This window comes from Hemicordylus capensis, chromosome 10, assembly GCF_027244095.1.
Source record: "Hemicordylus capensis ecotype Gifberg chromosome 10, rHemCap1.1.pri, whole genome shotgun sequence".
Taxonomy (NCBI): Eukaryota; Metazoa; Chordata; class Lepidosauria; order Squamata; family Cordylidae; genus Hemicordylus; species Hemicordylus capensis.
In genome coordinates this window covers 3,191,657-3,335,282 of record NC_069666.1, presented here as the reverse complement: position 1 = coordinate 3,335,282, position 143,626 = coordinate 3,191,657, and the positions used below count along the sequence as shown (strand labels likewise).

Genomic DNA, 143,626 nt, shown 5'->3' with positions numbered 1-143,626 from the left:
GAGAAGAATGACTTCCTATCTTTTTTCTTGCTGTGCTGGATTTCTATTTGCAGGGACTAGTTACGGAACATAGGAAGCTGCCTTCTACCAAGTCAGACCCTTGGTCCAGCTAGCTCAGTATTGTCTACACTGACTGGCAGCGGCTTCTCCAAGATTGCAGGCAGGAGTCTCTCTTGGCCCTATTTGGAGATGCTGCCAGGGAGGGAACTTGGAAGCTTCAGATGCTCTTCCAAGAGTGGCCCCATCCCCTAAGGGGAATATCTTCCAGTGCTCACACTTGGAGACTCCCATTCCGATGCAAACCAGGGTGGACCCTGCTTAGCAAAGGAGACCATTCATGCTGGCGACCACAAGACCAGCCCTCCTCCCTTAGGCCTGATCCAGAATTCTTATGTTCTGTGTCACAAGAGGATCTGTGCGACACAAAGACTTCTGCCTCTACGAAGTATTTGTCGCATTAACACGTCACCTTTCAAGTGTACACTGAATGGAGTCACGGGAGGACTCAGCCCTCGCCAGCCTGGTCCCAGAGCAGGACAGCTCATGTCCCAGACGCAGTTCTGAGCGGAGCTGCACAGAGCTCCTGGTGGAGCCAAATTCCCCGATTAATCTCGGGCTTCTTGCTCTGCAGCTCTTTCCCTGTGAACATGGGCGTCCAGAACACCGTTCTGTGAGGGGAAACAATCTCGCTGGAGCTCTCGGGTGTTTGCATTGAAAGGAAAGGTCAAGCGACTCCATTTACAGGTTGGGAGCCCAGCTGACGTCCAGCTCCAAGCACGGGGGCGGGGGGGGGGGGGGATTCCTGCTCCACAGCAGCGAATGTGCAGAGCGAGGTGAATATGCAAGCCGATCCATTTATGTGGAGAAGATATGCCATTCACAAATGGTCCATGAGCAGGCCGTGATTTTGCTGAGATTTACTCACTGCTGAAGTGACTCACTGAACGGTCTTTCGCTCTGCAGCTCAAGGATTTTCAGATACTAATTTATTAAGCCCCACCGCCGAGCATGAGGAGGCATGCGTCTCCATTCTACCCTCCCACCCGTGCGAAGGGGGATGCTTTTTTGCTCACACCGCATGGACTGAAAAACATGCTCAGGTCTGCCCAAGTCTGAGCAAAGAACTTGAGTTTGAAACTCAGCAGATCAGGGGTGTCCGAATCGGAGGCCCACCAGCTGTTGCTGGCCTACAACTCCCATCAACCCCAGCTGCAATGTACTGCAGCTGGGGATGATGGGAGTTGTAGTCCAGTAACAGCTGTCGAGACTCCGAGCGGCCACATCTAAAACGTCTAGTCCTGCTGCTGTGCAGGTCTAGGAAGAACCTGTCCACAAGTACAGCATTTGTCTACCGTGGACAGCAAGGGCACAGAGCTTCTGAACGTGTCCAGACAGGGCATTCCTGTACGTGTGTACAGCATCAGTATTGTCTTCACAGACTGGCAGCGGCTTCTCCAAGGTTGCAGGCAGGAGTCTCTCCCAGCCCTGTCTTGGAGATGCTGCTGCCAGGGAGGGAACTTGGAACTGAGATGCTCTTCCCAGAGTGGCTCCATCCCCTGAGGGGAATATCTTACCGTGCTGACACATGTAGTCTCCCATTCAAATGCAAACCAGGGCAGACCCTGCTTAGCTAAGGGGACAAGTCATATTTGCAACCAGCTCTCCTCTAAACCAGTCTGCTTCTCATGAGCTACCTCAGATTGTTTTGCAGATTCCCTCAAATTATAAAAATAGCTTCACTTGACTTGGTTGTTAAGATCTCATTTCATTTCTAAACCTGCCCCCAAATGCACCTAAAATTCAGACTAATTACTGTAAGATAAGATTGCAAGCAGCCTCCCCTGTCCCCTGAATCTTAAGATCTGCTTCTTCAGATCTCCCAAATCTCAAGATCTGCTTCTCTGCCGTTGGGTCCATTGACGTATTATTCAATCCCTAACGTGGAATTTCCTCCAAAGGTTCTCAGCGATAAATCAAGATACCTGCCGCCTCCCTATTTTCACTGTTTTTCAAAACGTGTCCAGTTCTGCTCTGTTCGCTTAGCCATCCACTCAGCAAGCTCAGGTTACTGCTTTATGATGGCACATATTGTGTGCTTATACCCTGTTTGCTGTTTCTCTCCCCATGCCTCACACACTGAGCACGCAAAGCAAAATGTAAATAATAGTATGCTGTAAACAATTTAAACCATTATGGCTTAATTGTTAAATGCCTTGGGCGCTTTGGCTGAAATGCTAGCAGGAAAGTAAATCAATAAATAAGATTCTTTCCCCCACTCGCTGATCTTTATGCGGAAGGGGCAGCTAACCCAAACAAGAGTTTCCAGTGTCCTAGATCAAGGCTAAGTAGAAAGTAAAGTGTGCCGTCAATTCGATTCCAACTCCTGGTGCCCACAGAGCCCTGTGGTTGTCCTTGGAAGAATACAGGAAGGGTTGACCATTGCCTCCTCCCATGCAGTATGAGATGGTGCTTTTCAGCATCTTACCAGCCAGGATTCGAACCAGCAACCTCCGGCTTGCTAGTCAAGTCATTTCCCTGCTGTGCCATTAAGTGGCAAAGATAGAAGGTAGATCAGGGTTTACTGGGAGATCTCGGGAAGAGTTGCAGGAGATCAGTAACTTTAACAGCAGCAAGTAACATTGTAAGTTTAAAATATTTCCCACAAACAAGGGCATCCCCCCCCCGCCCCACACACAAGGCAAACTGAGACATTCATCTCAGGAGCAGCTTTGGGGAAGTTTTGCGGGGTGGCGGAAAACACTCCCTTGTTGCCCTGCTCCCCTGCCTCATGGCTCAGACAGCGGCAGTAAAAAAAACCTGTGGGTTGGAAGACCTGCTAAGAGCCTTGTAGCACCTTAAATATTAGCACACTTCTGATTGCTTATGCCGGGAGTAGCCAACCTGAGGTCTCCAGGCTCCAGCGTTTGCTGGACTACAACTCCCATCATACACTGCAGCCGGGGATGATGGGAGTTGTAGTCCAGCAACGCCTGGAGAGCCTCCGATTGGCCGTTCCTGGTGTGTGCTTTTTGCAGACTGCAGTCCACTTAATCAGGAAAGAGAAATACAGGAGAAGCAGGGAGAGGAAGAAAACGTGAGGAGGGAAACATGAAAAGTGTTTGGGGTCAGAAAGACCCCGTCCCCCTGCTGGGAAAGAGGCAGGGAGAGAAACAAGTCCTAGAAATAAAGAGAGGCTGTCATGCTGGAGCTGCCAGACCAGAGCCGAGCGACAGCCCTTTCTGCATCGCATCCCTGCGATGCTTCGTTCTGGTTAATTCACAGGAAGGTTATTATCCCGGCGATAACCTCTGCCACTGCACATCATAACTCATTTTGTAGCATGTGATAATAGAGGGAGGGAGATGATGGATTCGTTTTAAAGGGGAGGGACAGCATGGCCAGCTGTGTGCCAGCCTTCAGCTGGGCAGCGTTCCTAAGCACCCACTGGAGTGAGAAAGAGCCAGAGGCGAGCCACGCAGTGCTTTCCCTTGGAGGGGAAAATGAGGAAGTCTGGATGGGAAAGGAAGGTGAGAGCTTGTTTCTCCCTAGAGGGCCGAAGACAGAACATCTCAAGCTTGGGTGGGTCTCCAAGAGTGTTCCCTCCAAGGCATGCACACAAGTTTTCAGATGTCCGCTCAGTTCATTTTAGATCCCGCTCAGGTTGAATCAGGAAGGCCCCACTCTGAATGCTCATGGTGCACACACACTGCCTTGATACTGCCGCCCAGAACAAAACCCATTCCCAGATGGGGGGCGGGACAACACTGGTCCCTAGATGTTGTTGCGTGTAGGGAGAAGATTCCAAGTTCCCTCCCTAACATCTCCAAGATAGGGCAGAGAGAGAGCGAGAGAGAGAGAGTCCTGCTTGCAACCTTGGAGAAGCCGCTGCCAGTCTGTGCAGACAATGCTGAGCTGGATGGACCAAGGGTCTGACTCAGTAGAAGGCAGCTTCCTGTGTTCCAAAGGGCCATAGGAATGCATGGGATTTCCAAATGCCCACTGGCCATTTGAACATGCAATGCATTCCATGGCCCTTTGGAAGGAACTTTTCAGCGGGCAATCCTGTCATTCATTTTAGTTCATTCCCTAGAGCATCTGCTTGCATGCTGGAGATTTCAGGTTCCCTCCCTGGCAGCATTTCCAGATAGGGCTGAGAGAGATTCCGGCCTGCAACCTTGGAAAAGCCACTGCCAGTCTGGGTAGACAATACTGAACTAGAGAGACCAATGGTCTGACTCAGTATATTGAGGTTCCTAAATCTCCACCCCAGTTTTAAAGCATGTAAGAGGGAGAATGGCTGTGCACTGCTTAGCAAGCAAAAGGTCCTGGGCTCAATTCTTGGCATCTTCAGGTGAAAGGATCCAGGAGCAGGGGACAGGAAAGGTCTCGTCCTGCCTGAGATCCTGCAGAGCTGCTGCCAGTCAGAGCTTGCAATACTGGATGGGTGGGCCAAAGGTCAGACTCAGCATGAAACAGCTTCTTCATATATTGCAAGAAGGAAGCAGACAGACACCACAGCAAGGAGCGTCTTTCACAATAATGTTGTCTTCCCGGTTTTTGGCTGCACAGACGAGCATGCCTGTTGTCGCCCATTCGCTCCTCCAGACTCGGCTTCCAATAGCTGGCTCTGTTTCTATGCCCGGTTTGGACTTCCTGCTGACTTTACCAGCGGGCCGGCACCTGCTCTGCACATCTGCAAGTCTGCAGGGGTGGCCCTTCCAGGAGGCAGGGGAGGCAGTGGCCTCGGGCGGCATACGACTGGGGCGCCAGCAGGGTGGCAAGATGCTTCCCCCGGCTACTGCCACCAGAGCTGCTCTTCGGGACCAACTGGACCCCCCCCCCCGCGCTCCACAAGGAATGCCTTTCCTCGCGCAGCTTGCAAAAGCTCACAAGAGGCACGAGGAAGGAGGAGGAGGAGGATGCTACTGGGGGCAGTCTCCCCGCCTTCCATGCAACTTCCGAAGCTTGCAAAGGACGGTTCTGGAGGGGGGCTTCCCCCCAGCCCCAGAGGCATGGGGGGATGGCACCATCCCTTGCCTCAGGCACCCCAACAGCGAGGGCCGCTTCTGCGTCTCTGCGTGGCCCACGGCTGCTGCCCTGACTTCGGTTCCGCCCCCCAGCGCCACACCAGGGACTTGGTTGGGAGGCTGCTGTGGACGGGAATCCTCCCCAGATTTTTTTTTTTGGGGGGGGGGTTCCAAACTGCACCCAGAAAACATGAGCTGGGTCTGTGGACTGGAAGTGGAAGCCACACCCGGCAGCCCCTTCTTAGCTCTCAAGCGGCAGGGAAGGGAAGGCCCTCTGCGCTTGCTCAGGAGCACCCTCATCATCCCTGCTTCTTCTGCAGCCCTGAAAACAAAGCCCAAGGCTGAGCTTTGGCTGAGCTCAAATCTCAGCCAGTCTTGATGATCTTGAGGCATCTTGCAGGAGGGGGTGGGGGGTAGGAAAGGGGGGGGCTGATGCCGGGGTTGCCTAAAAACTTCCTCTTTTCCAAAACAAAGGACGGCAACTGAGCGGAGTCCTGGGGTGCTCAGTGCCGGTGGATCGTGCCCCCTTCCCAGTGTCCCCGCCCCCCCCGTTCTTCCAGCGGTGCGCTGGGCGCTCGGGACTTCTAGCGTGACCCCCACGACCCCCCCTCCCGCCGCCCCCATATCTACCTGCAGAGCTTCTGGGAAAGTGCTCACCTCTCCGCCCGCCCCCCCCCAACCCCGGGTAGCTCCACGCCCCCTTCCTGACTCCCCCGCCCCCACCCCTGAGCTCCAGACCATCCACTGAGGTCCTGACACCCCCACCCCGATCCTCCCCCCACCTCGCAGGGCGGGGGAGGGGAGGCTAGAGAGCAGCCCCCCCCCTCCGCGGGCTCCCCCCACCCGCCGCCCCTCCAGCAGCAGCCGAGGCGGGCGAGCCGGCTGCGCCGGAGACAAAGAAACTCCGGGTCCCCTCCCACCCCGCCCGCCCCCAGCTCCCCCCTTCCCCACCCCCTCTCCGCTTCTTCACTCCCCCCACAGCATCTTCTGTACTGCCCCCTCAGCCCCTCTCCAAGAAGAAACTAGGCAAGGAGCTCAGCCTGCCCCCTTGATCAGCCTGCCCCCAGCCCCTTGGGTCCCCCCCCTTCTTTCCGCCATTCACTCCTTGCACCCCGGCTCGGGGTCCTCCCCACCCATTCTTGGGAAGCCCCCCCCAACTTGCAACCCCCGCGTGCCCCCCAAATCAGGAGCCGCCGCCCCCCAAGACTCCAAGGACTCTTTCCCCCCCTCCCCGTCAGAGCGCCCCTACCTTCCAGCCCGCCACCAGCTTGTGCCCCCAGCTGCCCCCCACGCCCCCTGGCCCGCCCCGCGTCTCACCCGATCTCCAGCTGGATCTCCGAGATGTCGGCGAAGATGAGGATGCCCACGAGCAGGGTCAGCAGCGCCAGCGTCCAGCTCCGACAGGGCAGCGGCGGCATGGTGCTGCTGCCGGGGCGGAGGGACCCCGGGCCCGGGCGGCAGCGGCGGCAGGAGGAGCCCGCGGCGGGGGGGGGGGAGGAGGAGGACGGGGGGGTGGAGGGAGGCAGGGCTGCCTGCCTGCAGCCTCCTCCCCGCTTCCCACGCCTGCCTGGCCCGGGGAAGAAAGGGTGCCGCGCTCCGGGGGAGTTTGGGGACCTGCGGGGGGGGGAGGGAAGCAAAGAGGGGGACCCCTCCCCTCCCCTCCCCACTCACGCACCGCGGCTCCCTAAGCTACGGGGTCCCGGCCGCTTGCTGTGCCGGCTGCTGCGGCTGCCGCGCACCCCCCCCCCACCCCCGGCCAAGCCCCCCCTTTGCCGAGGGACAACCCCACCCTCGGACACAGGACAGGCTCCCCTCCTCTCCGTGGCTTCCTGTCACTGAGAGGCGAGAGAGGGAGGGAGGGGGAGAAATAGGGATGCTGCCCCCCCTCCTCCCTCCCTCCCTCCCTCTCTCTCCTCCCTCTCCAGCCCTCCCTTCGCAGCTGCCGCCAGCTCAAAGTTTCTCTCTCTGGACTCAACCCGCAGCCCGCCTGCTGCTGCCGCCCCAGAGTTGGGCAGGAATCCGCCGCCCTTGGGGGGGACATTTGTCCTCTAGATAGTCTAGTCTGGGGCGGTAGAGATCGCTTTTAAATAAATAAATAACTCAAACGGATCCAATCAATCAATAGTCTTTCTTTTCAATAATATAATCAGTAATCGGATGAATACATAGAATGATTCACACTGCTATTAATGATAATGATGAAGATGATGATTAACTGTTAATAGTCATTAAGGACTATTAGCCTCATCCCCCCCTCCCCAGCACAGGACCTCCAGTGACTGTGGCTGGTATCTATCTCAGCAGAGGGCACCTTTTAAAAGTGGTGATTCTCTTTATTGAGCAGGGGGAGAGCAACTGGCCCTATCCATCCCCGGCACAGCACCCCTCCAGTGGCTGTTGCTGGGGGGCTGTCTTGTGTTTCTTTTTAGATTGTGAGCCCTTTGGGGACAGGGAGCCATCTTATTTGTTTGTTATTTCTCTGTGTAAACCACCCTAAGCCTTTTCTGGAAGGGTGCTATAGAGATTGAATAAATAAATAAATAATAAATAATGTATCTATGTATTTATCTGTGGTTTACATCCAACTTCCCTACAAATAAAAAGCACTCAGAGAGGCATGCATCTCCCTCCTTCTCTCTCCATCCCTCTTTCTCTCTCTGCTGTTCCCAAGTTCTAGAATTTCTTCTACAACAGCAGCAAAAAAATCCTGAAATAATTAAAGGGGCAGCAGGGAAAGGGATATAATACCAGCTGCCCTGCAAGAGAGAGAAATTATTGATAGCCCAATATTTTGCAGATGAGATGTTGTGAGGGTGACTTGCCCGTGGCTGCCTAAGGAGTCTGTGGCAGAGGTGAGATTCGAAGTCTGGGGGCTTCCTCGTCTAGCAGTCCTCAAGCCGCACAAGCTCTCACCTTTCCCCTTCTCTGTCCACCTTCCTAACAAGTCCCCTCGCTACCTATGGAATCATAAGAGTCCCAGCAGGGCTGTGTGTGTCATAGGAACCCAGGAAGCGGCCTCCTACCAAGTCAGAGTCAGACTGTTGGTCCATCTAGCTCAACATTGTCTACACGGACTGGTAGCAGCTCTCCAAGATTTCGGGCAGGAGTCTCTCCCAGCCCTACCTGGAGGTGTCAGGGACTGAACCTGGGACCTTCTGCACACAGAGCAGACACTCTGCCACTGAGCTTAGCCCCTTTCCAGGGAAGGAAATAGAACCTCCATGCACAAGGTAATTATATCTGAGTAGCAGAGGCTGAGGACACACAATGGGACAGGCTCTTGCAACCATTCATGCCATGCTCGTGGGCTTCCTGGAGGCGCAGTGGAAACTGGATACTGGGGTTGATGGACCTATCTTGGTCTTGGAGGAGAGTGCAGAGGAGAGCTGGTCTGGTGGGAGCAAGCATGACTTGTCCCCTTAGCTAAGGAGGGTCTGCCCTGGTTGCTTATGAATGGGAGACTAGAAGTGTGAGCACAGCAAGATATTCCCCTCAGCGGATGGGGCTGCTCTGGGAAGAGCATCTGCAGGTTCCAAGTTCCTTCCCTGGCAGCATCTCCAAGATAGGGTTGAGAGAGACTCCTGCCTGCAGCCTTAGAGAAGCTGCTGCCAGTCTGTGTAGACAATACTGAGCTAGATAGACCAAGGGTCTGACTCAGTATATGGCAGCTTCCTGTGTCCCTATGTCTGATCCAGCAGGCTTTCTCCGATGTGTGTCCATAAATCCTGGTTTTCTTTCACCATTTGTTGTGAGCCATAATTCACTGCTGTGCTTTTGACTGAGCCTTGAGGTGCAAAGTCACTGGACCAACATTAAAGGAAAGCTTGTGCCGTTGAATTGGCGTTGACTCCTGGTGACCACAGAGCCATGTGGTTTTCTTGGTAGAATACAGGAGTGGTTTACCATTGCCTTCCTCCTGCACAGTATGAGATGATGCCTTTTGCCGATGTCAATGAAGTGAGCATCTGCCTCCAGCACCTTCCTATATTGCTGCTGCCCACCAGATGCGGTTGGAAGCCTACAGGCAGGAGTTGAAAGAGGCAGGCCCTCTCTCCTGCTGTGACTCCCCTGCAACTGGTACTCAGAGGCATCCTGCCTTTGAGGCTGGAGCTGGCCTAATTTATGCTAGAGGCCTGCGGCTGGACACTTGGCATGGAAACCTCCACCTTCCTCTCAGATTTCCTGCCCATATAGATGCATTCTCCTCTTTGCCAGTTTCCTCTCTCAGTTTGCCTTCCCTCTAAAGGTAAAGCGTGCCATCAAGTCAATTCCGACTCGTGGCGCCCACAGAGCCCTGTGGTTTTTCTTTGGTAGAATGCAGGAGGGGTTGACCATTGCCTCCTCCCGCGCAGTGTGAGAGGATGCCTTTCAGCACCTTCCTATATTGCTGCTGCCCGATAGAGTCCCAGCAGGGATTTGAACTGGCAGCCTTCTGCTGCGCCACTTCAGGTGACTTTGCCTTCCCTCTAGCTTCCTCCCAAGGTACATGGACCCCTCTTCCCACCCTGCTTTCCTAGTCCCTCCCTCTGGCCCCTGCTTCCCACTTCCCCAGCTGCTCTTGCTCCCCGCCTCCTCCTTCCCTTGACCCACACATTTCCCTCCCTCCCGGCCGTCTGCCATTTGTCTTTTCAAGGATTCTGCTTTCAGCTGGCCTTGCCCTTCAGTAGGTCCGAAGCCCTTCATTTTCCAGAGCAGGGAGGGGTGTGGGTGGCGGGGTGTGGGTCGGCTGCAATCTCTTTTTGTGGAGACTGGCCTTGTTTGGAACAGTTGCACAACAAGAAGTCCATCTTCAACAGGTGCTGCTTTTCCGAGTGTGGAGATGCCGAGCATGGGGATTTTCCTCTTGGCATCACGCAGCTGTGTAAAGGCACGGTACCCTGGCAGGAGAAAATAAAGACAAACAGAGAGAGAGAGAGAGAGAGAGAGAGAGGACTTTGCTGCATTTTACAACCTTCACTCTGAGCCGGAGATGCCATTCGGAGCAAGGAGCCCGTTCTTTGAGCAGACACAGACGAGATGACCTAATGGAGCCTTCCCTTGACAACTGTGCATGACAAGAATTTGTGCAGTTAATGCATCTCGTAAGATTCTCGCCCCCACCCCAGCCCAGCCCAGCCCTTGAATTTGTAAAGCCATAAAACCCACATCACCTCTCTCAGCTCCGTCAGCCCCTCGGAGAGACAGCTCGGAGGCATATTTGTCTGCGGCAGAACGGTTGTAGGTGATGTGATAAGGAGGGGTGGCAGACAGGCAGCAGTCGCAGGGGGCGGAAAGGGGTCTGGCCGTCAAAGGGAGCAGCCACAGGCTTCAGGGCCGGCCACCCTGTCTGCAGCCGCCTCCCAGCCACTTGCAAAGGTCAGAGCAGAGCTTTTCCTGGAGACATTCTTTGGAAGGGTGCAGGAATGCTCATTTGGGCCATGACTGGAGTCCTCTGTCTTCTTGGGGGAGGCCCTTGACAGTCACACAGTCCTGACCATCACATCAGAGGGCATAGGAAGCTGCCTTATACAGAGTCCGACCTCTGGTCCATCTGGCTCAATATTGTCTACACTGACTGGCAGCAGCTCTCCAGAGTTGCAGGCAGGAATCTTTAGGAAGATAGGAAACATAGGAAACTGCCATATACAGAGTCAGACCCTTGGTCTATCTAGCTCAGTTATTGTCTTCACAGACTGGCAGCGGCTTCTCCCAGGTTGCAGGCAGGAATCTCTCTCAGCCCGATCTTGGAGATGCTGCCAGGGAGGGAACTTGGAAGCTTCTGCTCTTCCCAGAGCGGCTTCATCCCCTGAGGGGAAGATCTTTCCCAAGCCTACCTGGAGAACCTGAGACCTTCTGCATGCAAAGCACTGAGCTACGGCACCATCCCCTAAGAGGAATACTTTACAGTGTTCCCACGTTGTCCCCCATCCAAATGCACACCTAGGTGGACCCTGCTTAGCAAAGGGGACAATTCATGCTTGCTACCACGAGACCATAACTCTATTGTCCACTGACAATCGCATTGCCCACCCAGCCACCCCCAGGAAGCTGATAAATACAGCAATCTGTCCAGAAACCAGCTCTTGTCTGCTTTCTGCCCTGTTGCATAGATACATGCTTAACAATGCCAGAGCCGCCTCGCCAGCCCCTAGAGCCAGAGATCAGAGATCACCAGGAATTCACTGCTAATCTGTCTTCACAAAGGACGGCCATCAAGCCAAAGGAGGGCGATTGGAGCACATCTTAGCCAAGACACGTGAGCTAACAGGCAATTATGTTTGCATACAGAGACTACCTTGTATTTAAACAGAATGTGAAACTTTCCGTCTGGGGGTGCATCACGTTTTGTGCAGTTCCACGCCAGATGGTTAAGGCCAGCGATAAAAATAGTTAATTGTGCTCAATCTAAGCGAAAAACTGGTTATCACTTTCCCGTCTGTGAATCCTCCTGGGCTGTCATTTTTTGTTATCAGGTTTTCAAACCATCCTCTTCACGGGCTTCACAAGATGTTGGCTGGTTTCAAGACAATGCATGGTCAAAATGCATGATCAAAGAGGCAAGAACCAGGATCCTGCCTTGTAAAAATGAAGGATCCCAGGATGTAAGAGTGCGCTTCTTCTTTGCTTTGTCATCGCGGGCTGTGACGAAAGAACGTCAGATGGCCATGAACTTTCCCAGACAGTAGGCTTTACCAGGGGTTTTTTGTGAGGCCCACCCCAAAATGATGCAAAAAGTGGATTTTTTAACCCCAGATTTAAATCGGGCTACACTCTTAACGCACAATGAAAACCCCAAATTGTGTGTGAAGTGCTCCCTGATAGTTTGCAGGGACTTTGGGGTAAATTTGGCTGATATGTGAACACACACCTCCATTCCGGAGGAGCTGTGAACTAAAAGCCGGGTGTGAAAAACTTCCATGTGAACCCAGGAAGCTGCCATATACCGAGTCAGACCCTTGGTCCAGCTAGCTCAGTAGTGCCTACTCTGACTGGCAGCAGCTCTTCAGCAGTTTAGACATGGGTCTTCCCCAGCCTCGTCCAGAGACTGAACCTGATCCAATAACCCTTGTGGCTGGGGTGGATGGCAATTATAATACAACAACATCTAGGGACCCAACTATGAGACGTTCTTCACTACCTGATCCTGGAGACACCCAGGATTGAACCTAGAGCTCTCTGCCTGCCAATCAAGTGGAGACTATCTAAAGGTCCTCTAAGATGGCTTTAAAAAAAGAACCAAGCACATGAATGGAAGCTAGGCTTGATAGGCTAAGGAAACCTCCATGTACAGAAGCAGTATTCCTGTGAGAATCGGATGCTGGCTTGGGGAGGGTGTTGCCTGGTGGCTTGATTGTGGACTTCCCATAAGCATCTGGCAATAGTTTGGAAACAGGGTATTTGGCAAGATTAATATTTGGCAAAACGTGCCCCAGAATTTAGGGTAGCCCCTGGACTTTGACTAGTCCACCCGGCTGCTAAATTCCACCCGGATTTACACAGATTTCAAATGTGCTGCCCGGATTGCCAGGATTTTACTCTAGATCTGATTGCATGGGAGGGCAGAGGAGGAGGGGAAAGCATACAAATCTGTCAAATAAATAAATAAATAAAGTGCAAATTAGCTGTCACATAATTTGCATAATATGCAAATCAGGCCACCCGGATTTGGGAAGCTTTAATATGGCAACCCTAGATGGACCTTTGGTACGACCCTCAGCCATGAATTCAAAGATACGCGAGTGATGTCAGCTTGATCCGAACTAAAAACAGGATCCTGACTTTTCACATCCCCTGTCCTGAGAATACATCGTGTCAACCTTTTGCTAAAATGGCAAAACAAAAATTAAATTGCATGAAAAGGATACAAATCAGTAGGGAAAAGAGCTCTTATTTCCCAGCAGCAAGGAAGGAATTATAAATGAGAGAGAGAGTGTGTGTGAGCGTGCACGCACAAAATATATCTGCGGATTTTAAAAGAATTGTTCCAATTTACCTTTTGTTATGAAAAAAAGGAGAAATTAGAAAGCTTGTATAAACATCAATTTGACTGTCACTTGGGAGGAACCTACTACTACACATTTCTTCACCTAATTGTCTGTTCTTCATTTCTTCTCCTGCCTTTTAGCATGCTTCAAAATAGCATCTCACAGTTGGTTGGAGCGAAATGTTTGATCTCCACCACCAACCGCCTTTCCCCCACTTCTGTTTTTTTTCTTTTGGCCAGATAGCCTCCTCAGATGAATAGAAGCCCTCCCTCACTGAGATATTGATAATTTGCATGTGAAAAGCCTCCCACCTGGTTGGAAAATATTTACAGTTTTTGTTTCCATATTGCCGTCCTTGGAGATAAGATGGCTCTGCCTTCCCTTTCATGACTGGTGAACAGACACACAACATCAGAAAGGTCGGGATGAGTGTCCAAACTGGACCACCTGGGATCTGGGATTGGATGCAAATCTGCTGGCATTGCTGTCTGTTTGGCTGGCATCAGAGCAGGGAGATTAAGACCCGGGCACAGCACTTGGGCAGCTCCCATTTAGGAAGGTGGAAATTATTTTGAGGAGCGCAACATGACATTCAGCAGCTGCTAATCCCTCCATTTATATGGTATTATCTTTGTTGCAGTCACTGTGCATAGGGGTGCATAGGAACAGAGGAAGCTGCCTTCTACTGAGTCTGACCCATGCAGTGACCCATCCAAATGCAAACCAGGGCAGGCCCTGCTTAGCAAAGGGGACCAGTCATGCATGCTACCACAAGACCAGCTCTCCTCCCTTTTCCAGGGTTCTCAGAAGCAACACAATTAAAAATCTTCTCAACAGCTGGGTTTGTTTCTGGTACCAAAATAAACCCCATTCAAAACAAAACAAAACAAAACAAAAACCAGTTTGACTCTGCATCTTGGAAAACCTTTACATTAGTGATGAAGCTCTCCCAGGGTCAGCCTATTTGAACAGCAACTCGCGTGATAGAACCTTTCCAGACTGTCGCTCTTTGGATGGTAGGTAAAGGGTTAGGGACCCAGGCTTTCTATCCAAGTATGTAACTTCCTTAATAAACTTTTACAGGAATTTGGGCCTTAAATGTCTGTCTCAAAAAAAAAAAAAAAAACCTCTGCATGGGGCTTGGTTCTTCTCACATACACTTGCTCTGTTATAATGGGGATCATTGAAATCCCTTCCCTACAACTCTCAGACAGGGGTTCTCAAACTTAGGGTTGTTGGACTACAACTCCCATCATCCCTAGCCACAAGGGCCTTTGGAAACGATGCAGGTTCCACCAAGGCTGGCTTCCATGTGTGCAGCTGTGCCAGTCAATCAGGAATGCCAACATTTTATTTGTTTGTTTGTTTAACATATTTGTATACTGCTCAAAACGCAAGTCTTTGGACGGTTTACAATACAATACAATAAAATTAACAAATAAAAAGGTTAAAACATTACAATAATTTAAAATTTAAAACAAACAATGAACTATTAAAACTGTCAATGTATTTAAAAGCCTGGGTGAACAAATGCGTCTTGACTGCCCTTTTAAAAGTAGTCAGAGATGGGGAGGCTCTTATTTCAGCAGCAAGCGTCTTCCAAAGCCTCAGGGCAGCCACAGAGTCGGCCATCCCCAAGTAGCCACCAGATGAGCCAGTGGCAACTGCAGGTGAACCTCTCCTGATGATCTCAATGGGCAACGGGGCTCATGGCAAAGAAGGCGTTCTCTTAAATACTCTGGGACGAAGCCATTTAGGGCTTTATAGGTTATAACCAGCACCTTGTATTTTGCCCAGAAACTTATTGGCAGTTAGTGTAGCTCTTTCGAGACTGGAGTGATGTAGTCTCTTCGGGATGACCAAGAGACCAACCTGGCTCTCTGGACCAACTGCAGTTTCTGGACTACACACAAAGGCAGCCCCACATAGAGAGCATTGCAGTAGTCAGGTCTGGAAGTGATCAGCAGATGTACCACTGTTCTGAGGTCTTTTATCTCAAGAAACGAGCACGGTCGGCGTATCATCCAAAGCGGATAGAAGGCACTTCTGGCCACCGCCTCAACCTGGGACGCCAGGGAGAGGTTTGTGTCTAGAAGCAGCCCCAGACTATGTTCCTCTTCCTTCTGGGGAAGCGTGGAAGGCAGATAAAAATCATTTCCCGAGTTCCGACCCTGCACAATAAGTACCTCCGTCTTACCTGGATTCAGTCTCAGTTTATTATCAGTTTGTTGCCCGATAGGCCAGTATTCCAACAGAACATAAGAATAGCCCTGCTGGATCAGGCCCAAACCGATTTGGTCCAGCACCCTTTTCCTCCAGAGTGGCCCACCAGATATCCCTGAGAAGCCCACAGGCAAGAGGGGAGTGCTGTCGCTGCAAACCGGTTCAATGTCAAGATGGTTCGACAGTTTGGGGTAGAACTGAACCACCCCCTGTTCGGTCCGACCTTGGGATGAGCCTCCTCCATTTGGGGGGGGTTAGCGAACATTCAAAATTCTTTCCCACTTACCCCCTTCTGGGGGCTTCTTCAAGGCAGCGGGGGGGGGTGTCCACGGAGGTTCCCCTTCCTCTCACCAGCCTCTGTTATGCCTTAAATTGCCCCGTTTGGGCAGTCTTCAGCCCTTTCCAGGCCTTTCCCCCATCATGACCCAGCCACGCAGGGGCTCATTGCGCATGCGTGGCAGCCTCCAAAATGGCTGCCACGCATGCGCAATGGGCCCCTGTGTGGTTGGGTCATGATGGAGGGGGTAAGTGGAATTTTAAAAGAGCAACATATTCACGAACCCTCCTGCCCGGGGTGGTTCGATGGCGGGGGGGGGGGGCGAACTGTACCAGTCCGGTTTGGGACCAGTTCAGACTTGAACTGAACCGGGCCAGCCTGTTTCATGCACACCCCTTCTATGCAGCTGCACAGGAGAATTTAGTCTAGTCTTCCTGACATTTTAGTTTTCTGCATGAAGGGAACCTTCCCCCCCCCCCCACAGAGAAGTATTCAAACCTGTGACCTTCTCCATTGAGGCTGGGTTCCTCTCCTGCAGCAAGAAAGCAAAAGATTCATTTACGTCTAACACAAGCAGAGCGATCTCCCTTTTTTAGCCATTCTGAGACAAGCAGCCGAGGTTTTAAAAAAAAAAAAAAGTACATGGCTCCAGGATATTACCCTCTTTTAAAAGGTGGGCAGATTATTCAATTTCCACCCTGCTGGCCTCACCCCGGGGAAGCACACTTTGAATCAGTCAGTTCATATTAGGACTAGGAGGGTGTGGATGCACAGACCTTCCCACCTCAGGAATAAATGCAAGCAAAGCCTTGGAAACCTCCGTGGGAAATCAGGAATCGATGCCTGCAAATGTTAGTTACGAGCATCACTTTCCCCCACCTCAAAGCCAGAAAGGAGAGCAAAATAAGAAGCATGTTATACTTTGAAAGTCCTTAAATCTCCACTTTACTTTGGCCTTGATGTTTGAATCTCCTCTAGCTACTGTGTGTGTGTGTGAACTCTCACTTTCGGACATGAAGATTAGAACAGTCAATTAGTTATTAGAATAAGGCAAGCAAAGAACATAATGAAAACATTTAAGAGTCACCTCATAATAGCAGAGAAGGCTTCTCTGTGCAAATACAGTTAACTTATTGGCAAAGGTGCCAACCTATGGTTTAGGACTTTAAAGGCCAATCCTGAATCACTTATACCAGGACCATGAAGACATCTCCAAATAATTTTTTTAAAAAACAACAATGAAATGTCTTACCTTAGTCTCCCATGGCTGGATAATAAACACTGGGTTTTTTTCTTTCTCTGTATTTAAAATGTCAGATAGGAGAAGACCTCTGAACATGTGCAAAGTCTCAGCTTAGCATTCAGTAACCACAGCTGGCCCCCAAACATCTGGGGCCACAGTGTCGGACTTTTAGGTCAGAGGGTTGGAAATGACCCCCTCCCAGTTTCTTGGACTCCCAACACCGCTGTTTCACCCATGATCTGCTGGGGAGGACGTACTTTTCTTAGCTCAGATTGTTGTCAAAGAAAGGATGGAAAGGTCTCTTTGCACGCCCTGTGCCCTGCAAGTGGGAAGAGTTATTCCTGTTTATGGCAGGCCCAATAAAAATTTTTATTCTCCTTTAATCTCCCCAAAATTTTAATTGCCATGTAACAAGATAACTATAGCAAGTCAATTAGCTCGCAATTAAGTCGGGTTTGCCATACATTCTGCATATCTTCGCAGCAATTAAAGGCACCTAATAAACTTGCTGCGGTGATTGGATTTACATAGATAACTTGGGACACCCTTTCCCGCAACTCTGGAGTGCATTAAAATTGACACACAGTCTGATGAACATTTCGTTACAACTCTGGGACTGTTCTTGTTATAGAGGTTTGAGAGGGGTTTGCTCATCTGAGGACCTGTGATCATTCTCAAGTTCCCCATTCTCAAGTGAGGAAAAGACAACCTTTGCATGCATGATCAACTTTGCACAGAGGCGAGAGGAGAGGTACATGCTGGAATTCTCTCTTCTCTAAATTCTTCAAGACATTGGACTTCCATAAGAGTCCACTCGAGGGGGGGCAGTCTGCTAGGCTGTAGGATCTCCATGTCCAGAAGCCCTATACCTTGCTTATTACCCATAGTGGAGACAAACAGGGCCTTTCATTCAGAGGCTGACCCACAACCAGGTCAGAAGTCAGTCTGAAAAGGGGCAAGGAACCGCACACCATTACTGCTGCCAGCCCTCCAGGATTGACTAGCGTCTCCAGGGATTAGCAGCCACCTCCAGGAAACAATTGAAAACCATTCTGGAGATATAGCTTGATATTAGGATCGTGTAAATCAATTTGAATTCCAATCAATTCAACTCAAATCTGGGGGTTCCGAATTGAATTACCCCTTAAAAAGGCAGTTTGATACAAATCCGAATTGAATTTTTGAAATTCGATTTGAGAACCATTTGGCACCTTTAAAAAACCATTCAGGCCCCCTAGTTGGTTAAAAATGGTGTCAAAGCAGGGTTGAATTGATTTGAATTTGATTCAAATGTGAATCAATTTATCGCTCCAGATTCGCATTTGATTCAAATTCGAAACGAATTTTCAAAATTTGATTCAAATTTGAAACGAATCGAAAAATTCATTCCGTGCACATCTGACTTGATAGGGTGAGTAGTTGTGGGAAATCACCAGGAATCGTTTTAGCCAGAGCTGGCTGCCCAAGTGGTCCTCCAAGCGCTCAGAGAACTGGAGTTATTCAGCTATCATTGGCTCTATTCTCTTTCCCCAAAAGGGAAAGCTGGGCAGTGGTCAAATGTTACACAGAACCATAGGAAGCTGCCTTATACCAGGTTAGACCCTTGGTCCATCTAACTCAGTATTGTCAACACTGGCTGGCAGCATCTACCTGGAGAGGGAGTCAATCTGGAGTCTTCTGCATGCAAAACAGATGCTCTACCACTGAGATATGGCCCCATTCCCTCACCCAAAGAACAGAAGGACACAGGAAGCTGCCTTCTACTGAGTCAGACCATTGGTCCAGCTAGCTCAATACCATTTACACTGACTGGCAGCGTTTCTGTAAGGTTTCAGGCAGGAGTCTTTCCCAGCCCTATCTTGGAGATCCCATGATATGGATGCTCTTGACAAACATATGAAGCTGCCATCTGCTGTGTTAAACCCAGCTCAGTATTGTCTACACTGAGGGGCAGCTCGATCTACAGGCCTCTGCAAGTCAAGTGATCCATGAGATAATTATTACCTGATATCTGCAGATCAAGGTGCAGTTAAAGGCATGGGAGCAGAGGCTGCTAAATCAGTTGGCAACCCTAGTGTGACCATGATTAGCTGCAAAGGTGGCCATACCAAGATTGGGAAGCAAGAGTGGCTGGAAGGAAAAGATTAACCCCACTTCAAGGACTGTGTGGGGTTTTGTCCATAGACGGAAACCAACCACAAGTCGGCTTTCCCCGGTGTGCTGCTGGGTCCACCTCGGACCACTCTCTGTGATTAAGCGCGCCACACTGTGCATGCAAGGCATCCAAAGGGGATGGGGAGACTGCCGACTTTCATTTGCATTTTAATGAATTTTTAATTGAACCAAAATCTGTTGTTTCTCTTTAAAAGATGCGCTGTTGACTTTGCGCTCCATGCTGCTGAGAGGCAAGTGGGAACTTAATGTGATAGAAACAATGACAACGTTCAGCTTAATTAGGTCTGCAAGCAGAGTCTGGCGCAGGGAGGTGGGGGTGGGAGGGAGGCTGTTTGGGATCTCTGAACCGGATTGTTGTACACAGGCAGGTTCATCCCTTGGGTTCTCCACTCTTGGTTGAGATCACTTTGAGGGCTGGCGGCAACTAAACCCAGGAGCAACACCACCGAAGAGCACGATGGAAGCTCTGGAAAGATGAAAGTTAGGAACATAGGAAGCTGCTTCATACTGAGTCTGTCTAGCTACAGCCCTACCCACTAGGAAGTTGCTGTCTACTGAGTCAGAGCCTTGCTCCATCCAGCTTGGTATTGTCCGCACTGACTGGCAGCGGCTCTCCAAGGCTTCAGGCAGGGGCGTCTTTCCCAGGCCTACCAGGAAATGCTGCCAGGGATTGAACCTGGGACTTTCAGCATGCAGAGCTGATGCTCTCCCACTAAGTTACAGCCCCATCCCTTAAATATAGGAACATAGGAAGCTGCTTTATACAGAGTCAGACCATTGGCCCATCTAGCTCAGTCTGTCTACACCAGTGATTCCCAGTCTGGGGGCCTCCAGATACAATACAATACGACACAATACGACACGACACGATACGATACTATACGATACGATACGATACGATACAATACAATACAATACAATACAATACAATGAATATTTATATACTGCTTTTCAGCAAAAGTTCTCAAGGTGGTTTGCAAGGATATAAATAAATAAAGTGGCTCCCTCTCCCCAAAGGGCTCACAATCGGGGGGGAAGCAACATAAGATGGACACCAGCAACAGCCGCTGGAGGGATGCTGTGTCGGGGATGGAGAGGGCCAGTTGCTCTCCGCCTGCTCAACAAAGAGAATCACCACTTTGCGTAGTTAGCCGATGTTGCTGCACTACGACTCCTATCATCCTCAGCTGGGGCTGATGGGAGTTGTAGTTTGACAATATCTGGAGGACCCCCCCCCCAGGTTGGGAAATACTGGTCTCCACTGACCACCGCCAATACAGTACCACCACAAGGTGTGCCTGGCTGCTGAAACAGCAAAGTGGCCGAAGAAACCATCCTGCCTGCCCCTCGTTTAAACCCCCTCCTTGAAGGCCTTCTCTGCCAAGCCCGGGCCTGTGATCCCCACAAAGAGATCAGTTCAATACGGCGGAGAAGAAGACCCAATTATCCTGCCTCAGAGGCACTCGAAAAGCTCCTCGTGATCGAGAGCGGAGGCCTCCCTTTGCGCAATATTTATTCCGGACTTAATTGCACATAAATCCTCACATTTAAGCCTCTCGGCGGAGAGGCAGCACAACGCTGGGGTGTGGGGGTGGGGCGCTGTTGAATCATCAGCTTATTTGCAAATTAATCAGCAGGCGACGCAAAAAGGGGGAATGATCCGGGAGGCGGAGCAGACGCCCACCACCGGGGAGGCCGGTCAGCTCTCCTCCTGGCCTGCTCCCCGCACGCGGTCCCTGCTAATTAGATGCTCAGCTGAAATTACTATCTGTCGCTCCAAAAGGTGCCCAGGGGAAAAACCTGCCCACCATATGGATGGCTGGATGTCGTGTCCACGGTGGAGAGAGTTCTCCTCGCAAATCTTGCGTTCAGATAATGATCATTGATTAGAACAAAGTCGTGCTGACCCCAACGATGCCCCATTTGGAGGCTGAGGAAGTGGGAGGCGTCTTGGGGGTCCTCAGGGGGTGAAATCCATTGAGGTAGGAACACAGAGACATAGGAAGCTACCTTAAGAGCCCAGGAGAACACAAGAAGAGCCTTCCTGGATCAGGCCTCAGGTCTATCTCGTCCAGCCTTCTGTTTCCCAAAGTGGCCCACCCAGCAGACGCCTCTCAGCAGCCCACAGGCAAGAGCTGAGGGCATGCCCCCCTGTTCCCCTGTAACTGGTATTCGAAGGCATCGTGCCTCTGAGGCTGGAGGTGGCCTATAGCCACCGGACTAGTAGCCACTGTTAGACAAATCCTCCATGAATTTGTCTAAGCCCATTTTTAAAGCAATCCCAGCTGCTGGCCACCACCACATCCCATGGCAGAGAGTTCCACAGATTACTTATGCCCACCATGGAGGGACATCAGCGGCAGCCTGGGTTCTGCTGCCATTGCAGCCCCTAACCCCACTCCCTGCATCTAACGTCAGACGGAGGGAGGGCTTAGCGCTCGCCCCCGTGTTTAACATCAGATGCGGGGCTGTGGTTTAGCTCCCAAATAGGGCCGCACGGACCCATTTCGGAGCTAAATCACACACCCTGCGCCTGATGTCAGATGGGGGGGGCATGTCTGCGACGCGAGGAGTGTCCTCTTTAGGTTGGTGGCCTGGGTTCTTTGAACCCGTTGGCTCAATGGCGGCTCCACCTGTGGAAAGGACAAAGCATGCCCTTGAGCATAATGCAGAGTGCCTTTCCCCTTGCACTGAATATGGGCAGCCAGCATCAAAAGACCTGCAGTTCAGAGTGCTGCAGTCCAGAGCGGCAGGGAGTCTCTAGGAAACAGGATCAATCTCCAGGTGACTCCTGAAATCAGTCCTCAAGAAATCAAATGGCTCCATATTGGGCAAAGAGCACATGCTTTGTATGCAGAAAGGTTCAATCCTGGCATCTCCATTAAAAAAACAACAACTGGGGTAGCAGGTAATAAGAAAGACCATTCTTTACATGAAGGCCCCAAAAGATGCTGCCACTCAAACACTGGTCTAGGGAAGGAGAGCTGGTCTTGTGGAAGCAAGCATGAATTGTCCCCTTTGCTAAGCAGGGTCTGCCCTGGTTTGCATTTCGATGGGCCAGTGCAGGTGAGTGCTGTCTGCGGTGAGATATTGGCCATATTCGCACATAACGTGGAACTATGTGTGCAATAGACCCGCGGTTCCGCTCTGCACCCCACCCTTGCTGTTCTGTCCGAATTCGGACATAACAGAAAGGAGTCTCTCTGCAGTCAGGGAGACTGAAGAGAGAAGGGGGAACTGGATGTGTGGGCTTCCTTCTTGCATGAAAGACGGCCTGCACATCCAATCACAGCTGGAGAGAGGGAGGAGCTTCCTTTCTCAACTCTGCTTACAGGGAAGGCAGCCTGCATTCAGCATTCACATGCAACATGGGCTCCGTTTAAACTTGGGTTGGAGCAGCAAAACATGACAACCCAAGGGTTCAAACTGAAGTATGGAGAGTGAAATCTCGGGTTGTTTTCCATTTGGAACCGGACTTTCAACGGGGTGTCCTGCATACGGACGTACAGGTTTGGCAACCTCCTGCCCCTTCAATTCTGGGTTCGCGTTATGTGCGAATGCAGCCATTATCTTTAGGGGATGGGGACATTGCTCAGTGGTAGAGCATCTGTTTCCCATTCAGGAAGTTCCAGGTTCCCTCCCTGGCAGCATCTCCAGGTAGGGCTGGGAGAGACTCCTGCTTGAAACCTTGGAGAGACGCTGCCAGTCAGGGTAGACAATACTGAGCTAGATGGACCAAGAGCCTGACTCCGCAGGAGGCAGCTTCCTAAAACGGACCAATGGTCTGACTGAGAATAAAGTGATTTCATTACAATACCAGCCATTGCCTTCCACAAGCTAGCCCATTTGCCTTGCAGCACGGCAGTCAGCCGCGGCTTGAGTGGGGAACTTCCCAGTATGGGGCCTCCATCAAGGCCTCGCCTCCAACCCAGCCCTCATTAAGCAGCAATGATTCATGACTGGAGACCCTGCAAAGGCACAGTATGACAGCAGCCCCAGAATGATTCCGCTCTGCTGCCGGCAGGGAACTCTGGAGTGGCGACCAGATGCTCCATAATAAGGGCTGTGCTGGATTCTTCTGCAGTTTTGTGCATAGCAGTGTGAAGTGTCGGTGATATGCTATCATCCAGAAGGCAGGAGATTGTGGTCTTGTGGTAGCAAGCATGAATGGTCCCTTTGCTAAGCAGGGTCTGCCCTGGTTTGCATTTGAATGGGAGACGACACATGTGAGCACTGTCAGATATTCCCCTTAAGGGGTGGGATCGCTCTAGGAAGAGCATCTGCAGGCTTGCATGCAGTTCCCAAGTTTCCCTCCCTGGCAGCATCTCCAAGATAGGACTGAGAGAGATTCCTGCCAGTAGCCTTGGAGAAGCTGCTGCCAGTCTGGGTAGACAATACTGGGCTGGATGGACCAAGGGTCTGACTCAGTATATGGCCGCTCCCTATGTTCCTATGAAGTCTTTGTGATCCTGTGTGCTCTGAGATTGCATAGCAATTCCCATGAGGTGAGGCACCCAATGCTGCCTTGCCCCCCAAACCTGACAGGGGTCAGCCCCCGTTTGAAGCGTTCAAGGGTCAGTTTTTAAAGTACACAGGGGCCAGTGGGGGGGGGAGAGGGAAGGTTGCCCACGTTCCTCTTCTCTCCCCGGATTTCTTTGTGAGCTTTGCAAGGGTCCTCCTCCCCAGAGGCATCTGTTTGGCCAGTTTGGGAAGAAGAGATGCTGGACTTCGGCTCTGATGCAGCCACCCGTTATAGGTTCCTCCTTCAAATCCAAGCCACCTGATGGCAGAGTGGGGAAGTAACTTGCCTAGGGAGCCAGAGGTTGCCGGTTCGAATCTCCACTGGTATGTTGCCCAGACTATGGGAAATACCTATATCGGGCAGCAGCAATATAGGAAGGTGCTGAAAGGCACCATCTCATACTGTGCGGGAGGAGGCAATGGTCAACCCCTCCTGTATTCTACCCAAGACAACCACAGGGCTCTGTGGGCGCCAGGAGTCGAAATTGACTCAACAGCACAACTTAACTTTACCTCCAAATCCAGGAAGGACAGAGGGGCTTCTTGTTCACATGCCAGGCAGGGGACCAGCTGTGGCTGTTGAGAGGCATTGAGCTTGATGGAACCTGGGAAGCTGCCTTATGCTGAGTCAGACCCTTGGTCCACCTCGTTCCTTCTTGTCTACACACTGACTGGCAGCAGCTCTCCAGGATTTCAGGCAGGAGTCATTTGCAGCCCTACCTGGAGATGCTGCCAGGAACTGACCCTGAGACCTTCTGCCTGCAAGGCAGATGCTCTACCATTGAACGACAAACCCATTCCGAGTACAGGAAGCTGCCATATACTGAGTCAGACCCTTGGTCCATCTAGCTCAGTATTGTCTACACAGACTGGCAGTGACTTTCCAAGTTTCCCCCCCAGCCCAACTTGGAGATGCCAGGGAGCGAACCCAGGACTTTCTTGCTTTACCACTGAGCTTTGGCCCCCTCCCCTAAGGGGAATTTCATACAGCGCTCACATGTCGCCACCCATTCAAATGCAAACCAGGGTCGACCCTGCTTAGCAAAGCCATCCATGCTCGTGGCCATAAGACCAGCTCTCCTCCCCGGGTCACCCCGTGTGCAGACTTCGTTCGCTGGTTTCCCGGGGATCCGCTCTTTCAGTCCTTCCCAACAAGGCTTCTTCACCGCATTCTTCCAGTGATGAAATATTTATGATGGCACGTTGCCTAGAGATAGCCGGCTCTCCCTGCGCCATTCAAAGGACGGAGTTTGTAAAAGGAGGAGGGCACGGAGGGAGATGCAGGGGGCTCATTGGGCTGGCGGGTGGGGGAGCAGCCGCCAAAAAAGCAGGCCGCAATGAGGAAACCGAGGCTGGTTTCAGTCGAAGGGCAATTACCAAGGAGAAAAAAGGTTCCCCTTGGCCTAAATAATGAGCCGGCTGTGTGGTGGCCAAGCACAGAGGACTTTTAAAGATACGAAATCAAGCCGGCTGTCAGAGGGCCCTTATCTGCTCTGTCACAAAATGGGTTATGATGGTTTCTCGCGGCCCACAATAGCCTGCTTTTGACAGCTCTTTCCTGGGGCCCGTGGGCTGCTTTTGCCGTCCGTTAACCAGTCTCTTCAAGCAGAACTGGCCAGCCGGTAAACAAAGGGGGAAACCCCAACTAAAATCACACCCGAGTCGGGTTGCCGACTCGGACTGAAGGCCGTGTCTTGTCGTGGCTGGAATGGTTAGGGGAGGCCTGGGTTCGAATCCCTATTCGGCCATGAAACTCACTGGGGGATTCTGGGCCAGCCACTTCTTTCTCAGCCTAACCTACCTCAGAGGGTTGTCGTGGGGATAAACATAACCATGTACACTGCTCTGGGCTCTTTGGAGGAAGAGTGGGATATAAATGTAAAAATACATACATACATACATACATACATACATACATACATACATACAAACAATTCTGGAGATTTCCCAAATTTTCGCCCAATATTTTCCCCAATGCCAAGCCATGAAAATCTCCAGGGCTGTTTTCAAGAGTCACCAGGAGATGGATGCCAGTCCCTGGAGACACCAGACCAACCTTGCAGGGTTAGGTACAGAGGAAGCTGCCTTATACGGAGTCAGGCCTTTGGTCCATCTAGCTCAGTATTGTCTACCCAGACTGGCAGCGGCTTCTCCAAGATTGCAGGTAGGATCTTCTCCTGGGGTGGTGGGGCTTGGAACCTCCTGCATGCAAGCATGCCGCTGTTCTTCCCAGAGTGGCTCCATCCCCTCAGGGGAAGGTCTTACAATGCTCACACATGGAGTCTCCCAACCAAATGCAAACCCAAATGGACCCTGCTTTGCAAAGGGAACAATTAATGCTTGCTTGCTACCACAAAGAAAACCACAGGGAGGCTCTGTGGGGGCCAGGAGTCAAAATCGACTTGATGGCACACTTTACCTTTACTACAAGACTAGCTCTCCTCCCGTTAGGGTTGTAAAATAATGTGAAGATAAAATAATGGGGAGGCTGCTTCTCTGAACTCACTAGAAAAATATTATCACACTTGCCAGCTTAGACTGAAGCTGTTCCTGGGGGGGGACCCTCCATTACTTTCTCCCCAATATCTTTCACAATATAAAGCCATGAAAAGGTTTGCTTTGAAGAGTCACCTGGAGATGGATGCCAATTTCCGGGGACCCCAGACCCATTCTAGAGAGTTGGCAACCCTTCATCTGAAGCAGTGTTTACATGAACAGAATCCAGTGGCTTTAAGTGCTGTATCTACCCAAACTGGCGATGACTCTGAATTTAAGATGACCCCTTTAAAAGGCAGAGATGAAATACAGGTTATATCTGCATTTACTCAAAAGGAGCAGGACTCTGAATTGAAGATGATCTCCTGATTTCTAATATTTAAAAACTTGGAGGAAACCGAGTCTTGAAGTCAGGTCAATACAGTACTCCTGTCCTGCTGGGATTATTTCAGGGTGCTTGTCTTATTTCTTTCCTATTGAGGCAACAGCTAATTAAAACAGTTTTGGCCAATCAATCAACCACCTTTTAGTGGGTTAATTAATGGATTGCATTTAACTGCACCTGCAACAGCACCTCAATACGGCCACTTTTCCCCCCAGATGTCAAAGGAAGTCTGTGATGGCTTCTGTGGCTTCAATGGTAAACTACCAATCATGGTTCAAAAGAAGAAGAAGAAACTTTCATATATTTGGGGTTTTCAGTGCCTGTTACAGAAATGGCCAGACAACATGCAGTATTCAGTAATGGGTTATTTTCCTCAGCAATGTTATTCCTTTAAAAAAAATATAGCTGCAGAGACTTTGATCTGAAGAAGGCAACTTCCAAGTGGAAGCCGTCACATGGGGGGAACGAGAGCGATTTTCCACAGAAAAATCGCTGGAGGAGAAAGGATTAAGAACGTCCTGCCCTCATGTGAGTTGTACACTGTAGATTGCAGTCCCTACATGGTTACATTTTGTAATAATAAAAAATCCTCCCTCCGTGGGGGGAAACTTGATGTGATTGAGCCAACAAGCCACATCAAAAGTACTTTGAAGAAATCCACAAGTGTGACATGCACTCCAAGCCCCACCAGTAAAAATTTGCCCTCACCTGATTAAAAGTAGCTGCCACCAATTAATTAATTGACATTTAATTGATTGATCATCCACTCAAACTATTTTTGTTTCTGCATGCTATTTTTTAAAGCACCCCCCTTTTTGTCGCCGTTAAACAATAGGGAGCCATAAACCTTTGCCTACGTTGCCGATCAGCCAGAGATCTGTCGATAGACCCTGATCCATCTTCTGCCCACCTGCAATCTAGAAATGTGAGTGCATTTCCAAAAGCTGCATTTAAAACTTTGCAGCGCTGTGCAAAATGGTGTCAGATTGGTGGCATGTTTGCTAAAGCACCCCTCTCAATCTCCTGGGATCTTTTATTTTCCTTGGATGCCATGATGCGGAGAAAGACATTGGCGTGCCTAGCTTTGTCAGAGAGCATAAAGCACAAGGGAAAATAATTATATTACAATGAAGGCAAAGTCTATCACTTTCTTTGCCCGTAGGGAACATACTCTTACCTTAAAGGATCATGCTTTTGTGCAGGTTTTTTTTTTTTTAACCTATTCACATTCGAAGTAGATATGAAGCCATACCCAGGGGGTGCTGGCTGGCAGGAGAAGGCGTGTGTGAGTACAAAACACACAATATATTGTAGTTAGAGAAGAATCCATCAGTTGCCAGTGAATGGTGCACAGGGGTGTGTGGATACATGGAGCCAACCAGGGAAAGAAATGGGTTGTTAAGCGAAACCTTGGAAATGAAACACTCATTTCTCCCTTCTCCAGGGTCGGTGAAGGATATGAGCGTGCTGGCTTTTGGGAAGTGTCTTGTAGAAACAGATAATTGTTTAAACTCTTTGGGGAAATTGTTCCCATCAAAAGCGATACACCTCTGTGAAGTCAGCAATAGCTTTGTGGGGGCTTTTAAAAATTGTCCTCTATTATTACAGAGGACAGAGAGAATGATAATGTTGCCGGGATTGTTCGGCTGTTTCCTCTAGAGGAGGGATGCGTCGTATTGTCGCTTCTTTCGGGCACTGTTTGTTCTTAGGTGAGTTCAAGGGTGGAGGAACGGAACAGAGCGGAGCGTGATGGATGATATCCAAAACCATCTGCGCTGCAGGCCACAAGCCACCAGGTCTATGGGAGGAGAGCTGGTCTTGAATTGTGGGAGGAGAGCAAGCATGAATTGTCCCCTTTGCCAGGCAAGGTCCGCCCTGGTTTACATTTGAATGGGAGCTTACATGTGAGCACTGCAAGATCTTCCCCTTAGGGGATGGGGCTGCTCTGGGAAGAGCACCTGCTTGCTTGCATGCAGAAAGTTCCAAATTCCCTCCCTGGCATCTCCAGATAGGGCTAAAAGAGACTCATAGGAACATAAGAGCAGCCCTGCTGGATCAGGCCCAAGGCCTATCCAGTCCAACACCCTGTTTCACACAGTGGCTCACCAGATGCCTCTGGAAAGCCCACAGGCAAGAGGTGAGGGCACGATTCCTGCCTGAAACTTTGGAGAAGCCACTGCCCATCTGTGTGGACATGGACCAATGGTCTGACCCAGTAGAAGGCATCCTCCTATGTTCCTATACGTTCTTTTAAATCAATGTCAGGACTCATGCACTCTGTTATCTCCAGGGTGTCCCCAGGATGGAGGTTGTAGACTGGTAGGTTCCACTGAAATGCATTCCAGATGATGTGAGGCCTTGCACATATTTTCTGAGTGGAGTGTGATCTCAGCCAGGGGCATCCCCATACAGCAGGCATCACTTGTCGTGGTGGAAACCAAATAATGAAAATGTACCTGTGGACCAGTCTTTGATGCTCTTCCACCAGAGTGGTCCTTTCAGAAGGTGAGGCAAGGCAGTTGCCTCAGGTGGCAGATTACTGGGGTGCCAGATGGGTGGCAAGATGACCCCACCCCCTGCACTGCTGCCCTAAGAGCAGCTCTGTGGGATAGAACTGGCCCTTGCATGCTTTCCCAGGAGTAGCTCTCCTCGCATTCCTTCCAAAGCTTGCACGAAGCATGAGGAGGAACGAGGAAGCTGCTGACAACTTCCCTCCTCCCTGCACCACTTTCAAATCTTGCAAGGACTGGATGGAGCTGGACCCCAACAGAGCTGCAAGACCAGCTGCCTTGTCTCGGGCACTGTAATACCTGTCGTTGGTTGAACGTTATAAGAGCATAAGAACAACCCTGCTGGGTCAGGCAAAAGGCCTACATAGAATTGTGGGAACAGCCCTAGTAGGCGGTGAAAAAGCTAGCGTTTCAAGACAACGGAGAGCTCCAAGAAAGCAACCAACTTTCCCCCAATAAGAACAGTCGTATCTAATTCATAGATATGAATTACTGCCTTATACCAAGGCAAACCCTGACATAAGAACAGCCCTGCTGGATCAGGCTCAAGGGCCATCCAGTCCAGCATCCTGTTTCACACAGTGGCCCACCAGTTGCCTCCGAGATGCCCACAGACAAGAGACGAGGGCATGCCCTCTTTCCTGCTGTTGCTCCCCTGCAACTGGGATTGAGAGGCATCGTGACTCTGAGCCTGGGGACGGCCTATAGCCACCAGACGAATAGCCATCGATAGACCAGTCTTCCACGACTTTGCCTAAGCCCCCTTTAAAGCCATCCAAGCTGGTGGCCATCACCACATCCTGTGGCAGAGAATTCCACAAGTTAATTAGGGATCATGTGAAAAAGTACTTCCTTTTGTTGTCGCTAAATTTCCTAGCCCTCAGCTTCATGGGATGACCCCTGGTTCTAGGGTTATGTGAGAGGCAGAAAATTGTCTCTCTCTCCACTTCCTCCACAGCATGAAATAACCTTATAGACCTCTGACTTGCTTCGCTTTAGTCACCTGTTTTCTAAACTAAAGAGCCCCATATGTTGTAGCCTTGCCTCATCAGGAAGGTGCTCTGGGGCCCTTGACCAACTTGGTTGCCCACTTCTGCACCTTTCCCGGAATTTCCTGCCTTGTGAACCGACTCTACTGAACAATACTTGTGCGAAACAGTGAGCAACAGCCCATTCATACCAGCAAATTGTGTCACTTGATGCTGTATCCATCAAGTGACAAATACATATGTGTGAGCCAGCTCTAAGACAGCCACCCTCCTCCCTTTTCCTGCGGGAGACCCGTTGACGCATCCCACGGAACCACACGCCACCACAAACTCACTCAAGCACACAGGCGCTGAATGAAAATAGTGCCTTTAATATCTTTTACAGCAAACTTACAGTAAGTTATTTCACATCATCACAAATTTCTAAACCGCTCCTCTGGAAAATATATGCTTGCAAAAATACAGAATGCAGTACTCAAAATATACCGAGCACAGCGTTTCTCTTTCTTCTCGGGTTTTTATCTCACTTCTAATCAGATGTACGCTGAGATTTTCCTCTTAAAAAAAAAAAATCTCCCCCCCTCCCCACCCAACCAAGATGTAGAAATTATGTTTTGAAAGTGGTGCTAGAACTCTCCATAAATCATAAATCAGAGAAGGTGGGAACTCTCAAAGGATTGGTGCTAGTTTTCTTTGGAAGAACTTTTGTTTTTTGGACACAATAGATCCAGATGTATCCGCATGCTGTCTAAGAGAGATGGGGTATTGTGGGGACAGAGAGCATTTAAGCACCAAAGGGAATGAACTCTAGGCCTCTAGAAGCAAAAGAAAGATACAATGTTTGATTTCAACCAGCCTCACAGGGGGAAAAATCACCCAATTTGGAAGTGTCTTTACATGTGAATTATGGATAACTATTGTCAACGCCATTCTGTGCACCCTTCCATCACCTAAGGAAGGCACTCTATTGGTTTTTAAGAAAGATCACAACTTAGCTTAATCTCATTACATCCAATTAAACAAATGTTGTAAACGAATTTCAAAAGCAAAAAAGAAAGATCACAACTTGTTTTATCCACCACCCATCCAATGGGATGTTGCACTCATGAGAAGGAAGATAAGTTCAAGAGCACACCCAGTGTCCAATAATTCAAGGTGCATTCAGCTTGAGGCATGCAAGAAACTAGGGACAAATTTGTATGGTGTCTATTATTTTGTGTGATTTTCTTTTCCACTCAACTGTATAATTTATTCTGGTTTCATCAGTCACAGGAGTGGCAAGGAGTCCTGCAGGACCCTGAGACCACATCCTTGTCCCCAAGAAGTCGTCTCGGCCCCTCTCTAGCTTTGGCGATTTCTCCTGGCATTATCCACACACTTCCTAGTGTATCTTTGTAACAAGGACTATAAGCTGGGATTCTCAAGAAGCTGAATTCTGGGCTCAGTACCACAACGTGCTGGGTTGTGTGGCCTTATCCATACATTATGCTCAACAATATGTGTACAGCGTATGCATGTAAGCTCTGTACATATGTACAGTTACCCACAGATTAAGTTCCTACAGACAGTAGTGCACTTTCTATCTGTACCCTGAATTTGTAGGGGCCTGTATCCAGTTGACTTTTTAGATGAATGCATATACACACGTGTGAACATGTACCTGTGTACGGAACCGGTTTGCACACACATAACGCAATGTCTGAACAGACGTTCCCATGAAAGTGCAGCATACTCAGCATAGTCTACTCAGGGGGCAGTTACCACAGAAGCATCTGTGTGGGCATTGGACACCCAGGACATGCAGCTTGAAGGCTTCTCTGAGATCTAATCTATGTTTTAAGGGCCCATTGGTCCTTGCAAGGGAATGCTTTGGAGAGCAAGATGTTGGCCTTGAAGGTCGGGCTGTTCAGAGACAGCTTTTTGGGCCTCCTCCAGGTTTTATTGCTCTTTTTGCATGGAGGAGTTCTTTGTTTTTTAAAAATAAATCAAAGATTCCCCCAGATACCAAGGTTTCTCCTTGATTTGCACCCATTTTGCACCCGTGCATGGGAGACCTAGTTGCGGGGAGAAAAAGGGGGGAATTTCTTTTCTCCCCTATTGGGGGAGAAAAGGAATCTGATTCTAACCTGGGCAGTTGAGGAGACCATTATGCCAAACATCAGTTGCTTCCTGCAGTTTATTTGAACACATAGAGCCAGTGTGGTGTAGTGGTTAGAGTGCTGGGCTAGGACCGGGGAGACCCGAGTTCAGATCCCCATTCAGCCATGAGACTTGCTGGGTGACTCTGGGCCAGTCACTTCTCTCTCAGCCCAACCTACTTCGCAGGGTTGTTGTGAGGAGAAACCTAAGTATGTAGTACACCGCTCTGGGCTCCTTGGAGGAAGAGCGGGATATAAAATGTAAAAAATAATAAAATAAAATAATAATAATCTCCAGGAATGTTTTGCCTTTGGTGCAATGTTGCTTTCCTCGTGCTCACGAGCCATACATTTTTCAGTAGATAAAGGGTACAGGATGAGACCACAGCTCCAAGACAGACCACCTGTTTTGCCTAAAGAAAATCCCTGCCAACTCCAATTTAGGACTGGAAAAGACCCCAGGAGAGCCCCTGCCAGTCTATGCAGACGCTATTGAGCTAGATGGACCAAAGATCTGACTTAGCAGAAGGCAGATTCTTACTGTACCGATACTAAATCAAACGAGGATTTTAAAAGAGAACTGCCCTGTAAACTATTTGTTTAGGATGACTGGTGCAACCATGGATAGATCAACAAGCAGGGCTGATTTACACCTGCATTGGATTAATCACCACAACCGTGTGCACGCTTTCTTTTGAATTTGTATATATTCAGCCACAAAACAGCAGGTCACAACGGAAGCCTGAGGCCAGTACACAAACCAGATGAATACAGCTTCCCTTCCCAGCATGCTGGAACACACCTCACATCTGCAGGACAACTGCTGAACAGAACTGAGAAACCACTCTGCAAATTATTTTTACAAATGGGAGAGAAGAATATCACCATTCTGGGGAAATGATTTACTCTGCATTACTGGCTGTCCCTGAAACATTACTTATTGCTTACAATCTCAGACCAGCACTCAAGACACACGTGGCCTTTTCCTGCATAAGCCGTAATCAGAACAAAGTGGGTAGATGTGTTCACATCACTTCTTTCTTTAAATTAAAACCAAAACTAACACACACACACACACACACACACACACACACACACACACACACACACAAACCCCAACAGGTACATATTGCATGGGATTACGGACAATTCAGCTAGGTCATCATGCATAACTGTGTCCATAGAATTAGATTTTTGAAAGAGCTTTTAGATGAATGGACTGGAATGAATTATTCTGATTTGCTCCTTCTATTGCTGTGAAATTCAGACAAAAATATGTGACTCCTATGGGATTTCCATTTGCTCTGGAGGCGTATAACATTCAAAATAAATATGTGCAAGCTACTGTGATTTCTTATTATGGTGATCCTTTAATCTAGCCTGTTATTTCAGCTTTATAAACTCTGTATTTTTGAAAACAGTTGAAGCTTGCTTCTCTGCCCTGTTCAGGCTGAAAGTCTGTTTGGATATCTGAATGGCTATGTGATACTTACCTGTAATTATCTTTGTAATAAGCTTTGATCAAATAAAACTGAGAAATCAACTGACCGTCTGGCTTTAACCAGCATGGTTAAAGCGAGAACATTCCAATAGTTAGAGCTAAGGAAAAAATTCTCTTGGAAGCAGCTTTGATGGTGCAGATTTTGGTATGAAATCGGGCAAATAGAGAAATTACTGTAAACTTGAGGAGGTGGCTTACCACAATTTGGTGGCAGAGGTGGGGGTCATTTTTCTTTATAGTGACACGTAATGTCATTCTGAAGGGAATGCTCAGTGGCTGGTTTCTCCAGCATGCTCAAGCAATGGCCAGAATTCACTGCCCATTTTCACTGCGCTTGTGAATAAGTTTAAGAAAAGGGCAGAGGCATTTTGAATAGGGGAGAATATAGTGGAAACAAAGGAGCCAGCATCTGGAATCAGCACAGCTCACAAACTGGACAGCAATCCCGATTCCTAAGCATTGAACTAGGGGACACAAAAAATCAGGTCATGAAGCTTAGTGAATGGTCGGGAACCAGGTTCTAGTGCTCAGCCTGACCTACCTCACAGGGCTGTTGCGAGGACAGAATTGGATAATTTCACTGACACTGCCCTATGAGTCTTTTGGGTTACAAATGCATGGCAATATTTAACACAGGATCATTTATTGGGAAATATGACTGGAAGAACAATTGCCAATGGTGCACAAATATCTTGGGAAGACACGGGATCATGTTTCTAGCCCTCATGAGGAATGGCAAAGAGACCGGGGGAAACCCAAGTTTAGACGGAAATGGTTCATCTCTGCTTCTCTTTCCTGGGAAGGGAATTGACTTTCTCTGGATTGACTTTCTCTGTAGATTTACTCTGTGGATTTACTCTCTCTGTAGGCAACCAGAAAGATTAATTAAACCTGGGACTCTGGAGAAAGGTGGGATTAAAGCAACCCACATCCTTGGTTTGGGGCAATATTCCAAGACTGGAATGGACTTGCCACTTGAGAAAAGCAAAGAGTGTATGTGTGGCTAGAATTTCCACATACAGATCATCTTAAGCAGAATTCAAAACTATGATGGGATTCCTCTTTGGTGTGCATCTACACATTTTTGCCTAAAGCAGAAGCTCTCAAACTTAGCCCCCCCCCCCCCCAGAGCTTGCTGGTCCACAACCCATCATCTTTCAGCCAATGTGGCTGGGGATGATGGGAGTTGTAGTCCAAAATATGTATAGCGTACTGAGATCTAAATATGTCACAAAAAAGCCAAAAAAGGATCCCTCGTGAAATAACCAATAGACTGAGAAATACCGCAATAAGATAGAAATTGCTATATTGTGAAATATATACAACTAGCTGAACTGGGCACAGAACAGCTGCACCTCTAGTTCTCCCTCTTTCTCCCCCCCCCCCCGCCACCAGCTCGCCTGTAATTTGGCTGGCAGGTGGGCCAGAGAGGGAGGCTGTACCACCTTCTCTGCTGCCCGCCTGCCTGTGCTTCACATTCGGCCCCAATGGGGGCCATCGTTCCTTTCGGCTGGCAGGCAGGCCTCTTGTTCGCTGCCACCGCTCCCCCCCACCCGCCCACTGTGGTTTTCCCCCATCCACACCCACCCGCTCACCCATCGTCTTCTCTGCCCACCCACCGCCTGCCCACCCACTAACACCTGCTGCTATCTTTTCCCCCCACCAGTCCAGCCGGCGGCGGCATTTTCTTCCCTCCTGCCCGTGCCCATTGCTATCCGGGGAGCTGCTCACGAACTCTCATGAGAGCTGCCACACATGGGATTAGCGACAGGTACACCTTAGATAGATAGATAGATAGATAGATAGATAGATAGATAGATAGATAGATAGATAGATAGATAGATGACTCAATTAAATTATCTTTACCATCAGCCAAGGTGTTTATATCAATGGCAACAAATAAAGCCAGAGATGAGTCCCATACCAGCTGAGGAAATACTTAATTGAGTTATATTGTAGATATATTTCACAACACAGCAATTTCTATCTTACTGTGATATTTCTCAGAGGAGTTGTAGTCCAGAAATCTCTGGGGACTCAAATTTGAGAGCCCCTTTGGTCTAAAGCAAATGCCGAAGAATACAGAAAGTCCCTCAGACAGCTATTTCAGTGGAAGTAAAAAAGGATGGCTATGACAAGTCTAGCCGTATTTCTTCGGGAGACACTTGGAACTGGAGATGAAGTCTGGTCTTCCCCACCCCATCCTCCAAACCCCCACACTGAGAAATTTAGCTAGCCTGATTTGAAAAGGCATCGATTCCACTTCTTTCCCCTGTGGTGGTACCAGAACCTTGTGAATGAAGCTCTTGGTGATCTCATGATCGGACATATCCATAAAATCAATAAAAAGCAACATTTTCCAAAGAAAGAAAGAAAGAAAGAAAGAAAGAAAGAAAGAAAGAAAGAAAGAAAGAAAGAAAGAAAGAAAGAGAAAAATCTTTACAACCAGCCAAGGTGTTTATATCAATGGTAACAAATAAAGCCAGACATTAGTCCCATACCAGCTGAGGAAAGACTTTTGTTTTTTAAATGGCCGTGCCGTTTTCTTGAAAAGCGCATCTTTAAATTTAAACAAAAAACTACCGTTTGATAACCCCCTCCCCGGATGTGAGGAGCTTGACTGCACATTTGTTGCTGAACCCCTTCCAACACACACACGCACAAATACTTTTGATTAGTTTGGTTCATGCCATGTTCTAGTAGCAAGGAAAGGAAAAACAAAACATCCGAGCCTTGGGGGGCAGCTAGTTTTATACGCAAGTGCATAGGCTGAGGACTCCCGTCTGTAGAATTTCCTCTCTAGGGAAACTCAGCTGGTTCCTTCAGAGGCTCCCGTCTCATCCACTCCAGCCAGGCTTTTTCAAGCCACTGTGAAACCGGCGTTCTCTCTCCTGCATTTCCCGTCTTCCTGTTCTAATTGTTGCCTTTATAATGTATTGATTCTCTTTTAAATACGCAAGCACCCTGGAAGCACTGACAGGCAGGCTACATAGCCATTCCGTATCGAAAAAATAAAGAGAAGGGTAAAAGAAGCCAGAATTGGCTGCGAGTCCTTGTTAGATATATACTTGGGGGCAACTCTGGGGGCTTTTGTCAGCTAATGCAAGGGTTTCCTGGCTCGAGTCGCCAGATCTTGCTGGACTACAACTTCCATCATCCCCTGCCACAATGGTCAAAGCCCCACTGGATCAGGCCAAAGGCCCATCTAGTCCAGCGTCCTGCTTCACTCAGTGGCCAGCCAGGTGCATCTGGGAAGCCCATAAGTGGGGGAAAGAGGGCAAATGCCCCCTCCCATTGGTGTTCCCTAGCACCTGGTGTTTAGAGGCATGCCCCCTGATACAATGGCTAGTAGCCACTGATAGCCCTATTCCCCATGAATTTGTCTAATTTCCTTAAAAAACCATCTAGATTGGTGGCCATCGCCACATCTGGTGGCAGTGAGTTCCACAGTTTAACTACATGTTGTGTCAAGAAGTACTTTCTTTTGTCTGTCCTGAATCTCTCAGCATTAAGTGTCAATGGTGACCCCAGGTTGTAATATTATGAGAGAGGGAGAAAAACCTTTCTCTATCCACTTGATTCACACCGTGCATAATTTTATACATTTCTATCATGTCTCCTCTTACCCCACCCTCTTTATAAACCATAAAGGACCAAATGTTGTAGTCTTTTCTCATGTCAATGGGAAGATGGGAGTTGTAGTCCAACAACATCTGGGGGACCCTTCATTTAATGTATGAAATGGCCCTCTAATGCTTTGTAGAGATGGCTGCTATTTGATATGGTAACTTTGCTGACCATAGCAAGAGTGGCAGGACTTCCTCAAGCAAAACTGAGGTGTATCCATCTCAGATTTGCCCCTCTGAATTCAATTTAGGGACAATTCAATTTCAGTGAATTCCATTTAGGGCTGAGTTGTGTCTGTGGGGATCTAATACGAAATGGTGAGTTTGCTGGAAGCTTTTGTTTCTAAAAAAAACCACCCCCAAAAACCAGCAATCTGTAAGCAATTCCCCCCCCCCAAACGAGGAAACCATACAGAGCAATTTCAAAGGCTTCATCTCGTCAATTACACAGACATTATGTGAGACAGTTATGCAACCTGACTCTTGCGCTTAATTAATTGGCTTAGGGAGACAATTACAGCTATTTTAGCAGCTGTGATATACGAAAATGGATCCCTATATTGTGGCATAAAAAGTGTCTTTGATTACCCAACAGGTAAGAATGGCACTGCATAGTTGTACGAAGTGCCTCGGTTCCTGCTCCCCAGTCCCCCATTATCCGAAGATCCGGACTCCCAGCCAAGATCTGCATCTCAAAAACGGCAAGCGAGGACTCTAAGAGCCATGGGTCGAAGGGGAGATGGGGCTTGCGTTTTGCTGACAGCTGCATTTCCCAACCCCAAATGGCAAACTACTTTGGAAAATGAAGGGAGTTTTCCCCAGCGACAGGGAGGGAGGACAATGCATAGCAATCCCACTGGCTGTGTTCAGACAGCCACCCTAGCCACGGTTTAGAGCAGGGTTTCCCAATCTTGGATCTCTAGATGTTGTTAGACTACAACTCCCATGACCCCCAGCCACAATAGCTGGTTAGGGTGATGGGAGTACCAGACCAACAGTTTCTGGAAGCACAAGGTTGAGAACCCTTGGCCTAAAACCGCAGGACCGTGGCTGCCATCTGAAACCCACACCCACTGTATTTACCTGAATAGAAGATTTTTATTTATTTAATACCTTTATATACTGCCCCAGACCAAAGTCTCTACAGATGACTCTGCATTTAAGACGACTCCCTTTAAAAGTACAGGTTAAATACAGGTCACATCTGTATCTACCCACAAGGAAGAGGACCTTGAATTTAAGACGCCTCCACAATTTCTAACATCAAAGAACTTGGACAAAGCCTAGTCTTGGATTCAGGTAAATACAGCACTACTACACAAAGTCACAGAATCCCAGATCAGTGTACAAAACACAACCTATAAAATATTATGTGATTCTATCGCTCTTTGACTCATCCCCTTCCTTCCTTCTATTCCTATACCTCCTCTTCTTGTAGCGTCCTCTCATTCACTTTGTTAAAATCTTCTCTAAAATAACTGGTCTTAATTCATTCTGATTGGCAGCAGGTACTGTAGGAGAGAAAGATAATAATGACAATCGAGAGCAATTACAAAAAAACCCTGCAGAGAACTAACCAATGCCTTCAAATGATATAGATCTGTTTGGGGGTTTACAGCAACACACCTGCTTATTTGTCCCTCTCCAGTTCTAAGGCCATCTTGGGCAGCTGTGCCACTCCCCCCGCCATATTCTAACAGATCAGGAATTCCCAACTTTGGGTTCCCAGATGTGGCTGGACAACAACTCCCATCCTCCCCAGCCACAAATGGCTTTTGGCCACTGTGACAGGGGGTTATGGGAGTTGTACGCTGCAGGCTGTGGATGATGGGAGTTGTAGGCTGTGGGTCCAAAGCTGAGAGATAACCTACTTGGCCTCTTCTGTGCTGGAGGCGCCTTCACTGTAGAAAAATAATCATGAGGCATCCAGATACAAGGAAGCATATATTGGGGAAAATTGGCAGGAAGATTAAAAAGGGAGTAAGGTGAATATCTCTGCTTAGGGAAACCTGCCTGCAATGTATAGGTCAACAGGGGCCTGGATGTAAAGGAGATATCTGTATGTCATGAAAAGACTCAACAGAAAGTTTGATGGAGGGTGGAAACAGCTGAGGGTGAAGACAGACAGCTTATCTGGAGGGCGATCACCGCAGCTTCTGCACCCAAAGTGTGATATTTAGATGCACAACTGAAGGCACGCACCACCACGCAGCCAGCTGCCTGACTGGCGAGATCATTCTCACGAGAAGAAGACGCACGTGTCCTCAATCCTGCTTGAGTGCATCTGGCTTTTTTTTTTTTTTAAAGTGGCACATATTTGTATTCATTTTTAACCTCTGCCAGCAAAAAGGTCACAGTTGCCAGATTGCCCCCCATAGAACTTTTCCTGATCCACATGGAATCATGCTGAAAAAATGGAGAACTCTCCCCCGTTCCTCCCACCCCCGCCTCGCACACTGCGGAGGGAGTACATCAGTTTGGTGCCATCACGCCATTGCTACTGTTTTGGGAGACCAACAACTGCCTTCACCCTGAGACTTCATCTTCACCCCTATATATCTGTAAAAGGTTATAGAGTTTGGCAAGAGTCACGCATTGTTCCCTGCCCCCCACTTTCCTGGCACAGCCAGAGATGACCCATCCCCAGCTTCCGTCCTCATGCCAAAATGTAACTGGACGCGAACAGATGTCAATGAAATTATGCTGGTGCCTTTAGAAGTGGCAAAGGGGTGCGTGTCGACTTGGAGGCGGTGTTGACTGGCGTCCCGGTTGTGTCTCCTGAAACTGTGGCTGGTGGCGATGAGGTTGGATCCGTGGAGTAATTCCAATGGGGCTCTCCTTTGGACGTCCAAGAGCGAGAGAGAATGGGGAATTCTGGGACTGAACAGCACCCAGGTTAGCTACATCCATCGAGGTCGTATTGCAAAGGGTTGCCCCGATGGTACTTGAGTGTCAAACGGCACTTCTTTTGGAACTGTTGTGGGTCGCTTCTTCCGCTTCCTCTCTGCTTTGGGGGGTTTCTTGGTTTATTTTTTTCTGGCTGCCTCTCCAGTAAAAACACTGGATCTGAAACTCCCAAATCATTGGCGGTTTTGCCCATCTCTCCTTTCACCAACTGATGCATATGATACGTTGACGTACAGCCTCAGATCTTCTCCGTTGCTTGCCCCAAATAATACAAATGAACCTGTTCTCCTAAATCACATCTAGATCCGCTTTTGAGAGGAGGACAGAGGTCTCCTTCCCTTCCCTAACGACACGACAGTGCTTCAAAATACGACACCAGTTTTCAGGGTAGAACCTGGGCCTCCATTTTGCTCGAACATCCCCACACAGCCTCCTGTCTTATATTATATTATATTTCCATATATATCTATATATCTCCTCTTTTTTTAAACTTTAAAAAGGACCCTCGGCTTAACAGTCCACCCTTCCTAGTCACTATAAAACAGATTCCATGTTTTCGCACCACTCGTGGTCCTCGAGGTTGTAGATAAATTTTGTCCTATGGGGCGGGTTCTGGCCCAGGTTGTCCAGGGTTAACGTGGAGGCAAAGAACTCGCTGGTGCTGAGCCCCCCTTCGTGGTTCTTGATGTATTTCTTGTAGTTCTTTCTCAAGCACTGCCAGGTGGTGGTGTACAAGATGAACGCGAAGGACTTCAGGGCAATCGCGATGCTCACGTATAGGTGCCTGTAGACCACGTTGTCGTACAGGCCGCAGGCGCCCTGCTCCCCACAGAAGGTGCTCCAGAAGAGGCAGGTCGAGTCAATCCCCACGCCAAAGATCAGCGGAGGAGGGATGAAGCCTGCAAACAGAGAAGAGGGTTTGGGACTGATACGCGACCCTGCACGTGCAGACAGTTGCCTAACACACCATCTCCAGAACAGGGGTGTGCATGAATGGTTCGTTGCCGAATCGGTTCGCCTCGAACTGGGCCGGTTCAGAAGTTCAATGGCGGACCGAAATGGGGGCACAGTTTGATCGTGGTCCGAAATTCCATGCATTCCTATGGCCATTTGGAAGGTACCACTGCATTTCAGTGAGCATTCCCTGTCATTCATTCTAGTACACGTCCTAGAAGCATGGTGTCAGCCAAGTGGACTAGGAACATAGGAAACTGCCTTGTACTGAGTCAGACCCTTGGTCCATCTAGCTCAGTATTGTCTACACAGACTGGCAACAGCTTCTCCGTGGCTGCAGGCAGGAGTCTCTCTCAGCCCTATCTTGGAGATGCTGCCAGGGAGGGAGCTTGGAAACTTCTGCATGCGAGCAGGCAGGTACTCTTCCCAGAGTGGCCCCATCCCAAGGGGAATATCCTACAATGCTCACACATGTCTCCCATTCAAATGCAAACCAGGGTGGACCCTGCTTAGCAAAGAGGACAACGCATGCTTGCTGCCACAAGACCCGCTCTCCTCCCCTTCTTAAAGTGCTTGTGTTCTAGCAAAGAAAGCAAAGACAAAGATGGAAACGCAAGCTTTGGTTTCACTTACCTAACAAGCGGAGGAGAAGGAAGAGAACCCCCAACGCGTAAGACTTCAGCTCTGGGCTCACTGTTCTGTACAGAGGAGACATTCAAGCAAAAAAGGGGGGGAAATGATTCCTATCTCCCGGCTGCTTTAATTAACAGACCCCCCTCAGCTATGCTTTGCTGTCAGCCAGGATGACACGGTCACTTCTTCAGGAGAGAGAGAAAAATCATTAATGGGCTCTTTTGCCGCCTGCTTCATTTCCAGCTGCCTTGGTACTGGAAGGCAGATACAGCTGCAGCCGCCTGATAAGTTAAGGAATGTAGCAGTCTTGTTAATAACTAATCTCGTAAAAGGAACGCCCCCCCACCCCAGACTCCCCTGCAAATCGTCACCCTGGCAGAGGCGGAATTATGTAGTAGCAAATGTAGCATTTGCTATGGGCCCCACGTTTTTGAGGGCCCCGCACGCCCAGCTTCCAACTGGGAATTAAAGTTGAAACTTTACCTCTTTTATTTGGTCCATGTTAGATAAAATATCCCTTTTCTGCTAAAGGTGTGTTTTAAGAGAAGGCCCAGCACAGCATCTGTTCAGTGGCTGTTGCTGGTGCCTACCACATTTTTCTTTTTAGAGTGTGAGCCCTTTGGAGACAGAGAAGCATCTCTCCACTCTTTATTTTTCTATGTAAACCACTTTGAGAATTTTGATTGAAAAACGGTATATAAATGTTCACTGTTCACCAGCTGCTGGTAGCCAAAGAAGGGAGAGCTCCCATCGCAATGTTCTTATAAAAGCATTTTCTGGGGGTCCTGATTTGGATCGGGACTGTGGAACAGGGGGAGAGGGTCCGGCCCACCAGCCCTGCTGATTCCCTGACTGGGATCACTCCCTCCACAAAGCGGCTATTAGCTGTAGAGAGGAGATTTATTTTTGTGTCCCTAAGTTTTCCTCTTGGGTGGGGTGGGGGGCAAGCACAGGGGGTAAAGAGGGGGCCCAAACCCCTATGTTCAAGTGGGGTAACATTTTCAGGGTATGCCCAAAACTCACCAGGCACTTTTTGCTTCTCCTGGCGATTCCTGTAGAATTCCATAAGATGATGTCACCTTAGGATCACAGGAAGCGGCCTCCTACTGAGTCAGACCCTTGGTCCATCCAGCTCAATATTGTCTGCACTGACTGGCAGCAGCTCTCCAAGGTTTCAAGCAGGCGTCTCTCCCATCCCTACCTGGAGATGCTGCCAGGGAGGGAACTGGGAACCTTCGGCATGCCAAGCAGATCCTCAACCACTGAGCTGCAACCTCATCCTCAAATTGCGGGTGGGGGTGCCATGATTTCGACCCAGAAGTCCCCATCAGATCAACACCACAGCATAGTGGGTTCTGGGGGGGGGGGCGGTGGAGATGGCTGCCAACAGGAGCGCTGGATGCCTGGTGAGTTTCGCACCCCACTGAAATGCCCCCCCCCCGCACTTTGCCACCTACACCGGGGATCAAAACCAGAGGGAAAGACTGGACCGCATTGCTCCAATCTGCAGCAGAAACTGCCTCCGGCCGCATGCCGTTTTGAACCCGGCCCCCAAGGCCGGAAGACCTCACCTGATGAGAATGATGACGGAGGGCGTCTGGGCCATGGCCCCGATCATGCTGCAGACGCACATCACGCAGAGGAATGTCAGGAAGGCTTCTTGGCATCCGGGGCTGGGACACTTCCCGGGGACGACCGTGGCATTCTCGGCTGGGACCCGACTCAGGCATGCGCAGCCCGTGAGATTCTGCAGAGACAAGGCAGCGGGTGAGCAGCAGCAGCAGCAGGCCAGAGTGTCTCCCCCCAGGCAAGAGGGGAAAGGCAGAGCTGCCGGCGAGGATGCCGCTCCCCACCCCTCGCAAAGGACACACCACGGATTCTGCTTTGGGTCGGGGGCTTCTCCGTTGTGAGCCCCTCCTCCTTGTGAGATCATCCGGGGAGGTCCGTCTGCACTTGCCCCCAGCTCGTCTGGTGGCTACTCAGGGACGGGCCTTCTCCACTGCTGCCCCAAGGCTTTGGCATACGCTCCCTGCTGAAATAAGAGCCTCCCCATCTCTGACAGCTTCTTAAAGGGCATTAAATTCACCCGGGCTTTTGATTAGAGACGTAGAGTGTCCGTCACTGTTCCAATGGTTTAATTTTTGTTTTAATCGGTGCCGTTTTATTGTAAACCACCCAGGGACGTGAGTTTTGGGCCATGGATAAAAATGCCCAATAAATAAATAAACAGAAGTAGGCAAGTTTAAAAAAAAACATTTTGAGAAATTTGGACAGTGTAGGCGGATCATGTAAACCAGTGGAGTAATCATTTCGCAGTCGGAATTTCTAGAAACCTGCTTGCTGGATAAAAAGAAAAGGTGGAATCCTGCACCCCAAGTGTGTCCTGCCGTCCTGCAGAACCAGAGCCTAAACATGGCGCTGCCCTCTCTCTGTCCCAATTCTGCCATGGCATGCTGGCCTTGTGCATCTGAAGCCAATGAAAAAACCCAAGGACAATGCATTTGGCACCGGCGGCTTGGACATGGCGTGGGGGCTGGCCCTCTAGGAGCAGCATGCCTCTCCCTTTCCTCTGTGACCCCCACTTGGGCTTTTCCAAGCCTTTCAAACAGGCAGGCCTGCGAGGAAATTACCATCCGCTCAGATCCCTTGTGAGCCCAGGCATAAAAGGAAGGCTCTGTGTCCCTGCATTAGGCTAAAACATTTCCAAATTAAAGCTCCTAATTACTTTTGGATTCACCCTCCCTTCTCGCCCACCTCTCCTAATTGTGCTGGAGTGCATTAAAAGGAGAACATTCGCACGGGGCCCCCCTCCCTGCCTCATTCTGGAGTCTTGGCACAATGAAGAGAGCCGAGATACGGTCGTGTGAGGTTAAACCCCTCTCCTGCAGAAAGTCAGGAATCACAAAGCGGGGGAGCAGAAACGCAGAGAGAGAGAGAGCCCCCCGCCTTTCCGCCCAAGCCCCTTCAACAGGCGCCAGCAGACTTGGAGGGGATTGGAGGGGATTGATGCCAGGTCTGAAAGCTGGTGCCGTGAGAGATAAGCTTTATCAATATGCAATCAGAGAGGAGAGAAAGCGACTGCATTCCCTTTGATCTTCCATACTGGCACTGAATGTCAAAGAGGGATCTCAGAGAGTGCCAGTCAGGGATTTCTTTTTGGTCTTTGCTTTGCCCTCCTGGAATTTCTGGGGATTTGTCTGGGTAGACAATCCTGAGCTAGATGGACCAGAGATCTGACTCAGTAGACGGCAGTTTCCTATGTTCCTAAACTAGAATGCCACTCCTACCTACATATCAATCATGTGACTGCCCTACTGAATTCTGCCCCTACCAGAAATTCCAGGAGACAATTCCAGGATGGCAAAGCCTGCTCGCAAGCCAGTTTGAAATTGGTCTAGATAATCTGTTCCATCCAAGGCTGCCTGGAGTTGAGAAGCCACCACCTTCTCAATCACCTTGGCCAACCACGGGAGATTGGAAACAGGCCTAGAATTACTTAACTCTGAGGGATCAAGGGTAGGCTTCTTCAAGAGAGGTCTAATAATTGCCTCCTTTAAACAAGGAGTTCCAACCAGTTTGTTCATGTACTCAGGAGTCACAAAATCAAACTGATCCAATTTAACCACACACGAGGAGTTGCTAGACACCCCCACTAAAGACTCTGCACTTATTGTGGAATCCAGGTCGGCTCAAATACGAGAGATTTTGTCCACAAAAAAACTCATTAAAAGCTTCACAGCAGTTAACTGATGGCTTCAAAGCCAGAGCAGAATGGGCCTGTATAAGTTCCCTCACCACTCTTGGCAATTCCACTGAACTCGAACCTGCGGATGCAATGCGAAGCAAAGAATCGCTTCGTTGCCACACGTATTGCCAGAGCATAGGGCTTCAATTGTGCTCTGTGCTGTAATCTGCCAGATTCTAGTTGAGTCCTTCTCTACTTGTGCTCTAGTTGTCTACCTAGCCACTTCAGCTCTGGTAGTTGTTCCACAGACCATGGAGTTACCTTAGAAGCGAGTTGGAGTGGATGCTTAGAAGCGATCAAGTCCCTAGTGAGCTCGTCATTCCCATTTCCCACCAGGGCATCAACAAGATCACCAGCAGAGCCAACAATAAAACCCTCCAAGGTTTCTTGGAATCCTGTTGGATCCAATAGCCTCCTCGGGAGGACCATCCTAATAGGCCCTTCACCCCTGCAGAGGTGACTAGCGGCTGCAAAATGAACCTTCACCAGGTGGTGGACTGTCAGAGAGGAGAGCTGGTCTGGTGGTAGCAAGCATGACTTGTCACCTTAGCTAAGCAGGGTCCACCCTGGTTGCATATGAATGGGAGACTAGAAGTGTGATCACTGCAAGAGATTCCCCTTAGGGGATGGAGCCACTCTGGGAAGAGCAGAAGGTTCCAAGTTCCCTCCCTGGCAGCATCTCCAAGATAGGGCTGAGAGAGATTCCTGCCTGCAACCTTGGAGAAGCCGCTGCCAGTCTGGGTAGACAATACTGAGCTAGATGGACCGAGGGTCTGACTCGGTAGAAGGCAGCTTCCTATGTTCCTGTGTAATGGGGAAATTGTCGGTGTCCCCACCCAAGGAACACCGCCCTGATCAGAGCAAAATACCAAATCGAGCATGGGACCAGCAATATGTGTCGGACCGGAGACCACCTGAGAAAGGCCCACAGTTGCCATGGCTACTATGAACTCCTGAACTGCCCAGTTCTGAAGTGCGCATTGAAGTCACCCATCACCATCAGCCTGGGTGTCTCCAGTGCCAACTCTGTGGCCCAAATCTGAGAGCTTGGTTAGGGATTCTGTTGGGCAGTGGGGTGATCAGTACACCAACAGAAGTCCCAATCTATCCCTGGTCCCAAGACTCAGGTACACACACTCAATCTAGGCAGGTGCTCCGACAGGGATCCTGGTAAGGGATATGCTGTTCTTATCAATGGAGACTATTTTAAAAACCACACCTGCACTCAGAGCAGGGAAGGAGAGCAACAGGGTCAACAAGTAATGAGGCCTTGGGGGCAGGAGTGGGGAAGGCCCTATCTCTTAGAGCATGGGAAGAGCTCAAGGGCCATCTCGACCAGCATCCTGCTCCCCGCAGTGCCAAGCAGATGACTCTACCCACACAGGGCACCAACGGTCCTCCTTGGTCTTCAGCAACTGGTAGACTGCCTTTGCACATGGAGGTTCCATTCCCAACCGTCATGGCTAATAAGGACATCAGAAGAGCCCTTCTGAGTCAGACAAAAAGCTCATCAAATTCAGCCTCCTGCATCCTGCAGCGGCCAACTCGATGCCTCTGAGAAGTCCACACTCAGGACATGAGGGAACGGGCTTCTCTGCATGGCTAACTGATAGGCAAGAATGGACGGGTCTTTGGGCCACATGGCACACCTTCCCTCATTAAGGAAGAGGTCACGGTGAGCTCCTTGCCTTTCAGAAGCTGTTCCGGGGAGGAGAGGCAGCGTCATGCATTTGTTAGAAAGAAGATAAAAACTGGCGAGGGCTTTTGAAGATACTGCTGAAGCAGGAAACGGCAAAGCAATGCAGTTTGGAGAGATAAAGACAGAGCGGAGGAGATTGGGATAATTGGATCTGGTGAGCGTTGCTGTTTGAGCAGAGCAGAAGCTCCGCTGTGATGGGTTTGGGGCCCCCCTTCCATTCAGAAAGAACCCCCACATCCCTGGAAGAGCAAACGCAGCATGGAATGCGTTTTCCGTATATGTTCCCATCAAGGCTGTTGTCCCTTGAGGATGCTGGGATATGCAGAATTGCTTGAATTCCTCCTAGGCTGACTCACTGTAACCTACTCAGAGTGCTAAAATGTCCGTAAAGGAACACACACATGTACACAGAGAGAGAGAGAGAGAGAGAGCGTTCTCAATCCTTAGATATCAGCTCAGCCGTGTCCACACAGATGAGTCGGGGCTTCTATCCAAATAGCTGGGCCTGGAGAACAAAGAGAAATTATCCTCCTTGTCAAGTTGCAGAGTTCTGCTGAATTCACAGCCTGTCATTGTCTCTCTCCAGAGGGACGTTGAGAGGTGGATGAAAGGGATACAGAGAAGGGGGGAAAGCGAGGACAGACTAGATGAGAGAACTGTTCTGTTTGGGGGCAATCTGCCTCCTGAAGGCTTCCTTCCCAAGCAATGGTTAGTGAGTGGCGGCAAACATGCTCCTTGCGTGGAGCTCCGTGCAAAAGAAAGCTTCCCAAATCCCAGCTGCTAACACGGGGATCTCTTCCTTCCCCTCCTCGCCACACTTGCTGCTCACAAATACACATTTTCAGAATGGATGGAAACGCAGACGAGCCCCTTTTGTGGCCATTTCCAGTCATTCTGAAATGAACCACACCATGGAAGGAATAAGAATTCCAATTGCAGTGGCTGGTGGTTTTTTGTTGTTGTTTTAGCCCCGCTGTCCTACAATGACACTGGCCTCATTCACACAGCCGTTGGAATCTAGGTTTAATGTGGGTTACCAACACTGAAGTGATTGTGTGAACCCACCCCAAGGTGGTTTATGACCTGAGATTCATACCTTGGCCTGGATTCACACAATCCCTTCAGGGCTGGTAACCCACATTAAACCGAGATTCAAATGATTGTGTGAATGAGGCCATCCCATGGGGAATACGGGCAGTGGGGCCACCACCGCAGGGAGACCCTTGCCTGAAATCACTCCTGTCTGGAGCAGCCAGTACAAAGCAAGGATGTCAACAAAAAGACCTACTTTAAAGGCTGGCAATGAAAACAAGTTAAAGCTGTAGTGGAAGTTAAACATCAAAAAACATTAGACAAAAAGACACAATAGGTGAAAATGAACGTAAAAATTAAAACATTTTTTTTTGGTACACTGCAGCTCAGTTCACCCTGCAAGTGTTCTGTTCCCCTCTTGCTTGTTCTAGGAAATCTGGGAACGTTCTTCGACTCTGAGGAAGACCCCTTGAGAGGGGAGGTGCAGAATTCTCAGGAGCGACTCTGCAGCAGAGGACTAGAAACTTGGTTTTTAAAAAGAAAGCGTAGGTCCCCAGGAAACTGAATTCTGATGCCATCACCACATTTCAAGCCCTTTCTGTGCTCCTGTAGAACCGTGGCCTACAGCTGGAATTCCCAATCTTGGGTCCCCAGAAGGCCATGGTGGCTGGGGATTCTAGGAATTGTAGTCCAACAAGACCTAGGACCCGAGGCTGAGAGCCTCAGGCCTGGAGCTTGAGTCCCAGAATGCTAGCCTCCTCTTCCTAGACTCCAGAGGCCCACCTTAGGACACAGCCCCACGGTGATTGTCCCCCGAGATTGCCCCAGTTTGCCAAGATGGGCTTTGAATTGTGTGCTCTACGCCTGGCAAATCTCTCCAGAGCTGGAGGGGGACTGTGGGTGCTTTCCTATGGTTGGGGGTGGGGTCTCTGGGACCTTGCGCCTCTTGAGACTAGGAGAACCCAAGGAGATTTTGCAAAATTGCAAACACGGTGGGTTAAACTGTGCAAAAGAGAGAAATAACACAAATGCATTTGAGACACCTAAGAGCTGTCCAAACAATTGGATCTCGGGTCAGAGAAGCCTCCTACCCTGGTTCGGGAACTGCCTGCATTCCCGATATTTGATCAGGAGTTAGATAAAAGCAAGGTTGGAGGCAGGGAGCTTGCTCATCTCAAAGCCCAGCTGGGTAGGACAAGCATGCCCAACCCAGGTTTTGTCACCTGCTTCGGACTGAGTTAGGTGGGAAAACTGTCCTACCCAGTTGGGGCTTGACAGATGAGCAAGTCTCATAGTTTACGATATGTTTCGTATCGTATCATATCGTATCGTATGGTATCGTATGAGTTTCTTCAGTCTGCAAAAGTCTATTTCTCTTGACTGAGAATTCAAATAATGTGAATGCATCCAGAGAGGTCTGTCTGCAGTTGCCACCTGCTTGTCTGGTGGCTACTCGGGGACAGGCCTTCTCCATGGCCACCCTGAGATTCTGGAATGTGCTCCCAGCCGAAATAAGAGCCTCCCCATCTTTTGACAACTTTAAAAATGTCTCTAAAGACACATTTATGCACCCAAGCTTTTTAACTAGACTTGTGGTTTTAAATTGTTTTAAGTTTTTTAGTTTCTCTTTTAATTTGTTTTGTGTTGCTGTGAACTGCCCAGAGACGGAAGTTTGGGGCGGTGTGCAAATATAATGAAAAGAAAGAAAGAAAGAAAGAAAGAAGATAATTCCCATGCTTCTGCTTCTTTGTGTGGTATAAGCAATGCCTGGCAATAACCTTGATCTGGTGTGGGGTCTATAGGGTTGTGATTTGGGTCTCTTCTGCATTCTGCAGGGTGTATGGTAAATGAACAGTATGTGGCTGTTGGGAGATTCCATGGAGCTATACTGGTGGGGTAAATATGTCCAGATGAATCTAAGAAATAAACTGGAGTCTCCTGAGCAGAGAGAGAGTGAGAGCGAGAGCGAGAGCAAGAGCGAGAGAGAGAGCAGTAAATCTGGAATACCGTGCTAGTGCATCCAGCAAAGCAGGCGGATATATATGTGATCCCATCTGACCCACAGACTGGAGTGAAGGAATCGGTTTGGCATTTGCAGTGGCTATTGCAGGCAGAAGTTGGGGCCAGGCTGGAGGCTGGTGCTGATCTGGAAGAGAGGAGAGAAGGGGGAGGACTCAGTCAGGAAGAAGACCCAACAGCATTGCCCCCACCCACCCACCCACCCACCCACCCACAGGAAGCCACTCCTCCCTAGAAGGCTAAAATGCTCCTGGCTCTGATGGCATGGAAGCCTTCAAAGGGCATGAAAGGTGCTCTAGGGATGGACAGAACTAGATGGACGGTTTATAATGAGGAACAGCACCTTCCAAATTGAGTGGAGCAGATGCATGCTGGGGGAAACTGGAAGTGATGCTCAGCTGAAGTTGCCTCACCACCAAGAAAGGCCTGGGGGGTCCAGGGCCATGTTGGGGTTGGACCACAGCCAGGGGCAGTGGGAAGGAGGCGGTGGGGGGGAGGGCTCACTGAAATACAGAACACACCCCCTGACTGCCCCCCCCCATAACTTTAGCCAAATCACAGCTCTCCTGAGGGCAATTACCAGGGTAACGGAATCAAGCACGTTACCCCTTGTTCAGCGACGGTAGCCATAAGCAAGTTTTCAAGTTGATATTATACCGTAGATACCCACGGGCTACAGCCCCAATGACCCACTGCTCCCAGGGAAGCCCCAGAGGTGGTCTTCCACTCACTCGTTTCCATAGGGAACAGTAACCCCAGCCACGGGCCCCGTGTCACAGCCCAGGAAGAGGAAGGAGACGTAGCAAGCCGTGGAGACTAGGTTGACCAGCATGGCCATCCGGATGGCTCCGAGCGCGGAGAGGCTCAGCTTCTTGACTAGGAGGCCACCCAGGAAGATGCCCAAGCAGGCGCAGGGAATCGCCGTCATGCCTGCAAGAAAAGCAGAAAGATGCCGGAGGGATCCTTCATTTGGCAAACACAAGGGAGAGCTGCTGTTTTCGGAATTGCATTGTCGTTTCCACAATTGCTAGCTTGCATTTGAAAACGCAAGCGGGGGGGGGGGGAGGAAAAGAAGGCTCTAGTCCTCAAGGCTGAGGAGTGCATGAGGAATGCCCCAGGATCTCTCCAAAGCCAGAGGAGTTTGCAGGCTGGATATGAATTCTGGTGGTGGAGGGTGGGGGCTTCATGGCCACGGGGCCCTTTGCTTCTCCCCTTCTGGGTGCAAAGGAGATGCTCTTCCACTGAGCTACAGCCCTATCCTCTTGGTGGAGAGTGTACTTCTCCCTCCAGAGACCCACACCGCTACAGTCAGCCCCGCAGCTCTGTGCTATGGGGAAACTGTGTTCAAATACCGTATTGACCTGAATACAAGATGACTCTGGATTTAAGACGAGCCGCTTTAAAAACAGAGGTTACATACAGGTTATGCCTACCTTTACTCAAAAGGAAGAGGATTCTGAATTTAAGATGACTCCCTGATTTCTAACATTAAAAACAAAACAAAACAAAACCGTGTGTGTGTGTGTGTGTGTGTGTGTGTGTGTGTGTGTGTGTGTGTGTGTGTGTAGGGGGAGAAATAGTCTTGGATTCAGGGAAACACGGTAATTCCTCCTGTGCTGGAAAGACAAGGGAGGATTCCATCAGGCTTGTTAAGCGATTTCCCCAATTGTCCCCCGCCAATGCTCCTGCCAAAGTCCTAATGGGCATACAGAGACGAAGCAGGCAATAGATGGATGGCAGAAGACAGAAGCCGGATGCTTCGGAAAGATAATGTCATTGCAAAGCGGGGCGGAGATGAATCCAGGCGACTTTTTGCTGTCTCTCTCCTTTGCTGGCTGCATTTCCATGGGCCGTTCTGCCTCACCCCTTCCTTCATGTAAGCAGAATTGTGCTGTCGAGTCGGTGTTGACTCCTGGCAACCACAGAGCCTCTCTGTGGTTTTCTTTTGGTAGAATACAGGAGGGGTTGACCATGGCCTCCTCCCGTGCAGTGTGAGACGATGCCTTTCAGCACCTTCCTATATCGCTGCTGCCCGATAGAGGGGTTTCCCATTGTCTGGGAGACACACCAGCGGAGATTAGAACCAGCAACCTCTTGCAGGTTGCCCAGGAAGGAAACCCAGCTGCCTACTCTTAGTACTCAGACTTCTGCTGCTCCTTATTACTAGTCTGTGACGAGTGAAAAATGATGCTTGGCGAGTGAAAAAAAGTCCTGATGAGCAATATACCAACATAGCTGGATGAGTAAAATATTTTGTCTGGCTGATAAACTGAGCCAACATTTCTTCACCCCTGAAGATGCACAAGGAAGAACATCTGTGACTGTGCCGCTGCCTGCCTCTGGCTGGTATGCCACAACTTGGCAGCGGATATCCAGGACCGGTGGTGGAGGTCTCTCTGGCTGTGCCAGCTGCCTGGCTCTCTCTTGCATGTGTGCTCAAGAGAAAGAGCCAGCCAGCCAGCCCAGCCAGAGAGACCTCCACTGCTAATCCTCTCTACAGCAAGCAGTGACGCACCAGCTGGAGGCAGGCGGCGGGCAGCGTAGCGGCTGGTCTTCCCAGCAGCGTGCCACTGAAAATCATTTTGCAAGCAACTCTGGGCATGCATGCCATAGGCTGCTGCTGACCCCCACTCCTACAGGTCCTGTCAACTCACCCAACAACTGGTTGGCCGACGACGTGGTGAGGTTGAACTGCTGCTCCAGGTATTTCCCGAGGAAGGCTGCAAAGCCAGCGACCACGGCAATCTCCATGCAGGCTGCGAGGACGATGCAGGTGAACACCGGGTTGGAGAGCAGGTGCTTGGTGACCTTGGGGATCACTGGAGGGGAGGAAGGAGAGGAAAGGGGACTTTACCAAGGGGCACCCAGCTCATTGAAAGACGTCAGCTCGGCGCCATTTCAGAAAAGGTTGCTGCATGTGCATTGAATGGAACACCACACATGTGAATCACTGTGTGTGTACAGTAGGGATGTGCAAACAGGTTCGATGTCGAACAACCCTGGACCGAGCACTGCCTGACTGGGTCACGCAAAGGTCAATTGCACAGGCGTGGTGGCCTCCAAAATGGCTGCCGCGCCGGAGGGGGAAGGCTCAAATGGGCCGAAGAGCTGGCCAAATGGGCCAGTTGGGGCTGTAAGGGAGGCCGGTGGGGGGAGGGGAACCTCCGCGGGGACACACACACACCCCGTTACCTACAACAACTCCCCCGAAAGGGGTAAGTAAAAAATAATTTTGTTATTTTAAAAAAATGTTCGTGAACCAGCCCGGACCGAACCGACCCAGGGGGGTTCTAGGGGTTGCTGGACCAAACTGGCCTGGTATGGTTTGAGTCCAGTCCGGACTTGAACTGAACTGAACCAACTGGTTCCGTGCACACCCCTAGTGTGCTATCGCTGGATCAGCCATACTGTGTGCACCGATTGCATGTGTGCTGACCGTGCTTTCTCCAAGCTTTCAGATTCTTGATGCCGACCTTGGAATCACAGGATTTAAGGAAAGACTAAAAGGCTGTGGAACCTCCCTGCACTAGCCACACTGGAGGGTGCCAAAGGCTGTAGCCGCAGTGAATGGAAGGGGCCATCCCTCTGTGGTCTATTGGATTACTGGGCATGATTCATGATGAGATTCTCATTTTTATTCTTACCGCAACAAATCCCATCCGGGGTTCCCTGTAACAGGCATTTCCAGATGTTGTTGACTACAACTCCCATAAGCCTCAGCCAAAGGCCACTGCAGCTGAGGATTCTGGGAGCTGTAGTCAACAGCATCTGAGAATCCAGGGTTGGGAATCCCTAATTTAGACTCAACGGCTTTATCCGGGGTTGATTTTGTTAGGTGGGCAAACTTCAACTTTGCAGGATCTTTTTTCCCCTCCCGAAACTGGAACCCTGAGGCCCACCAACCAGAGGTGGAACCAGATGTAAAATGGTGGCTCAAGGAGGCAAACACAGAATTCAGCCCAGGAATTCCACTTTCCGTTCTGCAAGGGAGCTCACAGTCCCTGCTCACCAAGCCTGGAAGATGATCTACGGCAAATAACCCAGAGATGGATCAGGAGATCCCAATCTGCATCCGCGTCTGTTCTAAAGTTGACAGGGCCATCTGGTGGCCGCGGAGCATATTACAAATATGGAAAGTTCACTTAGGATTGCCAGTTCAATGCCGCAAGAGCTGTGTCTACTGGGGCCCATATTCGATTCTTTGCATCCTGAAATATTGTGACTGGGTTTTCTCTCTAGGAAGGGCCCACTCTCTTCTGAAGGAAAGCTAGAGCCAATTTGATCTGTTTTTTGCAGGCAGACACAGTGGATTTCTGTCCAACAGGTTGCGCAGATATGCTGTCCAACGTTGACTCTTGGCTTGCGCTTTGTTTCTCCCCCAGTGCAGAGAAGTTCAGCTTCCCGTGGGTTTCTCCCCTCCCCTCCTCACTCTGCAGCCTGGAGTCTGACTTTGGGAAGGGTAGTAGCGTCCACCGGTCACCACAAATCCCCCTCAGCTTTGTGGGGTGGGATTCAGAAACCTCTTTGTCAGCCATGGTGTGCCCTCCCGGAATGAAAGTGGACCACGCTGAGACTTGTAAGGCTTGCATTCCTCAGCGTATCGGGAAATCCCCATGTCCATTTCGAATTATCCCACAGATCTCCTCACGACCCTCCCCACTACCCACAAAGCAGGAGTCACTCTTTGTTTCCGAGGGGCGAACACCAGAGCCGAGAGAGTAAGATTGCCTTACAAAGTCACTCTTAAGCTAATGAATCAGACAGCAGGTTTTCTACTTCGGTGCGCATTTTAATTATTCCGGAGATAACGCAGCTTGAGCAAGATGGAATGCTAATAATGCAAGCGCCTCGCCTTAATACCTGGTGACTAACTCCGCCATGAATTAAATGTGAAAATCATTACATTTGAAAATTATCTCTCTGAAGTGCTACCAAAACCTCTGCAGAACTCTTGGGCACATCTGCAAATGTCTTTCGCTCTCCTCCCTACGCTGCCTTGCCTGGCGTCTGAAGAGCTGCCGTTTCCCTCCTGAGTTGGCTCTTCCTTTGGACGCTCCAAGTTTCCACTCACGGGCTGTCGTATGTGGGGGAGTGGGGGGAAGAAGCTATGGGGAAACCATCCAACTGGGAAGAATGTTCTAGGTTCGTCTTGGACTTGCCAGTTTAGGGCGTGTAGGGAGGATGCGATAGTCAGGAAGTATTCACTCACTTGGTAGAGGATTGCTGACCTTGTGGTAGCAAGCACCAATTGTCCCCTTTGCTAAGCAGGTCCTGCCCTAGTTTGCATTTGAATGGGAGACTACATGTCCAAGAACTGTAAGATATTCAAAACTATATAGAGGATCGATGTCAGTTGAGACAGCCACAACAACAAAACAAAAAGCAGCTGCAGAATAGAAGATTTATTCCAATGCATTTTGACTGATATCGTGTTCAAGGAATATTTTTACTGAACTGCCTGAAAGAGGTACTTCCTTGCACCCTGCCTAGGATTCTTGCAAGAAAGCACCTCTTCCAGTCAATTTCGTGAAAGCATTCTTTGAAAACACTATCAGTCGAAACGTGTTAGAATAAATCTTCTGTTCTGCAACTGCTTTTTGTTTTGTTGCTGTAAGAGATACCCCTTATGGGAGGAGGCTGCAGCTCAGTGGAGGAGCATCCGCTTGCATGCAGAAGGTCCCAGGTTCAATCCCTGGCAGCATCTCCAGGTAGGGCTGGGAGAGACTCCTGCCCGCAACCTGGGAGAAGCCGCTGCCAGTCTGGGTAGACAATGCTGAGCTAGAGGGACCGATGTTCTGACTCTGTATAAGGCAGCTCCCTACGTTCCTATGGAGTTTCCACTTCAGCACCAGAACATGGACAGCTCCGAGGGCAGGAACCTCAGTCAGAGTCAACCAAAGTAAAACAGCTGGATACTGCTGCAGCATAAGAGAAGATTGCTCCAGCAAAGCATAGCAGCAGACTGTTGGCTTCTATAGTTGCTACCTAGGCAGGGTGAATTGGCTCCAACCTTTCCCTGGAAAGGCCCAGTTCTCAAAGTGCTGGCTCTAGTGAGGCTGGGAGGCCTCCTCTATGACCGGGAAGACCAGGACTTCTTTGAGTCAGAGGATGCAGGCGGAGCTGTGTCCTTGGGTAGAGGTGGGTGTGCTGGCTCGGGTTCACCTGGTTCTCCCAGTGTGGGGGATTCTGGCAGTGAGGAGTCACCTGTGGTTTGGATCCTGTCTTGTTCCTAACCTGTCCCATCCCGAAGGTGGGGGTATCCTTGATGCAATGTCACGCCATTCTAAGAAGACAAGAACAGCCCTGATGGATCAGACCCAAGACCTACCCAGTCCAGCATCCTGTTTCCCACAGTGGCCTACCAGATGCCTCTGAGAAGCTCACAGGCAAGAGGTGAGGGCATTACAGATGTGCACAAACCGGTTCGGTGGCCTATTCACAGACTGGCGAACCAGTTTGGAAGACCGGAGTTTGAGCCGGTTCGGAAGTGAGGAGGGGGTCGCTTTAAGGCATGCACACGCTGGCCACTTCTGGTATTACACTGACTAGAACGGTAAGAGGGTATACAGCCGCCCTGCAACAGCGATTTTGACAGCAGCACTAGTGGGGGAAATGTGGCGGGAGAGGTAAGAACACTCTCCCAGTGCCTTGAAGCAACCTCCCTTCTCCCAGTTCCATGCACATCCCTAGAGAGCATGCCCCCTCTCCTGCTGTTGTTTCCCTACAACTGGTATTCAGAGGCATCCTGCCTCTGAGCCCGAAGGAGGCCTGTAGCCATCAAAACTACTAGGCACTGATATTGGTCCGATTCCAGCCAGCAATGGCTGTGGGTGGGGAGCATGTATGTCAGAGAGACAGCCACTCTAGATGGAAGGTTCTGGGTGTTCCATCGTTATAAGCGGCTCAGCATCAAAGAGCTGTTCTCCCTTTGATCTCTCCACCTGTCTTTGCTGTACAAAGGCATCTGTTTTTCCCCACCTTGGAGATTTTAAGCTCATTTTGACATGAGTTTTTCGTCCAGGCACAGAAACACCCACAGGGAGGGGGACCGTTGCCTCTCCGTTAGACAGTATGACTCTTGCATTTAGATGGGATCGCTTCATCTCGGAACTTCCATTTTCTCCCCCAGCTCTGTCAGACTCGCCTCTCTTTGGCGTATTCCAGCTGGCCTTCACCGGGAGCTCGGTTTCCAGTTCTACATCTCAGCTAGTCCTCTTTGTGTGACCTTTGCAGGATGAATGGATGAGCACAGAGGACGGAGAGATGTACCTTCTCTGGAACATCTGTATGAACGGTGCACAGGTAGGACTCTCATAGGAACAGAGGAAGATGCCTTCTACAGAGTCAGACCCTTGGTCCATCTAGCTCAGTCTTGTCTACACTGACTGGCAGCGGCTTCTCCAAGGTTTCAGACCAGAGTCTTTTCCAGACCTACACGGAGATGCTGCCAGGGATTGAACCCGGGACTTTCTGCCTGCAAAGCAGATGCTCTATCACTAAGCGAAGGCCCCATCCCCTAAGGGGAATATCTTGCAGCTCCCACATGTAGCCACCCATTGAAATGTAAACCAAGCTGTTCAGATTTCTCAGTTAAAAGAGTTCCAAAGAAGTTATGCAGAAGCAATATCATGAGAAACTGAGAAGAGAAGAACCGCCCTGCTGGATCAGGCCCAAGACCTGTGTAGAAGCAAATAAGGTTCATACCATTACTATATTCTGGATAGTGTGTTTTGTAACTGTTTAATGGGTTGATTTTTCTTTCCTTTTCCTTGTAATTTGCTGGCCAAAGATAGTAAGGTAACATAAAGCAAGGTGGACCCTGTGCAGCAAAGGGGAAAATTCATGCTTGCTGCCACAGGACCAGCTCTCCTCCATAGATCCACAGACTCTCTCTGCCACAGGGAACCTTGCTTGTGTTGAGAGAGCTCTGCACATGCTTCTGCATGCACCGGCTGACCTCCCAACTCTCTGAGCACTCGTGCAAATGTATAGTACTAGCACAAGATGGTTGCACGAGCACGTTGTGCTAAATCGAGAGCTTCCGTTCCAGACGTGAGTGCTGCCCTTTGCCCTTGTCCAAGCGGTGGCATGCCTCATATGTTGTGCAGGGAACTTCTGTGCAATAGCACAAGTCAATTTCAGCTGGTGCCAGGGCTCTCTCTGGAACGGCTCAGTCGGAGCATATGACCCCCGTTTTGAAAGAGCTGCACTGGTTGCTAATTGGGTTCCAGATCCAATTCAAGGTGCTGGTTATTACATTTAAAAGCCCCTAATGGTTTGGGTCATGGATACATGAAGGACTGACTGCTGCCAAGGGTTTCTGCCTGTCCAGTAAAGTCATTAGAGGGGCCTTTGCTCCATGTGCTGATGTTGAGAGAGGCTAAATTACCGAACCAGGAGGGGTTCAAGTGGGGGCAAAACTGACCCGGTCCGGTTCGGACTCGAACCGAACTGGGTCAGTCGGTTTTGTGCACACCCTTAACCTGCATAGATCATCCTGAGATAAACAGAGGCTAGGGAAGAACTAACCCAGAGAGTGTTATGAAGCAGGAGGGTTCAGCTCCTTTGCCCATGGCAGCTTATTGATCTATTTACTATTTATATATTTGCATACTGCCTTTAGGGATTTGTGAGCCGGTTCGACTCAAGGTTGAGCCGAACCACCCAGACCAGTTCAGGGCCGGTTTGGGGGTGCTGGGGTTAAAAAGGGTGGTCTTCAGATTCCCCTGAAAGCCTGGGGGAGAGGGAGCCATGCAGATCTCGACCGCGAGCAAGTTCCACCGCCTGGGGACAACCACCGAGAAGGCCCTGTCCCCTGCGATCAAGAAGCAAGCCTCAACAAGTGTCGGCACATGGAGCAGAGCCCTCCCAGCTGATCAGGCCAGGTGGGCAGATTCAGCTGGGAGCAGGTGGGCCCTAAGCTCTCTGGGGCCCCAGTCCTTTGGCTCTAACCAGTCATCCAACTTGCTGGCTCTCCCAGAAGCAAGACACGTTAACGGGGGGGGGGGCTCACCTCTCAGCTGCTGGAAGCAGGAAGTGCCAACTTCGGCCTCCAGGGAGGGCCGCCGGACGACCCCGTTGCTTGGCTTGGGCCTCTCGTAGTCCCGTTCGGGCAGCATGGCCTGTTCGACCTCCGCCACGTCCTCGGGCGGGCAGGTCAGGGACTGGGGGAATCCGAACATCAGGAGAGACGAGAAGAAAAGTAAGGCACCACAGAGCAGGAAGCCCGCCCACCACGCGCCGATCCATCTGGGGTCCTCGGGGGTGATGTCCAGCTTACCTGCAAGGAGCAAAGGACACCGGCTGTGGGTCGTGGTTACTGGCACACTGGGGAACTCACCAGGATTTCGGATGTGTCCCAGGACGCCCGTCCCCGTGTAGCGAGACTTGGGAGGCCTCAGAATTCCAGCCCCGGCCCACTTCTTTAGAACAACAGGACATGGGCAAGTGAAGCGGCTGTATTCTGAGTCAGACCCTTGGTCCATCTAGCTCAGTATTTTCTGCACTGACTGGCAGCCGCTCTCCAAGGTCGCAGGCTGGAATCCTTCCCAGCTTTGCCACCTTCATAGGATCACTGGAAGCTGCCTTCTACCGAGTCAGACCCTTGGTCCATCTGGCTCAGTATTGTCTACACTGACTGGCAGCAGCTTCTCCAAGGTTTCAGGCAGGAGTCTCTCCCATCACCTGCTGCCAAGATCTTTTCAACTGAAGATGCTGCGGATTGAACCTGAGGCCTAGATTAAAAAGCAGTCAGCTCTGGCTGGCAGCAGATCTGGAGGCAAGCCCACAGAGAAGTGCGGAAGAGGTGCCTCATTGCCCCCTCTGCTGGCCAAATGAATAATCTCTGATACATCAAAAGAGGCTCACTTGCACATTATCAGTGCAAACCTGCATTTGCAAACCTGCATTGCAAAAGGAATAAACACAAGCTTTCAAGCTACACAGGGCTCTTCTTCAAGCTTTAGGGTCCGGTTTTCACATGCCCAGGCTGGCAGGCTGCCTAGATGGCTCTCCATCTTCCACACAGCACCAGGGAGGGTCATGAAAGGGACGCAGAGCTGCAGGAAGTCTCAATGACTTTTCAGAAGCTGTGCAGGAAAACATGTAAGGAACGCTGGGAAATGTAGTCCTTCCCAGGGCTCAGAAAGACAACATTTCCCAGCTCAGCTTCTGAGATGTTGCTGGGGCTTCCTGCAGCTCCACATCCCTTGAACAGCCCTCCCCAGTGCTGTGCAGAGGTTCACTCTCCATGGAGGTAAGTGCCACCTCTCCACAGGACCAGGGGAGAGGCAGAAATGACTTGGCTTTGACACTTTGAAGCGGAATCTTTGAACAGGTCAACAGTTTAATGTTTTGCCCTCGACATCTGATGAAGAGCCCTATGTGACTCAAAAGCTTGCAAATCTTTCTGACAATAGGTGGTCGACAAAAAAGAAACCAGTTCCTCCCACCCTACGTCTTTCAGAATATGACCCCACTCCTGTAAACACACACACACACACACACACACACACACACACACCCCATACAGTGCAAAGATCCCATCACTCATCATTTACACACAGGCAAAGGGCTTGCTTACTTGTGTCGATGAAGACAGCATCCACATAGATTTTGGTACAGAAGGAGCCCAAGATAAATCCACAGGCTGGGCCGAATACCAACATCGTAAACAAGATCCCTGCAAGGAAACACAAAACAACACCGAGGCATTAAGCGAGATGCACCAGTGTTCCAGTATCACCTGAGTGTGGCAGACCTATACCTGGACTGTACCAGTTCCAAATGAAAATGTGTGTGTGTGCGTGTGCGTGTGATGTGATGGAATGCTCATGCATCCAAAATAATTTATGCTCACAGAAGCTTTGTATAAAGTGGCACAACGGGGAAATGCTTGGCTAACAAGCAGAAGGTTGCCGGTTCGAACCCCTGCTGCGACTATATCGGGCAGCAGCAAAACAGGAAGATGCTGAAAGGCATCATCATCTCATACTGTGCGGGAGATGGCCATGGGAAACCCCTCCTGGATTCTACCAAAGACAACCACAGGGCTCTGCGGGCGCCAGGAGTCGACACCGACTCAACGGCACAACCTGACCTTTAGAAGCTTTGTATGTCAGGAAGAAGGCTAGGTTAGGAGTGGAGTTCTCTAGGACAGGGATTCCCAGATGTTGTTGACTACAACTCCCATGATCCCCAAGCAAATTGCAGCTGGGGATTCTGCGAGTTGTACTACTACTACTACCACCACCAACAACAACACTGCTACTACTACTACTACTTATATACTGCTCTTCAACAAAATTCTCAAAGCGGTTTACATAGCAAAGTAAATAATACATAAATAAGATGGCCCCCTGTCCCCAAAGGGCTCACAATCTAAAAAGAAACAGAAGGCAGAAACCAGCAACAGAGACTAGAAAAGGGTCTCCTTCCAGAAACTGAACAAAAGCAAAATTAGCCCATGACCAGATTACAGTCGAAAAGCAGCTCTTATAGGAACATAGGAAGATGCCTTCTACTGAGTCAGACTACAACTCCCATCATACCTGGCTACTGATCACTCAGGCTGGGGTTGATGGGAGTTGTAGTCCAACACCATTTGGGGGCCCAAAGTTGAGATCCCCTGGGTTACTGTAAATCGCAGCACAGATTCCTGCACTAGGCAGAGGGCTGGATTAGAAAACCACCAAGTCAGGGGTGTAGCTATAATTGAGCGGATGGGTTCAAAGAACACGGGGCCCCAAGCTCCTGAGGGGCCCCCCAGCTCCACCCCTCCCTATCATCTTCGTTATCTCCCTCATTCTGAACGGCTGCTGGAGAGAGAGGGGTATATACGGGCCCCCTCTCTCCTAGCTACGCCCCTGCTCCAAGGACATAGGAACATAGGAAGCTGCCATATACAGAGTCAGACCCTTGGTCCATCTAGCTCAGTATTGTCTACACAGACTGGCAGTGGCTTCTCCCAGGTTGCAGGCAGGAGTCTCTCTCAGCCCTATCTTGGAGATGCCGCCAGGGGGGGAACTTGGAACCTTCTGCTTGCAAGCAGGCAGGGGCTCTTCCCAGAGCGGCCCCATCCCCTAAGGGGAAGATCTTGCATCGCTCACACATGTGGTCTCCCATCCAAATGCAAACCAGGGTGGACCCTGCTTAGCAAGGGGGACAAGTCCTGCTTGCCACCACAAGACCAGCTCTTATTCCCATGGACAGCTGGGTTATACTTTCCCCTCTCCCAGTCTGCGTTTCCACCACTAGAGGATGCTACAAGCTCAAGTATCGGATGGGGAAAGTGCGTTTGGTTTTTAAGCCAGCCAAGCAGCCATAAGAAAAGCTTGTGACATTTGGTGTATAGCGCAGTGGCACAGCTCACATTTCAATTCTTGAGCACTTCGCTCTTTCTTTTTTTTTTAAAGCAGCCCTTTGGCAGGCAAAATCCTTATAGCTGTCCTCGGAGGTGAGCTAATACTATTATCTGCAGATTGCAGGACTGGGAGGCTGAGGCTGGCAGACGGTGACTTGGCCAAGGCAACCCAGTGAGTTTGTGGCAGAGTTGAGCTGCAGGCACTCAGGGCGATGTTCAACGCAGAATGAAGGTTTGGGGGCTGGAACTCCCAACGTATTTTTGCATTTTAAGAAGCAGCTCTGTGCAAGCGCGTAGACTTCTCAATTTCCGGGGGGGGCCACAGGGGGAGAGGTCTTGTGGTGAGTTGTCCCCTTTGCTAAGCAGGTTCCATCCTGATTTGCATTTGAATGGGAGGCTACATGTGCCAGCACTTTCAGATATTCCCCTTAGGGGATGGGGCCACTCTGGGAAGAACACCTGCATGCACAGAGCATCATGAGCTTTTCTCCTGGTTCTACGGATGAACTTGAGCATGAGGCCTTGCTGATGCTACCTGGCAGCGGCGGGGGGGGCATTGCCTCCCACAGGAAATCCGGAGGGGGGCTTGAGACCCACGGCCCCCACAAATTTCACGCCTCTGGGGGCATGTATGTGTGAAAGAGAGATTTGCATTGGGGCCATAATAAATTCTGATTCCGTTTCTTCATCCCTATTCCGATTATTCATTCCCTGTCCCAATAGCATTTCTTCCATGCCCAATTCTTTCTGTTTGGACTTTAAAGGGGGCACAGTCCAGAAACAGACAATAGCGTTTCTTCTTTAGGGATGCTGAAAGACATCTGAAACCAGCACTGCTTTCTATGGCATACACACGGATTCCTTTTGTCCCGCTGTGCAAACAGGTTTCACGAGTTCTGGAAGTGAGGCACGAAGCTGGCGTATCTGTTTCCCAGAGCCCAGAGCGGGAGGAGTTGAGGCGCATTCACGGCTCCGAACAAACCCGGCGGTCTCTTGCCAGCCAGAGGGAGACGCAGCTGCCCCTACAAAGCCCCTGTTAATCTCAAAACCCTGCATGCCCCACATTTCTCTGCGGCTCTAGTAGATAGTAAAGGGGCGTGGCTCCCCCACAGAGGGATTACGGGGATATATTTAACCACGGGCGGCTGCAGGCGCCTTCAGCGAGTCAAAGCGATAAAGGCGCTGCAAGGATTCAAAGGCAACTGATAACGGTCGCCAGAAGAGGTTAGACACCGTTTCTTGGCCGACAGAGTATTTCCTTCTCGCCGTCTTCCAGAAGCCACTTCCTGACGGAGAGATGCTTTTGCACAGCAAATGGGCGCTTTCGGACAGTGCCCTCTCCCAGAGACGGAGTGTTTGTGTGCCAGTGCCAGGCGACAGATTGCGGCTTCTGTCGGACACCAAGGGAGCTGCCTCACGCTCCTGGCATGCCTCTGTCCAAATGGCCCACTGCCCCAGTGTGGTTGGGCTTTAGGTTGCCTCTGGGGATTTGGAGCAGCAGAAGCTAACCCCACCTTGCTGGTGGAATAAGTTATGCAGCTGTCCACAGACTTCTAGGATTGGGGAAAGGGATCCCACGCCCAGCCAGGCTGGAGGACCAGCACAAACCCTCCCTTTGAGATTTCTTTTGTGCCACATTCTGGATAGAATCCGAGCGTTCCAGTTGGAAAGGCCCTCTAATCTAGCCGCCTGAGTCTGACAGGTGGTGATTCAGCCTCTGCTTGAAAATTCCCAGCAAATAAAAGCTGAGCACAATCCAAGGGAGGAGAGCTGGTCATGTGGCTGCAAGCATGAGTTGTCCCCTTTGCTAGACAGGGTCTGTCCTGGTTTGCATTTGAATGGGAGACTACGTGTGAGCAGTGTAAGATATTCCCCTTAGGGGATGGGGCTGCTCTGGGAAGAAGATCTGCCTGCTTGCATGATGCAGGAGGTTCCAGGCTTCTTCCCTGGCAGCATCTCCAGATAAGGCTGGGAGAGACTCCTGCCCGAAACCTTGGAGGAGCCGCTGCCAGTCTGGGTAGACAATCCTGAGCTAGGTGGACCAAGGGTCTGACTCGGTAGAAGGTAGCTCTCTATGTTCCTTTGTTGTTGTTGTTTTGTAAGGGAGCACTCAAAAACACAACACTCCCACCTGCAGCAACAACCACCAGCCTGAATGCAGTCAAGGAAAAGCTTTCAGTGAGATTTTTGCCAAGCATATAACTAGCTCTAAATGAGTAGCTTTGAATTTCCTGGATCTGGAATGCTTCAATTCAAGCTACCAAATACACATCCTCAAATCTGAGTGTTTCACAGTGGAGAAGGTGTGCCGAAATTTGGGCTCTGAAACAAAATCTTGGTATTGAAATTTTAAAATTTGGGTTGCAACAGCTGTCCTATGGCACATTATGCAATGTCTGAGCACTGTAAGATATCCCCCTTAGGGGGATGGAGCCGCTCTGGGAAGAGCATCTAGGTCCCAAGTTCCCTCCCTGGCAGCATCTCCAAGAGAGGGCTGAGAGAGATTCCTGCCTGCAACCTTGGAGAAGCCGCTGCCAGTCTGTGCAGACAATACTGAGCAAGATGGACCAAGGGTCTGACAGCTTCCTATATGGCAGCTTCCTATGTTCCTGTTCCTAGCTTCCTCCCACCATCTCCAAATCCACCAGTTACATCCTTTGTTCTTTGTTCTTCAACTAAGCAAGACAATAGGAGCATCTATCATCTTCCTTGGCATTTGTCGATCAGCCTGCTGTTGCCTCTAGGTTGTTTTTGCTGCTGTTAAGACACAACAAATTTGGAGGGGGGGGGTTGGGAATAGAGTATTGCTGGTGCAATGTCTCATTTCGATTTATTCTCCTTTCTCGGTGCAGTTGCTGGAGCAAAGGGAATGTTAAAGCACCCTGACAGATGTTTAAAGTGCCCGCAGCTGTTAATTAATGAGAGCCAATGCTTGGATGATTGGCTTTAATGTTTTGCTTTCATTCGGGTGAAGATCAAAGAGGTTCCAGCCCAGCTCTGGTACCAAGAGAAGCTGCAGAGTCCAGGGGAGGGAGAAGAGAGAGGGATAAAAGGTCCGAGAGGGAGACGGCGCTTTTTAAAAAACACAATAATAGTTTTGCAAGCGCCACAGCAGTGTACTTGTGAATAAATGAAATTGAGACTGCACCTGGTGAGCGAGATGTCTGCCAGATGGAAGGCGCATCAGCAGCATGCTAATAGGCAGAGCTGTGTGTGTACGTTACATATTAGATATCTATCAGGCTTGCTGACAGCTCAATCACTTGCCTGGTCACCTGTGGCGAGTTCGACTTGTCCCCAGGCGATGAGGCCTGGTGTCCAGCAACAGCGATTAGGCTGTTGCTGGTGTCTATCTTATGTTTCTTTTTCATTGCGAGTCCTTTGGGACAGGGAGCCGTTTCATTCATTGATTTATATCTCCGTAAACCGCTTTGGGATCTTTTGTTGAAAAGTGGCATATAGATATCCGTCGTATTCATAGGCAGAGGACTGATTATGAATGGGGAGGAGAGTTCTTTTGGCCTTTTGAGGCTTCTCTTATATCTGTGAGGCTTCTGTTATATGTTTTAACTTCCTAATTTTCTGGTCCCTAGCCCTCGTAAATTGCCGGTCCTATTTTGGGCCCTTGGCAATGCGATGGGGAATGCTGATTTTGTGCCAATAGTTCAGCTCAGTATTGTCAACACTGACTTGCAGTGGAACATAGGGACATAGAAAGCTGCCATATTCTGAGTCAGACCATTGGTCCATCTAGCTCAGTATTGTCTACACAGACTGGCAGCAGCTGGAACATCTGGAAGCCCCCAGATTGGGAACCACCTGGAGAGAAAGAATGCAATTCACATTGTGTCAGAGGCAGTTGCTTCTGCAGAAATGCCCAGTTCAGTTTAGTGGTTCTCCACTTCAGCCTGGAATTTTTCTCAGTCCCTGCGGAACCTAGATAGATAGATAGATAGATAGATAGATAGATAGATAGATAGATAGATAGATAGAAAGAAATGTGCAGTAGCATTCCCAGAGGGCTTCTGGGGGGGCGGGGGTAGAAGTTCCCACTACCTCCTAGAACGGCCCTCCTGCTGATATTGGCCCAAAGGAAAAAGGTAAAGTGTGCCGTCAAGTCGATTTCGACTCCTGGCGCCCACAGAGCCCTGTGGTTTTCTTTGGTAGAACACAGGAGGGGTTGACCATTGCCATCTCCCACGCAGTATATGATGATGATGCCTTTCAGCATCTTCCTATATTGCTGCTGCCTGATATAGGTGTTTCTCATAGTCATTCCAGTGGGGATTCGAACCAGCAACCTCTGGCTTGCTAGGCCTACAACTCCCATAATCTCTGGCTATTGACCATTGTGGCTGGGGCTTATGGGAGCTGTAGTCCCAAAACAGCTGGGGGCCTAAGTTGGACAGACCTGTTTTATGTCACGCCTCTCAGCAATCTCTCTCACCCACATCTCCTGAGTGGTGATCTCTGGTCCATCCCTGGAGGTAAATAGCCCACTGAGGAAAGGAAGCCCAAGCTGGAACATACAAAGCTGCCTTGCCTTGTGTTAGACCCTTCATCTGCTTTGCCCAGTTTTATCTTCTCTGACTGGCAGCAGCTGTTTGAGAACTCACGACAGGGCTTCCCCCCAGCCCAATCCTAAACCCCGGCTAACTGAGCAAAGAAGCACCCTTTAAACGGGCGACTCTCTTATACTTGGAGATTGAACTTGGGAAGTTCTCATGCAAAAGGGCTTGCTTCACCATGGAGCCACAGACAGAAAGAATACAGCCCCTTTCCTACAAAGGCCCTGACCGCTCGTTCCCAGTGACCAGGTCGATCAAAGTCACAGCCTAAACCCACAGTTAACAAGACTTCTATTTAACTCTACAAATTAATCCGCCAACCTCCCTTGTCCGGCTCTCCAGCTCTCCTGTTAACAATGCACGCAAAGGCTCAGCAGTGTTCTCCCTGGCTCTTTCCCCCTTTCAGTATCGGGTGAACCATGAAAGCTTCCTCGTCTGCTAAAGAGCTAACACAAAGAGCTTGATTCTTAGAGGGGAGATTCAACGTAAGAGGGAAAGCCCATTTGTAACCAACGGAGTTCCATCACAGGAGCGGGTGCGGCTGTTCTTAGGATTATTATTAGGGAAGGAGAAGCCTCCGACCCGAATTCAGGAGCTTGGCACACTCCTGGTATTCATTTTATTTTATTCATTTAACATATGTATGTATTGCCCCAAACCTGCGGCTCTCGGCGGTGTACAACAAAAACAATACAAATTAAACAAAATTAGAAACTATTAAGATATTAAAATCATTTAAAACCTAGCACTAGAAACTATTAAAACTATACACCTAATTAAAAGCCTGGGTGAATAAATGTGTCTTCAGTGCCTTTTAAAAAGTTGCCAGAGATGGGGAGGCTCTTATCTCAACAGGGAGTGCATTCCAAAGTCCAGGGTCAGCAACGGAGAAGGCCCGTCCCTGAGTAGCCACCAGATGAGCCAGTGGCAACCACAGACGGACCTCTCCAAATGATCTCAGCAGGCAATGGGGTTCATGGAGAAGACGACGTTCTCTTAAATACCCAGGGCCTAAGCTGTTTAGGGCTTTAGAGGTAATAGTCAACACCTTCTGATTCCTGATGGTCAGGATATTGCATGATTTATTCTACTTCTGGCAGTCGTGTGGAGAGCATAAGATGCTATTTAAGGCGCTGAAACCCTACAGCCCTCTGGAAATTTGATCAAACCGTTCCTTGGGCTTCTGAGATTTCACTACGCATTGTCCAGACACTTACAAGCACGCCTTCGTCTCCTTAGTCCACGAGGCTAGAGTTTGGCACACTTTTAAGAAAGCAACGGATGCCACACAACTGGTGTTCCCTCTATGGCGTGCATACATGTGCACGCTCACAAGTTTCTGGATGTCCGCACAGTTAATTTTAGATGCTGCTCAGGTCGAATCAGGAAGGCCCCACTCTGAATGCCGGGGTGCACACACTGCTTTCATACTGCCGCCCAGAACAAAACCCATTCTGCACCGAGATGAAAAAATGAGAGAGAACACTGCACGCAACACAGAGGTGCAAACACCATCTATGGATACAGCAGCCAGCCTATTGAGATTTGTAAAAAGTGATCAACTGATGAATTAATCCATTACATTTGCAAAAATTGGTATTGCTCTGTAGTGAGTGAGATCATTGGGAACGCCTGCCACAAGATGGTCTGCCAGGACACCCTCTACCAAGGGTCTGATACGGTATAAGGCAGCTTCCTAGATTCCCAGATTCCAAACATTCATGCATGCTTCATGCATGTGTTTATTCTGAACATGGTCTAAGGGCACATGATTCAGTCATCTTGCTGAAGCTAAGCAGGTCTTGGTGTGGTCAGTGCCTGGATGGGAGACCTTTGTTTGCCACCTCTGGGGATGGGGCAAAGCTCTCTGGCAGAGCATCTGCTTTGCATGCAGAAGGGACCAGGTTCGATCCTTGGTAGCATCTCCAGGTAGGGCTGGGAGAGACTCCAGCCTGAAACTTGGGAGAAGCTGCTACCAGTCAGTGTAGACAGTTCTGAGCCAGGTGGACCAAGGGTCTGACTCAGTATAAAGCAGCTTCCTATGTTCCTATGCACTTTACTTCCTTTGGCTGATTGAAACATCCCGATTCCCAATGGTTCTTCCTTGGTTCTCAGGATGTTGGCCTTGTGATCTTGGGACTCCAGCAGGGCCGTTCTTGTGTTATAACCCACACATGAGGGAAGGAGATGTATCCATCCATACCTCTCTCAGATGGAAAAGGATGGAAGGAGATGTAGCCATCCATCTCTCTCTCTCTCTCTCTCTCTCTCTCTCTCTCTCTCTCTCTCTCTCTTTCTTTCTCATATGGATCCATCCATCCATCCATCCACATGGTACTCTAGGGCGAGTAATGGCACTCAGCATCTCTGCTGGCTGAGGCCACTACCTGACTGGGACTTGTGCTAACAGCACCTCTCTGGATTGTTCTTGTGGTCTAGTTCCACTGGAATCTGGCCTCCAAGATTTCTCCTCCTGCATCAGAGTTTCGTTCTCGTCCCAGCGGTTAGCAGAGGAGTCATGGAGAATGCCTCCTCCTCTCTCTCTTTTTCTCCCCCCCCCCACAAATGAGAGCTGTCACAGCAGCAGCATCTCACTTCTGCTCCTCTCACTAAAGCCCTTCAAGAGTGGAAGCTGCTTCCTTCTGATAATACCAACAAGTCCTGGGATTTCTAGCAGGGGCTTAGATGCCGCTCTGTCAGAAGCATCAGCTGGACGGGCTGCCAAGCTACCGACAGCTGCAGGAGCGAGAAAGTGAGGCAGGCTGAAAATAACTATCTGGAGAGAGCTGAAGCTGTGCGGAAGCCGGAGAGGGGTGGCCCGTAGGCCAGATGCCAAAAGAACAGCCAGAAGCAGTTCTGCCACCTTGTTAAGAAGCACGCAAAGACCCGGATTCTGCTGCTCACTTGGACACTGCCGTTTGGGAGGGAACTGGATTCATCTGAATTCATTTGAATCGTGTCTGCTTGGCATGCAGAAGGTCCCCGGTTCCATTCCTGGCAGCATCTCCAGGTAGGGCTGGGAGAGACTCCTGCCTGATCCCTGGAAGAGATGCGGCCAGCCAGGCTAGGCAGTACTGAGCTAGATGGTCTGACTCCGTAGAAGGTAGATACTACATTTTTAAAAAACATCCAGTGATGTTGGAGGGTTTAAAAGTGTTTTAATGGATGTTGTATCAACTTTTGTGCCATTTTAAGCCTACTTTCTAGTAAGCTTACGAGATCACCCGGCATGCCATGTGTCTGTCTGTCTGTGTCCTTGTGCCTGCCCACCTCACCCCCATCAAATCTGCAATGCCTGGACCAATCTGAACCTAACTGGGTACAGTTGTAGGGACACATAGGGCCACCTCAACGGCGTCGTTTGTGATGATGTCATCCACCCCCATTCGCGTCAACATCTGATGTGCAAATGGGCTAACTTGTGAACCGCCTAACCTATCTGAAGCAAATTTAGTCCAGTTGTTGATATAATGAAAGGAAAGTAGGCAGATTAGTTCTTACGAGAACAACTTATTCTTTTCATCATTAGCCACTGGGAGGGGTCCCAAGCTGGAACCCTAAGGTGGCAAAGAAACAGAAACATGCCTCTAATGTTTTCATAGGAACATAGGAAGCTGCCATTCACTGAGTCAGACCCTTGGTCTATCTAGCTCAGTATGGTCTGCCCAGACTGGCAGCGGCTTCTCCCAGGTCGCAGGCCGGAATCTCTCTCAGCCCTACCTTGGAGATGCTGCCAGGGAGGGACCTTGGAACCTTCTGCTCTTCCCAGAGCGGCTCCATCCCCTGAGAGGAATATCTTACAGTGCTCACACATCAAGTCTCCCATTCAAATGCAACCAGGGTGGACCCTGCTTAGCTAAGGAGACAAGTCATGCTTGCTGCCACTAGACCAGCTCTCCTCCTCCCCCCCACCCCACTAGCTACCGCAAGGGTCCCAATCTAGGACTGAAAGGCAGGTTGGAACATAAATATAAATACTAATATAAATAAATGGTGCGTGCGTTTGTGTGTGTGTGTGGATTTGACAGATATTTAATGGCAAATTGAAAGCTTTCAGCGAAGCTAGCTTAACGACTGTGGCCGGTGCCTTCCAATTATCTTTGCTCGTGCTAAGCGGCTTTAAAATGGGAGGAGGATAGATACAAACAAGCGGGGGAAGGCAGGATTTTAAGAGATTTCCCCCCCTCTTTTTTTGGTAGCAGCAAATTATTCATAAATGCCACGCAATTTAATTTCCAGGCCCTTCGTTAGGAATAATGCCATCCTGCTGCGCCGTCTTCATCGGCCTCCTAATAAACTGATTACAGACTAAAGCGCCATGCGCCAGCCTCCATCATTTAGGTCCCCCGAAAAGATGATAATTAACCCACAGGTCGAGAGATGCTCCATTGTCGCGCAGACAATAGGCGGCCTCGGCTCTGCAGGCGGAACACGAGTTGCTCATTCCCTTTGACTTAATTGTGCAGGCAGAGCGCCAAGGCCGTTCCTGGGAGAGAAAGAGGACGTCTGTCTCTTCCCCTTCCTCTTCCCCTCCCCGCCCCCAGATGAGACACATATTGGTTGGTGGCTCGTGGTGGCTCCAGCAACTCAATAGTACTCAAATCACAGAGGGGGTCAGAAAGGACCTGACCCTGTTGACTGCTGGATGTAGAAGGCTGCAGGGGGGATAACTGGGCAGAAACTGGTGGGAGTCTGGCGGTGGGATTCGTGGATTTCATTAAGGACCCCTGCATTTTCTTCCTCAATTCAAGCACTGCAGGACCCGCAGGAGTGTATTGCCCAATGCCTGTGTCCTCAGCAACACTGCAACGTTGCTGCAGTTGCTGATGCTGGCTGATGCCCTTTCAATTCAGAGAGCCAAACCCAAGCCCCCAAACTGGATCAGTTTTGATCCAGGGAATCAGAGGTGTTTCACATTAAGCAGTTCAATAGAACGAGACATTGATTTGACCATGGAAATCTGAGTTGCTTGTAATGCTGCGAGCTGATTTAACTCTTATTTTGAAACAGCCACTTGGGGGGGGGCATTTAGGGGGTCAATTCCAGTTCTTTCAAATCCTGAACTGAACCCCTAAATCCAAAGAAAAGAAAAGAAAATATTACTGGTTCAAAGCAAGGGTTCAGTAATCTGGTACTCAGTATGATAAATATCTTGTTTCCTGGTTTTAATCCTGGTCTATGTACTTTGATTGCAAAAACTTTTCAACATTCAAACATAAACATTTTTAAAAACAAGAAAACATTTTCCCGCTAGTTAAATGGACACAATTGCATTTGTTTTACCTGGTCTAGGACCAAAATAACAGTTAAACCACAAAGGTACCAAATAACTGCAGGGATTCTTAACTGTGCATAAGGATTCCCAGATGTTGTTGGATTACACAGCGATATAGGAAACTGCCATATACTGAGTCAGACCCTTGGTTAATCTAGCTCAGTATTGTCCTCACAGACTGGCAGTGGCTTCTCCAAGGTTGCAGGCAGGAGTCTCTCTCTCAGCCCTGTCTGGGAGATGCTGCCAGGGAGGGAACTGGGAACCTTCTGCATGCATGCAGATGTTCTACCACTCAGCTATTTTATTATTTATGATTTATTTATTTATTCGATTTCTATACCACCCTTCCAAAAATGGCTCAGGGCGGTTTACACAGAGAACGAATAAATAAATAAGATGGATCCCTGTCCCCAAAGGGCTCACAATCTAAAAAGAAACATAAGAAAGACACCAGCAAGTCAGTCATTGGAAATACTGTGCTGGGGGTGGATCAGGCCAGTTACTCTCCCCCTGCTCAATACAGAGAATCACCACGTCAAAAGGTGCCTCGTTGCCAACAGAGCAGGCCCCATCCCTTAAGTGGGCTATCTTACAGCACTCACATGTAGTCTCCCATTCAAATGCAAACCAAGGCAGACCATGCTTAGCAAAAGGACAATCCAAGCTCGCTGCCACAAGGCCAGCTCTCCTCCTGATTACATCAGGGCTGCACAACTTCAGCCCTTCAGCAGATGTTGGACTACAACTCACATCAACCCTGGGTAACAGGCCACTCTAGCCAGGGGTGATGGGAGATGTAGTCCAACACCATTTGGGGACCCAAAGTTGAGATCCCCTGGGTTACTGTATATTGCAGCACAGATTCCTGCACTAGGCAGAGGGCTGGATTAGAAAACCTCCAAGGTCACAGGAACATAGGAAGCTGCCATATACTGAGTCAGACCATAGGTCCATCTAGCTCTGTATTGTCTTCACAGACTGGCAGCGGCTTCTCCCAGGTTGCAGGCAGGAATGGGACTTTCCTTTGGGAAGGTAAACGTGCTTCATCAGGACCCTTGGGGCATCCTCGTGCCCTCTAACTCTCACTGATTATCTCTCAACACAATCGGCAAGCAGGCAACCCTCACCTATCAGAAGGAGAAGCGGAAAGACAGAGAATTGGGAGTCAACTGCTTGGGAAGCTTTTGGATGCCCGGGGGAACATGTGAGCACGCCATGCCATTGCTGCACAAAACCCCCCCGTGAGCTCCGTTTGCTTCCTTTGTGATGCTTAATAGCACTTCATAGACCCCATTAAGTAACTGCAGAGACCTGTGCACAAATGCTTGAACGGCTTCCCCCAGAGGGAATTCTGGGGCTCGCAAAGCGATCTGCCGTGGGCCCTATAAAGCACGGCTGAGCATTCACCCATCGGATAGATGCACACAAGCACGAATTATCTGCATCCGAGAACCCGCGAGACGCGCCAGGATTAAAGGGAGGAGATGGCCAATTAGCAGAGGCCAACACTTCCATTAGTTTAAGATTAGCATAATCAAACACAGAAGCAGTTCTGGATGGCCTCGCTCTCATCTCGTCTCTCCGATGCTCCCTCTTCTTTTCTGAATCTGCCAGCGCAGCAACTCCTCGGAGGGAAGAATGGTTGCTCCAGGACAATCTTCAAAAGGAGGTGCCGTAGCTCAGTGGAAGAGCATCTGCTTGGCATGCAGAAGGTCCCAGGTTCAACCCCCGGAAGCAACCCCGGGCAGGGCTGGGAAAGACCTCTTTGAATCGAATCGCTGGAGAGCTGCTGCCAATCAGTGTGGACAACACAGAGCCAGACGAAGGGTTTCGCTTCAGTCAGGCGCCTTCATCTATCCTGGGCTTTGGGCCCTTAAAATCAGCCCTCCTGGGTTCTCAGTAGAGTAGCCCACCTTGAAGCGAGGGTGATTTTTCTTCCCTATCTTTTCTCTGTCATCGGTCACAGAGGAAGCTGCCTCACGTCAGCAAAGACCACTGCTCCACCTGGCTCTGGGTTGCGTACACTGACTGGCAGCAGCACTCCGGGGGTTTTAGGCTGGGGGTGATGGGAGTTGTAGTTCAGCAGCATCTGGGGAGCCTTGCTTTAAAGCTGGGATTGAAGAGAACGCCTTCTGCGTTATGAACCCCGCCGCCGATTAAGATCTTCAGGGGAGGTTTGTCTGAGGGTGCCGCCAGCTCATCCGGTGACAACTCATAGGAATATAGGAAGCTGCCGTATACTGAGTCAGACCACTGTTCTATCTAGCTCAGTATTGTCTACCCAGACTGGCAGCGGCTTCTCCAAGGTTGCAGGCAAGAATCTCTCTCAGCCCTGTCTTGGAGATGCTGCCAGGGAGGGAACTTGGAACCTTCTGCTCTTCCCAGAGCAGCTCCATCCCGCTAAGGGGAATATCTTCCAGTGCTCACACATCAAGTCTCCCATCCAAATGCAAACCAGGGCAGACCCTGCTTAGCTAAGGGGACAAGTCATGTTTGCTACCACAAGACCAGCTCTCCTCTCCCTCAGCTCAAAGGCGCACCTTCTCTGTAGTTGCCCCAGGACTGTGGAACACACTTCCTGCTGGGGTGGAGCCATTCATTGAGCGGACGGGTTCGAAGAACGCGGGCCACCAATGAATAGGGTTGCGAGATGCCCCATTGCATGTGGTGTCACACGCAGAGGGGGCATGGCCAGATCGCCAGCAGGCCTGCCCCTGTCCTTCCCCTCTCATTTCCAGGCAGCCCTCGCTGCCCGCCAGAGTTTATTTCCCTTCCCCTCCCTCCAGCAAGGGAGCAGACACTGTCAGGTAGCAAACGCTGCCTAAAATGAGAGGGGGAGAGCTCGCTTTTTAGTTAGTTGGTGTTTTAATGGATATTTTAATCTGGTTTTTATAGGTTTCAGCTGTTAAGATCTTGGTTTGTTTTATTCTTGGCTTGTTTGATGCAGTAAACTGCCTAGAGACTTTGGCAGTGGGTGGCATGCACATTTATTAAATCATAAATAATATTAATAATAACAAAGCATGCATGCAGCTAGCGTGCCTTAAAAGTCCAGGCCTGCTAGGATACCCGGGCTGTTGACACAGCACGGTCGCTGTGGCAACCCTGGGCACAAAGCAGAGGCCTCAGCAGGCTGAGGGCCCTCCAGCAAGGGGTTTCTTCAACTTCCCTCTCCACCTCCCTCAGAGGCAGAAGAAAGCCTGGCTCTCTGACGCCAACCTCTGTTTGGTGCATCTTGGTGCATCTAGCTCAATACTGTCTGCACCAACTGGCAGCTGCTCTCCAAAGTTACAAGCAGGAATCTCTTCCAGCCCAACTTGGAAATGCTGCCAAGGATGGAACCTGGAGCCTTCTGCATGCAAGCAGGCAGATACTCCTTCCACTGAGTTCTGGCCCCATCTCCTTAGGGGCATAGTTTGCAGTGCTCAGATACACTCCCATCCAAATGCAAACCAGGGCAGACCCTGCTTAGCAGAGGAGACAATTCATGCTTGCTACACAAGACCAGCTTTCCTCCCTGGTCTTACTTTTATTTTAAGAGCATACTATTATTATTTTATTTTTGCAGGAACATATTATTTCTTACTTCCCCAGCGCCAGCAGAAGAATGTCTACAGACTCAAGGTTCCACTGAAGAGGGGCTTGCAGTGCAGGAAAGAGACATTTGGGGGCTCAACAAAAAAAAAGGCCTTGGGTGGTTCACTGACCTCAACCAGGCTGGGAACTCAACAGACCACAAAATGGGAGGTTAGCCGCAGCCACTGAGCTTCACGGTTATGATACTCTGGGTCAGCGAATAAGAAAACGAGAAGGGCCAGAGAAATGTCAAAAGTAGCCAAAATGCCAGGGATGAGCAAATCATGTCAGAAATAATATTCTTCGATTCTTCCCTCTCTGCTGATGACTCAAGCTGTAATATGCAGCCTGATAAAGTCCCGGGAAATCCTTTTAGCTCAGGTAAGCAGGCGCACAGCCACCTAATGGCGCAGCGGGGAAATGACTTGACTAGCAAGCCCAGAGGTTGCCGGTTCGAATTCCCGCTGGTATGTTCCCCAGACTATGGGAAACTCCTGTATCGGGCAGCAGCGATATAGGAAGCTGCTGAAAGGCATCATCTCATATTGCACGGGAGGAGGCAATGGTCAACCCCTCCTGTATTCTACCAAAGACAACCACAGGGCTCTTTGGGCCCCAGGAGTCGACACCGAATCAACGGCACACTTTAGTTTTCAGAGTATTTCTCACCACCACCACCACTAGAAAATTATCGTATCTTGCCTTTCCTTCTAGATCTGCATCTAGTATTTAGTTTCACTGGGAACTCCATTCATTTATGCTTTTAAACTCAACAGAGATCTACCTGATAGCAGCATCTCTGTCTTGCCACCAAAAGGCTTTAAGAATTTGCAGGTGAATTCTTAATTCCCCTAATTATAATGCCAAATCCTCTCCCCTCCACCCCACAACCCAAGAAGGGGACCACAGCGAGGTACTGAAGAATCATTTCAAAAGAACACAAGGTCAGTTCCAGGCAGACCTGTGTGAATGGAGTTTTTGAAGGCATCCCACAGGGTGGATTGCTTTAATCGAATCTAAATATCTGTCAGGCTGCATAGGTTAATTAGAAAAGCTTCTTATCTGGATAGGACGCAGCTGTACACGCTTATCTCTAGCAGAGGAAATAAATCTCTCTTGCTTTTTTCAAGTCTAATGCATAATTTCCCCTTCCCTGGGCCTGTTTTACTGCTCCCCACCACACCAATATGGTTCAAAATAACTGGCAACATTTCTCTGCAAGGTTCTGAACACAGAGACAGAGGAAGCTGCCTTATACTGAGTCACACCATCAGTCCATCTAGCTCAGTATTGTCAACACTGACTGGCAGCAGCTTCTCTAAGGTTGCAGGCAGGAGTCTCTCTCAGCCCTATCTTGGAGATGCTGCCAGGGAGGGGACCTGGAACCTAGATGCTCTGCCCAGAGCGGCCCCATCCCCAAAGGGGAATGTCTTTGAGTGCTCACATGTAGTCTCCCATTCAAATGTAAATCAGGGCAGACCCTGCTTAGCAAAGGGAGCAATTCATACTCTATCTATCTATCTATATATCTATCTATCTATCTATCTATCAAATTTGTACACCACCCCAAACTTTCGTCTCTGGGCGGTTGACAATAGCATAAAACCCGTCAAAAACGTATAGAAAAAACTTTAAAACAATTTAACAATTTAAAAATAAACCAGAGATTAAAACCCTAATTTTTTTTTTTTAGAAAGCTGAGAAAGCTTGGGCGAAAAGATGGGTTTTCAGGGGTTTTTTGGAAATTGCCAGAGATGGGGAGGATCGTATCTCATCAGGGAGCACATTCCACAATCTCGGGGCAGCGACCAAGAAGGCCCGTCTCTGATTTACTTGATGCCACAAGACCAGCTCTCCTCTCCTCCTGATGTCTCGTAGTGATGTCTAGTAGACTTTCAGAGATCAAAAGAGCAAACCACTGGACGGGCCTTCTCCGTTGCTACCCCGAGGCTTTGGAATGCGCTCCCTAGTGCAATAAGAGCCTCCCCATCTCTGACATCCTTTAAAACACCCTTAAAGATGCATTTCTTCACCCAGGCTTTTAACTGATATTGTTTTGAATGTTGTTTTTAGAATATTGTTTTAAAATTTTTAAATTGTGTTTTACATTTCTTGCTTTTAAATTTTTGTTTTGTTTTGCTTTGGTTTTTAATTAATGTTTTACTTTTTAATCTTGTTGGAAACCGCCCAGAGACATAAGTTTTGGGCGGTGTACAAATATGATAGATAGATAGATAGATAGATAGATAGATAGATAGATAGATAGATAGATAGATAGATAGACAGATAGATAGATAGATTCTCTCATTCCATGTAATAATTTCCAGACGTTGACCAGAACGGAGTGAACCTGCTACAAGGCATCATCCTGCCTTGTGAATCACCCGTCTAAGGTCCTGGGGTGCCACCCACTTTTCAATCTACAGTTTACCGATGCCTGTCCGCGTGTCAGGGTAGGACTCCTCCGTGAACGATCCCGCCCTTCAACGTCTGAGAAGGATGCGGCCAGCTTCTATTTATAACCCCTACAGCGTGGCCCTTGACAAGCAAGGCACAGCTGCTGTGTGAGAGCCGTATTTCGGAGGGTGGGTGCTGAAGTTCCTGCAGGCGCTGTGCTAGCCGTCTGTCCCAGGCCACAGTGTGTTCCCCACCCAGTCCTGCTGCTAAAGAAAGCAGGACGAAGAGGTCCCTCTGTTTTGCTTCCGTTTATTGCTCAGCCCAGGGTGGGAAATGTCCAGCATCCCAGAGAGGAAATGAGAGGAGGAGAGCTGGTCTTGTGGTAGTGAGTGCGAACTTCCCCCTTTGCTAAGCAGGGTCTGCCTTGGTTAGTATTTAGATGGGTGACTGCATGCACATGCTGTAAGATATCTCATTTATGGGAGGGGGCCATCGCTCTGTAGAAGAGTGCCTGCCTGCTTGCCTGCAGAAGGTTCCAAGTTCCCTCCCTGGCAGCATCTCCAAGGTAGGGCTGAGAGAGACTCCTGCCTGAAACCTTGCAGAAGTCGCTGCCAATCTGTGTAGACAATACGGAGCCCGAGGGACCAAGGGTCTGACTCAGTATAAGGCAGTTTCCTCACTTCCTGTAAAGGGTTGGTGCTGCAGGGGGTGAGAGCTGGTCTTGTGGTTGCAAGCACGCATTGCTAAGCAGGGTCCACCTTGGTTTGCAAGTGGGTGGGAGACTAGACGTGAGTGCTGTATGCTATTCCTCTTAGGGCCATGGCTCAGTGGACCTTCTTGCAGAAGGCTCCAAGCTGCATCTCCAAGATAGGGCTGGGAGAGACACTCCTGCCTGCAACCTTGGAGAAGCCGCTGCCGGCCTGTGCAGACAATACTGAGCTAAGGGTCTGACTCAGTATAAGGCAGCATCCTATGTTCCTATGCTTCTCTCGCTGCTTATCTGGGATGGGAGAAGCCAGCCCAATCAAAATCAAAGTAACTGGGGCTGGAGATGGGGCTCTCAAACCCGAGTCCCCAGAGATTGTTGGACTACAACTCCCATCCTCCCCAGCCTCCAGTGCCACGCCCCCTAACACCAGTGCCAAAGGGCTGGGCCAGCCCACCCCCCTAGCATACCACCTCCTCCTCCTCCTCCTCCTCCTGCTGTTGCTGCAGCTTCTGAACGGGCAGGGATGGAGGGAATCTGAAAACGCCACATGCTCAGAAGCTGCAATGGCTGGAGGAAAGAAAGGCGATGGTCAGCCTGGGGAGCGGCAGGCGGGAGGGGCGGTGTCTGGGAGCAGCAGGGGCCGTGCGGGGTGCCAGGACTTGCTGCCCTGAGCCGCCGAGGCTACCGCCTCCCCCCGTGAGCAAGCCGCCCCCGCCAGCCAGATTGGCCGAAGGGGTGATGGGAGCATTGCTCGACAATTGCTGGGGACTCCATGTTGGGAAGCGCTTGTCTAGAGGGCTATAGCCCAAACCAGATCAGGACCTGGAAACAGAGGCCCTCTTACCCCTGGACTTTGGGGCCCAAGTCCAGGGCCCCCAAATCCCCTTTACTCCGTCCTGGGTGGTGTGGTTTGTGCCCTCGAGAGCCTACATGTTAAAAAAACGATGCTTAGCTTGCAGGGGTGAAGCCGGGGGCATTCCCAAGGCCTTCAGATCCAGGCTCCCAAATGACCTCGGTGCACCTCGGCCCGTAAACTGGGGCATCTGACAGGCAGGAGATTCCTGCAAGCCGTCCTGATGATCTGACTGCGCGGCCCCGGAAGGAAGACCGTCCAGTCAATGAGAAAGGATCAATAGGTGACAATGGAGATTCTCCGCTCAATAATCACATGGAGCGTATGCTGCCGAATTGGCTCTCGGTATCGACTGAAGGGGGAAAGGCCTCCAGAGAATCACAGGTGCCGTGCTAAGCTAGCTTTTGTTGCCTTTGCAGCGCATTGATTTAAAACTAAATCACTGCCTCTGTCCGATCCAGGCTTTTAAATATTTCAGACCACCAGTCCAGGCGGCCTCTCCTTTTCTTTTTTTATAGTTTTTAGCAGCCACAGAAGCCTGTGTCTAATTTCTTCAGAGAGAGGTCGAGACTCACGCAGGTCTGCTTCTGATTTAATCACCAACCGCAACGTCATAGCCAGAGCATGGCGGTGGGGCCTGGGGTGTGTGGGTATGGAAATCCTTTTGCATGCCGAAGGCATTTGCAACTCCAAGTAGGGCTGGGAAAGATTCTTGTCTGAAATCCCGGAGAGTTGTTGACTGCCAGTGCATATGGACCAGTAGCTTGACTCAATATACAGCAGCTGCTTGTGGATATGAGAGCTCAAGAGTTCAACCTGCTTTACACGCAGATGATCACAGCTTCAATCTGCAGCTAAAGGGACCAGCTTGAAAGTGATAAGAAAGAGCTCTCTCTGCCCGAGACCTAGAAAGCCACTACAGGTACACTGACTGGCAGCAGCTCTCCAAGGTTTAAGGCTCAGGGGTCTTTCTGAGCCCTACCTGGAGATGCTGCCAAGGATGGAATCTGGGGCCTCCTGCATGCCACTACCACTGAGCTATGGTCCTATCCTATCCCCAAAGGCGTCCCTCCTTAGGAACACAGAACACAGCTGCCTTATACCGAGTCAGACCCTTGGCCCATCTAGTTCAGCATTGCCTGCTCAAACTGGCAGCATCTCTCCAGGACTTCAAGCAGGAGTCTTGGAGATGCTGCCAGGGATTGAACCTGGGACCTTCTGCAGATGCTCTACGACTGAGCTCTAGCCCCTCGGTGTTATCAGACTCCCACCTCGAGGGGCAGCAGGGCAGATCTTCGGAGGGAGCTGTCTGTTTCAGCATCCAGGGCTCTTTGCTCTCATTAATGTCCCCACTGGAGAAGACAAGGCGCGTGACTCGGGGCCATTCAGCGGGCAAAGTGCCAAGCCGAAGCTGATTATTCTTTATATTGCCTCCCCAATGAGCGTGATGCTTGACAGAGCACAAAAGACCAGGCCCCTGCCCCAAGGAGCTTACAATCTAAAAATAAATAAAGCCCTTGCAGCCTCACGCGCAAGGGACCTTCGCCAAGCCCTGCTGGAAGGCAGGAACAGCTGAGCTCTGGAGCAGACATGGTGGGACCAAGCCCTGAGGTGGCGACGAGCTGTCCCTGGTCCTGAAGAACAGTGGATCTGTTGTCTGCATCCTATTCCCACCACCACTACCACCAGGCAGGACTTTGGTCCTCCCCGGTACAGCCTCTCCATAGGATGGGAGCTAGACAGATGCCAGGTGCAGCCTGCCCCTAGGAACACTGCCAAAGATGGAGGGATTTTAGGGTATCTTTTTGACCGTCTCAACGAAAGGCAATACCCTATGGAAGTGTTCTTCGCTGTAAGGCCTGGGGGGTCAGTGGTGGCCCCATCACCCCTAAGAGCGGCTCCCTAATTGTTTTACTGGGCCTGTGCAAAGCTTCTGCCAAAGCGGAATATCCTACGCAGTCTTCAGAGATGACCACTCCCAGGATGCCGTGCTGTGCCGTGCCCAGCGCCAGGGGGGCTCCTTCAAGGGAAACGGAGCCTCTTGAGCCCCTCCACCACTTTGGAGGGCATGCATGCAGTTCTGGGAAGGGCAGCGCTTGGCCTGTACGGCTCTTATCAAGGGAGGGCTCCCTCTCTCTTAAAGGGCCCGCCCAGCAGTGAGAAAAGTCCCGCCCGGTGTGAAGTTTAGCACAGCGGGCGATGGCTCCCACTTGGAAGCTTTCTGGCCAAAGTGGCCCCCCAAATGGCGCACCTTTAACAGCACTGAAGATGCCTGCCCTACCGCCTCTTCAAGATCCAGAGTCTCCCAACACCCGTTCCATTCTTCCCCGTATGGAGAAGAATGAAGACCGGCCTCCCCTCTCTGCTCCTCAGAGAGGACACGGATGCTAATAATATATGTCCCCATTTTAAAATGTGACTCAGGTTTTCCGTAATTGCTCTGCGGGGGGGGAATTTATTGCCAAAAGTTCCATCCAACGAGGAGTTTATGGGCAGCTTGTTGAGGCGGACTCCTGGCCCATCCCTACCGGCTTTGGCTGGAGCATCCTCTGCAAGCAGCAGGCTCACCCAAGACTGGGCAGAGCATCTGCAGACTCAGCTCCGGCGTGCTGCAGCAGAACGCGCCCGAGTATTTCTTGCAGGCCAAGCCTGGGGGTGCTTTTCCCAAGAAGAGAGTCGTTTGAATCCCTGGCATCTCCAGGTAGCGTTAGGAGTGCTCCTAGCAGCGTTGCTGCCAGCCAGAGTAGATAATCTTGAGCTAGACGGACCAGTGGTCTGACTCAGGATAAGCCAGCTTTATAGGTTCATCTGCTGAAGGAGTTGCAGAAGAGGGCTTTTATTGGCACAGCCAGGGTGCAGAGTGCATGCTCTGCATGCAGGATCTCGAGTTGCAGGAGGGGCAAAGACCTGGAGAGATGCTGCCAGTCCGAGTTGACAGTACAAGATAAGACAGACCGAGAGTCTGACTTTGTAAAGTGTTGTATGCAAGGTCAGGGTTGTAACCACTGGGGGTGTGTGGAGTCTGCAGAGCCATAGTCCTCCTGGAAATCTCCCGGGCGCCTCTGAATTTCCAGCTTCCAGTGCTTAAGTTAACCAAGGGGTTCTCCAGCTTGTGGGTCCCCAGAGGCCATTGGACTACAGCTCCCATCATTGAATGCCATTGTTGCTAGGGATGATGGAAGTTGTAATCCAACAACCTCTGGGGGCCCAGGCTGGAGAACCCTGCCCTAGAAGAGGTTTGTGATGTTCAGAGAACAAAGGAAGATGCCTTCTACTGAACCAGACCCTTGGTCCACGACGCTCAATATTCCCTGCACTGACTGGCAGCAGCTCTCTAAGGTTTCAGGCGGGAGTCTCTCTCAGCCCTGCCTGGAGAAGCTGCCAGGGAGTGAATCTGGGTCCTTCTGCGTGCAAGCAGGCAGCTGCTCTACAACTGAGCTACAGACCCATCCCTTAAGGGGAGTATCTCACAGTTCTCACCGTCACCCATCCAAATGCAAACCAGGGCAGACCCTGCATAGCAAAGGGGACAAGTCATGCTCGCTACCACAAGACCAGCTCTCCTCCCTCCACTGTTCAAATGAGTCCTCAGGTTTCCCCCACCCACCTGCCGTTCCGTTCCACCTGTACACTGTATACTTTCATTTGATGCAGACACTCTCCGTGTTCTTGGAGAGGAGGAGCAGGAATGGGTTCATCTAGCTCAGTATTGTCAGCTCTGACTGGCAGCAGCCCTCTAGGGCCTTAGGCAGAGCTGCTCCCATCATCTGCTGCCTGGTCCTCTTAACTAGAGATGCTGAGAATTGAACCTGCGTCCTTCTGCATGTCATTGCTCCATATAGCCCGGGGTTGTCTGCTCTGATGGCAGCATCCCTCCAAGATTTAGGGAGAGGCCTTTCTCATCACCAGCCTCTTGATCCGTTTAAGTGGGGACGCCAGGGAGGAGAGCTGGTCTTGTGGCAAGGAGCATGAATTGTCCCCTTTGCTAAGCGGGGTCTGCCATGGTTTGCATTTGGATGGGTGACCACATACACCGCCTAGAGATGTGCATATCAGGCGGTATAAAAATATGACAAATAAATAAATATGAGCACGGTCTGCTCTTTCCATCTTGGTCTTCTGGCTTGCAACTTCAAACGCTCCTTATTTAAAAACATTCCCAAGGCTGTGATAAGTGCAATACGGACACGGTCATTCCTGTGTTTTTGGTTTTTTTTAAACAAAATTTAACATAGAAATTAAATGCATAAATGCATAGTTTGTGCTAGTTAAATGTAATTAGTGTACGTGGCAATTATCCTGCAATCACAGACCACCTCTACCTTATTAGCAGGACGCTAACGGCATGCAGCCCTCGTAATTCAATCAGTCCCAAGATCAAAAGAATTAAAACGTACCTGGAGAGCTCCAAAGAGATGTATGAGTTCTGTATTGGTGGGACGGTAATGAGAAAGGCAGAGTAAGGGGACGCAGCAAGGTGGGAGTTTTGCCATCTTCCGTCAGGGAGAAATGACTGAGAGGTTAACTCCTTACTGCCAACAGCCAAGGAACAGTTAACGTTGTTAGGACCATGGTGCACTTTTAGAAGGTGGCGAAACAGCGAGGGGGAGGGACCTGCTTTGCATGCAGAAGATCACATTCAATCACAAAAACTTAGGACGCTGCCTTATAACGAGACAGACCATTGGCCCGTGTAGCTCCGTCTTGTCTACACTGACTGGCAGCGGCTCTCTCCAAGGTTTCAGGCAGAAGTCTCTCCCAGCCCTACCTGGAGAGGCTTCCAAGGATATCACCTGGGACCTTCTGCATACAAAGCAGATGCTCTATCCCTAAGCTACAGCCCCATCCCTTAAGGGCACAATCTTACAGCAGACAGCTCTCACATGCAGTCACCCACCCAAAAGCAAACCAGGGCAGACCCTGCTTAGCAAAGGGGACAGTTCATGCTTGCTACCCCAAGACCAACTCCCCACTTCTAGCTTCCTCCCACAGATTCGGAGAAACCCCCTGGGAAATTTCAGCTGCCTTTGAGAAACCCGCGGGGTTTCCTTCGAAAATTCTCCGAGGGTTCGCTTCGAGGGGAACCGACATTCACTCGGCATTTCACTTTGTTTTGCCATTTCAGCACCATCCTTAGTCCGCGCCCACCCGGATCATTTACTCGGAGATTAATGACAGGGATGCCAACCAGCAGGGGAACGGGAGTAACGGGAGTTGGAGATCTCCGAAGAGGTCTGCAGGAGCAGATGGTGCTGCTCTCATAAGGCCAAGAGGGCAAGCCGATACGGGGCTGTTTGGAGAGGTCTCAGTATGGCCCTATGAACAGCCGGGGCCAGCGATCTCCCAGGTGGGAGGGTGCCAGGGAACAGATCACAAGCCCATTGTTCTGGAACAAAGGACAGCGAACGGGTTGCTACGGTGGCAACCAGATGCCACAACTACCCACACTTTATTAGCAGGCAACAACCTTTCTACAAAGCAGTCTTTGATAATATGCAATAAAAAATGGCTGTTATTGAGGCCTCCCAGACGCAACATCCATCGGACAAATTCCAAAAGGGCTGCTGTGTTTGACCAACTCTCTCTCTCACACACACACACACACCCTTATAGTACATTAAAGATTAACAGATCTCTTGCTACTCAGAGGTTTATTATCTGCAAACTGAATTAGACCATCATCCTTGCTTAGGACATATTAATATTCTCCCCCCCATAATTCTGCAACTTTCTCTGCAAATATTTCAGTTATGGGCATATTGCATAACCTCGGTTTTCTTTTTTAAGGGAAATTCTGCCACTGGCATTTGCTCTTTGCTCTGTCTGTCACATGTACAGAAATCCAAAGACTGCATTTTCAATGTGATGTTATTGTGGAAACCAGGACACACAGGGGATTTGAGCATCCTCAGCGGGGAGGCCTATAGCTCAGTTCCTGCTTTGCATGCAGAAGGTCCCAGGTTCACACACCCGGGGCAGCCCCAGAGAGGCCTGAGAAAGACCTCCCTGCCTGAAGCTGGGAGCTGCTGCCAGCCAGTGCAGGCAATACTAAACTTAAAGAACCAATAGTCTGACTCAGTAGAAAGTAGCTTCCTCTGTTCCTCATATTTTGAGGAAGTGAGGGTAATGTCAGAAAGAGCTTTCTCAGTTGTGAATTAATCAGTATCTTTATGTAGCCTCCAAAGTCCTTCATATTTATCTGCTTTGGATTCCTTACAACACCCCTATAGGGAAGGTCAGTGTAATTAATCCAGTGCTGCAGATTTATGGGGACAAAGCCAAGGCTGAGAGAACAGCTGGCTTGCCTAGGAGTTGTGAGTTCATGGCTAGAGAGACACTTGGGTGGTGACGCCAGTTAACTTTTCATTGGGAGGTTATAATGAGTTTGGTGGATAAGGCAGTGTCGTGCAGTGGTTAGACTAGATCCAGTTGAAACCCCCACTATGGAACTTACCTGAATTTCAAGGTTTCTGGTTTCTAGGAAACTTTGCTCCTATTCAGAGTCTCAGCCATGGAAAGCAAAGAAAGAATTTCACCAACAGATCACTGAGTTGTGGGGATTGCATTTTTTAAAGCCTTTCCAAAACTGAGTTTATCCCTTGCAAGTTTCCATGCTCAGGTTGAGCTGCCTGAGTTTGCAATAATCTACAAACTTACAAGATTGTAAGCCTCTAGCATAAGGGCTCCAAGACTGCGTTCTTATTTTGCTTTTAAAAGAGAAAGGAAAGTAGCAAGCTCCTTGCCTTTCTGGCTCAAAAGAAACCTCAAGAAGGTTAACGGAAAATGTCAACATGGCAAGCTTCATTTCTCTACTACTACGGGTTTTACCACGGATTTTTATATACCGATCTTCAACCAAAGTTCTCAAAGCGGTTTACATAGAAAAATAAATACGTAAATAAGATGGCCCCCTGTCCCCAAGGGGCTCACAATCTTTTTTTTTTTTTTTTTTTTAAAGGCAGATGCCAGCAACAGCCACTAGAGGGGATGCTGTGCTGGGGTTGGATAGGGCCAGTTGCTCTCCCCCTGCTAAATATAAGAGAATCACCACTTTAAAGGGTGTCTCTTTGCTCAGTTAGCAGGGGTAACTAGTCAAATAATGCTAGGTATTGACCATCCTTTCTTCTTTTCTCACCTCCTCCCATCTCTCTCATGCATGCCTACAGATCTTGAAGAGGCAGCTTAAAGACGTTCTCGAGAGATATTTTTAGCCTCTTCCCTGCGCTTCATTCTATAGGCAATTTAAAGCACAAAGTGGCAGGGAAATGAATCCTGTAATGAACTGTGTTTTTTAAAAACGGGCAAAACCAGGCATTGACAAAAGCTTCCTGCTATGCTCAGTTGCTGACAGACCTCAATAGCCCTCATGCACCTGTGATTAAGTGTGTTGCTGGAAACCCAGGCTGGAATAGTTTGCCATGGCCACGCGTGTGTGTGTGTGTGCCCAACTCTAATAAAGCAGGAGATATGTAGCAATCAAGGCAGCAATTTTCTTTTAACATCATGTCCCGCGTCACTCAGTGTATTGCTCAGTTTGCCGTACAAGGTGAAAAGGGTACAGTGGCATTCTTGAACACTCAGCCTTGTTCATTTGGCCGAGAGCCGCCGGAATAATCTTTCCTGACAGGCCTTGAAAATATCTCCAGCACCACGTTCTGCCTCTGACGTTATTGCCGGGCAAAGCGGAGAAGGTTGGAGAAAAGGCACAGCCGGGTCACCCAACTATATGTGGGGCTGCAGAAGTAGGGCTTCCCAGGGGGTCCTTTCGGAGGTGGTTGATTTAGGACATGGCTGGGCTTTGGGCACTTTTGGGGAGGAGAGCTGGTCTTCCGGTGGCAAGCATGAATTGCCCATTTTGCTAAGCAGGGTCTGCCCTGATTTGCATTTGGATGGGAGACTACATGTGAGCAACCTGGGTGGCTTTAAGCGGGCTCTGGATAACTTCATGGAGGAGAGGCGGCTACTAGTCGGAGGGCTATAGGCCACCTCCAGCCTCAAAGGCAGGATGCCTCTGAGTACCAGTTGCAGGGGAGTCACAGCAGGAGAGCCTGTGGGCTTCCAGCAGCATCTGGTGGGCCACTGTGTGAAACAGGATGCTGGACTAGATGGGCTTCCTTGGGCCTGATCCAGCAGGGCTGTCCTTATATGTTCTTATTGTAAGATATTCTCCTTAGGGGATGGGGCCATAGCTTAGTGGAAGAGGACCTGCCCGTTTGCATGCAGAAGGTGCTAAATTCCCTTCCGGGCATCTCCATGACATGGTTGGGAGAGACTCCTGCCTGCAGCCTTGGAGAAGCCGCTGCCCTTGATGGATCTGACCCTTGATGGATTCGCTTTGTTCGGGGGCCTTCTTTTGTCTACCTCACACTATATGCCCTCGTTATTTAGTTAGTTAGGTTGGTTCCCTTGGTCACGATGGCAGGTACAGTGCAGTTTCTTGGGAAACTGAGTTCTGGTGAGCACCTTTCAGGCACGCGTTTGGCGTAAGGAGGGGTCTTTGCCAGTCCCTAGAGGCTTTCCGGCTCAGGGGACGCTGGTTGACAGCTTACTTCAACCTACTCAAGGAATCAACACCCTCTAAGGCTTTCCGGTTTGGGGATGGCGAATCCGAAGGCAGGTACTTGCACATTAGGTGGGCCTGATGCTGCCAGGAGCAGAGGTGTCTCGTCCTAGGTGTTGTCCTGGTTGGCTTGTGCGTAAGCAGTGAGTCTTAGGGACCGCACTGTTGCAGGTGGAGCGCCAATCCTCTCCTCGTTATTTGCAATTAATAAAGTTGTGGCCCTATTTATAATCCACAATTATATCTTGTGTCTTTATTGTTCATAACATCCCTGTTATGGGGAAGACTGGTACCACCTCACTGGCAACATACAGGAGGCCCATGTGACCCACAATCTCGTGGATTGTGGCTTCACATATCTTTGGCTGGGTCTTAGAGACACAGTTTCTTTATTTGTGGGTTAAAAAACAAAAAAGGCAGAATTTGCCTATCTGCAGTTCCTGAGTGGCCAAAAATGACGTCTGATGACATTTCTGGCCACCATTTTGCATCATGGAGCCATTTTGTGGTTCTTTTTAAAAAAATAAATAAATCCTGAGAATATTCACAAAATTTCAGAGGATTTTGGGGCTGGGGGTACTGTATTTTCTCTCTCTTATTTCTGCTTGGGGGGGCGGGGGCTTTTTTTAAGCTTCAGGAACCTAACCCTGGATTCCCATAGGGGTAAGGTTTCTTTATTCACAGTTTCCATAGTCATGGTTTCAGGTGAGAACGAATGTTTATATTGTGAACTGCCCAGGGACCTTTTTGTATGGGGCAGTATATAAATGTACTAAATAAATAATACTAAGAAAAACAGAACCCCTGCAAATAAAGAGGGCTTCCTGTATTCCTTGGCTAACATATCCCAGGGATGACTTCTCCCACCTGGATTTGCCTGGCAGCTTTGAGGTCCTGGTCTGTCCCACACCTTTGCAATGGGATCAACTGGCAGGCCCTCGAGACAGGGTCTTTTGGGTAGCGACAGACTGAGAAATGCCCTCTTTCCATGGAGATCCGCCTGGCCCCTTTTCTTCCTGATAAGTTCCTTCCTCTCAGGAAAAAATCCTTCTTCTCTCAGTCCTGGGAGCAGAAGCTACTAGGCAACATGAGAGTGGTGTGCAAATAATATTTGCATAGTGTGAAAATTACGCAGCTGGCCAGCCGGCACCGAGCAAAACCTCAGCAGTAGCTAACCATGACGTGGCACATTTAATGAGCAGGCAATTGCAGCTTCAACCAGCGACGGCAATCTCATATGGACGAAGGGGCACATCCGACTGTACACATGCATTGATATTCACCTTCAGTTCAGACCTCTGAAAGCTATGAAACCGATGCGAAGCGAAGCGGTTGCTATAATATCCTGGAGTGGTCATGATACGTGTGTTCCCCCCCACCCAACCGCCTTAATTTAATAAATACGTTTGCTCAACTGCCTCCACAATATCCTCTCAAAGGGCATAAATATGTTTCCGTTCATCGATTGTGGCCACCGCTCTGAACAAATAGCAAACTTCTTGATGTTGCCATTTAGTTTTCTTGGATATTCATAGCCACCACCAGTCGGGACATGTGGAACTTCTGCAGGCCTCCTGAGGAACGGCTATTAGAAAGCAGCAGGGATTCCTTCAAAGAAAGAGCATCTACGGGAAAGGCTTCTGGGTATCAGTGGGGCTGCGTCCGGCCAGCAAATACCACAACTTCCCTATGCAGTGGTGCTATTCAATCTTATCACAATCTGTCTATACAGGCAGATGAGAAATGGGTCCCAACACAGACAGAGCTCACAAATTAGCATTTGCTTTCCCCCAAAAAACTAGGAAACGCCATTTTTAGCATTAATACATTGCTTCCTATACAGAATATGGCCCATGGCATCTCTCTTTCTCTTATATATAGGCAGGAGAAGGAGGAGGAAGAAGCCCTCCAAAAATAGAGCTGGTCTTGTGGCAGCAAGTATGAAGGATCCTCTTTGCTAAGCAGAGCCCACCCTGGCTTGCATTTGAATGGGAGACTATTTAGGATGTGCACGAACTGGTTTGGAGGCCCTTTTATGGGCCTCCGAACTATTCGAACCCTGGCCGGCTCGAAGGTTCGACATGGGGGGGGTGGCTTTAAGGTCAGGAGAGGATGCACGCCCATGCACCACTGCACTTCCCCCACCAACATGCAATTCCCTAAAAGCCGGTAGGGGTGGCAGCCTACCTCCCTGCCTCCCCGTTCCAACGTTTACTGGATGTAACTGGAGATAGTTACAAGGTAAACAATCTTATTTATTTACTTTATTTCTCTATACAAACCACTTTGAGAACTTCTGTTGAGAAACAATTTAAAAATATACGCAGTCGCAGTATTTACAAGTATTGACTGAAAGGCAGCGCACAACTGCATTACATAAATGGAAGTCTCTACAAAAACTGCAGGTATACACATTGCAAGTGTTGCTAGCTTAGAGGACGGAGTGTTCTTTCCATCCAGAAGGAAATTCATCTTCCAGGACCCTGCCTAGTACTAATATGTTCATGCATCCCTGAAAGGAACAGCAGAAGTGCCTTCTTTTAGACCTGTTTTATTCGCACACATTTCTGTGCGGAGTTAATGTGTTAAGGCTCATCCCATTCATCAGTGAAGATTTCTTTAGCTGGACCATGGACTTAATCTAGGAACATAGGAAGCTGCCTTCTACTGAGTCAGAGCCTTGGTCCATCTAGATCAGTCTTGTCTACACAGACTGGCAGCGGCTTCTCCCAGGTTGCAGGTAGGGGCCTCTCTCAGCCCTATCTTGGAGATGTTGCCAGGGAGGGAACTTGGGACCTAGATGCTCTTCCCAGAGTGGCTCTATCCCTTGAGGGGAAGAACTTACAGTGCTGCTCAGACATCAAGTCTCCCATTCATATGCAACCAGGATGGACCCTGCTTAGCTAAGGGGACAAGTCATGCTTGCAGCCACAAGACCAGCTCTCCTCTCAGATCTGTAACATAAGAATCTGCTTTGGGCAGATGATGGGAATTGTAGTCCCACAAGCTTTGGGGACCCAAACTGGAGAGTCCCTAGGTTAAGCCTTTAGGCTGTGGAAGGGCAGCCTGGATGGGGAAGAGAGAGCAGCAGAATGACCCAAGCAGAGCGCAGCCCATAGCCAGGAATTGCAGAGGTCTGCCACATGTTGGAAGGCTGGAAAGAACCAGCTGAATCACTGGCTGCAGGCCACTGATTGCTTTTCATTGTCCCAGTTCCCATCATGGTCCCTTCAGCTTACAGATGCTCCTGCTGAGGGACATTCAGGGACATTTCCTCACAAGAAACATAGGAAACTGCCATATACTGAGTCAGACCATTGGTCTTTCGAGCTCAGTATTGACTTCACAGACTGGCAGCAGCTTCTCCAAGGTTGCAGGCAGGAGTCTCTCTCAGCCCTATCTTGGAGATGCTGCCAGGGAGGGGACTTGGGAACTTCTGCTCTTCCTAATGCGGCTTCATCCCTTAAGGGGAATATCTTGCAGTGCTCACACTTCTAGTCTCCCATTCATAAGCAATAAGGCCCTGCTTAGCTAAGGGGACAAGTCATGCTTGCTACCCCAAGACCAGCTCTCCTCTCCTATGAAGGAAAGGACGGGGCCCTTGCAAAGCAACTCAGCTCGCATTGCTCAGACTCCTGGGGCTGGCGTGGATGTGGTGGTTTTCCTCCAGAGCACCTACAGCCTGGAGTTGCCAAGCAACGGTATCTGTTTATAGCTGGCTAGCAACGTTCGGTCTGCCTAAGGCAACAGTTCTTACGGAGTGCATAAACAGTGCCCAAATATACCATATCCACTCAAATAGAAGACTCTGAATTTAAGACCACTTCCTCAAAAACAGAGCTTATACCCGTATTTACCCCCAAAGCAACAGGACTCTGAATTTAAGATGACCCCCTGATTTCTAGCATCAAAGAACCTGGGGAAAAAACTAGTCTTGGAATCAGGTAAATATGGTAGCACTGCCAAATATTCTCTCCCTCTCGTATTGCACCCAAAGTACTGCACAGGGGTATGAGGATGTTATACTCCATCCTGCTCCCCAGCGTCAAGAGATCTGCAGAGCCCAGCCAAGAAAGCCGTTCTATTCGGGGACCCTCCCGTAGCTTGGCCAACGATGAGGTCATGGAGCAGAAAGCGGAGGGCAGAAATAGCAACAGGCAGGAGCTGGGATTGCCAAGTCACCATCACACAGTCAGCTGTGTTTTGGAACAAGAGGTAGCCTAGCAACCCGGGAGCTTCCTGAGAGATGCCTCCCTTACTAGCTACCACTCACAGGTGAGGAAAGGGGGGAATATGCACACGTAGAAGCGAACGCACAATCCAGACAGTGGTGGGAAATCCAACAACATCTGGGGACCCAAATCTGAGAACCGATTAAGAGGGGGGGGGCGGGACCACTGTCTAAGAAGCCACACATTGGGAACTCAAAGTCCACCCCAAACGATCCATCTATATGATCAAAGTTTAGGGAGCTGCGGACATTTCACCCGTAGAAAATATTCGGAGAATATCCTCCTAATTAACCACTGCCTCATTACAGTTTTCGGCCTGAAAGGATTATTAACAGATCATCAGCTTTCTCTAATGCCAGCAACCGTGAATAAATAGAATGCTTATCTTCCCCTCTGTGCCATTCCAATTACAAAAAGAACGGAAGAGACAAGGGAAGATGGGCTAGTCGTTAGAGCTTTCAGCCCTGCCTCCCCTCCCTACCCCGCTATGGACAGCCATGAAATCCATCTGCTTTTGAGATGCTATTCTTTTCCAGTCACTAACATGTTAGCCTTTTGTTACAAAATAATCTGGTTTTGTAGACAATGAGCCATGAAATGCACACTTTTGCCTGCCATGGAGTAGACAATTGTTTGCTTTGGAGCAGAATAAAGATGGAGCCCTCAGTTAACTGGATGCATGTGCGGGTACTCTATATTACCTATATTGTTATTATGGCACAGAGAGAGAGAGAGAGAGATGCAAACCCACCAACTGTTTTAAAATCCCCACCCAGTACTGCTGCTTCCGAATCACTTCATCTGAGAAACAGAAGAGAGCAAATACCAAATCCATTGTTTCTAACCAAGAGCAAAGCTGTAAGGTGCCGGGTGAAGTTACATACAAAAACACTGAACTCTTTTCTTTGGGCATCCCATTGCTTACCTATATACAGGGAAGAATCTTTCCGTCTCACATGGTCGTCGATGTAGGAGACTCCCAGTGGCTGCACAGGGGTCGCCCCAATCCCTAGGAGGACTTGTGCTCCGATGAGAAGCAAGTACATCATGTTGGTGGCAGTCCTGTTCCTGCAGATAATATCCGGATCTGGTGTCTCGTCACTGGTGGATCCATTGACCACACACACATCCCGCCCTTCAGCCCCCCACCGAATCTCCCCCGATGCATATTCATACTGATGAGTCAGGAATTCGGGCAGTGCGGAGAGGAGAGCACCCAAAGCCATGATGATCCCTCCACATCCTATCAAACGTGGCCGATGACCCCGGGCCCCAAAGTAGCTCACAAAAAGGATCAGGGCCAAGTTCCCAATCTCAAAGCTGCTGGCGATAACACCCACGTCGGCGCTCTGGAGGTTAAATCTTCGCTCCAAGGTGGTCAGGACACTCACCTGCAAAGAAAGAGAGTGGTTTAGACGTGGGCTGCTACAGCTTTGATCTTCATTCTACTGCAGACCCTTCTCTCCAAATGGGAGAAAAAGTCTTGTGGTAGCAAGCATGAATTGTCCTCTTTGCTAAGCAGGGTCTGCCCTGGTTTGCATTTGAATGGGAGACTACATGTGAGCACTGCAAGAAATTCCCCTTAGCGGATGGGGCCACTCTGGGAAGAGCATTTGCATGCTTGCGTGCAGAAGGTGCCAGGTTCCCTCCCTTGCATCTCCAGATAGGGCTGGGAGAGATTCCTGCCTGGAATCTTGGAGAAGCTGCTGCCAGTCTGTGTAGACAATACTGAGCTAGATGGACCGATGGTCTGACTGGGTAGAAGGCAGCTTCCTATGTTCTTCTTATGGGAAGCTGCTTTCTACTAAGTCAGATCCTTGGTCCATCTAGCTCAGTGCTGTCTCTGCAGACTATACTGGCCACATTTCCACACCACTGCCTTTCACAGTTCCACCTGAACATTTATTTATTTTATTACTTCTTTTTTTTTTTGCATTTTAAATTTTTATTGGCTTTTACAATACCTTTACATTCAAATTACATTCATTTATTTAATTAAGTAAATATTGACTTCCTGTTTACCTATCTGTGTGGTTCACGATAACTATACATATAAACCATCGCTATAACAATTCAAAACATACATACTCCACACTACTACTTGGTTTTACCCAGCCCAACCAGCTGTTATTATGATATTTCAAACCCTGCTGAAAAGTCCATATTAGAAAAATAGTTCTTTAGGTAAAGCAAAAATGGTTCCCAATCTCCTTTAAAACATTCCAGATTTTCTATTTATTTCCATTTCATCTATTTCGCATATTTGTATACTGCCCAAAATTCACATCTCTGGGCGGTTTACAATAAATGATAGATCTGATCGCATGAGTCTAATTAATGTCCTGGGTGAATAAATGTCTTAACAGCCCTTTTAAAAGTGGTCAGAGTTGCTAGGTGTTTGCAGAATCACGGAATGTTAAGAGCTGGGAGGGACTGGGGAGGTCTTCAGCCCCCACAGTCAATTTTCAATACAGGAAAATGCTACAGCCTCCTTGAAAGAGGACCGTCCAGCCTCTGTTTGAAAACCTACTGGGAAGGAGAGCCTATTGTGTGGGGCAGCCTGCTCCACGATCAATCAACCCTGCAGTTAGGAAACCCTTCCTAATGTCCAGTCAAAATCTGCTTGGGCTTTGGTCGAACCCTTTCCCTCCTTTTAATGGTGGTTGCCCCTTTTCTCTTTCGCCGCTCTGGGCCATGCTTCGGGCGGGGGGCGGGAGCTGAAAGATGGCAGTGCCTCTTAGGGGCTTTGCCCTTGTTATGGGCCCTGCCCTCCCCCTCCAATGCCTGGATCCTCAGAGAGTGATCCGGTCAGTGTCTCTACTGACTCCAATGGAGACTCCAGTGTCTCCATTCATTGGTCTGAATGGAATCCATGGCCAATGTTAACAATCTCTCTCTCTCTCTCTCTCTCTCTCTCTCTCTCTCTCTCTCTCAATCTAACTTAAACTGTTGGGAAGGAATAAAGGAAAAAGGATGATTTTCTCACCCAAAACTGAAGGATAAAGGCTGGTGCTGCCAAAGGGGAATGGTTTAGAGATATCACGATGGGACAGGATCCAAAGGAAAAGGAAAAATGCATCCTACCTGGAGCAAGACAGGAAGGGATCCAAATTAGGGATTGGGGATTTGGTGTCCAAATTGGGGATCCAGGAATTGGGGATTTGGATCCACAGCATGGTAGGGCTGCCATGTCCCCCGGAATTTAGGGTAGCCCCTGGATTTTGGCTCCTCCACCCGGCTGCTAAATCCCACTCGGATTTACACGGATTTCAAATGTGCTGCCCGGATTTTACTCTGGATCTGATCACAGGGGAGGGCAGAGGAGGGGGAAGTAGACAAATCTGTCAAATAAATAAATGGAATGCAAATTAGCGACCACATAATTTGCATAATATGCAAATTAGGTCTCCCAGATTTGGGAAGCGTGAATATGGCAACCTTACTGGCATGGTGGGAGAGGGGACAGATTCCTACCTGGAATGACCTGAAGATTTCCTGCCTACTGGGAGCAAGGAGTGGAAGTTAACCCTTGGTGAGCCATAACCTCCTACTCCGAGGGAGAAAGATCTTATGTCAAAACAATTCTGCGGCATTTGAAACCCAATGGACATTCCACAGCATGGCCAATCATTTAAAAAGGCAAGATTCTGTTTTGTTTTACGCACACCCCCAGACAATAAAGACCTTGAAGCCAAAGCCAGCCCCAAGAGAAAAACAAGAAATAGTTAGGACTGGAGGCGATCAAAAGCTTTGTGGCGACCCCTCTTTAAAAGCAGGAGATGTTCTGTGGCTGGATTCGGAGGGATTCCGACAGTCTCTGTCCTCTTCGGGCTCTGAGCAGCTGTCAGAGCAGATCTCAGGATGCTGCTAGGACGCGGAAAGGTCACTGGGCAGCAGAAAGAATAAGGAGGAAAGGAAGGCTGCTGGTCTGCGGGAGGAGAGCTGGTCTTGTGGTCGCAGGCATGAATCGTCCTCTTTGCTAAGCAGGGTCTGCCCGGGTTGCATATGAATGGGAGACTAGAAGTGTGAGCCCTGGAAGAGATTCCCCTCAGGGAGAGGGCTGTTCTGGGAAGAGCATCAGCATGCTTGCATGCAGAAGGTGACAGGTTCCCTTCCTGGCAGCATCTCCAGATAGGGCTGAGAGAGACTCCTGCCTGTAATCTTGGAGAAGCCGCTAGTCACTCTCAAGATTCCAAGCAAGAATCTCTTCCAGCCTTACCAGGAGATGCTGCCAGGGACTGAACCTGGGACCTTCTGCATGCAAAGCGGATGCTCTACCACTGAGATGCGGCCCCATCCCCAATATACAGGTAACTGCCTCCTGAGTCAGACCATCTGTCTAGCTAGCTCAGTTACACTGACTGGCAGTGGCTCTCTAAGGTTCCAGGCAGGAATCTCTCTCAGCCTTGCCTGGAGATGCTGCCAGGGACATAAAACTAGGGCCCTTCTGCTCTGCTTCACGATGTATTTAATCATGGCTTTGTACTTTGCAATGCATTTACTCAGAAGTCAGTCCTACTGAACTACTCTCAGGGAAGTGTGCATCGAATCACATTCCCTGTCACTATATGACACTCACTCGCTTGAAATAAGCTGTTTCCTCAAACATTAAATCCCAGATTGGGTTACATTTTTTAGAAAATTCAATTTGGGGCACCTTTCGGAAAGCTGGCCAGAGCAGCTTAGAAGTGGGAAGCGGAGAGGGGACGCCTTAGCCCGACGGCTCTGCAAGCATGAAAATCCCGCCTGGCTTCCCGCCAACCAGAAAAAACCGGCCAGCCTGTCTGTCGTTTCTTGCCCCAATTTGCCATTTCCTAATCTAGCCCAGTATTAAGACAGCTCTCCCCGGAAAACTGAAAATGATGAGGTGCCATGCAATGCCCAGGCATTTTCCCCAGAGGGGCACCAGGGTAATAGTGGTGTTTCTCTTGCAGCCGCTTCCATCCAAATCAGCGGGGAAGATGCAGGGAGGCTCACGTGAGCAGGCGCTCTTGCTGGGCATGGGAACGTGATCCCTTTGGGCTGCCCCCGCCAACTCAGAGGATTGTCTTGTCTTCTCCTCCAGCGGCACAGCGGTCTCTCCCATGCTGGCCCAGGAAACAGCCCAAGATTTGCTGGTCTGGCAGATTTGTCAGATTTCATTTGGGTGGCCAGGCTACATCGGTGTAAGCTGTTCCCTCTCCAGTTCCCTGTTTAAGCCATCCTGGCCAAATCGACAGCAGAGTGGGGGGAATACAGGCGACTTGGACATGTTCTCTCTCTCTCAACCCCACACACACACAGAGAGATGGGGAACATGGGAGGTGCATTCCAAACCAGACACAAGACTCTGATGGGAAAGGCCTGATCATCACCACACACTGAAGCAAGCCAAAGAATATTTCCCGCCCCCCTAGATACAGCTGCTTCTGACAACTGTAACAGAGACCGATAACTACGCTCCTTCTCCAAGACCCTGAAGAACAGAGAGGAAGAATATAGCCTGCAGACAAGGCGATCACTGCAGGACGCCTTCTTAGTAGTCTGGTTCTCCTGGGAGAGCCTCATAACCTGCCCCTGAAATCATCTCCGTTGCCTGAGCTCCAGAGACCATTCTTGGCAACGCTAATCGCACTTCAGACTTCTCAGAGCCCTTCCAAAAAAATCAAAAATCGCAAGCACTCCCATGGGAGAGCAAAAGAAAGCCTGATCCGGAAAGAGCAAAAGAACCATAGTCAAGAGGCACCGCTGTTGTGCTGAGGGCAGAGTCAAAGGTCCATTGGAAGGACCCTGAGCTGGGGTTGTGCATGGACCGCTCCACAATGAAGAGGGCTGGTTCTACGGTTTGACTGCAAACCGAAACGACCTCCAGGAGCAGTGGTTCGGTTCGCGATCAAACCGGACCGAGCCGGGTCCATTGTGGACCGGTTCGACCCGATCCGATGGGCTATACTTATAAAGGGGAATCAGGTGAGGATTCCCCTTTATAAACAAAAGGGAATACTGCCTTTAAAAGATTTCTAAGGGTGGTCGGGGGCGGGGGGGCGAGAGGGCACCTTTAAAAGTAGGTGCTTACCAGTCCTCCTGTGATGACGGTAGCAGTTCTGGCCTCCGCACATCCGCACAAGGGCTCACTATTAAAAGTGAGCTTGCATGGTACGGATAGGAAATGTACTTCTGTACCTGCGTTCAGCATAACGTGTGAATGGCTGGGCCTGTGTACAGATCTCTCCCTGTGTACACTGTAATCCCATTGCACGAGTGTTGCACACAATCCCAAGGCACATTAAGGTTTCGTTTTCTGAAGCTAATAAACAGCCCCAGTTTGTATCCAGGGCACTCCCAACGCACTTACATTGCCAGATGTAACAAAACATAACCCGGACTTGCTTTGTACATCTTCCAGATGCGTCTGTGCTCCCGAGGGTGCCAGACAGCCATACTTCCGGGAATCAAATTTATGCTATTTAAGGAGTTATATAAGTCCCTCTCCTTCCCTCCCTCCTTCACAAATGCGCTCACACACCCCTACCTGTCAGGCTGTGAAAAACATCACAAGTTATCTCCCTCCTACACACCTTACAGCAACAGAGATGTTGGCAAAGGGTACGGAAGCTCTTTTAAAAATCTCTTATATTCAAAACTGGAAACCATTAATAAACCCAACACCGGTTTTCCAAGGCCTGAGGAAGAAAGATGGCAGCTTTTCTAACTGCCAAAAGATAAGGGCCTATTACCCTGACAAACTCAAATTGGTTTCATACCAGCACAGAACCCCACTCTTGCAATCTGTTCAAGGCACGTACAACAATATACTTCCTTTCTACACCCTGCACTTGAGCGGATCTGTACCCAGCTTCAATTTTAAAATGAATGCAGGGACAGCCATTTACACAACACGTCCATGTGTACAGACATCTTTACACATATACAACGTAACATCTGAATGGGGCTTAAGTGTCATCAGAATTATTAGGGATACGTCCATCCTGCCTTCGTAGCTTAAACTGGACTACTCACCGAGGTGACTAGCCAGCCCCCTGAGCCTGACATCAGCCACGGGCGGAGGGGCCAGGGGGCCGCGGTGGTGGCCAAAGAGAGGATGCCACCAGCCTCCCTCCACTGCTGTGCAGCATGTGGTTTGGGCAGGTCAGTTTCCGTTCTGTGCCAGACAGGTGTTCCTAACCAAACAACGGTCTGTGTCAATAGGACCTCGGCCCCACCGCATTTCATATGCTGCTCCTTCCTAAGCGGTGGAGCCAAGCTGCATGCTAGGTTTGCTTGAACTATTTCAAGTGGAGTTTGACTCGTTTTCAGCAGGTGGTTGATTGTGGCCGTTGGAAAGCTACAATACGCTGAGGCCATTAAAAAACACACATTTGCTTAGCTTTTGAAATTACTTATCGGGTGTATGCAATTTTCTCTTGTAGGGGCACGGTCTTTTCTCAGAGTACACCCGAGCCGATGTTTGTGTGCACAGTTTGTGGCCTTTGACGAGCTAAATGCAGCCCGCTGGGCGCTTGACGTCACTGAACCATTGTTACAGTCCCAGGCAGGCAGCAGCAAACAGGAGCACCACGGGGGCTGCCCACATTAGAGTGCAATGCTGGGTTGCAAAATACATACCCAGCTGGTAAGACACACCCCAGTGGGGCAAATAGGAACATCGGAAGCTGCCTTCTAGCGAGTCAGACCCTTGATCCATCTAGCTCAGTATTGTCTACACAGACTGGCAGCGGCTTCACCAAGGCTGCATGAAGAAAGGCGAAAGGGGCAACCACCGCAAGGAAATGGGGCTCGAGACCAAGGCTGGATTCAGTTCTCGCAATACCGTCTTGCCTGCCTAGCGGGAGCTCTTGGAATTCTCTCCACACTGGGGAGATAACACAGGTTCCGAACTGGTGCCTAATAGAAACGCAGGGCCAAAAATTTCAAGCCAGTGAACTGGCACTGAGTTCTTCTTCTTAATCATCCTTTATTACAGCCACTGACCAGAAATAATAGTAGAAAACAGCAAAAATATTAAACAAATCCATATAGCTCAAATAATATGCTAACATAAATATAAGTTTGACCAGAAGGGAGGAGAGCTGATCTTGTGGCAGCATGAATGGTCCCCTTTTCTAAGCAGGGTCCACCCTGGTTTGCATTTGGATGGGAGATTACATGTGCAAGCACTGCAAGATATTCCCCTTAGGGGATGGGGCTGTAGCTCCGGGAAGAGCAGAAGGTTCCCAGTTCCCTCCCTGGCAGCATCTCCAAGATAGGGCTGAGAGAGATTCCTGCCTGCAACCTTGGAGAAGCCACTGCCAGTCTGGGTAGACAATACTGAGCTAGATGGACCAAGAGTCTGACTCAGTATAGGGGATATGTTCCCTATGTTCCCAGTGGCAACCGAGTTATACCATTAGTCTGTGACAGCCAGGATCATGAGTGTTCTTTTTCGTAAGGCCTGAGCGTGGCTCCCATCACCCCCAAGTCTGGATCCTGGACTCCTTGTTTCTTGGGCCGGTGTGAAGTTCTGGCCAGAGCTGATTCCTCTGCACAATCCCCCAGGCACCCTGCAGAGGTGACCCTTCTCACTGCGCTAGGCTGTGGCCCAGTCCTGATGGTGCTCCTTCAAGGGAAATGGAGCTCTCTTGAGCCCCTGCGCCATCTTGGAAGGTGGGCACAGCATTCTGGGAAGTCTCGCCCTCCCCAGCACATTCTTCTTGGAGCTTTGAAGCGAGGGCTCCCTCTCTCTTCAAGGGCTCTCCCAGCACTGAGGAAAGCGCGGGACGGTGCAGAGGTCCGCACCGGGGCAAATGGTCCTTGCATTGAAGGTTTGCTGCCAGGGTGGATCCAGTTGGGGCCTCCTCCATGCCAAGCTGGTGCTCCGCCAGTGAGTTCTTTCCACCTGTCCTCCTGACCCACAGGCAGCAGAACCTCTTGACGGGCAAGAGGGCCGGCGCCCACAGCATCGGGTGCGATGTGCCTCCCGGTCCGATGGAAGAGCATCTCCCTGGGCACGGGGATGAAAGCTTTGGCGTGCGAAGAGAGAGGAGGCGGCAGCCACGGCCACCCCCAGGAAGCCTCACGCAAAGCAAGGCGCTCGAGAGTGGGAAGCATTTGCTGAGCGCACCAGGAACGCCCGTCACTGTCAACATGCCAGCACCAGCCAGCCCCGCCAAGCAGAGAAGACGAGGCAGGCGGGCCCTGAAGTCCAACTTCTGCTCATATTTCTCCTCCTGCCTCCCAATCAAGGCTTCAGCAGGACCCACCAGGTGTGCGGCACCCAGCAGAATCCAGACCTCCTGTAGCCAGGGGGCTAGGGCAGGCCTGCCCCCTGCCCCATTTTCTTCTGCCCACCCCCCATTCTTATGAACAAATGGTTAAATAATAATAATAACGACCCCTGCTAACTTGGCAAAGAGGCACCTTTTAAAAGTGGTGATTCTCTTTATTTAGCAGGGGGAGAGCAACCGGCCCTACCCAACCCCAGCACAGCATCCTTCCAGTGGCTGTTGCTGATGTATATCTTATGTTTCTTTTTGAAGTATTAGCCCTTTGGGGACAGGGAGCCATCTCATTTATTTATTATTTCTCTGTGTAAACCGCCCTGAGCCATTTTTGGAAGGGCGGTATAGCAATTGAATTAATAAATAATAAATAATGTCACTTAGCTGCCCTCTGACTTTAGGGGGGACCAGGTCAGCTGCCCCTGTACTTTTTGTGGTGCCTCCCCCACTAAACCTTTTGCTGGCTATGGGCTTGGCAGAATCTCCAGGTCTGAGATCTGGACCAGGGATTCTCAACGTGTGGTTCCCCAGATGTTATTGGACTTCAGCTCCCATAATCCCCAGTCCCAGTGAACTTTGGTTGGGAATGATGGGAGTTGAAGTCCAATTACATCTGGGGACCCACACGTTGAGAATCTCTGATCTGGACAATACTACTTGAGATGAGTTTCCCCCCCACCCCCCGCCAAACGCCGGTTCTTACAAATTCCAGCTTGCATTGCCGCTATTGAGCTGAATTGCTTCCAGCTCTCTAAGACAGAGGTCAAGTACAGATAGTATTGCAGAGATCCAGCAGCTGTTACACCCAGGGGTAGGTAACCTATACACTGTTGTGTTAAAATAAGTCTTTGGCCATTGTGGCAGGGGGGTGATGGAATCTGTAGTCCAACCATGTCTGCGAACTCCTGTTTGAGATTCCCTGGGCAGCGTCTCCTCGATTTTCCTATTACTTAAATTTTTCCTGTTATTAATTAATTAATTAATTAGCCTTGTGCCTGCAACCCTCTTTCCACCACTTGGTTGCATGAATAGCTGCATTCAACACCATCAGTGGTGAGCGACATCTCAGGAGATCTCGCTCAAAACGACCGCCCCAAAGCACACACAGAGCTGTTGTCTTCTGCTACACATCCCCCCATATGGACACGCTTTATCTAAACCGCCTCCACCCCCCGACTCTGGCAGATGTTGGCCCTTTGCAATTAGGTCAGCCTGAACTAGAAGCTCCCACGCGCGTGAGATAGCACACACTCTCTCGAAGGCAAAGGGCCGAGGAGAGAAAATTAAATCAGGCCTCTTTGCTCTGCAAAACAACAACAACAATAATGACAACTGGAAGCTGTCAGACCCGAGAACTTTGATGCAAAGGAATGAGTTCACCTCTGGATGAGCTGAGATTCCAGGCTCAGGGCAAGAAAAAATAATAGTTCTAAAAAAATCTTCTGGAAAAGCAGATTCCCTCCAATGGTAGAGAGGAAACAAGAGAGATAATAGTCTCATCTTTGAAAGATGCACAGCTACTGGAGGAGGGAAGCAGACCTGTGTAAAGGAGGGTAGGAAGTATTAGTCAGACCCTCAAATTTTGACTATCAGTACCATCTTAGGGGATAAGCACTCCTCCTGATTTTTGGCAATGTCTATCCCTGCTCCCAGGAGAAGGAAAATAAGCGTTGCCTTCTTTAATGCACATACACCTTTCTGTGTGTTATCACCCCTTATTTATGCCGACTCCAAAACCATTGGGGGGGAAATTGGATTCATTCTTGCACAGAAGGAAAGGGAGGCTTAAGGTCACCCTGCCACTACTAACATGTATATACCGCTTTTCAACAAATGTTTGCAATGCGGTTTACATAGAAAGATAAATAAATAATAAATGAGATTATTCCTTGTCCTCCAAAAGGCTCACGATCTAAAAAAGAAACGTAAGGTAGACACCAGCAACAGCCACTGGAGGGATGCTGTGCTGGGGATGGAGAGGGCCAGTTGCTCTCCCCCTGCTAAATATAAGAGACTCACCACTTGGAAAGGTGCCTCTTTGCTCAGTTAAGCATGGGTTAACAATGAACCAATGGTTGTACTCTCTTTATGGAATAATCTTTGGAGGACATTCATGCCAGTTTTCATTTCCATTCCTCCGATCAAACATTATAGTAGTTTGTGTGTTTTTAAAAAAAAATTGTTAAATGCTTTTAAGACACGATTGCATTTGGCTGCTGTAGGCCTGATGAGCAAGACAATCAAAGCATGATAAGACACTGAAAGTCTTCCAATGAGATCACCTCTTTCCATCTCTATGGGTGTAAAGGCAAAGTGTGTCGTGGAGTCAGTGTCGACTCCTGGTGACCACAGAGCCCTGTTGTTGTCGACTTTGGTAGAATACAGGAGGGGTTGACCATTGCCACCTCCCACGCAGTATGAGATGATGCCTTTCAGCATCTTCCTATACTGCTACTGCCCAATATAGGTGTTTCCCATAGTTTGGGAAAGATACCAGCGGGGATTCGAACTGGCAATCTCTGGCTTGCCAGTCAAGTAGACCTTTTCAAAAATCATCATGAGCATTCATCCTCTCAGATGGTAACTACCCCAGCTAGCTATAGGAAGGAAATCCACTTGTGAATGGTTTCGACTTCTCTTAGAAATAAAACCCTTCTTTGCTGGATTTCCACATTTTGCTCCCTAGCAAGAATGGAAATTTGATCGTTCTGAACTATTTTAGGTTTTCTGGATCGCACAAGTCCATCAAACTTCTCAGGATAACACTTGCATTGAGCACTGAGCAATAGGCAGACACGCTGAAATGTAACTGACGAATGCACAGGTTAATAAGTGGGTGATGAATCAGCTAGAAAGTCTTTAATGGGTTGACAGCCTTCATAACAATATCTGGGTAATGATGTTGCACAACGTCACAAATTGTGCATGCTTCCAACGTGCCCTCCATGTACCCATATGCTCAATATGGGGCACCTTTGCTGGTGCTAGGCACTGCATTCTCCCTATATTGAGATGGGTCTCCAAGCAAGGAGAGCTGGTCTTGTGGTAGCAAGAACAAGTTGTCCCCTTTGCTAAGCAGATCCGCCCTAGTTGCTTTGAATGGGAGATTCCATGTATGAGCATTGTAAGATATTCTCCTAAGGGATAGGCCTGTTCTGGGAAGAGCATGCTTGCATGCAGAAGGTTCCAAGTTCCCTCCCTGGCATCTCCAGAGATGGCTGGGAAGGACACCTGCCTGCAACCTTGGAGAAGCTGCTGCCAGTCTGTGTAGACAATGCTGAGTTAGCTGCACCAAGGGTCTGACTCAGTAGAAGGCAGCTTCCTACATTCCTGTGTTCCTATGACGAAGGAAAAGTGTGGGTGCATTGAAGGCAAGCTGGAAGCGAGCACAACTGTGACATTGTGCAACATCATTACTGACAACGTGGCACAGTCGTAGGTTCCAGTTTCCCGGCTTTGTGGAGTTTGAGTCAAAACCAGCAGATTTTTTGACCATTAAATGTCCGTATTTACGTTGCATCCTTACAACAACCTGAATAGACCATATAACACTGATTTTAAAAGAACTGCACTGGCTGCCAATACGTTTCCGAGCAAAATACAAAGTGCTGATTGCTACCTATAAAGCCCTTGATAGCTTGGGTCCAGGGTACTTAAGAAAGCGGCTCGTTCGTTGGCGACTCAGGACCAGGAAGGCCTTCTCTGTGGCTGCCCCAGGACTCCGGAATATGCTCCCTCTTGAAATAAGAGCATCTCCTTCTCTGCTTGCTTTTAGGAAGAACCTCAAGCCGTACCCGTTTTCTCAGGCTTTAATGATAACATTAATTTTAAAGGGTTTAACTGTTTTTATCCTGTAAACTTGTTTTAATTGTTTTTATTCTTTTTTAAAAACATTTGTTGTATTTGAAATTATGTACACCACCTAGGGATACACATATGAAGCGGTATACAAATATAATTAAATAAATAAAATAAAACCAGCCCTGGAACCAGTCAAATCACCCCATCGCTACAGAGAGAAAGCTGAGGCCAAAGGAACAGGAAATTGTTCTCTTCCCCCTCCACACACAAAGGCAAAGAAAACCTGCACATTTATTTTTATTTATGCACACCATAGATTTAGATACTGTGCAGAGAGGGTGGAAACCAAGCCACCGATGACTCAGAATGTAAAACGAAATCAGGATGTGTTTATAGAATAACACTTCCCCCTTCCTCTTTCCAGCTAATATTAGACTCTATCATTTTTCCCCCCAGTTCACCAAATAGTTCATTATTAATTGATTGATTGATTACATTTATGGACCACTCCATCCAAAGGCTCTGGGCGGTGCACAACAAATTTAAAAAGATATTCAACAAACACCATCTAAAACAAAACAATATAAAAATAATTTAAAAACCATTCAAAACCATTTAAAACCAATTAAAATACCCCAAAACAATTTAAAAACCTTGGAAGGCCAGGCTAAACGAATAGGTTTTCAGGGCTTTCTTTAGGCATTTCCAACAGCAAGCCTAAACTGCAGATATCTGCCAGGAGTGCATTTCCATAGGCCAGGAGCAGCTGCAGAAAAGGCCCAGTTCCGAGTCGCCACAAGCTGTACTGGTGCTAACTGGAGACGGATCCCTTCAGATGACCTCAACGGGTGATGGGGATCATGCAGAAGAAGGCACTCTCTAAGGTAGCCCAAGCCGTTAGAGCTTGCTATTGTAGCTACTATGCCATTATTTATTCCCAATGTACGGACTGAAAACTGAGGTCAAGAGAAAAATGGCTTGCCCAAGGCCAGCCCACAAAGCTGCCTCATACTGAGTCAGACCATTGGTCCATCCGACTCAGCACTGTCTGCACTGACGGGAAGCAGCTCTCCAAGATTTCAGGCAAGTGTTTCTCCCAGCCCTATCTGGGGATTGAACCCGGGACCTTCTACACCCAGAGAAGATGCTCAACTGCTGAACTAGATGCCCCACCCGCTAAGGGGGAAATCTTGCAGCAGACAACACTCACATGTAGTCACCCATCCAAATGCAAACCAGGGCAGACCCTGTTTAGCAAAAGGGACCATTCACACTTGCTACCTCGAGACCAGCTCTCCTCCCCCTTAGGCCTGGGCTCTGCTATTCCTTTTAAAGCCCTAACTGGGCTGGGTCCTGCATATCCCAAGCACATCCACGTACACAGAACAGCCCTGCAAACAAAGTCACACATGTCAAAAACCCAGAAAACGTGGCTGGCCGGCCGGCCAACAGTTTAGTTATTTGTGGCCTAATAGGTTTTGTCCAGATTGCCTGCCTGATCCGGTGGGAGACCAGAGAGGATCAGGTCAGTGGCTCCAGGCAAGCCTCCTGTGGAGTGCACCACCATGAAGGGGATCAGCCTGGATGAAGCCCTGCTCTATGAACCCAGCCTCAGATGGGCCTTTGCCAGGGCTGCTGCTCCTGTCTGTGCTAATTTGTATTTTCAACGTGCTTATGGGATAATTAGGAAGGAGCCACACAAGAGCATAAACAGAACATTAAGAGAACATGAAAATAGCAGGGTGCGTGCAGCCAGCTCAGAAGCCGAGAGAGCAGCGGCACGGGTTTCCATTTGCATAAGCGATGCAAAGTGGGTGCACATTCTGGACACAGCACACACACACACTCACTCACAGGTACTTTCAGATATGCAAAACTCCAGCAGAGGGCAACTTGGGAGGCTCAAGGGCACGCTGTGCTGTGCTGTCTCGTCAGACGTTCAGGGAAAGGTTACCAAAGCTGCATGAAAAGGGCTGGTTCAGGCGTGATGCCGTGCAAGCCAGGCAATCATGGGTTTGCAAAAGTTGTACCTCTATGAACACTTTCCACATAGTCAATATCTTCCAGGATCTTCCTGAGTAGGGGTGTGCATGAACGGTTCGGCGCCGAACCGGTTCACCTTGGACCGGGCGAGTTCAGAGGTTCGATCGCGGACCGAACCAGCTGGATTCGAATCTGAGCCAAACTGCATTTTTTGTTTTGTGCACACCTCTATTCCTGAGTGCCTGTGGGAAGCTTTTTGTATATCATGGGAAATCCTGGAATATATTTTAGTAAATGAGCCAGCTGGGATGGTCGGTACCATCTGCGGGGATGAATGCTCATTGTGGAGTGTGGTTTTTTTTGCAAGGTCAACACCCCTAGAAATGGAAAAGAAGGGACAGCATCGCCAAATTTTCAGCTTTCAGTATGTTCTCATGCTTTTTATTTTCCTTACCATTGGGCTTGCAGTGGCCAAATCTGCAACAGTACTTTAAAAGCGTTTAGCAGTCTTAAAAACACAGAAAGATACTTTAAAAAATTATATCAATGTTGCCAGAAGAATGGAAGTGGAAATTGGCAGGAGTGTCTTCCAAAGATTACCCCATGGAAAGCAGGGGTGTAGTTAGGGGAGAAGGGAACCTGTGCAGCAAGGTGGATGGACTTGATGACGACAGCAATGAATGCACCACTGAGAGACCTAAAAGGCCAAGTTGAAGACGGATCATCCTGGAGAGGATCTATCTATGTGGTTGCTAAGAGTCAACACCGACTTGACGACACTTAATCAATGGTTCTCTCCATTCTATGCAAGCATGCACTGGAACAAGAGAGAAGATGGCCTGGAATCTACCAATACATTACGAGGTGATTTGCATGGATCAGCAAGGTTTCCAACTCCCAATGGTTTAACAATAGCAACTAAAATAGCAAGTAAACAGAATTTTGGCCAACGAATGGGCCCCGACTCTCTTCAATGCAAAGGTAAAGTGTGCCATCAAGTTGTTTTCAACTCCTGGCAACCACTGAACCCTGTGGTTGTCTTTGGTAGAATACAGGAGCGGTTTACCATTGGCATCTCCCGCGCAGTATTAGAGGATGCCTTTCAGCATCTTCCTATATCACTGCTGCTCAAAATAGGTGTTTCCCATAGTCCGGGAAACATACCAACAAGGATTCGAACTGACAACCTTCTGCTTGTTAGTCAAACATTTCCCCGCTGTACCACTTAAAGTGTCTCTTCAATGTACCTGTGCTTTTATTTTAGCAGCTTGTTTTTAATGGAGTTTTATTACTGTTTTTATCTTGCTGTTAACTGCCCTGGGGTCTTCGGACAATGGGCGGTATAAAAATATAAATAATGAATAAATAAATAAAATTGCAGGCTTTTAAAAAAGTTATCTACCATGGCTAGACTTGCGCTAACCACTTGCCTCTCAGCCTCTGTGTTCCTTGCCTGTTGAACACAACAGGAGTATGATGTGGTTGCCTTTGGCCAGGTCTTTGCACAGTTTCAGTGTGTTGTGTTTGAATCTCTGCTCTGTGGGGACTCAGAGGTAGCTTTGTACTTGTTTATGCATATAGTACTATTATTATTTTCCATTTATATTGCACTTGTTCTCCAAGGAGCTCAGAGATATACAATATTTTTAACCTCACAACAATCCTGTGAGGTAGGTTAGGCTAAGAAACAGCTGGCTGGCTCCAACCTCACCCAGTCATAGCCGAGAGGGGATTTGAACCCAGGTCTCCCCAGTCCTAATCCAACACTCCAGTCACTCCTCCATGCTGGCTCTCAGCGTGCGGCTCATGGGATGTAGCAGATAACTGGCACCTGACCCTGAGCCACCACTGGCTTTTGTCTCTACAATTCTTTACAGATACTGCACGGTCTCTGTCTCCGTGCATGAAGCATTTTTTTCATCAGGCACTCTGCTTTTACTTTCCCCAAAGAAGCTGCTCAAGTGGTCAACGTTCTATTTCTCAGCCTTTCCCCATGGAGCAGTTGGAATGTTGCGACACTTCCATGACATCACAGCAGCTCAGTCAATGGCTAAAGGGGAGTAGGGAGAAATCCCTGGCATCCAGTGATAGGGCACAGTCCATTTTTAGCAGTGCCCCATAATCCACAGGGACAAGGTGGGATGCGGAATGGAATGAAAAAGAATATTGTCTTCCCCGAGGCTCAATATATTTTGTGGCTTCCATGACCCATTCCAATCTGCCTTGCACAGCAGTTCTGAGGATGGATAAAACTGGGACCATAAAGCATTTTTTACACGGCCGAAAGTGCTCAGGAAATGGTAAACAGTAAAGAGCAATGAATATACCCTGCAAAACCAAATCCGGCCTTTGGGATCGAAGGCAGACCTGTGGCTTGAAACACTCTAGAACTGCTCTTCCATAATGCCAATTCTGGGCAGCATGAATCGGGTTTTAAAAGCCAGCCTACAAATAAACTATCAAGAGAGGCGGTTTCTCAGTTCAGTTCCAAACAATAACAAAACAGTACCCGGGAGGAAGCACCTGGGAGGCGAAACAAAGCTGGAACCAGGTGCGTGTGTGTGTGTGTGTGTGTGTGTGTGCGCGCGCGCACACACACACACACACACACAGGCAGCTCAGTAACAGATCATCTGCTTTGCATGCAAAAGGTCTCTGGTTCAATCCTTGGCAGCATCTCCAGGTAGGACTGGGAAAGACCCCTGCTTTAAAACCCTGAAAAGCTGCTGCCAGTTGGTGCAGACTAAGCACTGCAGGTGAGAAGGAAGACCACTTGAGGCCTCTGCTTTGAGCAGCAGCCACAACATGTTGTTCTGGGTTATGATGGAGGCTGTGGATTTTATTCCTCGCAGCTGCCCACTCAAACAACACCTCTCTGCCTTCATCATCACACAAGGCACGATCGACCCAACACCCAGTGCATGCATACCTTTGGAAATATGCCTGCCTCTCCCAACTCTTTCCACGTTGCAGCTTCTCTCTGCTCCCCGGAGCGGACAGGAGGGATTTGCTGCTTCTCCCTGATCACTCACACACACACATAAAGCTGCCTTCTACTGAGTCAGACCCTTGGTCCATCTCGCTCAGTATTGTCTACACCAGGCCTGCTCAACTTACCCCCTGCCCCGCTGTTTTTGGACTACAACTCCCATAATCCCCAGCCACAGTGGCCCATGGCCAGGGATTAGTTGTAGGCCAGCATCAGCAGGAGAGCCAAAATTGAGCAGCCCCGGTCTACCCAGACTGGCAGCGGCTTCTCCCAGGTTGCAGGCAGGAGTCTCTCTCAGCCCTATCTTAGAGATGCTGCCAGGGAGGGAACTTGGGACCTAGATGCTCTTCCCAGAGCAGCCCCATCCCCTAAGGGGAATATCTGACAGCGCTCACATGTAGTTCCCCATTCAAATGCAAACCAGGGAGGACCCTGCTCAGCAAAGGGGACCATTCGTGCTGGCTACCCCAAGACCAGCTCCCCACCTACCCACAGGACAGCAGGAAGATGCTATCGCTTGGCCTTTGCTTTTATTGACCAAGGCGTGGGAGAATCCTGAGCTCACAAAAGCCACACTGCTGCTCGGCTCCAGCAGGGAAAACCAGCCATGAGGGGGACCAGGGGAGGCTATCTTATGCTCTCCCCTTCAGGTACCCTGACATCCGATCTCCGAGCAGGGCAGCTGGTCGCCCTGCACAAGCAAACCCATTCTTCTGCCCTCTCTGATTCCAAGCCCAGGCCTCTGTCTCTCCCCGCAGAGCGTGCACGTTCCTCCTCTCCACACACACACACACACCCCACACACACCCCGGCAGGAGGAAGACAGAAGGTAGCCCCAGATCAGTTGCTGAGTCACTTACGACACAGCATCCAGGAGGCGAGCAGCCCATCACCACGAGGCCAATCCCCACAGGGCTGGGGAAACGTCCCTGCGTCCTGTCCCCATTTCTCGTCAACCTGCCCAGGAAGTGATGGGCCTCACCCCTCAAGGCTGGCCCTAGAGAGCACTGCTGCAGCTCATCAGAGTCGGCGAGCAGAGGTTCTGGCAGAGAGGGGATGGGAGAAGCAGGAGAGGGGAAGATCAGGGGCTGCCCCGTCCATGAGGCAAGGCGTCGCAGGGACCTCAGGCGGCAGACAATCGGGGCACTAGCAGAATGGCCAGATGCCCTCCCCCGCCAGCACTGGAGCAGCTCTTTGGGGTGGATCTGGCCCCTGCAAGGGGTGCATGGAAGGCCTCTCCTCACACTCCTTGCAAAGCATGCAGGAAGCACGAGGAGAGGAGAGGAAGTTGGTCATCTCTGCTCCTCCCTGCACCACTTTCAGGGCTCACAAGGCTTGCTTTTGAAAGGGGGCTGGTCCCCAGCAGGGGCATGGGGCTGGGCAGCATCTGGCTCTTTACCTCAGGAATCCCAGGATTTGGGCCAGACAACAATTTGTTATGGGATGGCTAACAAATAACATTTATTTATTTAATTTATTTATTATTTATTATTAATTAATTACTAATTATCTATTATTATTTATTTATTTATTATTATTGGGTTGGTCCAGAAAAAGAGGCGACTGGGCCAGAAGAATATCATGTAATCATTACTAAAGCACCATCAATGTGCACGGAATGATGAACAGAGGAACATAAAGAAAAATGAGGCATCCCCTGCCCCAAGGTGAGGGTTGTCAGCTTTTTAAAAAAATATTACTACTATTATTATTATTGCCCGGCCAAGCTCCTGTGTCCTGAAAAAGCACCTTGACAGACTCAGAGGCGTGACCAGGGGACAAGGTTTGTTCCTATGCCGTAGAACGCTTCACGTGGAGGGAGCTGCAGCTGACGCTGCTGTGCAAAGGGTCAGAGCAGGATTTTTCCAGGTCAAGTGGCATTTACAATCTCGATTTCAATGGAAAGAGGGAAGGGAAGCAGGGAGATAGGTCTCACTTCAGACCAGGGAGTGGAAGCCCTCAGGTACAGCTCTCTCCCAAAGCGTTCAAAGCTCTTTACAGTGTCGCCGAAATCTTTACAACGGCCCTGTAAGGTAGCCCACCGTGTTACTCCCACATTACAGATTGGGGAGGCGAAGCAAAGAGGCCACAGCTGGCCTCCTGTGGACTACCAAGCAAGTTCATGGGTGGCGAGATCTGAACGGGGGTCTTCTCGGCTCCTAGCACATGCTCTCAACGGCCATGTTCGCGCCAGATGCCCGTGCCACCGCTTTCTGTTCGGCTGCTGCGTCAGACCAATGCTGGGCAGAGTTAATTAGGACATGGAGGGTTTTTCGACTGACAATTCTCTCCGTTAAAGGAACTGGGTCTATCCGCCGATTTCAATTAATAGCAACATAAATAATTCACCCCACGGAGGATCGTGGGAAGAGATGGAGAACTAAGAGGGCAGAGCAGTGGGTGAAATCCTGGGCTGCTCGGGCAGAGATTGTGTCCTGGTAGCCCACATCCATTAATCCAGAGTGGCTAACAGTGGCCAGTGGTTCTCGCAGGATCAGGTCCACGGGATGAGTGCCCTTCCTCTCTAAAGGCACCTGAAATGGGAGGGGCAGAAGGGCCGGATCCTCACGCTCGGCACACCCCAATGGGGCCCACCACGGCAAGGCAGCTGATGGGGCGCTGGAGGAGGCGGTGGGGCCTCGATCCCGGGCACGCCCTGCCGTGCCGAAGGGCAGAGTCTTCCAGATGAAGCGCCCGCCTGCACCAAAGATGCCCCTCAATTCTCGGCCTGGGAAAGGGGCTGTATCCAGACACCCCCCCGCTCCCCACAACCTTGCCCCTCGACCAAGGGCAGCTCCGGAGGGGACTGGGCATGTGGCCTCTCCAGGCAAGTAGTTTGCCCCCCCCCGCGCCGCCGCCAGCATACACACACACACACACACACACACTTCTGCTTCCGAAACCTAATAGGTGGGGGGGGGCGCCGCACACAGCTCGCCCCATCTGTGCCCGGCTCCCCATTTCCTCCCCGGTGCCGTTCTCTCTTCCCCCTGCAGCAGTCCTCCTTTGCGGAGACTAGAGCGGGAGGCCGGGGGGGGGGGAGGCTAGGCAGATGACTCCCCCCCCCCACACCTTGGCTCCCCTGCCCCATCGCCTGCCCCCCCCCCCCCGCCATTTCTTGGCACTCCACTTTCCTGCCCCCCCCGCGCTTCTTGGCATAGAGGCATCTATGACTGGGGGGGGCTCCCCTGCCCCATCGCCTGCCTCCCCCGCCCGCAGCCCAGGAGCCAGACCCCCGCGCCTCCCGCCCGCGCGCCTCTCCGCGCTCCAGCTCACCAGATAGGCGCCCACCGTGCCCTGCGCCAGCATGAGCGCGCACTCGGAGACCAGGAAGACCTGGATGCTGGAGAAGCAGGACGGCGCCGCCGCCGCCACCACCGCCGCCGCCGCCGGGGGGGAGGCAGGGCAGCCCCCCTTCTTCCTCCGCTTCTTGGCGCGCTGCTGCGCCTCGTCCCCCAGCGGCTCGCCGCCGCCGCCGCCTCCCGCCGGCTTCTTGCCCGGCATCCTCCGCCGCCCGGGCGCCCCGCGCTGGGCCGGCGATCAGGCGCGCGAAGACGGCGGCCCCCGGCGCCCGCCTCGCCTCCTGCGGGCTCCTCTGGCCGCCCCGCCAGCCGCGGCCGCCTCCGGCCCCGCTGCCGCCGCCGCCGCCGCTGCCATGGCTGGCTCCCGGCTGCTGCTGCTGCTGCCGCCGCCTCCTCCGCCCGCCGCGCTCCGCCGCCGCCGCTCTCCTCCTCCTCCTCCTCCCCTCCTCCGGCGGCTGCTGCTGCTGCTGCTCTCCTTCCTTCCTTCCTTCCTTCCTTCCTTCCCTCGCGCGCTCCCTCTCCCGGCCGCCGCTCCGGCTCCAACGCTGCTGCTGCTGCTGCTGCTCAGCCCGCTCGCCCAGTCCCCCCCCCCGCTCCTCTTGCTGCTGCTGCTGTTGGGTTGGAGCCCGTCGGGGACAGCAGGGGCGGCCCCCAGGGATGGGCAGGGGGGCCTTGAGGTCATCTAGCCAGCCAGCGATCCCCAGCGGGGAATGGGTGGGTAGCGGTAGGGGTGGGGGTGGCATCTCACAGCATGGGCGAAGTGCATTTCGGGGGGGGAGGGCGTATTAGATTGGGGAGGGGACAGAAATGGGGGGAAGTGGCAGGGGGCAAGCCCACCCAGGCGTGCACCTAGGTAATGCTGGAGCCTGGACCCTAAAGGCCTTTGGAGCCCTCCACCCCACCCCCCATAGCGTCATTTTTTAACCCGTAGGTTCTTGAGGGCACAAACCACACCACCCAGGACAGACTAAAGTGGATTTGGGAGCCCCCAGGGGGTGTGGAGGCCTGGACTTTGCGCCCTAAGTCCAGGGGCAAGAGCGTCTCTGAGCCCACCTAATACCTACCCAGTCATCTATTTCAGACAAGGGTGCCACCACCCCCCCACCCCCGTGGCTTGCCCTCCCAGGTCCCCCACCCCCGCCACCCCCATTTCTGTTCCAGAAATCTAATATTTGGGACACACACAGAGCCAGCTCTCCCTCCCCGACAACAAATCTGACCTGAGATCAAATCCCTCATCAGCCATGCAAACTCACGAGGCGACTCTGGGACAGTCACTTCTCTCTCAGCCGGACCAACCTCACAGGGTTGTTGTGGGGAGGAGCACAACCATGCACACCGCTCTGGGCTTCTTAGAGGAAGAGCCAGATACAAACGTAGAAACAAATGAAATGAATATGCCTTGCCGTATCTGAGTCCCCTCTCAGTATTTATTTATTTTTTCCTGGTTTCGCCATGGGGAGTTGGCAACCCTATGGAGCACAATATCATGCAACCCTGTAGGTCGACTGTAATGAAGTGATTGGATCTGAATACTGTATATAGATCTGTCCTGTGTGGAGGACTGGCTTACTACACGCCCAGCCTTCAACCTGTCTATTGCGGTTCTGTAATTGACCAGGGCAAGGGGTGATGGGAGTGGGAGTCCATCAACATCTAGGGACCCGCGTTTGAGGACCCTTGGGTTAGTTTGATTCTGAACCTCAGGGTCACCCAAGTCGTTTCTGTGGAGAGCCCTCCTCCGACTGCCGTGGGACCTGCAGGATTCCTGAAGCAGATTCCTGCTGACTCTGAGAGATCCCAGCAGCTCCGAGTCATGATGTGTCCAAGACATTTGGGACAGGGATGCCATGGCTGTCACTTGCAGTTGCATTGAAGGTTTCTCTGTGGCTGGCTGAAGTGTGATTAGTTCAACTGCTTAACCACTTAAAAGAACGGGATGCAATTTTCAGCTTCATTGAGGAACCAGGCTCATTAAACCCGGCAACGCTGAACTTTGTGTGTGTGTGTGTGTGTGTGTGTGTGCAAACATCCTCAAGACGTTGGGCTGCATTAAAAGACCTGCTTGTCAAAATAAGTGAGCAAGTTCTAGGAGGGCTTGGGGAAGGGGAGAGAGAGAGATGATCCAGGAATGATTTTTAAAAAGGGGAGAAAGTTGCACTGACCAGAGATTCAGAAGACAGACCTTTACAGTGGTTTTAAAAGAGCATCAACCAAACATCAAGCTACTGCACTGCGTGGGAACATAGGAAGCTGCCATATAGGTGAGTCACACGAGCAGTGTGAGGCGCTGAAAGGAGGTCTGCGGGGAGAGGGGGCTTAGCCCGCTTTCCCCGCAGACAATCAAAAGGGAGCCCTGGGTGGCCGGATCAGCCACCCATGTGACTTCTGGCTCAGTCACGGAGCCAGTGGGGGCTGTGGGGATCGGGGGCCATGTGGCCCCCAGAAGTTCCAGGATGACTTGTGTGAATGCAGCTTCAGAGAAGCCCCCTATCCGTCCCAACATCTGGTGAGCTGTGGGGGTTTGGTCTGGGTTGGACCAAACGGGGTGGTTGGGTTCAACCCCGAGCTTCGAACCAAACCAGTTCAGTGTTAAACCGGCTCGACACCCAACCGGTTTGACATCCTTACTGGGAGAGACTCCTGCCTGTAACCTTGGAGAAGTCGCTGCCGGTCAGTGTAGACAATACTGAGCGAGATGGGCCGAGGGTCTGACTCGGTATATGCCAGCTTCCTATGTTCCTCTGCTTTCAGAGCTGGTGCAGGGGTCACCGATGGGGTTCTGGGGCAAGAGCCTCAATGGGGACACCAGTCTTCAGGGCTCCTCTGGGGTGGCCAGCTCTGACCACTCTGGGCCTGAGGAATCTGGAGGGCAATGATCCAAGCCTGAGTGGGTTCCCCCCCTCCTCTTCTGATAGGGTCTCCTTTGGCTTGGAGTCTGGGTGAACTCCAAGACAGCCGCAGCAAGGAACCCCAGTCCAGCGTCCCCGTGGGCTCACCAAATGAAGTTTGTTCTCCGGAAAGTGTTCAGCTGAGCACCACCCGGTGCAGACGTTCCAGGCCGAAAGAGCTCCTCAGCACGGCTTGCCCGGATATTCCATTGTGCTCTGACATATTTAGTCATAGTACATTAGGTGTTACGCCCAACAGCCTCTTTATGCGGATTCTCTCAGGCAAAAAGGTAACTTTTCGTGCGGAGTGGCCTCTGATTAACCTGCGAATGAAACCAAACCAGGCACTGCGTGTATGCGCTCCGTCGTCTCCCAGCACAGAATGAACAGCAACACTCCCATGAGCCCAGACAGGAGCAAAGTGCCCTTTGACCCCTTCTCCCCAGTGTGTCTAGCACCAGCAGAGCCCTTTGCTCTCGTATTATGCACCTCGAGTCCTTTGCTCCCAAGCTGAGCTGCAGGCAAAGGGCTCATGAACACCTTGGCCTCTAGTGAATGTCCAGCAGCTTTGACTCCATCCACAAATTCACGCTCACCTGAGGCCAGGCCTGAGCAAAGGGCTCTTGGAGCCTGTCTCCCCAGCGTGAGCACCGGCAGAGCTCTTTGCTCTCTTATGCAGCTGGAGTCCTTTGCTCAGAAGCTGAGATGCAAGCAAAGGGCTCATTAACACAGCCACCTCCACTATTTACCCTTGGAAGAGCCTTTTGCTCTCCTGTGCACCTTGGTGACTTGCTCCCAAGCTCTTTTTAACTCCCTCTCCTGCGGCAGGATCAGCAAGAGATGCTTTGCAGAGCCCTTTCTGCTAGTCTGTGCCTCAATCACTTGCTCCCAAGCCGGGCGTGAGACAGGCAAAGGACTCTTTCTTTAACCCCCTCCTTCCTAATGTGAGCAGCAAGAGAGGCTTTGACACAGCCCTCTCTGTCGTGGCTGAAGCATGCCGGTCATCCTATTCCCAATCCAACTGTCTCTATCAAAAACATTATCAATGCACATTCCTACTTTTCTTCCACCCCATATAAAATCCTTTCATCCAACAAAATCCCAAACAGTCAAGGTAAAAAACAAAAAAGAGAAGATAGCTTCAAACGTTTGCGGGAAAATGTGGTTAGGGGTTGGAAGTCTGGTGGGTTTGCTTCCCCCAACAGAATCACTTGCAGTTCAACCAGGATATCTTGCCGGACAAGACCCCAGTGTGACTGATTGAGGAGGAATAATTATTTGTTGCTGCTCTCCTTTCCTCATCCCCGCAGTGTGAGATGATTTGACACCTCAGCAGGGTAAGGCGGAATAAAAGAGAAGCTTGCTACTCCCTATGATGGGAAAGACAATGAACAAACGGGCAGATCATAGAGTTTAGATAATGGATGTCAGGCCATTAATGTAATTAATTTAGCAGCACTATCGTGCCACCTAAAAATGGAAAATAATTTGTTACCGTTTTTAAAAAGACAACCACGACGACCTGGGACTTGACAGCTAGAAGAGCTGGGGGATAGCTGGTCTTGGGATAGCAAGCATGAATTGTCCCCTTTGCTAAGCAGGGTCTTGCCTGGTTTGCATTTGAATGGGAGTGGGAGCATTGTAAGATATTCCCCTTAGGGGATGGGGCCACCCTGGGAAGAGCACCTGCCTGCTTGCGTGCGGAAGGTTCCCAGTTCCCTCCCTGGCAGCATCTCCAAGACAGATCTGGGATAGAGACTCCTGCCTGCAACCTTGGAGAAGCCGCTGCCAGTCTGGGTGGACAATACTAAGCTACATGGACCAATGGTCTGGCTCAGCAAGGCAGTTTCCTGTGTTCCAAAGTAAGCAAGTTTATTGCAGTCAATAGACCAGAACTAAAATAAAAAACAAGTATGGTTGCAACAAAAGATAGGGGTTTTTTTTCTCCCAACCCTACCTGGAGATGGGGCCAGGGAGTGAACCAGGAACCTTCCACATGCAGATCAGATGCTCTTCCGCTGAGGTATGGTCTCATACCCGCCATTCCTAATGCATCGTTTCCATTTTGAACACAAGAAGAACTAATCTGAAACACCAAAGTCTGGAGAAATCCAGGTGCAGTGCATTTTTGAAGCATCCCTAAGACCAGTCCTAAATGGTCCTCAATCAATCCTGCCACCGTTGAATTGTGAATAGGCCAAAGTTAATGTTGTCGGAGTGAATCAACACATCACACCATCACATCTTAGGGCTACTTAAGCTTGTGTAAAGGAAAGAGGGGGGAAAGAGCAACAAACGTAATTAAATTTCATTTCCCAGCTCTCCGATCATAGAAATTCCTCAGACTTCTGTTAACAGAAATAATGAAGACTTATCAGATGCTGTGATGGTTCTCTTCGTTGCCATAACTCATTACCAGCACGTCTCTCCCACACCCCACTGCCACCATCCTCTACACATCAGTGCTGAGCAACTCCTTTTGTAACCAGCTTCCTGTCTTTTGATGGCTGATATCTCACAGAATTTTTAACAAATTTTCCTAACTTGAACATGCTTTGCAAGGCTTCGGACTTTTGATTTAAACAACATCTGTCTACCCAGAGAGCTCCCCTACAAATATGAATACGATGCATATTTAGCTTCTAAACCAAAGTTCCCAAAGCAGTTTAGGTAAAGGTAAAGTGTGCCCTCGAGTCGGTGTCGAATCCTGGCGACCACAAAGCCCTGTGGTTGTCTTTGGTAGAATACGGGAGGGGTTGACCATTGCCATCTCCCATGCAGTGTGAGATGATGCCTTTCAGCATCTTCCTATATCGCTGCTGCTGTCCGATATAGGTATTTCCCATAGTCTGGGAGACATACCAGCAGGGATTCGAACTGGCAACCTCTGGCTTGCTAGTCAAGTCATTTCCCCGCTGCGCTGACAGATGGCTGTCAAAGCAGTTTACATAGATAGAAATAACATTTAAAAAAAAAAAGATGGATCCCTGTCCCCAAAGGGCTCACAGTCTAAAAAAGAAACATAAGATAGATGCTAGCAACAGCCACTGGAGAGATGCTGTGCTGGGGACGGAGAGGGCCAGTTGCTCTCCCCTGCTCAATAAAGAGAATCACCACTGTTGGTGCCTCTTTGCTGAGTTAGCAGGGGATAACTGAGTTAGGAGGTGTTGAAGACCAAGGGTTGGGTATTGAGAGTCTGCATCCCACTGCTAGGTGACTCCTATTCAATTTGAGAACCCTCCAGACCTAGAGAGGAAAATAGGAAGCTGCCTTGTCAGAGTCAGGCCATTGGTCTATCTGACTGGCAGCAGCTCTCTAAAATTTGAGGCAGGAGTCTCTCCCAGGGATTGAACCGAAGACCTTCTGCATGCAGAGCAGATGCTTCTGCCCTTGACCCCATCCCATCCCACCCCAGATGGAACATTACAGAGCAAATGTAATGGCATGGCCACCATTTTATTGCTGGAATGTGGAGAAACCACCTGAGAAATGCATTCAACATTTCTCCTTGGGAAGAACTCTGAAAATCCTCTCTCAAATTCAATTTCTTGTGGGGGAGAACCCTGGAATTCTCTCTTGAATTTCACTTTGGAGAAATTTAACTTCCAGTCTGGGAGGCCTGCCTGGCAGCTCTTGAATCTCTCTGGTTCTGGTGGCCGCAGAAGCAGAGAAGCAATCTGGAAGTTGGAAGTTATCCGCTGCCTCTTTCATTCTCCATCCTGCAGGGCAGAGCTGCGGATTCTTCTCAGACTCTCCCTTCCGCAGAATGTTATCAACAGCCATCAGCAACCACACCCTTCTGGCTTCCCTTTCCTTACCCATGAATTGTGGAGGCTTCTTGGGCAAGAGTTCAGACATCCTGTTGCCTTTGCCTTGGCGTCATCTCCGACTTCTGCTTTCTCTAACTACCAGTCCGCTGTTAGTGCAGCAGCTTAACTGGGGACAACCAGCCCAAGGTCCAAAGTCCCAAAGCCCAAAACTCCAAACTCCAAAGCCCAAAACTTGGCAGAAGGAGGATCGTTCACTTACTGAAACGTCTGATGAAGAAATTTTCAAAACAGCTCTACAGCGTGCTGGCTACTGTGTGGTGACCATTTGGTCTTCTCACTCACACTTTTTATTTTATTTTATTTTAAATTTTTACATTTATATCCCGCTTTTCCTCCGAGGAGCTCAGAATGGTGTACATGGTTATTTTTATCCTCACAACAACCCTGCGAGGTAGGTTAGGCTGAGAGACACATGACTGGCCCAGAATCACCCAGTGAGTTTCATGGTTGAATGGGGATTCGAACTCAGGCCTTCCTGGTCCTAGTCCAATAAATATTTGGCATTAGTATTGATGGATACCTCATTGCTTGCATTGCAACTCCATTGCTTTTATTATTAAAGTATCTGTTGTTGTTGTTGTTGTTTGTTTGTTTATTTAGTACATTTATTTACTGCCCCATACAAAAAAGTCAAAATGCCCAGCCCCAGTTAATAATCTTGCAGCCCTATTTTGTCCCAGCTGGAGTTTCCGGTCGGTTTTCAAAGGCAACCCCACCTACAACGCATTGCAGTAATCTAAGTGAGAGGTTGCTAGACTATGAGCAACCGTGGCCAAGCTATCTCTGTCCAGGTAAGGTCGGTCGCAGCTGGCATATCAGCCGGCACTGATAAAAGAGGAGCTCAGGAAGGAGAGAGCGCTGAGCATGATGTTTAATTAGCAAGTAAACAAAGCAGCCACATATAAAGGGGTTTATTTAATCAGCTGGAGCAGATGAGGAGCACTGACTATTTTTATAGCGATAGGCAGACCCAACCCTGTTTATCAATACTGTTTGAACTTGGGGCTATGGGAAGGTGGTGAGAGGGAAGGCGAACTCCGGTTACTATTTGCCATGCAAAGAGAGATTAGGCACCGGATAGTGGTCTGCAGAGGAGGACTCTGAAAAGCAAGGAAGGTGGAGCGAGGCAGGCATTTCACATCAAGGAGATGGTACAAATTCATGTTGGGGGCCTATGCAGCTGCCTTAAACTGAGTCAGATCTTTGGCCTATCTAGTTCAGCACTGACTGGTGGACGCTTTCCACAGGCAGGGGTCTTTCCCAGCTTTGTTTGGAGACTCCCGGGATCGAATCTGGGACCTTCTGCATACCAAGCAGGGTGTCTACCGCTGAGCGACAGAGCCATCCCAGACTGGCAGGCAGCAGCAAGCCCTAAGTCTTCAGCCAGAACTTGTCCAAAGCACAAAAGCCAGCGTCCCCACACCCAGGCTAAAGTCTCTGCCGCATGAAGATATCCTGGGAAACTCCAGGCAATTGGGATGAGAGTGGAACTGCAAGCAAGGTGACTCATTTCAAGATGGGTAACTAGGAAACATGAGGCGGAGACTGCCCAGCTCCCTTGAGAAGTCCATAATGCTGGGGAAAGTGGAAGGAAAGAGAAGAAGAGGACGACCAACAGCAAGGTGGATGATGGACTCGATCACGACAACAATGAATGCACCACTGAGAGACCTTCAAGGCCAAGTTGAAGACAGATCATTCTGGAGAGAATCGATCTAGGTGGTTGCTAATTGTTGACACTGACTTGACAGCACTTAATCAATCAATCAATCAATCAATCAATCAAAAACTAGGAACATAGGAAGCTGCCATATACTGAGTCAGACCATTGGTCCATCTAGCAGTATTGTCTAGCCAGGCTGATGGCAGCTTCTCCAAGGTTGCCGGTAGGAATCTCTCTCAGCCCTATCTTGGAGATGCTGCCAGGGAGGGAACATGGAACTTTCTGCTCTTCCCAGAGCGGCTCCATCCCAAGGGGAATATCTTACAGCACTCACACTTCTAGTCTCCCATTCAAATGCAAACCATGACAGACCCTGCTTAGCTAAGGGGACAAGTCATGCTTGATACCACAAGACCAGCTTGCCTCTCCAACTAGCTCAGTACCGTCTACACTGACTGGCAGCATCTCTCCAAGGTTTCAGGCTGGAGTTTCTTCCAGTCCTACCTGGAGATGCTGCCAGGGATTGAACCTGGGACCTTCTTCATGCAAAACAGGTGTGAGCTACGGCCCTTCTTCATGTTTAGGAAGCTGCCTTCTACTTAGAAGCCCTTAGAAGCAGTCAGCAAAATGGAGATGCTTCAGAGCTCTTCCCTGAACCGCTAAGAGGAAGCGTGTGGCATCCTGATGCTAACTTGGCATCCTCCCCGGACATTTCGAAGCAGGAAGGTGTTTTCACTTGTGGATAATGGATTCCATCGAGGAGAGAGACCCAGAAAGATTATTCTTTTTGTCAGCTCCTCAGACAGGCACTGAAGGAAGAAGCAATTAATCTCTGGCTGTTTCAATCTATTTTCAAGCCTCTAATTTCAGTGTAATTAGGTTCCAGGGAAGGAGTAGGAGGGATCACAGTGGGCAGGCGAGCAGGGAGGAGGTCACTCTTGGAACACCTGATGAGCATGAAACTGTTGCTGCTTCAGAACCTGCAAGGCTTTGCATCGAGAACTTGGTTTCCCTTTGCTGATTCCTCTGTATTTCCTTTCCTCTAGAAAGGAAATACCTTTCCACAATGCAGACATATGGAACTGGTGATGACCACGAGCTTCAGGCCAAACGAGACACCTGAGGCTACCTTGGTTTTACTAAACATCACTCTTACCCCATCCCACTCTGAATCAGGGTTGGGGGCTCTGCTTTTTATACCCACAGAAGGAGAGGAGTGAAACCCACCTTTCACTTTCCTTGCTGTGCCCTGCTGCATTTTTGCAGTCCGCCACCCCCCCACACTCGAATCTGATACCAGAAGTTCACAAAGGGCCTAATTAATCTGTGGAATTCCCTGCCACAAGATGGGATAATAAACTAGTGATTATTGATATGGTTTTAGAAGGGGAAATGAACAGATCGGTGGAAGAGGAGGAATAGGTCAATGGCTAGTAGTCACTCAGGAGGGCTATATAGAACCTCCATGTTCAGTGGCAGTAGGGCATAGAATAGTAGATGCAACAGAGATAAAAGGGAGGACTGCGTGTGAATTCTCAGCATTGAGATTCACTGTTGCTTAATCCAGAGAGGCCAAGGACAGCCACGGACCACTTATTTAACAAGAGGAGCTCTGATTCACTGGAGATTCCCGGTCTCTAGCCACCAACACATCCATCCTCTTCTTTTTCAACTGTTAATTTTATTTGGGAGCTTTACAGCCTTTTAAGCGCACGGTATCGGTCATCGACCCAACCATCATTTCATTTAGAAGGAAATCCATAAACATGCCGTCCTGTCCCTGAGCCTCACGGCTACAGCCCCAAAGCAAGTCAATCTTTTCAAGGCCTTCTCTTCGGCTTCTAAAAATAGTCCAGAAAATACAGTAGAACTATCATCCTTCCCGACAGTAATTCACAGCAGGGGTGGAAAGGACTTGATAATATTCCAAGCAGCAAACTCTGGAGGAAAGAGAGAGCAGAGTTCCATGGGCTTCTTGGTGGTTAATGCTCTCTCTGCATTTTGAAAGGGACGACGAATCTCAGAGATGGTGTTGCACAAACATACGTGCGTCTGTGTGAATGATGGAGGAGAGCTGGTCTTGGGGTAGCAAGCATGAATTGTCCCCTTTGCTAAGCAGGGTCTGCCCTAGTCTGCCCTGAGGGGGCCGGGTTCTTTGAAATTATAGCTGTACTCCTGGGTCTGACTCAATAAAAGGCAGCTTCCTATGTTTCTATCTGTACATATCTGTACATGCATCCATTCTCTCTCTCTCTCTCTCTCTCTCTCTCTCATTTCTATACCGCTTGACATGTGCATTGTGCATCTGGGAAACTACAGGACAGTTGGCTTAATTTCTGTGCCAGGTAAATTGATGGAAAACATACTTATTTATTTGATCGTTTATCATATTTCTATACCTCCTGACATGTGCATCCCTAGGTGGGATATATAAGTTAAAATACAATAATAAAACATGATGAAATGATTAACACAATTATGATTAAAAGCCTGAGAAAACAAGGTATGTCTTAAGGATCTTTTTAAAAAGAGCCAGAAATGGAGATTTAAAAAGTGAGTCTGGATACAGCCCCACCTCAGATGCAGGATATAGATAGGAAGTGAACTAATTGTAAAATTTATCAAAGGATTCGTAACATTTATAACACCTCTTTTGTCATCCTTACCAGGGCAATCAGAAAGGTTGTATGTGCCGTATGCGTGGGCAGATCAGAAATCAGAGCGAACGTTTGCAGTGGCCAAATTCTGTGCCGCAGTTTTCATAATAAGATGTCATTTATTCGGCAAGCAGCAGGAGGCAGAAAGGGGATGGGTTGTGTTATTGTCATGTGTGGCGTTTATGTAGTGGGTTTATGGTTGTCATACTAGTTTTAGGCCAAATAAAACTGAAACGGAACCAGCTCTCTTATATATGTGTGGAGTCTAGTATGGTGTCCAAACAGCCTTGCATGTAATATGCAGTTCCCATCTCTGCAGTAGGAAGCTGGGCAAGTTTTCGTGGGAGATTGGAAGAGATTTCCTAGTTGCCCTTAAAATGGGGGGAGTCCTGCCAATGATTTTGCATGAACGCCAGCTGGCCATACCTGGCTGCTAGATGCCGTGCCAAGCTGCCATGAGTTTCCTGCAGAGAATGCTCTACTCCCACTCCAGTGTGTCTTACAGGTCCCACTGGTCCGAGCGTTGCTTCTTGAAGGCAATCTCTTCTGATATCAAGTAGGATTTGGGCTATGGTCGGAACGGCCTTGCCAGAGCTGTTTTTCTCTTGATAAGGGACAGGCAAATGCTAGCCACTGAAAAGTACTCAGAGCGCTGCGTTCTCTGGACAAATTCAGCAGAAATGGTGCCTTGTTTCTGATGGCAGCATTCGCCTGGCTACCTGCCCTGGGACACTCTCACTGCCAGCACAAAGGAGGCAGGTTTGAGGGATAATCTCTGGACACAGAAAGAGTCAGGCTGGATCAGACCAAATGGGCATCTGGTGAGGCATCCTCTCATCCACCTTGGCCAACCAGACGCCTCCAGGAAGCTCACAAGCCACAGCTGATACCCAGAGCACCGCTTGGCATGGAAAGAGTCCTTTTCTGCTGTTGCTCCTCAGCTAAGAGGCTGCAGGTAGCTGCAGGTAGCCACTGATTGGCTACTTTGCCCTTCCTCCTTCTCCATGAATTTGCCGCCTTTGAAAGCCACCGAAACATCTGGTCATCGCTGCATCTTGTGGCAGTACGTTCCATAGATTAATGGTGTGCTGTGTAGAGAAGTCCTTTATTTTGTCTGACCTGAATCTCCTGCCGATCAGTTTCATTGGATGACCCTGAGTTCTAGTGTTGTAGGAGAGGACGGGGGAAAGTTCTCTCCATCCATTTTCTCCACACCATGCATCGATTTATAGTGTAAATCTCTTTCATCTCCCCTCTTGTGTTCCGTCATATCATCTCTTTTTTTCTAAACTAAAAACATGCAGTTGCTTTAGCCTTTCCTCACAGGAAGGTGATCCAACCCCCCCCACCCCCCATTATTATTATTGGATATGTGAGAACTGCACAGAGTTGAGGGGATAGCCTATTCCAGGCCTCGCTAGGTTCTCCACCAGTGTTTCCTGTAACAGGAATTCCCAGATGTTGTTGACTACAACTCCCATCCTCCCTAGCTGCAACAGCCTTTGACTGGGAATGATGGCAGTTGTAGTCAACCACACTGGGAAATCCCTGATACAGGGAGTACAGCTTTCAAGTCCTTGAGGTACTCCCTTGAGTCAGAGGTTGAAGGTCGAGCCATTTCTTCAGATTGTGGTGGGATCGGGGTTATGATAGCAAGACAGGAAAAGCGAGGCAGGGGTTAACAACCCACAAACAGACCACCCCTCTTTATAAGGAGTCAGGAAGCAAAGCAGAGACCCTCAGAAACAGGGAAGGATCCCAGTGAAAGACACAAAGAGCGGCTAGCTAGGTGCAAACATCTCATTACCCAGCCGTAATTGCTACGATGGAAATATAGACTTGAGATTACCTTCCGCCATTAGTCTCGTTGATAGCTCCCCAGATTTACAGCCCATTCGGTCCCTCCAGTGCGAAAGGCAGAAAATCCTACCCAGTGAGACTCTGCAAGGGAAAGTGCTGACTGGAATCTTGGAAGGCCTGCCGGAGCGCTATTGAACCGGACCATCACTTTGAGCACGTGGTCTTGATTAATGGCTTGCTGGGGACACACCAGGCGGCCCGGCATTGCCTGATGCAAAGCGCCTCGTCCCGAAGGTCGTCCTCGGAAAACTGCAACTTAAATGCTCTGTCAGCTGCCTCTGGGCCAGAGTAGGCAGGAAGCAGCAGCTGAGAGCCCATTACAGGTGGATGGTCCTCAGGGAGGCCATATTGGAGGGACTGAGAGGAGAGCTGGTCTGGTGGTAGCAAGCATGACTTCTCCCCTTAGCTAAGCAGGGTCTGCCCTGGTTGCATATGAATGGGAGGCTTGATGTGTGAGCACTGGAAGATCTTCGCCTTATGGGATGGAGCCGCTCTGGGGAGAGCATATAGGTTCCAAGTTCCCTCCCTGGCAGCATCTCCAAGAGAGGGGGCTGAGAGAGACTCCTGCCTGCAACCTCGGAGAAGCCGCTGCCAGTCTGTGTAGACAATACTGAGCTAGATAGACCTATGGTCTCTTGAACATTCCTATTCTAGTTCATTTAGTCATGTTATGTTTTTCATCTATCTGACTCAGTATATGGCAGCTTCCTATGTTCCTATGATTCTGTTTGGAGCTTGAAATTGTGATGGACCACAGCACTTCTTTACGACTCAGGAGAGTATGCGGCAATCACCCAAAGACTGCCCTGTCCTGTTCAGGAGCCTGTGGGGCACAAGAGAAGGGCACAGCCTGACAGAGCATGGGGCGGACCTCAGGATTCTAATTAGGATAGGAGATTAGTCCTGCCCAGGTCTGGGAGCTGTGTGTGCCCTCCCATTTTCTGACCGTCTGTCATTAAAAAGCAAGGCAGGATGTGATTGGCGCTCTTCTTGCGCCCACAAAAATGGGGTAGGGGAGAGCAGAGCAAACCCAACTTTTTCGAGGTCGTCTGGGTCCACGGAATTCCCTCACACCCACCCTGTTGGGACCTGGGCATCCTGGCTTTGTTACCCAGGCCCAAACTGATGTAGGAGAACAACAGCTCTGCTCCTATCTTTGCGCTTGGTCATCTGCATGTGCGACCAGCACTAATTGCAGCTCTGGCCGCCGGTGGCCATCTTTATCAAAGACTCCTGTGGCTAGCCAGGCCATGCAGAGTGGAGCTGCTGCAGTAGTGAGGGCTGCCTCTCTACTGCTCCCGCCATGCATTGTGGGATACTGGAGGACCGAGCCCAGGTTTCCCTCCCCCACCACCTCAGAGCGTGCAGCAGCCTGGTTGTGTGGGGGTTGGGCAATTAAACTCAACCAGTGGCTTGGGTCATGTGGGAGGTATGGCGCATGTCTCCTCTATGGTTGGTCTACCCACCAACCCCAATTGGTAGAGCAGCTCTCCCAGGAAAACCAGGAAAGCTGGACCATTCCCGGATGGCAATTTTTGCCACAGAAGGGCAGGTGTGTGCACATATCATCTAGATTTATAGCAAAGTCCCTGCAAGCTATGAGGGAGCACTCCACACACAATTCGGGTTTTTCATTAGGCATTGGAACATCGCCCGATTTATGGCCAGCCTAAAAAATTTCCACTTTTTTGCATCTGTGTTTTGGGGCAATTTTGAACTCACAGTAAAGCCTCTCAGTAAACCCGTGGTAAAGGCTGCTGTCTGCTGGGAAAGCTCCTGGTCTACCAACTGGAATGTGATTAAAACTGCTGCTCCCAAGTGGCAATTCTGATAGCTTTGGTTCACTATCACTCCTCAATGCAGCATTACATCCTCCTGCTAGGATCAAGCTGCCTCCTTCCTCTTGTGTGCTCAGAAATCACTGAGAATCTCCAGACCCCACAGAACGGTGGATGTAGGGTGTGTGTGTGCTTTCATTGCACATGAAAGAAGGCTGAGAAGAGAAGAATCAATACTTTGCAAGAACTTGCTTCCTTCTGTGTAGTAAGAAACTAGAAGGACTTCTTAGTTTTTGGACTAGAGTCACCTCCTCCACCCAGTGGATTAGCTCCAGCCGAGGTTTTTTTTTAACCTCTCTGGGGGAAAGTGCCACTTATCTGCACCCCTGGTTTGGCGTGCAATGACACTTCCATCGCTCTGTGCCAGAGTTTTCAAAGAAGAATGGTGTTCTTTTATGCTTACGATGATGATTATTCCCACTGAAGCAAAGCGGAGAGAGAGAAAGACGCAGCCAGCCTGTCAAGCAGTTATCAACGAGGCTGCTAAACCTTTCAGGGAGCTGGAGATAAGCTTTTGTCTGCCTTTCCATGGATGATAGAAAAGATGGCAATCCACAGCGTGCTCTTTCCTCCACACCTCCGATGAAAAGATAAAAAAGGTAGTTGACTCTTTCTCTTAGAGCGGAAACAGATGAAAAGTCGCTGGCTGTTGCGGTCACTTGCATTCACAAATAGGAAAACGAGGGGTCAGCTCGAAGAGGTTCAACCACCCTGAGGATGCTGCACATTCTATCAGACTTGCTGAAATCCCTGCTCTGGATGTATACCGCAGTATACCTCTGCACACTCCAAGAACAGGTTGACTTTTATTAGAGAATGTTTAGCATATGGTTTACAAAAGCAACAGTGACTAGAATTTCCCGATAAAGCACAGCCACGTACTAACGAATGTGTGGTTGCAATGGTAGAGAGAATATAGCACTGTACGCGAGTTCCTACGGGTTTGGGTAGAGTCCGGTTAAAAGAGTTCAGTGAGAGGAATGTCCAAAAGGTCCAAGGGAGGGTCGGATCCCAGCCTCACCTTGCGTGTGGCCAGCAGGGCCGTGCCAGACTTCTTCTGCCCATTGCAGCCTCTGGGCGTGGGTCCTTGACTCAGAGGGTCTTCTCCAAGTCCAGGGGGTCCTCCAGGGGTGTTGTCAGCAGGAGTTCCTGGCGCGGTCAGCCGCTGTGCAGGCATGGTTCATTTAGCATGCAGATATGTTACAGACCACGTTCACGATTTGGGAGGTTACATACATACATACATGCAGGTCAAGTTCTACACCTGAAATACAAGGAGAAAAATGTGGAAGTACAGCACCTGAATTTGCACCCCACCCCCCGCAATTCTGTTCAGCATTGGAGGCCCTGCTTCATGTCCCTTGACCTCAGAAGTCTGCTTGGTGAGACTTACTGCAGGGCCTTCTCAGTCACAGCCCCAAGGTTGTGAAATTGCCAGCCCTTTGAGATCCACTCCCCACCACCACCTCCCACTGATGACCTTCTGACTCCTGGTGGAGACATTTCTGTTTCACCAGACATTTGAACATGCACTGCACTGACTGGCAGCAACTCTCCAAGGTTTCAGGCAGGAGTCTTTCCCGGCCCTTTCTGGAGATGCTGCCAGGGCTTGATCCTGAGACCTTCTTTATGCAAGCCTGCAGAAGTGCTACTACTGATCTACGGCCCTGCCCTTTAATGGGAATATCTCACAGCAGACAGTGTTCACTTGTAGCCACCAGAGTTCCCTGTCACAGGGATTCCTAGGTGTTGTCGACTACAACTCCTATCATCCCCAGCATTGTAACTGGGGATGATGGGAGTTGTAGTCAACAACATCTGGGAATCATCAACATCTACCAAACACTGGTAGTCACACACCCAAATGCAAACCGGGGTGGACCCTGCTTAGTAAAGGGGTCAATTCATACTGGCTTCCCACAAGACCAGCTCTCATGGTATTTCCTTCAGAATGCTGTTTGTGCCTTACTTCCTAAGCTAATCTCCAAATTCCATGTTGTAGTGATTTTGAAATGCACACAAACAATTTAGGTTGCAATTCTTTGACCCACGGAGCCAAAATGGGAAACTGCAAATTCCCCATACATATCCATGAATGGACTGGGGTTTTTTTCTCCAGATCTATTTGCCTCTAAGTAGCTGAGTGTGTGGTATTCATACGGAATTCTTTTGCAATGATTTCCATGGCAACTATTATGGGATTAGAAGGGGATGAAAGTTTATAAACCTTTGGTGGAATTCCATGGAAGATGAAGTGGAGATTATTTTTTTCTTCCTCCCCACACCCCCATACACACCGCTGCCCTAGTTTCCCTGGAAATGAAAATTTACAAATTAAACCAGATTAATGCAATCTTGTCAATAGATAGATTTAACAGGCAGGTTTTCCCAAGGACGTGCACTGCCCGGGCAATGTGTCTTCCAAATACCATAGTTACATGTGATAAACAAGAATAAATGCTCACTGGTGCATTATAGCAGCCGTAACTATGAGATGAAGGAATTGTGGTACAGCTCAGATCTGCTAGAGTCTTGATCTCAGGTTCTCCGAGGCACTTTGATGCACCTTTGTGGTGAGTAATGCAACTGAGCAGTGTGTAAATTGGGCATTGCGACTGGTCCGTATTGGGAGACCCCCAGGACTGGGTTTTGACGGGCTGACCGAGGCCCTATGCTGTGTCAAGCGAGAGGAAAGCCGAGAAGAGAACTAGAAGTACAGATGCTCTTCACCTGGTTCAGCTAGTATAACAACAACAGCAACAAATATTTATATACCGCTTTTCAACAAAAGTTTCCAAAGCGGTTTACATGGAGAAATAATACATAATTAAGATGGCTCCCTGTCCCCAAAGGGCTCACAATCTAAAAAGAAACGTAAGACAGATGCCAGCCACAGTCACTGGAGGTCCTGTGCTGGGGGGTGGATAGGGCCAGTTGCTCTCCCCTTGCTAAATAAAGAGAATCACCATGTTTAAAAGGTGCCTCTTTGCCCCGTTAGCAGGGGTATACATATTAATAGTCATTGTAGTAGTAGATAATAGGAGGCAGTTAGCTATATATTGCGGGTGGGGCTAGGAACACAGGAAGCTGTCTTCGTTGGTCCATCTAGCTTAGTATTGTCTACCCAGACTGGCAGCGGCTTCTCCAAGGTTGCAGGCAGGAGTCTCTCTTAGCCCGATCTGGAGATGCCGCCAGGGAGGGAACTTGATACCTTCTGCATGCAAGCATAGAGGTGCTCTTCCCCGAGCAGCCTCATCCCCTAAAGGGAATATCTTCACGGTGCTCACACATGTAGTCTCCCACCCAAATGCAAACCGGAACAGACCCCTGCTTAGCAAAGGGGACAATTCATGCTTGCGACCACAAAACCAGCTCCCTTCCACTGGCCTGCAGCTCAGTGGTGGAGCATCTGCATACTGGCCTGCAGGAGGTCCCAGGTTCACTTCCTAGCATCTGCAGGTATGCCTGGGAGAGACTCCTGCCGTGGAGACTCAGCCACTGCCAGTCAGTGTAGACAATACTGGACTAGATGGACCAATGGCCAGACTCGGTATAAGGCAGATTCCTATGTTCGGCAGGAAGATCTTAAGTTTGGACATGGAACATTTGAAGAGGCAGGGATACATTTGGCTGCTTCCACGTCTTTCTGTCTCGGGGTATTATTTATTGGCTGCTGCTTCTAACCGAGAAGCTCATGCAGTCCTTCTGCAACAGCCTGGTGCAGGAGAGCGTCTGGTGCTGAGCCTCTCTGCTCACTTGCCACGCATGGGGGGCCAGCACAGCTTGCCAGCCGGGAGCCGGGAGCTGCCACTCGTCCGTGGGTTTGCTGAAGAGTGAAAGGACCAGCTGGCGCAACGTGGGCGGCAAGGAGCAGCACGGAGAAGTCACACTCGGTTCCGCCACCCATTCTGGCGGCACGGAGCTCTGTACGTGTGCCTGAGTTCTCACGTCTGCATCAGGGCCCCACCGCTGTTACCGTTCTGGCCCAGAACCAGGGGGCTGATGCCTCTCCCTGGAATCAGGGCCAGGAGGACTCTTTCTCTCTTTCAAAAAGCAGTTGCTGGGGGTGGGGGGAGAGACGTGCTTTTGGATCGGGGCCATGCTTCAGGGGGCATCACAGGAGCCATCGCAAGCGAGTTGGGTTGAGCCGGCAGTGCAGGGAGAGGAAGGATCTAACCCTTTTGCCCCCATGATGCAGCCCTATGGAGATCCTTCATACCCCTGCAGCTCACAGCAACTTTGGGGGTCAATTTAAATTGGAGAACGGTTGTGGGAGAAAACCTTCTGCTGCAACATGGCCTTAAGCTAGACTGGGGCACCCTTCAGCACACAAGCCGGCTGAGATGGTTGGTACCATCGGGGGGGGGGGATGCTCATGATTTTTGCAAAGGGTTACACCTCTAGAGATGGTAAATGGGTGATAGTATTGCTGTCACCCTCTGCTTTCAGTGTGTTATCACGATTTTATTGTCCTAACAATCCGGCCTGCACTGGCCACATTCCCAATGTTGTTTTTTTTGTTTTAAGAAAAATTAAGCTTTAAAAAACACAAAACCGACTATAAACGCTCATCAGTGTTGCCAGAGGAATGGAAATGGAAATTGGCAGGAAGGTTCTCCAAAGTTTACTCCAGGGAGAGAGGACAATCATTTTTTCCTTGTGACCCTAACCCAGAAGTTCCCAACCGCTGGTACTCCAGAGGTTGCTGGACTACAACTCCCATCACCCCAAACCATAATAAATTGTAGCTGGTGTTAATGGGAGTTGTAGTTTACCAACATCTGGAGCCCTACTGGTTAGGAACCCTTTCCCTAACACTGACAAAATTTGTGGGCTTGGCCTGTGGACTCCTGGGACTGCTTTTCGAGAACTCCAAAGACACAGAGAAAACCCAGCATGGAGCTCAATAGGCCCATTCACACGTTATGTTCAACGAGTGTACAGTGTACACAGGACCAGATCTGTACACAGGTACAGTCATTCACATGTTATGCTGTTCAGAAGTACACTTCCTAGCTGTGCCATGCATTTGAAGGGCCTGCATTAAGGTTCACTTTTAAAATGAACCCAGGTACAGTCACTCACACAAACACGTGTACGAGTGTACAGACATCTATACACTCATACGACATATAATGTCTGAATCAGGCTATAGTATCCTGTCCATTTTGGGTCTTACTAATCCTGTAACAATTGCAATTAGGGTTCTTCAGCATTTAAATCCCTCCCTCTTCTTTTCCACTTTTGTCTCAGGATTTTCCTTCTCTTTTTTGAAGCTCATAGTTTGCAGCCCTGTTCCTTCACAGATCTCCCCTTGTTTAACAAGAAGTTGTCTTTGGGGTTAAAGGTGTCTGGGGGAACCCAAAGGCAAACTTAGGAAAGGACAACTGCACCTCGGGCTTCCCCAGTGCCTTCAGAGGCTCTTACAACCACATTCAAATACCCAAGAGTTTGTATAATAATCCAGAGAGCCTTTCTGAGACAGCTGGTAGGAGAAAGAACCTTCTCAAAGACAACTGTCTCAAAGGTGAATCATTTATTGGTGGTGGTGGTGGTGGTGGTGGTGACCTCCTCCATTCCTCCAGAATAAAGGCAATAGTTCACAACAAAGCCAGCATTTCTGCTGAGTGAGACCACTGGTCCATCTAGCTCAGCATTGTTCACATTGATTGGCAGCAGCTTTTCGGGATTTTAGACAAGGGTCTTTCCCAGCCCTCCCTGGAGATCTTGCCACGGATCGAACCTCAGATCGTCCGCATGCAACGCAGGTGGCTTCCCTCGAAACTAAACTGCAGTCGTCCTTCTGTTGCTGCTTATCACCTGAATGCAGACATCAAACATTGCACGTCCACGTGTGCTCAAAGTTGCACTGCTCCATGTGCTTTGGAGTCTTTAAACAACCAGGCTTGTTTCACTCTGTGTCAGGGCATGGTGTGAAAGGTGGATATTCAAAGGAAGAGAGATAAGGAGGATTACACAAGATTAGAGAGGATAACTTGATACAAAAGGTGATATTACTCAGTGTATCAGGGTGTATGTGTGTGTGTGTGTGTGGTGTGTGTGTAGAGACCAGATTAGAAGAGATTAGAGGAGATGGCTGGGACTGCCAAGCAACATATGATAAGAATGTCGGATGAAAACTGCAGGTGCAGCATGGAATCGAGAGAAACATTGGATGAGAATGCCCGTCATAGGTTCACTGAAAGGACTGCAGATTTCCAAAGGTTTGTCAGGGCTGGGGAGGGTGGACTATCCTTTATTTCCACAGTAATCCAGTGATCCAACATTTCCAAACCCTGGTGGCCAACCCTAAAGCGAAGGCCAAGGAACTGCAATGGCCAGTGTTGCTTCCTTCCCGCAAAAGATCACACCCAGCTTGCTTTTTTGCAGTGCCTTCATTCAGGCGTATTTGTAACAAAGAGGGCAAGAGATGCAAAATAGACTGAAGCAACTGAGAACAGATGTAAACCGGGCAATTAGATAAGGGTAGAGATTCTTCTAGTTAAACCAGCAAAACAAAACAAAACCCTCGAGCAACCAAGAGAAACAGGAATGAAGGGCGGGGGGGGGGGGAATCCTTCCTTTCACCTCTACTCAAGCTGCAACAGAAATTCCCCCAAAGTGGAATGTGAAAGAGAATGTCAAGATTCTTCCAAAGGAGAAACTTTGGAGCATGATCTCAGATAGTTTCTCCAGATCCCTGTCCCTCTAACAGGGATTCCCAGATGTTGCTGACTACAACTCCTAGCATCCCCAGCTGCATTTGCCTTTGGCTGGGGATTATGGGAGATGTAGTCAAGAAGCAAACTGTGTGCACTCAACATTTCCTACTGCTGTGTGTTCAAAAGGATGATAGGCAATAATGGGTCTCCTATCTTCCAGGGAAGGTGGCCGTCCATTACGACGACAAATATTGATATGCCGCTTTTCAACAAAAGTTCCCAAAGCGGTTTACATAGCTATAAATAAAATGGCTCCCTGTCCCCAAAAGGCCCACAGTCTAAAAAAGACATAGAAGAAATATAAGATTGACACCAGCAACAGCCAGTTGAGGAATGGGGGTGGTAGGCCATCTGCTTTGCATGCAGAAAGTTGCAGGTTCACTCCCTGTCATCTGCAGGTAGGGTTGGGAAAGACTTCTGCCTGAAAGCTTGGAGAGATACTGCCAGTCAGCATTGACAATACTGAGCTAGATGGACCAAGGGTCTGACACGGTATAAAGCAGCTTCCTACATTCCTAAGATTCGAACCCCTGAAAAGTTTCCAAGGGATGCCCGGGTCCCCCAGATACACAGATTGAAATCCACTGCATTAGACCACACATCACTGGCTTGGCTCTCCAAACCGAATGGCCGGGTGTTTGCTGAGAGCTTTCCACGCTCACTGGCCAACAGCTGGAGGCAAACAAGCCAAAGCTCCTCGATCAACACAGATTGTTTGTAGACCAAACACGATATAATTACTCTGCTGCCATTAACTTCACACTAAGCTATTTATCCGAAGCTTAAGTATTCTGGATCTGCAAGAAAACCCGCATGGCAGAGTGGACTCTGGGGAAGCTCTCGCTATACAGGGACCACCAGGGACCTTCTTCTGATCCGAATGGCCAAATGACAGCTGGTTTCTTCCAACATTTTGCCATAAAACAGATGCCATTAAAAATGACAGAATCCAATAGACCGAAGGGACCCAAAGCCATCTGCGGGGGGTAGGGTTGGCAGCTGTGGGGCAGCTGCCCCCCTTTTGCGATCCCTGCAGCTGGCACTAGGACATCATCTCCCTCCATTTGCTATCTCTTCTGCAATCACTCAACAATCAATTGCCAACAGGAGAGCATCAGGGTCCACTGGTACTTGGACTCCGAACCCCATGAGGTCTCCTCTAAAGTGGAAGAGGAGTATCCTGCAGTGGCCCCCTACACAGAAGGAAACCCTGGGGGGCTCAATATCCCCCAAGGAGACTCAAAGGCCACAGCCCAGATGACACCCCACTGGAGGGGTCTCCAGTGGCTGGAACCCAACACCGCTTGGGTTCCAGATAAGAGTGTACATGCTCTTTAGCCCATGGATGCTCTGTCTATAAAGCAACATTACAAAGCAAATATTACAAAGATAACATCTCCCTATTCAGACATTGTGTGTACATGTACACAGGTATCTGTATGCATGTACAAGTTTTGTATGGGTGACTGTACATGTATTCATTTTACATAGATTTCCCCCTCAACGGCAAGCTACAGATACAAGTGTTCCACTATATATGCGTTGAACATAATGTTTGAATGGCTGTACCAGTGTACAGATCTGTACATGGGCACACAGTACACAGATGCATTGCACAGATGCATTGAAAAGAATATGTGGTTAAGGCTCTTGTGTGTCTTCCAAAGGAAACCCAAATCTGCGGCCCTTGGAACATGGAGAAAAAGCTGGGCAGCTTTTCCTCCTGCCTTGCTTCCACACAATCACTTCTATCCAGGTTTTCCTCTTACTTTGCTTCCGCACAACCGAAAATTGGGAGCACACACAGCTCCCATACCCGGGTAGAACACAGTTCTTGGCTGTGTGAATGACCTCACTGTATAGGAGGGGATTGGGGCCATAGCTCCAAGGCTAGAGCCCCTGTTTTGAATGCAGAAAGTCCCAGGTTCAATCCCTGGCAGCATCTCCAGGTAGGGCTGGGAGAGCATCTGGCTTGAAACCTTGGAGAGCTGCTGCCAGTCAGTGTAGACAATCCTGGGTTAGATGGACCAAGGGTCTGACTCAGTTTCCTATGTTTCTATGACCGTCATCAGTACATATAGATTCTAGGGAATGTACCTTGAAGTGCTGCTGCCAATCAGCATAGAGAATCTTGAACTCCATAGACCAAGGATCTGACTTGTTTTAAGGCAGCTTCCTATATTCATAGGGGCAGTTGTAAAGAAGGGAAATTAGGACGGAAGAAAACAGTGTAGCTTTGGGGTTTGTTTACCATGTCCTTGAGCTTTTGAGCAAAACAAGGTCTGGAGATCAGTCGCCTTGCATTCAAGAACACCGCCAGATTCATACAATTTAAATTGCATGGAAGGATCTCTGGGTTTGCTTTTGCAACTGTGGTGCTGTTATCATCTGCTCTCTTGCATTTTCGGAACAGTTCAAAAACTATAAAAAATAATCCTTAGCAGGCATCTTTGTGGATGCGTTGATAAGACCTGCCAGAACGATGCTTATCAAAAGCGGCAATTCTAATCTGTTCTCCTTTTTGCTACAGATCAAAACTCCAGCAGAACAGAAGCTTTTGTGCAAAACTTCATTATGTAGAGGGATGAGGGTGACATTGTACTCTGGGACACACAAAAAGTCTTCTCTTTTTATTGTGATCCCAGACACACGAAGAGCTGCAGACCAGCTCACGCTGCGAGATTCTCATATGGTGGTGTGCGCAGCCACATAGAGAAATGTTACCAAGAACGGTGTCACACTTGAGTCAGGAAGCAACCACTTGCCAACTTGTCCAACAGTAGCATGGAAAACACATAGCTTTTTAAAATAACTATCCTGTCCTAGGCAGAGACTCCTTGGGGTATCAGCAACAGAGGCTGGCAAAGATGTCAGCAGGAAAGCAGGCATGGAAAAGACCAAGTGGCACAGCAGGGAAATGCTTGACTAACAAGCAGAAGGTTGCCGGTTCAAATCCTCGCCGCTACTATATCAGGCAGCAGTGATACAGGAAAACGCTGAAAGGTATCATCTCAGGATGTGAGGGAGGAGGCAATGGTCAACCCCTCATGTATTCTACCAAAGAAAACCACAGGGCTCTGTGGGTGCCAGGAGTCAAAATCGACTTGATGGCACACTTTACCTTTAGGCTCACTGAGTGAGAACAGGACCATGGACAGAGCACTGGTCAGGCGTAGGCTGGATCGAAGGCATCCCCCGACAACATAGGATGTTGCTCAAACAATGATCTGGAAGGACTTGTTGCCTCCAGCCGGCCCTCTGCAAAAATTACAAAAGAAATCAGGAAGATCCCCCACCATAATGACCAATGAGGTAGATGAGCCAATGGTCTGACTCAGTAGAAGGCAGCTTCCTGTGTTCCTATGAGTGTTCTCAGGATGAGGAGTCCGAGGGGGAGGAGAGGAGAAGGTTGCCATATTCTGGATCTCCAAATCAGGGTGCCTAATTTGCATATTATGTAAATTGGCTGGAAAATAATTTCTGAGCAGAAGAGTGACTGCACATTTTGCTCCATAACTCCGCTTCTACAAGGGCTAGAGCTTAGCTTTGTTGTTATTTGTTTGTTTGTTGAAAGCTGAAATCTGGGAGAATCTGGGTGGGCTAAGCAAGCTGGGTGAGCTGCTTAAAATCTGGGTGAAACCCGGAATTTGGGGGGGGCTGGCAACTCTAGACAGGGCCACCTTCACTTGTTTTTGTTAAACCATGATGAGTCTCTCTCTCTCTTTCTCTCTCTCTCTCAAAAAAAAAAAAACATAATGGGAGCATATAAAATTTCAAAATCAAATATAAAACAGTCACAGTGAATCCTGGTCCTGTGTAATTGCATCGCTGATGGTGTCACTGAAAAGCTGCCTTCATTATCATTTCAACTATTATCTCCTTGCTTTTTCAGCTCTTCTGCCACCTATTTTGAACTCTTGGAAGAGGGATTTCAAAAACTAACTAATGAAACAAAATTGTATGGGAGCCAATTGTGTTGGCTTGACTTCTGCTCCATCCGGGGCTGGTGGGTAAAACTGAATGGGTCTCATGGCTGTTTTCCATCCCTGAGTGCCAGAAATCTGTGAACGCTCATTCCGCAGATGTATCTTTGCCAATGCACAAGAGGGAAGGAGACAGTGCTTGTATGAATAAGCATGCCATGGCATATCTCTTTATTTGCATCTTCGGGGCAAAATGTGACACCTCAATTTATCTCCTCGGCTGCCACAGCAATTCACTGTTTGCCCTGCAAGCTGTTTTAGGGACAGCAGGTCTCCGGAAGAGCCTCTCAAGGGAAAAATGCCGGCACATGAAAATCAAATGGGGAAGTAAGCTAATTATCTCCAAGATTAACACAAGCACCCCTGCTGCATCCGAGGCAAAGATCTGTGGACAGCAGAGAGACCCCCGATCTGGATAAACTCATTCACATTCAGGGCAATTCTTTTGGTTGAGCCTGTGCAGTGTTTTGGTCATGGAACTTGGCTCTTCCGTCAGGTTATTCGATAAGAGGAACCTGCTGCAGCATCTCTGCAGTGCTTTAGTGAGTTCAAAGGACCTCATTGACATTTTTCTCAGTAATCCTTACAAGCAACCTTGTAAGGTAGGCCAGCATTATCACCCAACATGGCAGGGAGGGGCCAAGCGCATCATTGCTTACTAAAGGTCAACTACAGAGCCTCGGAAGCCTCGGGTGAAGTTTAACTTGAGCTGTGCAGGCTGATCCTTCATGAGGTCAAATGACTAGCCTGCATAGCCAGAGTCCATACAGGTCCTGCTCAGCAAAGGGGATAATTCATGCTTGCTCCCACAAGACCAGCTCTCCTCCAATAGGGGAGAGTTCCCAGACAATTACGGGGGCAAAACTCTAACACTTCAGTAATGAAACGAGGCTGCTATTACTATAATTTGCAAAGCCAGTCTGAGACCATGTCTTTTTGGAACATGGGAAGCTGCCTTATATTGAGTCAGACCCTCAGTCCATCGAGCTCAGTATTGTCTTCCCAGACTGGCAGCGGCTTCTGCACGGTGGCAGGCAGGAGTATCTCTCAGCCCTATAGATGCTGTCAGGGAGGGAACTTGGCACTTTCTGCATGCAGATGTCCTTCCCTGTGAAGTAGGTTAGGCTGAGAGAGAAGTGACTGGCCTAGAGTTACCCAGCAAGAATCATGGCTGGATGGGGATTTGAACTCGTGTCTCCCCAGTCTGTCCAGCACTCTAACCACTATACCATGCTGGCAAAATGGCAGCCACCAGCTGGGAGGAGGGCTTCTGCCACTGGAATAGACCTCCCCTGACCTCCTAAATATTGCTGGAATCGCTTTTGATTAGCCTTTGAGCATTTATTAGGCCACCTATGCATGAGGCAGCGAGGTGGGCAAAGAAGGACCGCTTGGGACTCTCCCTCCGGGCTGTTCTGCCCAGCGAAATCTAGAATCTGCTGCAGCTGCTTTAAAGCACGGTAGTAATAATGTTAAATGCTGACAGGCCTGCTAATGGGACTGCTGTATCATGTCTGCTGGGGCAGGTGGGCTTGGATAGCTCGGCTTTGCTTGTGCAAAAGCAGAGAGATCCAACAAGCTCCTCAAAGTTTCTCCAGTCCAAAAAGCACACACACACACACACACACACACACACACACACACACACACACACTCGTCGCAAAAATTTACAGCCAAAAGAACAAAGAAAACAAAGATGGATAATATCCACACAGGGCAGTTTAGGGGCATAAAATGTAGCTCTCTTAATGCTCCATTCAGGTTGAGGAGGAACGGGTGCTCCGTTGGTGGAGGGATTTGATTTCTCTCCTTTGCAGTTGGTAAATCCAAATATTACAGGGCCAGGAGGAGATTGAAGACTCATTTTAATGATCTAAAAGGCTCTTTATTGTCTGCTTGTAAAATAAAGCCTCACAAACCACTTTAAGCAGGCACTGCTCTGCTCTGCAGGCATACATCACTTGCCTGGAGCTGGCCTGGTTTTTACAGAGGGACACACCTGGTCTGGGCTGTACCATTCCAGATGGGAGGTGGAGGAGACTGATATGACGGATGGGTCCCGCATCCAGAAATCTCACCCACACGTAGAAAAGTAGAGAGTCGGGGAGGATGTATATTGCATGTGAAAGGGAGACTTGATGTGTGAGCGCTGGAAGAGATTCCTCTTAGGGGATGGAGCTGCTCTGGGAAGAGCAGAAGGTTCCAGGTTCCCTCCCTGGCAGCATCTCCTGGCAGAGAGATTCCTGCCTGCAACTGGGGAGAAGTTGCTGCCAGTCTGTGTTGACAAACACTGAGCTAGATGGACCAGTGGTCTGACTCAATATGTGGCAGCTTCCTATGTTCCTATGTTAGGCTGGAACCCTGTCCCGGGCATGGTCATTTTCAATGGGCAAGGGATTCTACTTTACATGGGAAAGCACTGAAATGACGCGAGCCCCCATCTGGCCCAAAGTGGTACAGTCCAGATCCAGATTTAACAGCTCTCTGAGAAGTGGGTTAGTCCTCCGAGCCAGGTGAATTATTCTGCTTGGACTACTTTGGGTTGGGCACAGGCCTGGAATGGGAATGACGCAGCACAAAGGCTAATCTTAAATGGCAGTGGAAATGGGGAGCCAATTTTGGTTGCTTTGAGGTGGGGTCTGAGAAATTCTAGAGTAAGGCTATTGAGAAGAGGTGTGGAGGTGTGGCGATGCAGATAGAAAAGGCATCCATCCGCAACTGGTAAGTTCTATAGTACAAGATGAACAGGTGATATATAGTCATGCAAGACTGCTGGGGAAGAAGGAAAACATATTTCTCCCCAAGAAACTGGGGCTCAAGAGTTCAACATATGGTGCTGTCTTTGACCGCATAAGAACAGCCCTGCTGGATCAGGCCCAAGGAAGCCCATCTAGTCCAGCATCCTGTTTCACACAATGGCCCACCAGATGCCACTGGAGGCCACAGGCAGGAGTTGAGGGCATGATGCCCTCTCTCCTGCTGTTGCTCCCCTGCAACTGGTGTTTAGAGGCATCTTGCCTCTGAGCCTGGAGGTGGCCTCTAGCCATCAAGACCGATAGCCAAAGATAAACCTGTCTTCTGTGAATCTGTCTAAGTCCCTTTTAACACTGGCCATCACCATATCCGATGGCAGGGAATTCCAGAGATTAATGATGCACTGTGTGAAAAAGCGCATAGTCCTTTTTGTTGGACAAAATCTTGGTCCACTTTTGCTGGCCCACAGGCGGCCATTGGGTCCTCTAGTTTAGCACTGTCTCCACCAGTTGCCAGCAGTTCTCCCAGAGAAGGGATGTCCCCAGCCCTACTTTGAGATGCCAAGGATTGAATCTGGGGCCGCCTCCTGCATCCCAAACAGATGCTCAACCACTGAGCTGCAGGAGCCACTTTTCACCTTGTTGGCCGCTCACTGTTGGACCTGAGGATGTCACATAAGGCAGGCCGCCAAAGCCCTCTGCTAATCAAGGGTGCCGTTTGCACTGCAGCGGGCAGGTAGAGCAGAAAAGCCATGCAGAGAGTTGGCCGGCGGCCTCCTGGTCTCTCGTCTCCACGATGCCAGAGCACATTTAATTAAAACCCTCGCCTTGCTAGCTCAGCTGCCACTGACAAAGCCTCTCTTAGAGCCATCATGGCTTTTGGAAGTCGAATTCGGTGCAGGAGGTTATGGATGAGCTCATCCTGGCTCCCCCATACGCTGGCACAAAGGTAAGGAATGGCTTTCAGAGGCCTGGCAAGTATGCTCCTCTTCCAGCTTGGGAGGTCGAGGCAGCCTAAAACTGGGGAGGGAGCCCTAGTGTGGTCGTAGAAAGCTCCAGGTTTGGGGCCTGGCAGCATTTCCAAGCAGGGCTGAGAAGGACCACATCAGAAGCGGAGTCAGACCTTTGGTCCACCTAGCTCAGAATTGTAGACACTGGCAGCATCTCTCCAGGGTTTCAGGCACAGATCTTTCCCAGCCGTACCTGGAGATTTCAGGAATTGAAACTGGGACCTTCTGTGTGCAAAGCAGATGCCCTGCCATTGAACGATGGCCCCATCCCCCTAGGAACCAGCCTTATGCTGAGTTAGACCATTGGTTCATCTCGCAGTGACCCTCCCAGATTCCAGGCAGGATTCTCTCCCATCCCTATTTGGACATGCCAGGAATTGAACCCGGGATCTCTTGCATGCAGATGCTCTTCCACTGAGCGGTGGCCCCATCCCCTAAAAGGAATATCTTACAGGCAGTCATCCATCCAAATGTAAATGAATGATGGACCCT

The 143,626-nt window shown here is 49.6% G+C and overlaps 2 protein-coding genes across 2 annotated transcripts in view; both read right to left on the bottom strand.

Moving 5' to 3' along the window:
• The window catches only part of ST8SIA2 (ST8 alpha-N-acetyl-neuraminide alpha-2,8-sialyltransferase 2), a 21,019-nt gene extending 14,312 nt beyond the window's left edge, over positions 1–6,707 (bottom strand). Inside the window, exon 1 of the mRNA XM_053271653.1 lies at positions 6,345–6,707. Coding sequence (XP_053127628.1) covers positions 6,345–6,445 — 101 coding nt within the window. The 5' untranslated portion in view covers positions 6,446–6,707. The remainder of the gene's footprint in view (positions 1–6,344) is intronic.
• Positions 6,708–35,887: 29,180 nt separating this feature from the next.
• On the bottom strand, positions 35,888–114,401 carry SLCO3A1 (solute carrier organic anion transporter family member 3A1). Its single transcript, XM_053272783.1, has 10 exons — positions 113,902–114,401; positions 93,521–93,986; positions 60,647–60,745; positions 59,078–59,344; positions 52,719–52,883; positions 50,796–50,994; positions 50,053–50,191; positions 43,141–43,316; positions 41,570–41,634; positions 35,888–40,881 (listed from the first exon to the last, which is right to left on the bottom strand). Exons 1-10 carry the CDS (start codon positions 114,127–114,129, stop codon positions 40,517–40,519), a joined length of 2,169 nt encoding a protein of 722 aa, XP_053128758.1. The 5' UTR covers positions 114,130–114,401; the 3' UTR covers positions 35,888–40,516.
• Between the last annotated feature and the right edge of the window lie 29,225 nt (positions 114,402–143,626).

Bases quoted from the DNA above. Each gene is read 5' to 3' on its own strand.
- SLCO3A1 (XM_053272783.1), bottom strand. From the start codon at position 114,129: ATGCCGGGCAAGAAGCCGGCGGGAGGCGGCGGCGGCGGCGAGCCGCTG. The intron at 52,884-59,077 runs GTGAGCCCCCCC...CCTCCCCTCCAG, and splicing joins CTGCTTCCAGCAGCTGAGAG to TGATCCCCAAGGTCACCAAG. The intron at 50,192-50,795 runs GTGAGTGGAAGA...CCTCTCTTCCAG, and splicing joins ACTGTTCCCTATGGAAACGA to ATCAGCACCAGCCTCCAGCC.